Source organism: Cebus imitator, unplaced genomic scaffold (genome assembly GCF_001604975.1).
Source record: "Cebus imitator isolate Cc_AM_T3 unplaced genomic scaffold, Cebus_imitator-1.0 Scaffold187, whole genome shotgun sequence".
NCBI lineage: Eukaryota > Metazoa > Chordata > Mammalia > Primates > Cebidae > Cebus > Cebus imitator.
The window spans coordinates 3,162,879-3,307,057 of NW_016107502.1; the positions used below are offsets into that span (position 1 = coordinate 3,162,879).

At 44.9% G+C, this 144,179-nt stretch overlaps 1 protein-coding gene and 1 long non-coding RNA gene across 9 annotated transcripts; one reads left to right on the forward strand and one right to left on the reverse strand.

Moving 5' to 3' along the window:
• Positions 1–14,089: 14,089 nt before the first annotated feature.
• Positions 14,090–80,200, reverse strand: NTF3 (neurotrophin 3). Of its 4 annotated transcripts, none has more exons than XM_037744856.1 (2): positions 79,845–80,200; positions 14,090–15,196 (listed from the first exon to the last, which is right to left on the reverse strand). In XM_037744856.1, the coding sequence occupies exons 1-2, from the start codon at positions 79,881–79,883 to the stop codon at positions 14,402–14,404; spliced, it is 834 nt and encodes a 277-aa protein (XP_037600784.1). In that variant the 5' UTR covers positions 79,884–80,200; the 3' UTR covers positions 14,090–14,401. The 4 variants fall into 4 exon arrangements, with proteins under 4 accessions (XP_037600784.1, XP_017401657.1, XP_017401656.1 ...); XM_017546168.2 differs by lacking the exon at positions 79,845–80,200 and adding an exon at positions 78,620–78,697; XM_017546167.2 differs by lacking the exon at positions 79,845–80,200 and adding an exon at positions 78,058–78,324.
• Positions 76,596–81,843, forward strand: LOC108316355. 5 transcript variants are annotated; one of them, XR_005203034.1, is made up of 4 exons: positions 76,596–77,216; positions 77,707–77,797; positions 78,099–78,946; positions 79,109–81,843. It is a non-coding gene; the product is annotated as an uncharacterized LOC108316355 (long non-coding RNA). The 5 variants fall into 5 exon arrangements; XR_005203033.1 differs by lacking the exon at positions 76,596–77,216 and adding an exon at positions 77,275–77,351; XR_005203036.1 differs by lacking the exon at positions 77,707–77,797.
• The last annotated feature ends 62,336 nt before the right edge of the window (positions 81,844–144,179 follow it).

Consider the following 144,179-nt stretch of genomic DNA (forward strand, 5'->3'; position numbering starts at 1 on the left):
GAAGATTATTCAGCCAAAAATATGGGAAGTAAAATATGATAGAGGTATGCCAGGAAGTTAAGGCAGCTATGAATATCATGTTATTCTTTCTTATTTCCAGACTTTTCGGTGGTATCTATCAGCTTTTGAGGTTTGTAACTGGTTGTGATTTATTTCATCTCTAGGTATTTGTATTGGTTTGCTGGGGCTGCCTTAACAAAGCCTTGTGGACTGGGAGCTTAAACAACAGGAATTTACTGTCTTGCAGTTCTGGAGGCTGCAGTCTGAGATGAAGGCATTGGCAGGGCTGGTTTCTAAGGGTCCTCGGGGAAGGCTCCGTGCTAGGCTCCTTGGCTTGCAGATGGCGTCTTCTCCGTGTGTCGCCACATCGATGTCTCTCTGTGTTTGTCTCTGTCCTAACCTCTTTTTTATTATAAAGACATGAATCATGTTGGATTAGGGCCCGCTCTTACAATCTCATTTTAATAACTTCGTTAAAGACTCTGCCTCCAAATACAGTCACATTCTGAGTAGTCTGGGGAGGGTTCCAACATATTGATTTTGGAGGGATGCGATTTCAGCCCATCACAGTATCCAATCGAGTATTTTTTAAGACAGAGGAGCCCATGGTTTTTGTCTGCTTGTTTCAAGCACCAGAAAATTTAGGGCTAGATACATGGGTATCTCTTTTGTTCTTAAAATCACCTGTTCTGAAGTTTACAATCTCTTGCCTACAAGAAATCTTTCCAATTCTACACATGTTATTAGGGGCCTACTGTGTGCCAGGCACTGCTGACCCTGGGACTTCACAAGGAAAACCAGGGGTGGTGAGTGCTGGTGGGCAAGCCCCGGAAAGGAGTGGATCCGCTTCATAGGTGTGGGACCTGGGCGGCCCTGCTGGGTGCTGTGTGTAGAAGAACGCTGAGCTTGGGGTTTAACGTTTGCTGCCACCATTTTGAAATTCTCCATCATTTATGAATGAGGAACCTCTGCCTACATTTGCATTTTGGGCCCTGCAAATTATATAGCTGGTCCTGAGGGAGGAATTGATCCAACTTCCAGTTAGAGCGCAAGTTAGCCCTAGAAGGCTGCTTTCCATTCAGAGAAAGGGAGGATGAGCAGGAAGAGGAAGAGTGTGTGGGGAGACATGCAGGCAAGAGTCAGGCAGCACTGCCCACGTGTCATCCAGCGCTCTCTCCCTCTACTGAGGAAAAGGAAACGTGCTCTTTATGGAGAGTGAGAGTACTCTGAGGTTCGAGCACTGAAGCTGGAGTGCATGGATTTGAATGTCAGCTCTTGTTTCCCAACTGTGGCTTCGGGCAAGTTACCAACTCTCCCTGAAGTCCGGCATCCTTGTCTGTCAAGGGAGGAAAGTCATTCATTCAAAACTCAGGATTTGATAGGTGTGCATCACTTTTGAGTCACAGTAAGGGGAAGTGGTTTTGTGGGATAAAGATTGTGGTCGGAAAAGGAACCCTGGAGGCATGAGGATGGGGAACAGCCCACACGGAGGCTTGGAAGTGAGGAATTGTGAGTCAGGTGTGGGAAATAGGAAGAAAGGCAGGGGTGGGGGTGCTCTTGGCGTCAGTGAGGGAGAAACAGCTAGAAAAGAGCTTAGGGCTACTTTGTCAAGGACCCCAAATGCTCACCCAGGAAGCCGGGACTGTATGTAGACAGTGGGGAACTCCTGAAAGCATTGGTGTGGGGCCTGATGAAAGTAGTCTTTGATGAAAATCCCTGTGTGGGAATGTTCTCATTCAGCTCCTTTAAAAAGCCGGATCTGGAGAGAGAAAAGCCAGCTATGCCAGAGCCTCCTGCAGGATGGATGAGATCCTGCCTCCAGTAGCACCAGGTGTGCAACTCAAAGGCACACAGAGGGCAGCAAGGAACCTTGTGCTCCTAAGGCCAGCAGCCCTGTTCTGCCTTACCAGCCTCCCTAGAAATTGCCATGTGGTTGCCAATGATGGTTGCTGTCCTGGAACAGGGCCTGTGGGGCTTGGAGGCTGAGTGAGGCCACAAGAACCACCTCGAGGATACTTACTTCATGGGGCTTGACAGTCACACTGACACGAAGCAGGGTTGGTGTCAAAAGTTCAGGAGGAAGCATGACAGGATCAGAGGGAGAGGAAGCAATGTGTACGGCTCAATTATCCTGGGACCAAGATCCAGCATCTGGATTTCCAGCTGCAAGAGACCAGAAAGGGCAGGGACCAGATCTGGTCCTTCCATCAGGGCAAGGGGAAGAGTGATTGCTCAGGGTGGTTCTGAGTGATGTGTGTCACACAGAAGAGGGAAAGGAGTGATGAGGCTGCCCTACCTTCTCCAGACCTGCCTTTCAATGCAGCAGCGTGCCTGTCCAGCTCTTTCCCTGCCATCTGACTTTGAACATGTCCATTCTCCAGAGGAGATGTCACAGAGGACCCTGAGGTTTGCACTGGAGCTGCCATATCTTCTCCCTCTTCTTCAGCAGACCTGGATTGGTGTGGCCACAGGCAAGCAGCAAGTGCAGATGATACAGCACACCAGAGGGTGGAGAGAGGAGGCTCAGAGCCCTCTTGACAGACAAGCCACTGGGGCCTATGGTGACTTGTCCATGAAAGGCGACTCTCCGGTGTCACTCCTGCATGGCCCAGGCTTCCCCTCTTTTGCAGGACTAAGTCCAAGCTCTCTAGCCTGGCACGTGGGCTTCTGTGCTGACTCTTGCTGTTTTCACTCTTTAAGTTCCAACAATATAAGCATATTTGTCAGCTCCCTTGTACTTTGCAGTATCTGGAATTTCCTCCTCTGGTTTCCTTGCAGACATCATCAGCTCCAGGAAGACTTCCCCTCCCCTGCCCTCCTTAGGTGAAGCAAAGAATCCCTTATCTGTGCCCTAATAGCAAACCTTCATGAAAGCAATTAAAACACCAATCAGATTGTATTACAACTATTTGTGTCTCTCTCTCCGGGAGACTGGGCTGCAATCTGTATGCCCAAGGGGAAGGGTGAGAAGGTCTGACACAGAGCTGGTGCCCAGGAAGAAGGAAATGGATGTAGCCCAGAGATGCCTGACTGATGTGAGGTCATGCAGTGGGACTGAGGTTCTAGGATGCACATCCTTGGCACTGGCTGGGCACCAGGCTCCTGCTTGTCTACGTGACATTTCTCCCAGCTCTTGTTATCCTGCAGTGGCTGATGGGGTCTGTGGCTATCGGCAAATTACAAGAGTCCAGTGGCAATCAGCTCACCTAGTCTTCACCAGGGGCTGGCACAGGCTGGGTCCATGGGAAGCTGAACTGAAAGGACACAACGGAAAGCACGTGAAGCTGCCCAGTGGTAAGGCAGGCCTGCACCCTGCTGAGGCCACTATCTGCCAGAGCACCAGGAGGACGCAAGGGAGATGTTGCAAAAGAAACCCAAAGAAGTCAATAGTCCTCTGCTTCACAACCTCCTTCCCATCCAGTGGGTACCATACTTTTGGAGCAGAGGGTATTTTTGCAAGGATTTAAGAAAAGTTCCAGCTTTAGCCTGGACTTGAAAGTCAAAAGCACTAGAACTGACTTGGGCTACAGTATAACAAATTTAGGCAAGAAGCCAAGAAAGTTCCCTAGAAGTGGAGGTGTCATGAGCAGTAATGTATTGCATATGGCTGTGCAGTGGGGCCAGCAGACCATAGGATTTCCTCCTCTGGGGGCTTCAGGCACAGGCCCTGTCTCTCAGGGGGAGGAAGCCAATGTTAATGAGCACTTCCTAGATGCCAAGCATTATACCAGTGGCCTTATGTGTTTGTCCTTCATCCTGACAACCCCCGAGTGTGGTAGGTAGAACGGCTGGAAGGTAGGCCAGTTAGCGATCATTGCTATCCCGAACCCTTAAGTGATCTCCTGCTACCTGGCTGCCCTGGCCCTTCCCCTGGAGACCTCTGGAATTCCTTATGATCCAGCTGTCACTGAAGGGCCAGAGGAGGCGCCCCAGGACCTGCTATAGCCTACCACGGTCTGCACGGGCCACTTGTTCTAGCTACAGACAATGTCGCTATCACCCCTGGAGGTAGATATTATCATTAGCCCCATTTCATAGTGAACTTGAGAAGGAATGAAACCCAGGAACTTGCCCCAGGTCACATGATTATCAGTGGTGGGATTAGGGCTCAAACCTAGGTCTGCCTAACTTTGGCCACTGCGTCACAAACATCACAGTATGTTTACTCCATGGATTAACAATGCAACCTCCTCCAGAGGTTGAGGGTCTGATAGCCATGAATTAAACCTTCCATGTGCACAAATCCAGGTTTCTGAGAAGTCCCTGGGAATGCAGAGGCACGTGCTGGCAGAACAGATGCCAGGGGAGGTCTGCAGGACACTTGCACGAACTCTTCTGCTGGCCCAGGGAAGGTGTCTAAACACCTCACATCATGCACTCCTGTAGTTTTGTGTAGAAGGTGTCTCGTATGGCAGTGTGTCATTGTACTAATCCATACCTGTGAAGAGGGCTGGTGCCTAGTAGGTTTTGATACAAATTAGTTGAATGAAGGCGTGGCTGAGTGGATGAATGACTGCTCAGTCAAGACATGATGTTCTTAATCCAGGAGAAGAGGGAGTTCTGGACTGGAGGACAGAAGATCTGGTTCTCATTCCAGCTCTGCCCCCGTGGAAGCTGTGTGACCTTGGCTGGGTTCCCTAACCTCTCTGAAGTCAAGATGGTTTAGTAGGTTGGGTTTGGAGGTGGTTCTTGTGGCCTTTTGGGGGAATTCTCAGAGCACATCCAAAACTTGACTCCCCTTCTGTACAATCGCAAAGCTCTCATCCTTGCCACTCATTGTTAAGGTAGCCTGCGTAAGCTCCCAGGATACATTTTGTTGAATTAGAAACGTTTTTATACCCTCTTTTAAAGAAGAAAAACTGATGGAGGGTTGTAGAGTGCAAACGACTCAATTATAGTCCCAAGAAAAGTCCCAAGGGTAGTTTTCTTGATGCATGCCTAAGATTAAAAGAAAGTTCCCTCGGGGTGCCAGAGGCAGAAACCCAGCCCTGGGTTGGGCAAACCTCCCCAACCTCTCCTTGTTGGGGAGTTGCCAGCAAGAGCCAGAGGCACTGGAATTCAGAGGGAGTGGCCCTGCCCATTGCCTTCTCCCCCCGCCCCCCAAACCCCCAGGCCTTTCAGCATCTGGAGGGGAACCAGAGGGCCCACCCCTGACTTTAGGACAGAGTAACTGCCTCTTGTTCCTCTGGAGTGAAACAGGTCTGACAGGGTGGAAAGTCTCCGGAGAGACAGAAGCAAAACTCTGCGTAATGCGTAATGCCCGCCTCTGTTACGGGGAGAATGTGGTGTGATGTCTAAGGTCTCTGATAAAAAGCGTTACTTAGTGCTGACGAACAGAAGAAATAGTTTGTGGATGGGGCCCTGTGTGCACTATTGCCAAAGCTTGGCTTTTGATTTTTGGCTAAAGATCCTCTGCTTTAATGACAGCCATTAATTGCTCAGAGTTTATGGAAATGTGTTTGACTTCCCTTAGGCATACTGACATTTCATGCCTCAAATTTCACAGGAGCAAGCATTTTAACCATGAAAATATACAACATGCAACACCAGCACCGCCCTCCCCCGACCCCCTTACTCATTCTCTACCCTTTTACTGTATTGTATTTCTTCTAGGCGGTTACCACCTGAATCATTTAATCTACACATTTGCTTGATTCTTTTTTTTTTCCTGTCATACCCTCTACAAGGTAAACTCCATTAAGGCATGAGCGCGTCTGTCCATGTTTGTCATTGTACTAATCAATACCTGTGAAGAGGGCTGGTGCATAGTAGGTTTCGATACAAATTAGTTGAGTGAATGCGTGGCTGAGTGAATGAATGGCTGCTCAATCAAGACATCATGTTCTTTTTTTTTTTTTAAAGACATTTATTCAGCGTCACGATCAAACTATAAGCAAAGTCCTGGTTCATGACCTTGTGTTTTGTTTCCCTTAACTGCACTTGAAAGTTTTCTTTCCGTTTGAGTCCTTTCCCCAGCTTTTCGCCATTGGAATAATGGGGCCGCCAATCTTTAGACTAGAACAGACATTGTGATTCCACACTACTGAGCTGCTCGCCTGCCCTGACTCCCCACGGATGTCTAAATAAGTAAACAGCAACCAGCCTCCCTCCTCGCTCATCCATTCTCCCTGGGGCTTGACCCAAGTCCTCTTCCTGTTGTAATCCCCATTTATGAAGGGGATTCATTCACTCATTTGTCCAACAAATATTATTGAGTGCCTACGGATGGTACAGGCATTGTGCTCAGCATTTGGGATAAAGTTCTGACTAAAATCAGCATGACTTAGTGGCTCATGTAGATGACAGCCAAATGGGGCAACAGAGCAAACAAGAATGACACAAATAATCCCACAGCTGTAATTTCAGTTGTGTTATGTGATGGGACCATATAAATCGTGAAGAAGGGTCCTCCTCAGGAGGAGGCCTCAGGAAAGGTGCCCCAAGAAAAAGGAAGGCTGAGCAGGTGGGAATCAGATAAGCAGAGCCTAGCAGAAAAGAAGAGCAGTCAAGGCAGAGGGAACTCATGCCCAAAAGCTCTGCAGCAGAAAGGTGTTTGCCCACTTTCAGAGTTTTCTTAAGAAAGAGAAATCCTTTTTCCTAACAGACCAAGAGACTTTCAAGGAGTCAAGTTAACAACTGAGAAAAGTCCTAGCCCAGAAAATAGAACCACAATAAGTTCTTTTTTTGACAAGAATCTTTAGATCTCAGCTTCCTAGTAGCTGGCTTTTTCCTTTAAAATACAACTTGAAATGTCTCTGACGGTGGTGTCTGAAGCTGGCTGCTAAGGCCCACGGCCATGCTGTGACACTTTTATGAAGACGCAGATGACACCAGCCTCAGAATGGCCATTTTTTTTTTCCTCAACAATTTTCATGCCTTTTTTTTTTCCCAGCTTCCAAAGGGATCAAGTAGGTGAGCACATAACCCTTCAGAAATGGAGGCCAGAACCATAGATCTCCATTGGGAGTCCAGGTTCCCACACCCTGATTCACTGATGAGCTTATGATTTGGGCCTCCACGGAGCTTAGACCAGAACCATCTGTACATGGAGAGGCTCATCCACGCTGGATTATTTCCAAATGAAGAAGAGGTAATTTTTTTCATCATTTCAAGCATACTTCTGTCTTAATAACCAACTGTCTATTGGATACCATTACTTTGATGTCCTCTGAGAACTTCGAACCCAGTACCCATAGTTCCCGTCTTCCAGTCCACTGTCTTGCTGTCTTCTTGCGTGTGATTTAAAACCGTCCTGCCTCAGGAGGTGCCATAGCCATCTTCCTAATGCCTTCCTCTCGCTTTCCACATCCAGTTGGTTACCCAATCTTGTTGAATGCATCTCAAAGATGCTTTTCTAATCCGATATACCTCCCCACTCCTATTGCCTCCTCTTTAGCCTAGGCCTTCACTTGTGATCAATCTGAACAGTCTGTCCCCAGTCCGTCCATCAGTTATACTACCACCAAAATTGTCTTCTTAAAAAATGCAGAAAAGCCCTTGTTGAATCCTCACTGCTTAATAAATCAGTGATTCTCCAAGTGTGTAGCAGCTGCAGTATCCCTGGGGACTTATTAGAAATGCAAATTGTCTGGCCCCACCCCAGACCTAATGAATCAGAAACTCAGGTGAGGCGGCCCAGCAATCAGTTTGAACAAGCCCTCCAGGTGATTCTCAGGCAAGCTCAATTTAGGAGTTCCCAGACAATCAAATCCAACTTCATAGCTGTTCCCTCACCCTTGAATTACTTGGTCTCAACTTCCCCCTTTCCACAGTCCTAAAGTCCTCATTCCCCCAAACCTTTTTTTTACTTTTCTCTGCATATCTTAGGCCCTTTCCCCACTCTTCACTTTTCCCCCAGCCTATTCCTGTCTAGAATATTCTCTCTTTCTTTCCCTACCAAATTTCTGCTCATCCATTAATAGGCAGCTGGGAGGTCACCTCCTCAAGGAGGCTTTCCTTGACTGTCCCAGGGGAGCATTTAGTTAGCGGAGCTTAGGTTGACAGCCTAGTTATAGCTATTTTGTCTGTAGATTTGGCTTTAACATGGGAAGGGGCTTTCTATCATATAGTAAGAGCTGTTTCAGATTAGAGCAAGCTGCCTGGTGAGAAAGTGCTTATCAACAGGCTGTGGGAGTTGTCTAAGCGTCTATACCTTAAGGCCCCGTCTTTTCTACTCATTGCTCCTCCAGGAGGGATGGCTTCTCATGTGCCAAGCCCATAGAGTTGAGAAGAAAGCATGGTGCTTAGTGGGGATTTGACAGTTGTTTAAAAAGTATCAATGAATAAAAGTAGAAATCTGCGTTGTAAGAAGGGATAGATGACTGGATCTCAAAGATCTTGTCCAAATTTGAAATTTCTGTCTTCTATCTCTTCTATCTCAAAAGCCCCAAGTGATATTCCAGATGCGCTGATCCTTATACCTTCCCCATAGCACAGTGATGCTTCAGTTGCTTGGTGGGGAATGAAGGGTTTGGGGTAACAGACCCGCTCCTCCTCCCCAACCTACTGAAAACGTCTGCTGTAGTAAGCCAGTTACCGATGAGTCTGACGTCTCCTTTAGGTGGACAATTGTTGGCATCCCTGCTGCACTGATCCTATTATTTCTCCCTGTGTGCCAAGTGCATGCCGCTCTTCTCACTCCCTTTACCCCTTTGCAATTCAGCCATCAGGCCCCCCTGAAGCACTTAGCATCCTCTCCACTGCCGTCTTACTCACACAGTTAAAAGCATGTGCTGCCAAGCCATATAGACCTCTTGGGTTCCTATCTGTGCATTTCCTCTTACCAGCTGTACAATGTCAGGCCCAAGTCCTCAGCCCAGAGTCTTCAACTGCACACAAGGGTTGAAACTACCAGGGTTGTCACTATGTAGCCATGGAGATGTGTACACAGTGTCTAACTTGGAGGAAGCAGCCACCAATAAGAATGCTTATTATTATTTATTCCTTGGTCTGATCTCATCTCCGCCCCTAATCCCAGCACCAGCTTTGAATGCTTTTCCACCAAATCAGAGAGCCCACAAACCCAGCTCCTTCTGTTTTGGCTGCTTGGAGACTGCTGGATGCCTTTTCTGTCTATAAATCCTCCACCCATCAGCCTGTTTTCAAGCCCCAAGAATGTTCATTTTCCATATGCTCCCCAGCTGGCCACCAGTGCAATCTCGTAGAGGTTAACCTTGTGTTCAGGAGCATTCTATTGCAGGCATTACCTTTCCTTAAAAAAATGCAATGCCTCCGTGGTTAGGATATCAAAGCAGCCATGCCCATGCACACGCATGCATGCCCACCCATTCATATGTCTCATAAACATCATCAAACTCATTAGGCCATGTTTCACAATTTCCCAGTAAATGCTTATGTTTTCTTGCCACATAGATTTCTATAATTTACCTGGCAATGTCATTACTAAACTGCAACAATTCAACCCAGCCCAACTTATTGGTGGTAGCTGGTTCCTAGCAGAAAAGGCTCTTGACATCCTTGGACTTTTCGCCTTCTGCACACTTCCTTGCTCCTCCCATCCCTGGCCCCTACAACAGGCACATCTGTGCTTGTTTCATTGGCCTGCCATCTACCCTGCAACCAAACAGAGGCCAAGGACTGTAGGAGACAAACCCATAGTCCCTCAGAGTGCTTCTAACCTGTTTGTGGCTCTGCTCATTCAAGCTGGGCCAATCTCCATCTGAACCTAAAGCCAGGGGGCTGTGTCAGCACAGAGGCGTCTGCATCTCAGCTTGCTGTGAAACAAGTGTGCTTTTTGAGAAGCCCACTTGCCTACTATAATGTGAGCAGGGCGCGTGTAAGGAGTTTGAGTGTCCTTAGATTTGGGGGTGGGGACTTTGAGAAAGAAGGTTAGGCTTGAGACGGTTCCAGTTGAATCCATCTTCAGGGATTGAGGCTGGTCCTGGTTGTGGAACAGAGCCTGTGCGAGGCCCTCGGGCCAGGGTTGTGGAGGGTGGGGTGTTTGTTGTGGATAGTGGCCGCTTCCCCAGGCTTCGGAGCACCATCACTGAGGCAGAGCCTATGTTGCAGCTGAGCAGAGCGGGAGCTCAGCGAGGCAAAGCCTGGCTTCGCTGGGGAACTGGCATTGGCTTTGTGCACCTGGGACCATCAGTGTTTGAAGCCTGGGCAGGGGGTGCATCTTCCTGGTGAAGCCAGACAAATCTCCAGGTAGCCATAAACTGACTACACAGCCTTCATGCCTGAACACATGTTCAAAAGCGATAAAATAAATGCAGATGGCTTCTCCAAGCCTCAGTGGAGGACTTTTACATTGACTAAATGAATGGTAAAGCACAGATAAACACACATGTGCTCATACACAACACAGGAAAGGGAACAGCAACAGAAAAGTCCTCAGAAATACCAAACCCTAAAACACCAGCACCAGCCTAGAGGAAGCATGGTTGAATATGAGAGAGAGACGGGGGCTGAGAGATGGGAAATTCAAGAGCAGAGCCGTGCTGTAACTCACAAGGAGGAACCAAAGTATACACGCATGCATACGCACACTCGCACACGCACGCTTCAGAGAAGCACGCAGGCAGAACTTCTGGCAAAAAATTAAGTTTCACTGCTTGGAAGGGTTAGAAATACCTTCCCTGGTATGTCAACTGTGGATTAAAGGCCTTGTCACTAAGACCGGGCCAGCGGTTTGGTTGAAGAGACCAGCAGAAAGGAAATGGACAAATGCTATCCTAAGGTCCACCTCCCTTAAGGTCCATGATTAATGCATGTTAGTTATGACTAATCCTCCACCACAGAGCTTGGAAAGTCCCACCAAAATTCCAGACTGAGGGGTCCTGCAAACCCTGCAAAAGCTCATCATTGTCGTCGTCATCATCATCATCACTGAAGGAGGCTTCTAACGTGCCAGGAAATGGATGATTTTATTAGATTGCCAAACAATCTTATGAAGCAGGCACTATCCCCATTTTACAGACAAGTAGACAAAGGCTCAGAGAGATCAAGTAACAAGCTCAACGTCACAGTCTGTAAGTGGGGAGAATTTGAGAGACTCACATGCGGCAGAAAGGAGTCCCATCAGTAGGGAACAGAGCTTCTCACCATAGAATTCATTAAGGAAGTGAAGATTATCCGTCTGGACTCTGCCCCTCCCTGCAATAGAATCTCATGATGCTGAAAGTCCCGGTTGGGACAAGGGAGTTATTCAAGGTCATGCAGCTATTCTCAATAAAGCTGGCCCACAAACCATTTTCTCCTGTGCACTCAAGTTCGTCACATTGCAATACACCTCTGCTTAATGAAGCCCCTGCAAGAAACTAAGCAATAAGGGAAGATAGACAGTGGAGTTTCCCAGGAGCCAGATACTAGCCCTCCAAGCCTCTCCTATCTCAGAGATGGGTTTAACCTTCAACCAAGCCCAATGACAAATGTCTACATTGGATAGAAATAGGCCTTCTATCCACCTCGAAAAGGCTCTGCCCTGGGTCCAAAGCTAACAGGCTGACTCTGACAGCATCTGAATAGTTACTGAGATGGAACTGGGTAACGCTGTATTACCCTGCCCCTCTGAATTGGAGAGGCTGAGCCGTCAGATGGCCGGCAGCCCAGAGTTCCCTTTGGGAATATTTGTCTCATCCCGAGGTCTCTTCTCCTCAGAGCTGCACCCGCCCAGAAGCACGCTCCTCCAGACTTGCTCTGGACAAGCTAGCAAACTCCTTGCATTCCAGGCAGAGCTCAAGACTCAGCCCTACAAGTCTTTCGGGTCAGCGCCTGGCAAGGCTGGGGTCTGGGGTCCCTGTCACTGAAGCCCATCTCCCTCATCAACCAGACCACCCTCTACCGTTCAGAAGTTCCAGAAGAGGACCTTAAGGGCTCCTCAACTGCAGGCCTGAGGATAGAAAGAAAGACCCTATGATAGGCAGGGGCAGTAGCCTTTGCGGCAACTCCTCAACAGGTTTCTCCAACTTTCCAGAACCCACTGTTAACCAGAGCCATAAAACTCCTTCTTTATGTTCCTGTCTTGCTTCTGCAGCGCAGGCTAAACAACTGGGACTCAAGCTCTGTAGACGCCCCCCAGCTGCAGTGTCCCTCAGCCTGCTGTTTTAGGGGTGGAGGGCTTACTAGAAACCCAGAAAAATGGTCACTTTGAAATGATGAGCACCTGATAACTAGGCTTGGGCCAGTCGTAAGCCTCTCATTGTCCTATCCGCTGGGTTATGTGTTCTTGATGAAGCCTCAGTGAAACAACAGGACAACAGTTCTCATGCAGAAGGCTGTGCTTTTCCTGTCTGTAACACCCACTCTGAAGTGTGATGCTGCTATGTGGGAGAGGCAGAGACCAGTGTCGAGGGGTCAGGACTGTGCCATCGTTGCCACACAGATTTCAATCTTCACGCTGCCACTCACTTACTAAATGACCATGGGCAAGTTGAACCCACTGGCCTCAGTTTCCTTGCCTGTAAACTGGAGATGATGCTGGCTCCCTCAAAGGATTTGTGACAGTTAATGGCGGCAGGGTTTGAACATGCGTGGCCCATGATGGGCACATGGTCAATTCCTTATTTCCTGCCCCCATATTTTCGGCATCCAGGATCAAGTGCAGCGTGATGATGTTCCTAACTAAGCCCACTGCTATTTGCTGAGTCTATTTTAAAAGTTCATGTTCCATAAAGGACACATTCCATACAGGTGTGTGCTAAGGAGATGCCGGTGCATAGGCTGCTTGAGGTAAGAGCACACGTGGCCCTGATGAAGGCCGGGCAATGCAGGTTGGGCAGGGGACAGGGCAACAGGGCAGTGCTGGATTAGCAGACACCCTGTATCTCCACCAAGAGGGAAGAGAAGCGTCCTTATGTCCAGCCCCAAGAGGATGAGCTGCTTCCCAGTGGGAAATGGGCATCAACAAACGCCTGGACGGACATCCCTGGTGTCCCCTAAGTCCTGCCTGGGCATGACAGGTGAGGCCATCACCACAGCGACCCCTTGCTTGTCATGAACTCCTGCTGGGACTCAGAAGGCATCAAGAAGGTCCCTCACATTTGGGCAGTTTACATCTTGAGGGGATGGGAGGGAATGGGTGAAGCACTTGCATTCTTAAGCGCCTGCTCCATGCTAGAAAGCTTTAGGGTTGTAAACTGACTCTTCAGGATTCCTGGGACATAGGCAAGGACCCCCATTTGGCTCTGACCCTAGGAAGCACAGGCTCAGAGAGTCTCTAAAACCCTGACGAGCTCACAGAGGAGGAGCTGGAACTTGAATCCGTATCTGACTCCAAAGCCCGAACACTTTCCAACTCTGCTCACACTTCTCGAAGGAGCTGCCAGATGAGGAGGGGTGGCCACAGGCTGAGAGTCAGTCACAGGTAAATTTACCCTGTATGTATAGATTATTCACAATCCATTTCAGTTTGCTTCTGGGTAATCATGAAATTATTCTGTTACAAATAGTTAAAAAAAAAATTCCTGTGTGCCTAAGATGAAAACCACTTGCAAAATACAAAACAAAAACCAAAGCCAAAAAAAAAAAAAAAAAAAAAATAAAAAAACCCCAAACCCCAAAACAACAAATGTGCTGCAAAGAAACCTCCAAAACTAAAATTGCCAGGGTTGTTGTTATTGTTCCAGGATCATAACATTGGAGCAAATCATAATGCTAATTTTCTAAGCTAACAGCAGAGAATTTGATATAGAACTTTCTGGCCAGAGATACACGGTATCATTTTCAGTGGAGGCCAGAACGGTTCTTTTTTTTTTTTTTTTTTTGAGACGGAGTTTCACTCTTGTTACCCAGGCTGGAGTGCAATGACGCGATCTTGGCTCACCGCAACCTCCGCGTCCTGGGTTCAGGCAATTCTCCTGCCTCAACCTTCTCAGTAGCTGGGATTACAGGCACGCGCCATCATGCCCAGCTGATTTTTTGTATTTTTAGTAGAGACGGGGTTTCACCATGTTGACCAGGATGGTCTCGATCTCTTGACCTCGTGATCCACCCGCCTCGGCCTCCCAAAGTGCTGGGATTACAGGCGTGAGCCACCGCGCCCGGCCCCGGTTCTTTTAATTAATTAACCCAACATTAAATGTACCAGAAGAGGGATGTAACTGTGTTTACACACAACTCTGACATCATCTGATTTTAACAAGTTTACTAAAACGACAGTCACGGCCTTGACAATACTGAATGCAAAATACTGGTGTACACAGATTTTACAGAGTGACTCCTGAGAGCCAGATCACAAAACAAGTTTTAACAGATGGGAGAGGCCCGAGGGAAGGCAAGCACACTGATTTTATTGAGAAAAAAAGCTTATATACTGTAGGGTTGCTGAAGTTTAATAAATAAAGGTCAACTTATAATATATAAAAACAATATAAACATTTATATGCTACATGCATATCATATAATTTAAAGTAATAATTTATATACGGGGAGAGATGCCAATTCATGTTCTTCCGATTTTTCTCGACAAGGCACACACACAGGATGTGTCTATCCGTATCCACCGCCAGCCCACGAGTTTGTTGTTTTCTGAAGTCAGTGCTCGGACATAGGTTTGGGACGTTTTGCACTGAGAGTTCCAGTGTTTATCATCAATGCCCCTGCAACCATTTTTGACTGGCCTGGCTTCCTTACATCGCGTCTCATAAAAATATTGTTTGACGGGAGAGTTGCCGGTTTTGATCTCCCCCAGCACCGTGACCTGGTGTCCCCGAATGTCGATGGCCGACGACTTGTCGGTCACCCACAGACTCTCACTGTCACATACCGAGTACTCCCCTCGGTGACTCTTATGCTCTGCGTACCGTTTCCGCCGTGATGTTCTGTTCGCCACCACGGGGTTGCCCACGTAATCCTCCATGAGATACAAGGGCGGGGGCTCCAAGGGGGTGCTCTCGCTCAGCAGGACCCGTGGTGAGTTGTAGCGTCTCTGCTGCCGCAGCAGCTCGGTGTCCATTGCAATCACTGGCTGGAATTCTGACTTGGTGGGCTCTCCCCGCTCTGGCTCTCGGGGGGCCTCTGCTTTCGGCAGGGTGCCCTGGTAACTTTCCTTAACGTCCACCACCTGCTTGGAGAGCTTGTTTTTCAAAATATCTGCTTGGATCAGCTTAATTATCAGGGAATTGAGCGAGTCTTCCGGCAAACTCCTTTGATCCATGTTGTTACCTTGGATGCCACGGAGATAAGCGAGGAATATCACATAAAACAAGATGGACATCACCTTGTTCACCTGTAAGATCTGAAAAGGAAACACAGGTGTTAAGAGCAGGCCTGTGGCAGCTGAGTCTGTGTTATTCTGACACCAGCTACCTGAGGCTGAGTATCCCTGTGAGGGCACGAGGGAGGGTACCCCCAGGTGAGCAACGCAGCTCCCCTCTGGACATTCTGAAGAGGCGATTTCTTTCCCCCACCCCCGGGAAATACTGCAGAATGCACTCCAGGTCTGCTGACTCTGCTCTTTGCATGGGTTGCATTTACATCTGAGGTCTGCTTTATCCTGCAGGCTCTGCTTGTGGGCGGATGATGTCCTACTGCTTCTTTAAACATCCCCTGAGCCCGTAAAGACATATCATTCACTCTACCTTAGCAAAGCATGAAAACTTCAAACCTGAGAATTGTAACCATGGAGTAACTTCCCTTCAGCAGCAGCAGCAGCAGCGGTGGCCTTGTAATTGTCTCAAGAAAGAGTTCGACTGCTCCCTAGCTGCGGCCCCTGGAACGCACTGAGACTGAGGACTGGTTCAGTTGCCCCCATATTACGGTGTCATAGGTGGGGTCATCCTCGGCCAGGCCACAGCTGGAGCGGTCTGTTCTCCTGCCTTTGGAAATGAACACGTGGGGCCACTACCCACTCTGCGAAAGGGCCTGCGTTCCAGGGTGCTCTGCTGAGCTCTCTGATGCACACGCATCACCAACTGATCTGCGGCATCCCTGGGACCCTCTCCACAAAACACAGCCCGGCCACAGCACTACTTGCAGAAGACAGAGATGCAGAATAACCACCTCAAATAAATGGACTGGATCTGCCCAGAATAGAAGAGTCACTGTTGATTCACTTTCCTCCTTTAGATTTCTAACATTTCTGCTACAACATGTTCCTTTTAGTGGTTATGTTTCTTCCAATTCTACTATTACCTTGTTTAAATGGCATTCCAACCCCTTAGCCTCTCATTCTGTTGCCATAGTAGAAGCTCCACATTGGGCCCCTGCTGAGTCCTGGTGGAATTACAGTGCTGATCTGGAGACACCTTCATTGCTGGTCTCTCCCTCACTAGAGCAAAGCCCAGATCTTCCAAGGCTTAGCACTGGAAGGAGATGCTCCTGGTGGAGAGGGGCCGCTGAGCTAGCGATCCTGACTTGTACCTGATTTGTCCACTGCCTTGAGATATTCACTCCTTAATTACCATCGCTACCACCTCACTGGCTCCCAGGGGGGTACATCATTTCCTCTTTAAAGTTCTGTCTAAACATGGAAAATAAAAACTCTTCCCCTGGTTCACCTTTGGTACTTTTGGAAAGGCTTTACTAAGTCCAGGGGGAAGATAGAGAGGAGGTAAACAAAGCCGACATAAGAAAAGCAGTCCTACTAACCAACACCCAGGTCTGAGCCTGCCAGTGCTAACTCGCTCCCAGGACTCACAGGGAGCCTCTTTCCCAGCTTGTCTGAGATACCGCTGGCTGGCTTGTCCCGAGAGGCCAGCGACGGTGAGGCACTCTGCTCACACTGCCTCCTCCTGCCACTGTGATAAGGAGGCTATCTTTTTTCCATGGGAACTAGTCTTTGGGACAACTGATTCTTTCAAGGTCAAAGCCAAAAGAGGGATTCTAGCTTTGCCACTCACCCTTGGAGATGACTCTAAGGAATTGTATTATCCTAGGAAAATGGTTCCCACAGGATAAGGAATCTCCCTCCTATTCTGCATACAAGTGACATTTCCTTCAATATTACAGGCCCAGCAAAATGCAACTTGAACTATACAAAAAATATGTCATATGTGCAACTAGGATTACGCTCCCCTCCCCCCAAAAAAGAAATCATTTAGGACTGACAGCCTATTGAAAAACAATGTATTAAATCTCCCAAAAGCTGAGCCACTGTAAGCTAAGAATACACAGGGTATCCACTCTTAAGGAAATAAATCAAGTATGGTTAGTGAGGCGAAGTCCCAGGTAAAATAAGAGTCAAGGTACAGATTAGTGAGGTAATGACCAGGGCGAGCTGAGAGGGAGAATGCTGGCTGATGCTGATGGATTGAGGAGGAAAAAGTAAGAGTCTTTATGGGTGACAGCTGGAATATGGAACCAAAGTGTGTTAGAAGTAGACAAAGCATATAAAGAGACCATCTAATCTTATTCATCTTATAGATGAGGAAAACCTAAATGCAGTTTAAAGAAAAGGAGAGACCCTCAGGGAAGTGAGAGGCGTTCCCTGAACTCCGGCCCTCACCTCCCTTTTCTGTCGTGTGATGATTGGGCTCACAGGCCCCTTGCTCCAACCCCATTCACTACTCACTGCTGCTCGAATCACGATCCACGTGCGCTGCCTCTGCTGTTGAAATTTCACCCGTGTTTCAGTGCCTGGTACCAAAGCTGACTTTTCTGCAATGCTCCGCCAAGATCCCAACAGCAGCACCTGCTGTCTCCTTGCAACCCGGCCTGCTCTCCCGGCGCCTGGCCATTTCTTTCTTACTTGCCGTGATACTTTGTAAGAAGTGGTGGGAGTAAGTCATCCGCAGGCTGGTGAGTGTTTCTAAATGCTTCAGAAGACTGTCTTAAAACCCTGCAGGCTTCCTGTGGACTCCATTTCAATAATCCACTTTTAGCTTTTTTCATAGAGAGCAAGTCCAAGATTGTTGCTAACAGAACACTCCAAAACACAGAGGTTTTCAGCTGGAAAAGACCTTATACAACCTCCTCATTTATACAGATAAGGGAGCTGAGGCCTGCAGTGGTGGTGAAGTGAGCTGTCTCAGGTCAGACTGCTAAACAATGGCAGAGAGTGATGGGGGACGTTTGGTTTGCAGGCTCAACAAAAACCACATGGCTTGTGCACCATCAACGTTATTGTGAGGGGTAAATAATGAAATCCACATGGAAGCACCTAGCATAGTGTCAGGCACAGGGTGAGCACACTAGACATGTTATAGAACATGAACCTGAATGGCCTGTGGCGGCAGGAGATGGGGCACATCTGCCCTTGATGTACACATGTGAGGGGCCCAGCGTCTGGGAGCTCCCTCCTCTGCATCTGGCTCACAGCAATCTGCACCAACACGGTCTCTGCAATGCTTTCCCCTAATGCCATGGTGCCCGAGTGCTCGGATCTCAGCCCACTTATACTGGGTGTGGGAGAAGAAAAGAGTATCATGAACTGGAAGCCCAGGGAACAGACAAATGACGAAAGCAACCACGGGCAAGGGAGAGACGGTATTTCTGAATATGCTGGGGGCAGGAATAGATGGATTCTGATCTCTGGCCACTTTTTGGTCACTGGTATCTTCATTTCTCACTCCATATCCGGGTGGGAGTCCCCAGTGAGACAGTTCCCAGGAGTGGGGAATGGAAACAGGGAGGCAGTGCCAGCTTGACCCAGGCAAGGCACAGTGGTGAGTTTTTCTACTTAGGGGGATGTCTCTGCTCTTTCTCTAGAGGTCACTGCCATCTGCAGAGAACCCCATTTAAGCAATTGTTATATTGTGCTATTATTGTTGGTGTGTCTCCTCTTTGACCACAGGGACCATGTCCTTTCCATCCACACATCCTTGATGCCCAGCACACGGCTAGACACTGCAGTGTTTTGATGTCTATTTACTGAATGAGCGCCTGCTACGATCGAGACCTACCCAAGGCACTGTTTGCTGGCTGGAGAGCCTGTATGGGCCTTTGCCAAGCCTGGCTTTGGAAGCCAATCAACTCTGCCTTCTTTTCCCAAAGAAAATACAGGCCCTGGCTCTGAAGTCGGCCATGGTCCCCAGGCTCTTCTTGGCTATAATTAGAAAAAGACCTGTTAAAGACCTCAGTAAACCCCCTTTCTACACTCTCCCCAGTGCCCATTTCCCCTGCTCGGAGTTTTCCAACATCCTGACCGACGTGCATGTGCGATTTTCCTCACTTAGAAATGCTTTCCCACATATGGTGTTTTCTCAGTCCCCGGAGCAACATTCCTACAAGGTTTCACCATCCCTCAAAATACTCAAAAGAGAGCAATTTCTGATTCCTCCTTTTTGGCTCAGTTTACAGCATCCACAGAGGGTTTGGGGGTATTCGAGAAGCAGCTGACATGGAAGAGGAAGCTGGGGTAGAGAGTGGCACAGGATCTGAGCCCCCAGCAACCTGCGTCTGCCCTGCAGCGATGGGGCTGCAGCCTTCAGATTCCAATTCACCTCTCCAGGACCAGCTTCCCTACACAGGAGCACCTCCTGACCATGTACCTAAAGACCCCTCTTGTTGCACATGTATGGAGTAAATTTTTAGACTGCTTAGGGGTGAGATCACCAAGAATAAAAATGCAAAGTGCCAGGTACTGGCTTACACAAAATCTTAAATCCTGGCAACCACCATCCTCAAGTAGGTACTATTATATTTCCCATTCAGATGGGGAAACTGAGGCACAAAGGGGTTCTGCGACTAGCTAACAAGCAACAGAGCTAGGGTTTGCACTCTCTGGCTCTAGAGCTCGTGTTATTAATGATGACACTCTGCTGCCTCTCTGTCTATCCCTGCTCTCAAATATCCTAGAGAGTTTACTTCCAGGGGAAGCCCAAGCTCCAAGCCTGGAGCCAGGATGGCTGCCGTCAGCAGGCTGTGCCCTTCCCCAAGAAGCCTGAGCTCTAAGCAGAGTTTGCGGAGATGTGAGGCCATCACTCCTATGTCCTCCTCCCCATATCTCCTATGAAAGCATCCCTCGCGAAAGTAAACACAGTCCAGTTCCCCCACCCTAGTCCCTCCTGGGCCTGATGCTCTCCAGAGTAGATCACCTGTGCCTGCGGAGGCCCTGCTGTGGTGGACAGAATACTCAGTGCACCGTCTCACATCCTGGGGTTGAGTCCAGCACTGGAAATCTGGGCGACTTACAAAGAAAGCAGAAAAGCTCTGTTTTAGCTTTCCTCAGGGAGGAGTCATGAGGGCAGAAGTGAAAGCGGTTTTTAATTTGCCAAATTTTTAATATGCAAATTCAAAAGACTTCATTATTTCTGGTGCAGCCATATCCTCTGGAGGCAAATGCATTCTCTGGCTGGGTTCAAAGAGGACACTGGCCAGCTGTGTCCAGAAGGGCCTGATTCTTTGGAGAATTTCTTCTGCCATGACATGGTCTCTGACTAATGCTACAGACTCAGAAGAACACATCCTGCCAGTAACCCTAATGTCCTGCTCAGGGAGTGGAAAGGGAGAGAGGTGGGGAAGTGACAGAGTTAAAGTAGAATGACAAAGGGGAAAGGAATGTGGTGAAAATATTAAACTAAGGCCATATATAAAGACTGGCTATGCTTGTCCCCCAAATCTTAATTGCATGATTAATTCACACTGGTTTTGTTCTGAACATAGGTCTTGAGGCCTCCAAATTAGTCAGTGGGGCCGCATGAAGATGTCCTGACCCATGACAAGGCTGGGAACTGGGAGAGAGAGATCCTGGTGGAGCCTCTGCTGGGGATTGGTCTGGTTTTGCTTAATCTCTTTATTAATGATCCGGAAGCAGGAGGGAGGAAAAAGTGGCAGATTAATTAAAATGCACAGATGACGCTCAAAGGGAAGGTGCTGCAGACACCAGTGAGGACAGACCAATTAGGCTGAAGCACCCGTGGGGGTTGGCAACCTGGAAATAGCATGATTAGATTCAAATGAAAACATGTAGGTTAACTCACCGGGGGAATGATGGATCCAAAACCAACAAGGCAGGGAAATGCTTGGAAAGGGATGAAGGGAGGGGGCGACTTGGAATTGCTACAAGGAGTAAATGAGAAATGAGCTCACATGAGTGAAGCTGTGTGGGTTTCCACGGCACCTTCTTTCCTGCCAGCTGTGCCCTCCACCTCCACCTCATTCACTTTAGCATACCTCTCGAGTGGTGGCAATCATGAAACTCCCTGTCTTATGGAGCACAAAAAAGACATAAATTGAGGAACAGAGCCAAGATCAGAAAGCAGACCAGAGATGGTCCCCAAAACAGGCTGACGTGCACGCTCTAAAGTCATGGAAAACCAGAAGCAATCAGCGATCTGGAGGAAAAACAGCTGCTCTCTCTGTTGGTATTTGGTGAGGCCTCACTGGACAATCCCTGAACTCGGGGCAGGTCTGTATCTATGTAGTGTCAAACCAGGTGAGAGAAGGGGCAGGGAAATGGATTCTTATCCTGTTCTTTAAGATCCCTGATTCTACTGTTGTTCCTCTCCTTAAAACTTAGCACTTAATACTCAGGGTTCTGAAACTGAGTGATACACACAGTCAATCCTCAGTCCAAGATGTGAACTAGGACAAGCCCCTCAATTTTCAGGAGATGCTGGCTTCTCAGCAGAAGTGAGACAAGGCACACAGTCAACAGCAAAGGCAGGCTCTAGGATGAAATAAAATAAAACAGAGAACCTCAGAAGGTTGACTCGCCTCCCTCAGAAAGGAAGTACTGAAACTGGTCCTTCCGAAGGCCAGGAAGTGAGGAACAGAGACCCTTGAACTAGGAAGATACAGACAAGGAGGTTATATCCCAAAAGAAAGCTCAGTGCATCGAGATGGAGGTAGAAAGCTGTGAGTTTCCTTTGCACAGCTGTTAGGAGAAGAATTTCACATTGTTCAAAGCATACCCTCCTCTGGCCTCGAGGAGAGGAGGGAAAGATGGAAGGCATGGCACATGTCACACCAGTGTGCGCCAGCCGCTCCTGGAGAAAGGTAGGACAGTTATTCCCCAGGCCAAGCAGCCCTCTGGCTTAGCCGCATCTTGGCAAAGAGAGATCTTAAAGGGGCTTGGTATGCTGACACAAGCCTAGGAAACTCAGGTTTACTTTATCCTTTGCATAATACAAACTCCCATTTCACGGCAGAAGGATGGACTGGGAAGGATCCGCAGAGAAAATCTGAGTCAGTCCAGCTACTGGCCATCATGGTGTTATCTTGCATTTAGTAGTATTTGTTTTGGTAATTCACACTTATCCACCACTATGCATACAGGTGTGCATGTATGGGTTTGCGCGCCTGTGCTCACGCGCATGTGCACACACACACACACCACGTAACTGCTTGAAGTGAAGATGAGCTCTAGTCAAGCTGTTTTCAAATTTTTGAATTTTGAAAAATTATAAACTATTTTCCAATGATTGAGTCATTTAATGTTCAGAAACATTCCAATTTTGGTATCATTTTCTGTGTCTGGGTTACTCCATTCTCTAAGTATGATGACATACAAGGGGAGGCTGCTTCAGCCACACAGACAGCCGCAGGTACAGCTGGTATTAAAGAATAACTTCAGCCTCGGAGAATAGCTGTCCCAAGTCAACGATTTTGTTTTAAATTTATGCCGCATGTTTGAGTTGGGTTTATGGTCAAGGGTATCCATTGTCTGCAAAACGCTACACAACTGTAGTAATATCATTACAAGGTAGAGGCTGCTCAGTAATTGATTTTCAATAATTATAATTAGTGATGATGATGATGGAAGTATTTATTTTATTTACCCAGATAAGCATGAGTCTCAAAATGGCAGAATAAAGAAGCTGGCTTCTTCTGGGGGGTTGGAGGCTAAGGGAAATCCCAAAGCATGTCTTCTGTTCAATCCTCACTCTGATTGCCTCTTCCAAACCAACAGCACAGCTGGCTTGGCAACAGCCAAACTTTTTTACGTGCATCAACCATGGCAGCAAGTCCGGGATCACCCAAACCATACTGGTTTGGCCCCTGGAGGACTTGGCTACAGAAAGTGTGGTCAGATGGTAGGCTTACTCCTCTAGACTTGGCCATCAGGCCTGTGTCAAATATGGCCCCTCACGCCTCCCTGCTGCCACACAGCCAACCACCTTTCACAAGGATGAGGTATATTGACTGGTGGTCTGTGGCTGTATCGATTGGTGGTCTGGTCTGGATCCCTTCTCCAGAAAACCATGGTGTCTGAAGACTGGCAGCTGGGACTTCTTTTCCAGGTGTATCTCCCCTCTGTTCCCTGTGGCTGCTATCGTGCACTTGAATACTTTTACAGACTAGGAAACTGAGGCAGAAGAAACATGTGTCTGGTGCTTTTCTGAGTCTCTTCTCACTCACTCATCTAGTGATGTGGGGATGTGAGCACAGGAAGAAAACCAACCTCCCGTCAAAACTGGAGTGTGTGGTAGGCACTTAATAAACACTGTGACTCCAACCCCAAACTCTCTAGTGACTCTTTCTGGGCAGCTGGGCAAGACTGAAAAACTAACCCAGAGCTTGTCCTCTGAAAGCAATTTTGGCACAAACAGTCTGAACCCCAGGCTGTCTTTAATCACAGACACAAGTCATAATAATCGCTTGTAATAACAGCTCACATTTATTGAGACTCACCATATGCTAGACTGTGCGGAACACTTCACATGGATGATCTCAATTAATCCTCATGGACACGATTATTAACCCCCACTTTTCAGCAGAGGAAACTGAGGCTCAGAAGAATTAAGTAATTTTTCTCAAGATTACACATCACTTGAGAGGCAGAGCCAGGGAACAAACCCCTGTCTCTGTGATCCCACAGCCCTAGCTCTTAGCTAATATTGCAGAATACCTCCCAATTCACTTCAAAGTCTAAGGCACCTGCCACTTCATTGAAGTGAACTGGGTAGCAAGCAGCACACTAGTGTATTACTGTTTCTTTCTTTGTGGAGGAAGAGACGTTCAAGACAGATCCTCTGAAACATCAAGGAGACATTTCCAGTCTAAGGCTTGCCTCACCAGTTCACAGTAGCTGAAGAGCATATCTGTGTGATGGGGGGCTGGTGGGATCTGGTGTTTATGCTTTAGTTTCTCCAAATATAAAATATTCCTTTCCTTTTTTCTTATTTCATGGTAAAAAAAAAACAACCAAGAACCCAAAGATTCATTTTAAAAAACGGCTGGAGCATTGAAGGTAGGACAGATTTCTGATTTTTTTGTTTTCACAGATTGCAGCATATTTGTAGCTGTTGATGAGAAACAGAATAAAATGTAGGCTCTTGGCACATCCCCTGTTTTGATTTGTTATTAAAAACCAACTCTTCCACTAATGAGCTTTGTGGCTACGGGAGAACCCTTGTGCATCTTGGGGGCTCAGTTCTGAAGCAGTGTTTCTCCATAGGGGTGTCACTGGGATTTTGAACAGGACAGTCTTTTATTGTTCAGTTTTATCTCGCACATATGCAACTCAGGCCCCCAGCTAGTAAATCTCAATCGTGACCCCAGTCATGGTGACAACTGAATAAAAGGACCCACACCTTTCCTAGTGCCATCTACGGAGACCCCTCGGTTATGAATCACACAACATGATGCTGGGGAATTAATTGTTTTTGGATCGTTAACCCTTTTACAATGTGACCAAAGCTAAGAAACCCTTCTGCTAAAACACCACACATGTGCCCATAAAGAAAAATATAGCAAACAATTTCAAGGTGATTCAAAGAGTCTATAAAAATCAACCTAGTGTCCCACAGATTTTAGGTTTAGAATTCTTGAACTAAAGAATTTCAAAGGTTCTTGCTAGCTGAGATACCCTGTGCTTCTATTATCTTGTGCCAACCCTGAGCCATTTCTTCTCCAGGCCAAATGGAAAGAAATTATTATTATCAGCCTAATTTTCTGGCCCTCTCTGTTTCTCTGTGTCCCTGTGAAGCCAGGGTGCCAGGAACTGGCATCCAGCTCTATTAGGAGCGTGGCACAATGGAAAGGTTATGGGGGGAGAGTGACTTGCCCCCAAACCAACCAATCAACCAGGACAAGAGCAGTAACCAAGCCTAGCCCTCCAGATGAACAGCCCTATGCTGCTCAGCCACAGCCACACACAGAGCAGTCAGCATATTTAAGACACATGGAGGGAAACCTACCTACCAGTAGGGCTTCCTGGGGGAGGCACGGGGGTCCTAGTGAGCCTGATCAACACAGCATGTCTGACGCTGTGTGTGAGAGGCCTGGGGCCCCAGCAGCCCTGCTCAGCCCAAGAGGCAACCTGTGGAGGCAGAGTCTCTCCTGTCTCCCTTTCACAAGTGTCTGCGTAGCACCATCTATTGGCATCCACCTTCCTCATGGACACCAGGGATCAGAGCATTCTCCTTTCTGTCCATAAACCTGCCGTCACTCTGGGCGACGTCACCTCCCACCTGATGGCTTTTTCATTCCTTGGTCTCCCTGTTACTCCACATCCTCAAGACCTTGTTCTCTATGACGTTTGAAAACGCAAATTCGATTCCTCAAAGACCTAAGTGATTCCTTGAAGACGTAAGAACAGAAATACCATTCAACCTAGCAATCCCATTACTGGGCACGTACCCAAAGGACTATGCATCATTCCCTCATAAAGACACATATGCACACGTATGTTCGCTGCAGTGCTACTCACAATAGCGAAGACGGGGAATCAACCTAAATGTCCGTCAGTAATAGACTACAGGGGATCGGGGGGCATCTTGTAATGTCACCAAGGACATTCCATTAAGTTTGCTCAGAAGGGCCCGGCTCGGTGCCTGGATGAGAAATCTACAGTGGACCTGGAGGATGCTTACTGCTGTTCACCAGCTACTCAGGGCTGGAACCCCGAAGAACACGGGAGTGCCCGGATGCCGTGGGTCTCCTGAAGGTGTGTGCCAGTGGAGGGTCTGCAGGCCCCACGGGTCTGACTGCGAAGTGGCCAAGCAGAGAGGCAAAGCCACCCCATGCTCATGGAGACTTCAGGTAAGTGGCTGAGTGACAGAGAGAGAAATAGTCAGAGACAGAGAGAGACTGAGAAAGAGGGAAACAGAGACACAGATACAGAGACAGAGGCAGAGAGAGGCTGAGACAGAGAAAGGAAGAGACAGAGAGAGACTGAGGGGGAAGGAGACAGAGATGGAGGGACAGAGAACAAAGAGAGAAAGGAGAGAAAGAGACAGAGATACAGAGACTCAGAGAGACAGAGACATAAAGACAGAAAAACTGAGACAGAGATACAGAGACAGGAAGAGAGGGAGGCAGAGACACAGAACTGAGAGAGACAGAGACAGAGATGCAGGGAGATGGAAACAGAAAAAAACACACAGAGAAGGACAGAGTGAGAGACAGAGAGATACAGAGAAAGGAGGAGCGACAGAGTCAGAGTTTGAGAAAGAAGAGCGACACAGTGAGAAACAGATGAGCAGAGATGGAGGCAGAGAGAGAGAGAAGAGAGGAGAGAGGCACAGAGAGTGAGGGAGACAGAGAAACAGTGAGAGAGCAAGGGGGTACACGTGGAAAAGGGGGTCTTTTTTGAGTATAGGGGGTTTCGGCTGAGCCCAAGACCCTGGGCGGTGCTCTTCTACCTGGTTCGGAAAAACTGGAAATGTGGCAGAGAAGGTCCCTCTGAAGCCAGCATTGCTGCAGAACCAGAGGGCATGTGCACTTCCATTCACATTAGAGACCGCTCCACCCTGCCACTGTCCCCAAAGCCGGTGACCTCCCTGCACTAACCTACATTTCTTTCTACTGCCAGGGAAGTGAACATGTAGGTGTTGTAGACGCAGCAGGTGGCCCTGTCCCAGCACCATGGGAAAGACCGAGGCACGGGCACTCAGTGTCACACAGCACTTCCTGGTTCAGGAAGAGGATCTCAGAACAGGCCACAGTCACACAAGGCCACCTGCACCTTGTCCCAAGAGGTGTGGCAGTGCCCAGCAGCCCGGTCAACAGAGGCTAAAGCAGTAGGGCTACAAGTGACAAGCCAGTGCCCATCTGTCGGGCAACAAGTCAGGCTGTGTGTGTGTGTGTGCGCGCGCGCGCACGCGCGTGCACATCTATGTGTACCTGTGTGTGGGTGTGTGTTGTCTCTATGTGTGTAGTGTCTATGTATGACTGTAGATGTGTCTGTGTGTGGTATGTATATGCATGTATGTATGCCTGTGAGTGTGTCTGTGTGTCTCTGGGTGTGTGTGCTGTATGCATATCGACATGTGTGTGGTGTCTGTGTAAGACTGTGGGTGTGTCTGTGTGTGTTGTGTATATGTATTCATGTGTGTGAAGTCTATGTACGTGCTTGTGTGTGTATGTGCATGTGTGTGTGTGAGTGTGTCTCTGTATGCATGTGGTGTATATGTCTAGGTGTGAGTGTGTCTCTGCAGGTGTACATATGTGTATGGCGTTATTCTGTGTGTGTGTCTGTGTGTTGTGTGTGGTGTATGTCTGTGTGTGTGCATGTGTGTCTGGTGTTATTCTGTGTGTGGTGCATGTATGTCTGTGTCTGTGCATGTGTGTGGTGTTATTCCATGTGTGGTATGCGTATGTCTGTATGTGTGTGTGCATGTGTGTGGTGTTATTCCACGTGCAGTATGTGTATGTCTGTATGTGTGTGTTTGCATGTGTGTGGTGTTATTCTGTGTGCATCTGTGTGGTGTGTGTGTCTGTGTGTGTATATGCGTGTGTGGTGTTAATTTGTGTGGTGTGCATGTGTCTGCATGTATATGTGCGTGTGTGGTATTGGTCTGTGTGGTGTGTGTGTCTGCGTGTGGATGTGCATGTGTGGTGTGTGTCTGCGTGTGTATGTGCATATGTGTGGTGTTATTCTGTGTGGTGTGTGTATCTGCGTGTGTGTATATGCATGTGTGCATGGTGTGTGTGTCTGCGTGTGTATGTATGTGTGTGGTGTGTGTGTATATGCATGTGTGCATGGTGTGTGTGTCTGCCTGTGTGTATATGCATGTGTGTGTCATGTGTGTGTCTGCGTGTGTGTCTGCGTGTGTGTATATGCATGTGTGCGTGGTGTGTGTGTCTGCGTGTGTATGTGAGTGTGTGGTGTGTGTGTATATGCAAGTGTGCATGGTGTGTGTGTCTGAGTGTGTGTATATGCATGTGTGCATGGGGTGCTGGGTGAGGGATGCTGAGAAGGGGAGAAGTCAAACGTCAGAAGGGATCAAGAGCCTGCGTCTGCTCCCTGCCTCCCCTTTGGTCACTGTTAGTCCCTGGGCAGGTCTGCTTTTCACTCCCGGCAGCATCAGATTGCTCCTCTAGCAAGGGCAGGAACCAGAGTACATCATCTGGAGACCATCCCGGCACTAGCAGCCTGCTGCCGTCCACAGGGGTCTAAAGCCAGGCGGGGCTCTTGCTCTCTGGGTCCCCTTCATCCCAGAGGAGCAGCCAGCTCTGCGGGTGCCCCTACCCCGCCACCCACACTCCCAGTGTGGTGCACGTGGAGTCAGGCACAGGGCTCCAGTGGCCTTCCTGGGTCCCCGTGAACTGGAAACATACGAGGATAGGCAGGGAGACGCCGTGAGATGGAAAGAGAAACTCTGGGTCAAGTTTGCATTTCTCATTATTTCTCCAACCCTTCTCAAATTCCTTTTGTTTAGAAACCTCCTTGAGTTTCTGAAGCCTTCCCCCTCCCCCACCCCTCCCCCTGAAAAACTCTAGGAGCTCCTCCAGCCTGTAACCCTTCCGCATAACACGTTCCATATGTCGGTCACTCTCGGCATGAAACGTTTTCACTAGCTTTTCTGGTCACCTACTCCGTGGTCTCCCCACACAGCCTCTCCCCAGGGTAGCCCCACGAACCCCCTCTGTAGCCCTCTGTTCAAGAAGCAGAGGCTGGGATCAGGCTGTAGGGTCCTTTGCTCTCCCTCCCTGGTCAATCCCATGCAAGATGCCTGCAGGTTCGCCTCCCGAGTGCCCCAGTGCGCCTGCCTTTGCAGCAGCCCGCCTGCCGCCAACAGCTGCAGGGAGACCCTCCTAAGAACTGGGGCTAATTGAGCAGGGCTCTGACTGAGCTTGCCACGTTATTTGCTTAGAGCAAGCTTTTACGGCAAAGCAACACAGCATTCTATTGTCTTCCTTTCCCACCCAGCTCCCCCTCCTCTCGAGGCTACCCACTGCGGTAAATAAAAGCTGGTGGGGTGGGATTTTTTTCCACCCTAACTTCCAATGCTCCCTTTGCGGATGCAAACACATTCTAGCCTTTCTTGCTTGACCCCCTCTCCAGGCGCCACTCCCTGCCCGCCCTCTTGATGCATCTTTTGATGACTGAATTTGATGCTGGAAAATAGCATGCAGAGCACCACCCCACGCAAGGTTTTAAGGGTTTCTCAAAAGATAGAAGAAGGTGGCATTCAATAGCTCTGGAGGTGCTGCACTGGAAGAGCTGAAGATGATTTTGAACTGATCAAGGGAGCCTGAGAACCGTTTATAGTTCCTCTTCCTTGAGAGCCTAGGCATCCTTGAAGGTCTCAGACTCCCAGGGATGTTCCAGGCATCGAATAGAAGCTGCCTTAAAACAGGTAGTGAGGCAAACCCACGGCCTAACACTGGAGGCAGGAGCAAGTGGGAAAGCATGAGGCCCTAGGGGCCAGATTGAGGACATCAAGGCTTTCCAAAAAGACATGGAGAGACCTGTCTGGGACATACTTGGCTGGGCCATCAGCTATCTTGAAGGATGGAAGGATGAGAGATTGAGCACCTACTGTCGGCCAAAGATTAAAATTTAAAACTTACATCCCACTATCTCCAGCTTTTTGGGGAGAGATGGAGTTAGAAAAATTCTAAAGGGAGGCTATTGCTATTGTAAAGCCAAGAAATCCAGGGCATAGAGTAGGTGAGGGATGGGCTGAAAGTTGTTACTGGTAGATATAAAACTACAAGTAGAAGAATCCCTGCTTCCTGACTCCTGATCCTACAGTCTTTCTAAAAGACAGCCTTCTCTATTATCAAAGTCCTAGCCCAGCAGGGTGCACCGCATGCCTGTGATCGCCAAGTAAGGGGAGCTCCTTCATCCAGCTGTAAACCTAAGGGAGAGCCCTCATATCTACAAAATGCAGACCACACTTTATCAGTATCTGTTAGATACTCTAACAGCATCTGCGATGCACCAGTTTACACAAAGTAGATCATTTCCAAAGCAGAACCACCTCTGGCTGCAAAATGTCCTCTTCACTAGGGAGACGGAGGGGCCCATTATTGGCCCAAGCTCTGCATCCATTTCTCTCTAATTCTAACCAGAGGGAAGCCTCATCAGCCACACCCACTATCCCCTCCCTCTGGCCCCCAAATCTTGGCTTTATTTAGTTTGTAGATGGATTGTATTCTGGAGATCAAACAAGTTACGTGAAATTGTATTGAAAACAATCCTTTTCAACAGTACTGGTATTAAGAAAATGACAACAGTAACGATGGAAAACATGTTTGATGATGAGTTTGGATGCTGCGTGGGGCTAATGAGACAACTGAATGAATGTAATTGAGGTATCTGACTTCAGAAGTTCCGATTATGCTGACGGGCTTGGCAAGGAACCCTGCAATTTGGCATTAATGAACGGATTAACACCGAGGATCAGTTGAAACCCAACATTGTGCAGACATGTGCCCTGACATTGTGCTGGGCATATACAGTAGGGGCCAATGAGGACCCGATGATCTGAAATAGAAAAAGATTACAGCCCTCTTAAGACGCAACAGACGAGCTCTTCTGCCACTGGACCAATGTGTGAAATGTTAGAGTCACTTATTTGAAGATTCATTTGTTTGCCACTAACAATGCTGTGGTGTTTCTAGACATGCAGTCTAAATGACCAGATTAAAACTGGGTTTAAGAGCAGGAACTCCAAAAAGTTCCTTCAAGACCTGAGGATCTGTGATTCTAAGCTGATGATGAAAAGGCCAAATGCTGCCCCAGGGGGAGGGCCTGTCGGGCCACAAGCCTGTAAGACCTATGAGTGACTTCCACCACAATGCGTAGTGCGTCACGTGGCTGCTGGGGCTGGGATCCCTGCCGACTGCGGTCAGATGGAAGGGTCTGGACATTCTTTTTATACTGGCATTGATTCAGAATGTGAAACTTTTGATCCTGTAACATGGTACGTTTTAATTCCTCCTGGTGATGTTAATAATGTAGCTGGCTGATGCCACGCTAACAGAATTTATAATGCATGGATGCTTCCAGGAAACAGGGGGAAGTAATAACTGTAGTCTCCCACGTGAACCTCCGTTTGCACTCTGTTTAGGCTTCTGAGAAAGGTGGAATGCAAATCAATTTTGTGAATTGAATTATATTTTAAAGACACTAGGATTGTTTACAATGAAAAAATCTTATTGTGGATTCCTACGGAAAGCAGTAAATAACCACTTTTCAATTAAAAACACATTTGCTATTGGGCTAGTTTTAGCTTAAAGCACGGTGAACCTTAAAATGTAGTGCAGCTACGGTGTAAATACATTACCATTTTATAATGAGCACATACGCGTTGAGACCAAAGCAGTCACCAAAGGAAGAAGGCTTACTTCTCCATGAACCCTTCAAATATTTGGGTGTCTTGTTAATGTGCATTATCTCCTACAGCTAATTCCCCAGAAAGTGAGAAATCTGGAATAAGGAAAGAAGCAGGAGAATGTCTCTGCTGGAAGTTCCCATTTTTGCACTCCCGTGTCCTAAACAATGCCATCCTAAATTCTCATAATATATGATACTTTAGTCTTCTCAAACATCCCAATAAAGAAAGGAATGGAAAGAAGAGAGGCAAGCAGAAATCATGCACTCCGTACTCAGTGAAGACTCATCAATAATTATTGCATCAATAGTGATAACTCATTTTGTGAGGACTTACTGTCTGCCAAGAACAGTGCTAAGAACCCTGCAATCACAACTTGACTTCATTCTACAATAACCCTATCAGGCAGATTCTACAGTTCACAACTTACCTGAACCCTACATACTACCTCATACTCTCTGTGAGATCTGGGGCAGCATCCAGCCATTAAACATGTTAATATTTCCACTGCACAATTATATTCACTTAAGTGAAATGAAGACTAGCTCATTCAAGTTAGGTTGTACGGCCAAATGAATTTGCTGTCACTTTAAGAAATGATTCTGGGTTTTCAGAGCTTTTTGGGCTTCGGAATTACAAAGATGAGACGGGGATGTGCATTTTTCTATTTCATAAATAAGGGTAGCCTGCTCGAGATCACACCATGGCAATACTATAGCTCAGCTTAGTAGCAGAGCTGGGATTCAAACGCAGGCATGTCTGATGCCAAAACCCATGTTCTCAAACACTAGGCCATGCTGCTTATGTTGCCCCCGCCGCGGGGAAACTAGAGAATAAAACCTCCCTACAAAGGTTTTCTGAGAAGGCCGAATTAAACTGTGATAACATAGATCCTCTTTTATGTTTAAAAGATTTTTTTCATTAAATAATATTTCTTAGAGAGATGATTTTTCCTTATTATAAAAATGATATAAAGAACATATTTAAAAAGTTTTTAAATACGAAAACATATCATCTATCAGCTCCCATAGGTATCATCATGAAATATTTGTACCCAGCCTTTAAAAAATACATTAAAAGTTTTTCTATGCGTTATAGTTGAGATCGTTTAATATACATCATTCTGTAATTTTCTTATTTCACTTACTATTACAGTCTAGGCATTCTCCCTTTATGTTACAATTCTACCTAAGCAAATCTTGATGGCTACATAATATTCCTCCACATTAATTTGCCATAATTTACTGGATGACAGCCCCTTGTTACACATTTCCTATTTGGAATCCTCTACTCCCATAATGCATGCTATAGTATCTCCACGTACAAAGCTTACTATGAGTGTGCTATTCTCATGGTCCAGGACTCCAGCCGTTTCCTTACCCTCTTGACACATCTGCCCTGTGCAGCCCCAACCTCAGATCAGTTTACACATCTATCCACCTAGCAGACATGCAGGCTGCTAAAGAGGGGGAAACACAGCCTATGAACACTGTCAGAGCTACGAGTGACCCTCACCACAATGCGAAGTGAGTCATGTGGCTGCTGGTGCAGGAGTCCCTGCTGACCGTAGTCAGATGGAAGGGTCTGGACACTCTTTTTATACTGGCATTGACTGATGTTGATTGATGCTCTCAGGGTCTGCTCAGCCCTTACTGTAGATCAACAATTTGCTCTTGTTCCCATGTCAGGTCTTCCCTCCCCTCACAGAAGCTCCTATCTCCTCAAGCCTCTTGGCGCCTCCTGCAGAAAATCCTGCATCCTACTGCACAGAGTCCTGCAGGTGGGACCTCCCTCAGCCTTGAACTCCACCTACGAATCTTCAAACACACCGTTGTACGCTCTCGCCTCTGCCAGGACTCCCTGACTACTCCCTATGCCGGGAAGGCTCTTAGATGCACACTATTAAGGTGACCAGATACTTTATCATCCAGACTTTCCGAAGTGAAAAGGGGCGTTAGCAATAATTTTGTTTAGGTAATGGCCACACGGTAGGACTGGTCTGAGTCAACCAGGAAGTGCGATTACTGTGAGTAAAACCAGAATTTCTGCTGAGTGGCAGGGGCCACCTTATCATCCTCACTCTCTAACAGGTCCTATACTGACACTCTGGGCCTCACATCCATTTCCTTAGAAGCCTTCTTCCATCAGGGCCTCCATCCCAGATGTCTTGTCTTTTCCTCTCTTCCCTCCTCCCTCCCTCCCTCCCTCCCTCTTTCTTTTCTTTTCTTATTTCCTTTCTTTCTCTTTCTCTCTTTCTCTTCCTTCCTTCCTTCCTTCCTTCGTTCCTTCCTTCCTTCCTTCCTTCCTTCCTTCTTTCTTTCTTTCTTTCTTACTTTCTTTCTTACTTTCTTTCTTTCTTTCTTTCTTACTTTCTTTCTTTCTTTCTTCTTTCCTTTCTTTCTTTCTTCTTTTTGTTTTTGGCAGAGTATCATTCTGTCACTCAGGCTAGAATTTTGCAGGGACCTAATCACAGCTTACTGCAGCCCTGACCTCCCAGGCTCAGGTGATCCTCCCACCTCAGCCTTCGAAGTAGCTGGGATTTTGAAGTAGCCGGGACTTTGAAGTAGCCACCAGGCCCAGCTACTTTTTATATTTTTTGCAGATATGGGGTTTTGCTATGTTGCACAGGCTGGTCTCAAACTCCTGGGCTTGAGCAATCCTCTCGCCTTGACCTCCCAAAGTGCTGGGATTACAGGTGTGAGCCACTGTGCCTGGTCTAGACATATTTTCAACCTGCCCCTGTAGATAATGGTTTTTGCGCCTCTGTAGATAATGTTCCAATGTTGCCAGCATTAGAGAAATAAAATAAAACCGTTGCCCTCTAACTATGACTATCTGATCCCAGCCACGTGCCCTGTCCCAGGGAGCAGCATTCCCTACAGCCATCATCACCACCTGCACCAGGGTCCTACAGAAACAGCCCCACCTAGAATACCATTCCTCATTTCAAAGTCAGGCAGATGTGCCACAGCGACTCCTCCCTCATGCTCTCTGAATCACTGGAAACACTGATTCCTCCTCCGGCCAGCAGCTCTCCTGGTCTTCCTCCTGCCCCCACCAGCACTTCCCTCGCACTCTTTCCATATTCCCTCCGACATTCTGCTTTCCCTTCTCACCTGAGGATGTCACTGTGCAATCTCATCCCCCCTGCTGATGTGTGGATATGTCCACACTCACACCTCTAGGCACAGGCCTCCGTCCTGCACTCCAGACCCATAGACATCCATGGCCCACTAGACATCTCCACTTGAACTGCAGAGGAATCTCAAGGGTGATAGACCCAAAGCTGAAGTCACCATCCTCCCCCAAACCCTGCTCCTCCTCCGGCCTCTCGGATTTTCTCTCCTGGGGAAAAGGCAGCAGCAGAGATCATGTTTGAGTCCGCTTTCTTCCTCTCTTCCCTGCCCCCAACATCGAATGGATCTTTAATAATTCCAGTTGACTCTGCCTCCTCCTATTCCACAAAATCCACCCTCCTTTTCTCTATAGCCCATGCTGCCTCTCTTGCCTGGATGACTTCAATAGACTCTTAAATGGCTTCTGAGACCTTACTTTGCCCTCTCCCAGCCTTCCCTATCATTTCTTCCCCACACTGGAATGGAATTGGGTCATTCCTCAGCTGGAGAAATATCTGTTCTTCTCTATAACCTCCAAGATCAAGCTAAAATTCCTCAGCATCGTCTGCCCTTCATTGTCTGGTTCCTGGGCACCTCTCTCACCAGCCTCATCTCTTGCCAGCCCTCCTCTCCCTGTGCACACCAGCCTCCGCGAGGGACCTGGGTTCTCCAAACACGCCATGTGCGCTCTGACCCCTGCTAGGACTCCCCTGACCACTGCCTACGCCAGGAAGTTTGTTTCTCCCTTTCCTTCCCTGGCTAACTACCATTTGACTGTCTGACCCTGCTCATCCATCATGTCTCCGAGAAAGACTTCTCAGCACTTACTGCGTTCTTTTACAACCAGCCTTTTACTTGCCTGTCTGCTCCACTTAACTGTGTGCTCTCTTTTGATGTGTTTTGATATCCTTAGCACCTGCAATGGTGCCTGGCTCATGGTAGATACTCCATAAAAGATTCCTAGAAACAAAGTCACTGGATCAAAGGGATGAAGCACTTAAGAAGCCTGATCATTTATGCTTTTGTGCTGGTCTCATTATCGTCAGCTTGCCCTTTCACTCTCAAGTGTCCCACTTTGGATAATAAATTCCATGCTCACTCTTCTCCAAAGGCCTTCCATATGGATTCCTGTACCCTTTAAAGATATTTATTCAGAGCCAAGAGCAACAGATCAACTAGAGGAAATCAGATGGGGGCTGAAGATGCGTGTGCGAGGGTGAAGGAGGTAGGAGAAGGAATTTCTGGGTGTCCTGCAGATGATGGATGACATGGGTGATCTCACACAAAACTGCATGTCAGCAACTGTAAAGGAAGGATTCCGATACAAAGAGAAAAATACAAATCTCAGTTCCAGCAGCCCTTGCCCACTGCCCAGAGTGGCATGGTTGCCTCTCTTTGGGAAGGAGAGACAAGAAGGAAGGCAGCTCAGTGGGACATGGAGAAGGACAGCTGCACTAGGAATTCTGGGAAGGGACTCGCCCAGAATTCAGTAGCCCCTCTGGACCTGAGTCTTCTCTCTCTCATGCTCCACCTACTAGATCATGATTTCCCCACAGCAAGCCTGGCCCTACAGCTCTAACATAGAATCATCACTAGATTGGACATTTTTAAGAATAAGAGAGAATGTGTAAGGCTGGAGAACCTGCAAATAAAAGAAAGTAGGAGTTAATACCCAGGGGACTTGTAAAAACTAGGGCAAGGCCAAATGCCCCTTAGCCACCTCTGTGAAGGCAACATCTAGGCGTGGACAAGGTCCTGGGAGGGCTTCCTACCAGGTCAGGGAACTCAGTGTAGTGCTACTGGATTTCATGTTCCTGAGGGCAGGGCCCACATTTCGTTGCTCTCTGTGGCCCCGGTGCCAAAGGCAGCCCTAGCACAAGCAGCACAATCCCATGTGTGGCGTGGAGAGAATGCACTCCCCAGAGATGCACAAGGATCTGGGAAGGGCTGGGCAGGCAAAAGTCAAAGAGGAAAGAGACTTAGTCTCTCACAGTGACAGAGAGAGAGGACAGCAGTCTGAGGCTTAAGTTCAGGTCTGAGGGTGGGGCGAGATGTTTCTAGCAAGACATTTAGAGACAGGCCAGGAGCTGGTTTTGAACTAAACAAGATATAAACTCTGCTGCTGCAGTCTGTCAAGAATATACCTAGCTTGCAAGTAAAACTCAGAGAAAGTGCTCTCCTGGCACAACAAAAAGTAATGCTGGAGATTTTTTTTCCTCTTAAGAAATTCACTGAAGAATGTCGCTGGGGATAAATTAACACAGGCATCAACATAGATATCTGGTTCCCTAGAACAATGCAGAAAGGCCAGCTCTGAGACCAACTCCTGGCAGCCAGTGGTCTCTGACCCTGTCACTTCCCTCTGCCAGGGCTTTCTCTCTCAGTGTCACCCTCCCAGGAACGCTGAGCCCAGCGGGGAGACGGCAGGTGCACGTGAGAAGAGAGACCAGCAGTGGCAGTCAAGCCAGCCTTGAAAACCCTCGTCACCTGGCATTGTGAGAGATCGGCACATGTCCCCACCTTGAGGCTGGCCCAGGCTGGAGTATCAGAAGCTCTGACCCAGAAAGAGGGACAGAGAGTAAGTGACCACTGGAGGGAGAAAGTGAGGGTGGCAGTGGAGTTCCTGAATGTCGTACAGTTCCTGATAGGTATACAGTTTGGTGTATTTTCGAGTCGATCGTGATAGTAGCCCAGTTCATTTCAATATGAAGATAAATATTTTCTTTATTTTAAATGTAAGAAAACTGAGTCTCAGGAAGGGTAAGTAATTTGTCCAATGACAAACAGCCAGTAGGTGACAGAGCTGCAACTAGACCTGCCATTCTATGTTTCTGTTCCGTTTCCCACATGCTCAGGTGCACTACCTGCCTGCTCACACCTTCCCGTCCCGTCACCAGCCACCGCCCGTCTTTCACCCAGCAAGCCTTGAGATTCTTATCCATTCCACGAGGGTAATGTCAGTGTGTAGAAATGTCAAATTATTCCCATTTAATAAATTTAAAAATGAAGCTTTATGGAGCCTAATTACATAAAGATGGTAATCTTCCCATTGGCCAAATACATGTCTTGCCAAGCGATGCTCTCTGGACCAGGACCTCAGACCGCACATTTATCAAAATGAAACCAGGTAAAAATGGATGCTGTGCAGGGGAAGGTCTTGGGGCTGCCTGGCCTGCTTTCTATGTTGAACATAAGACATCTCTGCCTGAGACTCGCAAGCATGACGCACGTGGGAGATTTGATTCTCCTGTCTCTCTTAGCCCTTTTATCACCCACTAAGAAAGAAAACTGTCAGGATGCTTGAAGCCCACTTTCTACTTTCTGCTGTCTCTGAGAGACAGATATCCTTGAGGAGATCTGTCCCTGAATTCTAGAGAGATCCAGAAATAAACTCCCAGTGAGCAAAGCCAAGCCACTGTCCAGAAGTCTTCCCCTCTGTACAAACTTCTTCATGTAAAGTTCTCGCTGTTCTTCACTGCCCTCCATCCAGAACCTTTTCTTATATCCAAAGAAGAGCCCCTAAAAGCACAGGCACAGAGAGGGATGTGTGTAATAAACAACCAGCAATGAAGGTACCTCTCCTGAGAGGCCCCAGGTAAGGGCTTGGGTCCCCTCACAGTCCCTGCCCCCGTGCATCCAGCTACCTCCTCAAAATCTTGCAACATCAGCTCCTTTTTTGAATGTATCGTTGGAGGGAACAGGATACTGACAGGATCGTGCTTCTGTGCTTTCGCATTATTTTATACATTTCGACAGAGTATTGATTTCCCAAACTCACACAGTGCTTCTGTGTGACAGATAAGGGAACTGAAGCCCAACGAGGAAAGTGACATGTCTAAGGTCACTCACTAGCTGACGCTAGGAGAAATATGAATCCAGGTCTCCGGGCCCCTGTGGATTGCTGTTTCTAAAGGCCATCTGTTCCACATTAATAGCCCATGAAACAGTCTATAAAAGCCGGAGGAATTTCTAGTGCTAGAAGAGACCCAAAAGCCGGTGAGCCCATGCTTCTCAACAGAAATCACACTGTGAACAAATAAACTATTTCAAATGTTTATTTTAAGATCTAGTAGGAGGAGAGAAGACAGGAGACCAGCAATGAAGAAAATGAATGGAAACTTGCATTGCCAAAAGGAAGGGTGGGAAGAAAAGGAGCTCAAAGCAGGTGTTGACAACATGCGCAGCTTCTGCAAGTATCAGTGGCTGAGAGACATACGTATGTGTTTCAAAATAATAGACTTTATCAGAAATCATCTGGGCTACACATTCATCCGATGAGCAGTATTTTATTGTAGAGAGCCTGCAGGCTGGGTGGCATGTTCCACACGTGCATTTGGCTTCATAGGTAAGGGGAATGTTCTGTCTTCTGGTCTTATAGCTCTGCAGGCCGAGCAGAGGGGAAGGAGAGACAGTGCTGAATCCCACGTGAAGCCACGGGCAGTCTCCTTCTCCAGCCACCACAGCAGAGACCTGGGAGAAGGCAGGGGGCACATTCACCCAGGAACAGGAAATGAAGAGGAGGGCATGGCCCCTGCCCTGCAGCCATGGGAAGAAGAAGTGGCAGGGGAGACTTAGCAACAGGAACTGCATGGATGGCTCACTCAGGTTACAGTCAGGACTGCAAGCGGAACGCCCCAGGAACACAGATGTCCCCACTTCTGCCTCAGCATTCAGACCACAATACAGGATTCAGGAATCAAACTTCAGGGTGAGGGGGTGTTTTCCTGCTGCAAAAACTTGGATGTACTAGACACTCCCTGCTGGAGCTTATGGCTGTTAATCCAGCTTCCTGCTCTTGGCAGAGATGAGAGAAACCTCCTGTCTTCATATCAGAGAAAGGGAAGAATCCTAACTGTATAACTTCTCATTCAAACCTCTACGCCAGAAGTCTCTCCTCAAACGAGCTCAGGAAAAAGTAACTATGCAAAAGGGAAACGGGGTCCCTCCGCCTCTCTTTTTGTTTTAGTACAGGGAATCTTAGTGAATCATAAATGTGGGTAATTAAAAAAACAATGCATGCCATGAGTCTAAAATTATCCCAAAGTGGCTGGCGGATCACGAGGTCAGGAGTTCGAGACCAGTCTGGCCAATATGGTGAAATCCCATCTCTACTAAAAGTATAAAAATTAGCCAGGCATGGTGGTGTATGCCTATAGTCCCAGCTACTTGGAAAGCTGAGGCAGAAGAATTACTTGAAACCGGGAGGCGGAGGTTGCAGGGATTGTACCACTGCACTCCAGCCTGGGAGACAGAGCAAGACTCCTTCTTAAAAAAAAAAACAATTAATGTTAAAAAAAATGCATAGTTCAAAAATTTTTGTTATTTTGAAACGTGAAAGAGAGACATATTGCATAAGATCTGTGACCTTCAAGGAAGGCTTGGTCAGTGTTTCTACATTTTTTTCTACATTTAGCCTTACTGGTCAGGGTTAGTTCTAGATTCATCATGAATTCTTACGTCCATAGTCGCCTGTATGTAAGTGAGGCTGTGCAACTTTCCCCATTAGGCTGTGCACTGTGACAGTCACTGCACCCTGGAGACTGTCCACCAGCCACACCATGGTGACCTGGGCCCCCAAAGATGCCTGCCAGTGTAGTTCTGTCTTTCTCATGGGACTCTACGCAGGCCACGTTTCTGTCCCCGCTTCTCTCACTTCACAGTGTGTGTCTCCGCTCTGCCCCCACCCCTCCAAACCCTCCCCTTCTAGTCTGCTGTTTGGGAAAATGGCTCTCATGTCATTATGGTCTGAATCCTCCTGACTTCAGTGTTCAATGAATACCATCACATTTTTGGAATTCACAAAAACACTTTTCTCTCTGAAGCGCCCAGCTCTGGCCATTAAAAGCCACAACTTGCTAGAATTTTCTGTTACAGATTTCCAAGGATTCAGCAAATTCTCCTTCTGTCTCTTTTTTTTTTTTTTTTTTTTTTGAGAAAGGCTCTCACTCTGTCTCCTAGGCAGGAGTTCAATGGCACGATCGTGGCTCACTGCAGCCTCAACCCCCTGGGCTCAAGTGATCCTCCCATCTCAGCCTACCGAGTAGCTGGGACTATAGACATGCAACAGCAGGCCAGGCTAATGTTTCTATTTTTAATGGAGATGAGGTTTTGCCATGTCGCCCAGGCTGGTCTCTTACCTGGGCTAAAGCAATCCACTTGCCTCAGCCTCCCAAGGTGCTGGGACTATGAGCCACCACGCCCAGTCGCCTTCTCTGTTCTAGGTGGTGTCCACCCTCCCCTCTGAGTGATGGGTGTTCATGACCCACCTGGTGGGGGGAGATGTTCTTTATCCCCCAGAAGAGGTTCCTGTGTCACTGTATCCCAGCATAACCAAGGCAACATCGGCATCAAGCTAGTAGAATTCATGTGTGGTGACTAGACTGAGATGCTATCACTAAGCTCTAAACTACTGTTTTTCAGTTCACATCCATATTGTCTTTACAGCCTGTATCAGAGCCTGCCTTGGGCTGCCTCATATCTTTTCTCTTAAACACAAGAAAGGACTCGTAACAGCATAGGCACGAAGACTGAAGCGGAAATGTTATGGTACCAGTGAGAAGTGTATCAGATGGAGAAGCCAACGCTCCCTCACTGGACACAACTCCATTACCTGCCCTCAACTGATAACCAGTTTTTGTCCCAGAATTAGATAGCTGTTCTTGAAAAGTAAAAAGAGGCCCTAGTGTTCTCAAAATGAATCCAGGTTAGGTGATATGCATTAAGATACTGATTTGGTGGAGGATGAAAAGTAATTACAGGTACGGTGGAAAACGCCTCCCTCTTTCAATACATCATATACATACATCCTATGTAATATATACACATACATATATATACGTGCACTTAAGTGTGTATATATAAGACAGCCTGAGAGGTGGAGGGCGCGGCATGAATCAAACAACCAAATCAAGGCAGAGCTGATATCACTGAACGGACTGTGATTATGTTGATTGAAACCAGATTTAAAGGACCTGGGGAATTTGTTTGGGAACACAGAATAGGACCAAAATATTTCCTCAGAGAGGAAATCTCATCAGAGGGAAAACGTGGGGGGTGGAGGGGCAGGCGTGGTAGGGAGGTGGGGAGCAGGGAAGCACAATGCTTTAGGACAGAGTTTGGGGAAAGGGAATGAGAATTATTCTCTCTCCACTTTCAAGGGTGTCCGAGGGGTACAGCATGATAAATCCAGGGGAGACACTGATGGGACAAAGGGAAGGATGGAGGAGAACAGGACAGGCAGCGGAGGAGGGCTGGTGTGTTTGTGGCTTTGCTGCAGCACTGGGAAATACACTCATTCCGATTTGGAAATTGAACAGTGAAACATACCTCATCTTTGTCAGAATTCAAGGATGGACGTTCATCATATGTAGGTTTGAAAGAGGTAAGATTAATGGACAGGTCTAACAGGATGCATCAAGAGACTCTCTTTAGACACAGCCAAGTGAGGAGGGGTGAGAGGTGGGAGATGGAAGCATCTGGCATTTGGCCAATCCCTTGGAGAAGAAACAGGAGAAACTGGCACATTCAGAGTCCCGCCCTCCCGAGCTAGTCAAACCCAGTGGCAGCTGTAGGAAGCAGAGCCTGATCGAATGGAATTACTAAACGTCTCAGATACAGCACAAGGTCACGCTCATCTGGGGGATCCCCATGTACGTGTTTTGAAATGACAGTGGCATTTAAAAAACAATATTCATAGACAAGCAGCATTTGAGCACTCAGAGGGACCCTCAACTTTCACTTTATAGCTGAAGAAACTGTGGTTCAAAAGTGCCGGGGAACTGCCCAGGTCACACGGCCAGTTAGTGCTCAAGCTGGACCTGGCTTTTGTGCCCCCAATTAAGTAAAAGTTTCTGCCTGTTTTATCTTTCAAGATTCCTGCTGCTTTTGTAACAGAAACTTTGTCACCCTTAATCAATCAACTAGATAATAGAACACGCCCAAGGGAATGTGTCCTAAGAACAAACAGGTAAATCAGATCTGGAGAGGAGCACCCAACACCCCAAAGACATCTTCCTCCCAGGCACTATGATGTCCACATCTGGGGAATCACTTGTCTTTTAACGCAATGCTATCATTCCCATTACTGACCTGTGGGCAGGACAGAGGAAGAGGTCTGATAAAGATCACAGAAGCCAGCTCTTGAAATTTCCCTCCCATTGCCCCAAAAGGGAGCTTGGCAAGCCCCTGACTTTTTAAGGGTATGATGGAGAATTCGTAGGGTTAGCAGGTCTCTGTTGCTTCCTCTCCTCCCTCACTCCTCCCATAAACAAAATTCACAAGTACAGAGAGTTCAGATTCGACAGTCAGTCTCAGGGCAGATGGCTGTCAGTCCCCCTGGGAAAACCCAGCCTACGGCATTTCTTGCCTGTTCATTTTGAAGTGGAGGAATTTTTATTTTCAAGTTGGAACAGGAGACTACCCAGGAAAGAATAAAAAAAGCAAATAGTATTTTGGTGAGTAGGCAGTCCTTTCTGGATATATTTCTTTCTTTCTTTCTTTTTTTTTTTTTTGAGAAGGAGTTTCGCTCTTGTTACCCAGGCTGGAGTGCAATGGCGCGATCTCGGCTCACCGCAACCTCCGCCTCCTGGGTTCAGGCAATTCTCCTGCCTCAGCCTCCTGAGTAGCTGGGATTACAGGCACACACCACCATGCCCAGCTAATTTTTTGTATTTTTAGTAGAGACGGGGTTTCACCATGCTGACCAGGATGGTCTCGATCTCTTGACCTCGTGATCCACCCGCCTCGGCCTCCCAAAGTGTCTGGATATATTTCTTTACCACATTTGAGCAGATTTCGAGTTCCCGTTTCCCCTCTTATCCCCGTTGCTTGTCTCCCCCGCAAGCACGAGTGTTTGCACTCACATGCCACTTCTGGAATGAAATGATGGCTAGAAAAGTCTGGATCAAAAGAAGAATTTGTCAGAAGAATTATGAGGGAACAAGAACTTGCTGTAAAAGACACCCTTGGGGCTGGCAGGACATTCTTACAGCATTATCCTTGCAGGCTGGTGTTAGAACTCAACTGTACAAAATGGGATAGACTGTAGTTCCATTTATACTCAGTTTACCACTGGAAACAGCAGGGAGGCAGAATGTCATGAGTGGCACTCACCACTGTGTTTCTCACTATAGGATGCAGCGGACAGACCTGAGTTAGCCATTTAGGAAGAAGTTCCTAAATGACACTGAGCGGTCATGGAGCTTGCCTCTCCCGAGGATGGATTTAAAGCTCTGGTGAGATGACAGGCTGGAGGCAGCTCAGCCCGAAGACTAGGCCATGGGCTGCATGATCCCCACAGATCCCTTGCGGTTCCTTTTCTGGCCATCTTGGTCTGGATAGTCTTCAGGGAGGCTGGGACACATTGGGCACCAGGGAGGCTGAAAGTTGGGGGACCTGCCCTTTAGTCCCAGCTCTACTGCTTACAAGTTGAGTGGCCTCGAGCAATTCCTATCAGATCTCTGAGGCTCAACGGGGAGCTAAAAGGAGAAATTTCTGGTGGAAATGTTTCTTGAGTAGCTACTCCTGGTTCATGGTTCCATCAGACAGGCATGGATGCTGGGGTAAGATAGATGCGGAGTCCTTGGTGGAGCTGCTACTGCTATGGTTTCCTTGATGGAGCAGCTCAAGAGGATCCCTGGCCTGGGACTCAGAGGATCCAGTTCCACCAGGTGAGCCAGACAGCATGGTGTGGTGGGGATGGGAGTCTGGAAATCAGACAAGCTCAAAGGCCCGCGTGGCCATCAGCGGTCTGAGTGAGAGCCACATAATTTCTGTAAGCCTCAGGTTTGCCAAATGTAAAATCAGCCTACAGTTATGAGGAATAAATGAGGCATTTCATGATATATGCCTGCTGTGCCCACTGCTTGGCAGATGGGAGGCACCCGATAAATAGTAGTTCCCATCATTTAGGAAAGTCCTACCTTTGACTTCAATTTCCCACTGGTAAACTTCTGGGGAATAAACTGCCTTCTCTCTGCTGCATGCGAACTCTGTGCAGATGAAATAACACAAACACGCGTTGTCATGGTGTTACTACCTGAGAATCCAGATATAAAAAGCCTCATTCCCAGCAGCAGGAATCATTCCGGATCAAAGCTGTGTTAGCTGCCCTATTCTTGGCAACAGACTGCAGCCAGCGTTCTCTATCACCTTGAATCTGGCTCTCCCTGAAGCTGTCCCCAACAACCCAGCCCACGATGGCCTCTCCTAGCTCCAGAACCCACTGCTCTGGGGAGGAAGGGGATGCTTCTCTCATAAAGTGGGGAGAAGCCTGAACTGAGGCTGGGAGAGGTGAGCCTGGACATATGGATTCACCTCTCTGAGCCTCAGCCTCCACATCTGGAAAAAAGAGATAACAGCTGACCTGTCTGCCTTGGGAGGCTCTTTTCAGTCTCTAGTATAAAATATGAGTGTTAAATGAATGCCAAAGAGAAGAATGAAGAAGATGATGATGATGTCATTTCACCTGTGAATAACTTGCCTTCCTAATGAGGCTGCCAGTTGTTCAGGTGCTCAGAAGTGAAGATCTTAACATAGTCTGGCTTATGTTCTTCACCTCTGCCCTCCAACCCTGGGATGTAAACAGCTGTATCAAGCACATGGGATACTCAATACATTCATATAATCATAATTTACTCATGTAATACTGAATTCATATGAATTCATGTAAGTGCAAGTGAGAGAGAGCACGGTCACTCTGAGCAGTGATGACAGAAAATGTTCTCTAGATCAGAGGTTCCAAAGCTTGGCCCTGGACCACACTCACCTGCAGCAGTTAGTATGCAGATTCTCAGGCCCCACCCAGGCTCACTGGAACATCATCATCAAGGGATGGGGCTTAGGAATCTGTGCAGATGCTCCTCAACCTCAACCTTCCTAAGTTGAAAATACTGTAAGTCAAAAGTACATTTTTGATTGACGGTATCTTCAACTAATCATGTGTTGATTTCACATAACCCCATTATAAGTTGAGAAGCATACTGAATGCACATCACTTTTGCACCATTATAAAGTTGAAAAATTGAAAGTCCAATCATTGTTAAGTTGGGGGCTTTGTGTATCCTAAAAAATTCTTCCACAGTGACTCTGATAAACATCAGGTCTGGAAACCACGGCTCCTTCCATGTCTATCTGCCGGCCTTAGATTGGTAGGCATCTCTACCCCACACAAGCCCCGCACAAGCCTAGCACAGGAACCAGTCAAAAGTGTTTGCTGAACTGAGCTGAAATTCCAAGTTGGTGGTCCTGCAATGTAGAATCTGTTGGGGCCTCTCAGATAGAAAAGAACTGTTATGCTGACTACCTGCGTTTCCTTCTAGGGAGTTAGTTACACCAGTGTAAAGCATACCGGGCCAGTGCAGAAAAACAAAGCACAGCTCAAGCCACATCCAGAATTGGCCCCCTGGCTTTTATTTTCATGTGGAAACAAATACCATTTTATTCTCACTCCCATTTCAAAGAGGCATTATTAAAAAATAAAAATAAATAAATGGTTTACTTTTATCACCTTTTCTTTATAATGCAAAGTCATAATTCAACCTTCTAATTTCATAGATATGAAAACTGAGGCCCAGAGAGAGGCAGCTGCTTGTCTAAGGTCACACAGCAAGTCGGTATTCCAGTAGCGTGGTACAATGGAAAGATGGCTGAACCATTTATGCAGTTATCTGAAACACATCCGAAACGACTCCATACTGATGACTTCATACTGAAGTCATTTTAGTACTGCTAAGCACCAGACTTCTGCCTCTAAAACATAATTTCATTATAAAGAAGAATCCTGACCTTGTGATCCACCCACCTCAGGATTCTTCTTTATAATGAAATTATGTTTTAGAGGCAGAAGTCCTGGTCAACATGGTGAAACCAGTCTCTACTAAAAATACAAAAAATTAGCTGGGCATGGTGGCGCATGCCTGTAATCCCAGCTACTCAGGAGGCTGAGGCAGGAGAATTGCCTGAACCCAGGAGGCGGAGGTTGCGGTGAGCCGAGATTGTGCCGTTGCACTCCAGCCTGGGTAACAAGAGCGAAACTCCATCTCAAAAATAAATAAATAAATAATAAAATAAATAAATAAAGAAGAATCCTTCTTCTTAGGCCACATCCTTTACATAAATCCATCCTTAATAATTTTCACCCTTGAGTGCTCTTTGTCCCCACATCCTCAATCTTATGGATCCTTCTGTCATCCCCTCCTATGCCCACCCCTAACCGTCTCTGCCTATACAGCTTTAACCCTGCTGCTCGACTGATCTCAAATGCCACAAAGGCCACTTCCTCCATGAAACCTTTTGTTATCGGGCACCTTCAAACTCCTATGATATTTTTACGATCTCTTTTGTAGCTGTTCTATTTTACCTTGTCCGTGGTGTATTTGTTTACCTCTCGTGACAGTTTCTACGTTGTGGGAGGGCAGAGATTTTGTTTATACCTGTCAATATCCCCTCATTGTGTAGCACACACTTAGATGATCGCCAGGCATTGATTTAATTAAACTGAGTCTTGATCTGATGGAACCATCTGGGTCCTGTCTCTTTCATTCCAGAGGAAAGGAGATAATACTCCTGGCTAACCTTTGCTATGAAGTGTTCACATTTGAGTGGAAGGATAAACAAAGAACTCAAAGAGAATTTAAAGGCAGGTGGAGGAGATTCATTCAGTTTGTCCCTTTCAGTGCAGATCAGTTGGAAAGAAAAAAGATAGTTGATTCAGAAGGCACTATATGTATAATTGAGAAAGGCACTTTGAAGTCACTGATATCTCAGGATGTATGAATTCATGATTTTAAGGATTTCATTTGCCCATAAAATGTTCCCTGGTGTTGCTGCTCTGAAAATAACCCCTTACCCGTCTGGAGGCGGGGTCCGATGCTAGTCTAATCTTGTCTTGAAGAAGGCATCCCCTGGGATGCCCTGCAGAGCACTCTCGTCTTCCAACCCTGGATCGAGGTAATCTACGGTGAAACCTCTCCCAAAGAAGCCTGTGCTCCTGCCTGCAAATCACCCCCGTTTTGTCATCTCCATTAGTGGAAACATCCTGAAAAGAATTACATAAAGAGTTGTACCAAGACCCCTTCCCTGGCTCTCTTTGGTCACAGTGAAGCTGCTCTGGAGAGCCAAAGAGCTAAGGCAGGCCTGGCCTTGGCACACGGCTCAGCATGCAGTGTGTGCTTAAAGAACGCCCATCACATCATAACACCTGGGTATTAACTCCATCCTTCCAGGGTAACAAGGGAGCATTATATTATTTCAGGAAAGAGAGATTTAATAAGCATCTTCAGAATGTGAAGTTAACATCAGTTAGAATTAGAGGGTCCAGCTGTTCTCTAACTGCCTTCACTGAGGATGTTAAAAGAAGAATGAAGTCCTCTCCATTGTTCCATACCTGGGTGTAACATGATGTGCCTGTGTCACTGCAAATTCACACCTGGCTATCACTTGTTGGGTGCTTACAATGCACCAGGTACTATTCTAGGAACCATCACATACATTATCTTACATGTTATAAATTATTTTACTTAATCCTTACCTCAAGCCTCTGTGATAGGCATTATTTATTATTATAGAGGAGGAAGCTGAGGTTAGAGAATCATTATTAAAATTAGCTATTAATAAGTAGTAGGTCAGTAGCTTAAATTCAGGTATTCTGACTCTAATCCTAATGTTCTTTCCATTGAACCAGAGATGGCAAATTGGTTACAATCCAAGTTCTAAATCAAATTAATTGGTATATAGCTATTTAGAGACCTATGTTGAGGATTACAAAACCTTTGAAACTCAATGAGAAAGACTGCTGTGATTGATCAGTGATGTCTGCTGTGGGCAAAGGCATGACAGTGGAAAATACTGTTGTAATTGATTAGTGATGTCTGCTGTAGGCAAAGACATGAGAATGGCAGTACAGGTGCTGTATTTATTTGTCATCCCTGCACTAAGACACACGTCAATGAAAGAACAGGTTGTCCTGTGACAACATTTTACCCAAAATCCAGCTTACTATCACATCCTTTAAAAATTTCCCCATACACATCATACACACAACCCTTAGACATTTTCAACATTCTCTAGTTTCCTTTTCCAAGTCTTATGAGTTTTTTACCTTTCTTTTTAAATAGTCATTCCAAAATAAGGGGCGCGGATCAGCACGGCTCATGGCCACAGGTTTCCCTCCGAAGGGCTTCTTCCTGTGGGCTGTCCCAGTTCAACCTTCCTTGTTATCCAGAGAACTCCTTTGAGGACAGAAAATCTTCTCAACACACAGAGGGCGTGTGATTTATATGACCCTTGAATATGCTTTCCTGGGACGATCATTATTGACTGAGGGCTGTTGCTGATGGAGCATAAAGAATGAAGCCAAGGAGAGGCAGGTGTATGAGGACACGGTGGGAGGGGGTGAGGAGATGGGGCTTGGCTTGGAGGGTCACAAAGCAGGCAGTTGAGAAGTTGCTTTCAGGGCTTAGGTAGGATAGTGCTGCCTGTTTTGAGCAGAGAGCTGAGGAGAGCACAAAGAACACAGGAACGAACAATACCCCATGTAGCTAACCATTTAAAAATATTAATAAAAGGAAAGACTAAGGGGAAAATATCCCTTCTTCACTTTAAGTCTGCTGTCTTAATCATCTAAGTCACCTGGATGTTTTGCTGCATGCAGGACTGACCTCAGCTGAGAACCTAGGGACCAGATCCTACCCAGGGCCCCCTTTAAAGTGATTAAACTTGTATCAGACTATGCTGGACCTCCTGACAGCACAGACGTCATGCTTGGAGCAGCAACCCTGGGAAATACTCCTTGGGCAAATCAAGACCTTAAAAAATAATTACAGTTCGCACATCCTGAAGCAATAACGACTTCAAAACTCCCTTCACATGTGATTTATACATAAGTATAGTTCTCCCTTGAACCTTCCCCCCGATTCCCACTCTGCACACTCCACCCAAATCCAAGTGGTTAGAAAGTCAATATTCATAGGTCCTGCTAAAAGGCCCAGATGGAAAAACCCTGGTCTGCATCAGGAAGAAAAGAACTGCTAACACCACCTGCCATTAAAATTCTCATACACCCAATTGTGCATAAATGTGAATGTGTGTGTTTGTGTGTGTTCCAAGATGTTCAAAGAAAAAAGGAGAAAAATTAATTAAGTCAACACCTCTCTGCCAAGGAATCAAATGCTCTCTGGGGCCTGGTATTAAGGCAAATAAATGCAATCTTACAGAGCTGCTGGTTCTGATCCAGTTTATTGAGGAAAGAGGGGAGAATGAGGTTAAATCTGGGGTGGGGGCTCTGCTACTGACCTAGCTGATTTTATTTTTGTTATCCCTGGGAAGGTGACCCAGGTGGGGAAAGGGAATGATCATTAAATGGGTACCTATTCTATGCCAAGCAGTGGCACACATAGAACTAGAAAGGAACACACAGACATGGAGAAAGTCCTGGGATGACTGGCCTTGTGGTGATAAAAGAATGAAAGCAAAGTTTCCATGGAAGAAACTTAAATGCATATTGCTAAATAAAAGGAGCCAGTCTGAAAAGACTTCACGCTGTATGATTCCAACTACTATGACATTCTGGAAAAGGTGAAACTCTAGACAGTCAAAAGATTGGTGGCTGCCGGGGATTGGTGACAGAGGAGGGAGGAGGGGTGGGTAGGTGGAGCACAGGGGAGTTTTAGGGCAGTGAAGCTATTCTGTATGCTATAATGGTGGATACATAACATTATGCATTTGTCATAACCCATAAAACTGTGTTAACACAAAGAATAAAGTTTAATGTAAGCTATAGACGAGTTAATAATGATGGGCTAATATTTGCTCATTAATTGCAACAAATGTATCACACTAATGCAACATGCTACTAATGAAAGAAACTGGGGCGTGAGGAAAAGGAGTTTATGGTAATACTGTAATAGTTCGTTAATTTTTCCGTGAACCTAAAACTGTTCTAAAAATTAAAGGCTGTTAATTAAAAAAAAAAATGAAAGATTAGTGCTGCCTCTGCGGAGCCCCAGTGGGAGGGTGGCGAGGTGGGACCAGGAAAAGGGAAAAGGCAAGAGGACAGGCTGGCCCTTTAGAGCAAATTGCAAATCAGGACGAGCATCTGGAATGGCAAATCAGATACTTTTTCAATGTCAGACTTAAAGGCGTGGACCAAGAACACAGATCTCACATGCTGGAGAAGAAAGAACTGGAGGCCGGAGACCCCAGAGAGAAAACAGCTGAAAGAACGCAGCTCCTCTAAGGTCCTGCTGATAAAACCTGCTCTGGGACCAAGGCCCTTCCTGGGGAACAACAGCCACAGCACCTTGATAACCTGCATCTAGGACACCCGTGGAGCTCTGGCCTTTTCCTTCTAGTGTTGCAGCTGCAGGTGTAAAGAAATGGAAATGAAATTTCACAGCCAGGCAATGATCCAACGTGCATGTTCCTCCCTGAAGATAACTGAAATAAGAAAACAGCACAAGAGAAGATGAAATCTGCTTATAAGACCCCAGGGAAATAGCCTCTTGCTCGAGTGTGAGGGGAAGGAGGCAGTGCAGTGGAACACTCTAGCACGGGAGTAACAGCAACATCTTTGAAAGTGAAGGACAGATGTGTCTTTAACTGGGGGACCTGGGGACAGACACTGAGCCTTGAGCTTCCCAAGCCCTCTTCAGCTGGCAAGAATTGACTGCCTCTAGGCACAGGGGTTTCCAAGAAACTTTATCAGGGTCAAAGAGGAAGGGCGTGGTTGGCCTCCATCCTCTGACGTCATCCCATCTGAGAATCCAGAAGAGGAAGAGAAGATGAGCCCTAAGTACAGAAATAGCAGGTTTCAGCGAGCCAAACCAGGCACTACCTTTGGGAGGAAGGAGAGCACAACCACAGCGCTCACCAAGGGAAAAATGGAGACAGAAAGGGAAGCCAGTCAGCAGAGAGTGAGCTCCAGGCTTTGCTGTTGTACCCAAACCTGCCCCATCGTAGATCTAAGGCAAGTGGGATTTTCCATGGCATGTCAAGAGTATAAACTAAAGAGTGAGTTACCATCCTATAAAATAGATGAAGCGTTTGGGCATGCCCATGTGAATGAGCAAGGTTGTCTGTCAATGTGTGTATGCACGTGTGTGTGTGTGTGTGTGTGTGTGTGTGTGTGTGTGTGTGTGCTTGGTGTCCCTACTGACTGGTCACAGAGAAACGAGGACCAGTTTGTCCACCTGCCAAAATCATTTCAGAGCTTGTTTAAAGGACTTTCAAGGAAGGAATAAGCTCCTTGTGGGAAGGGATTAAGCCTCATTCAACTTTTTGCCTGATTGTGTGGCATGGAGTAAACGTTTGCCAAAGTGAATGAGGGTTAGTCACCTGTTCTGGGAATTCATAGTGCCACCCCGAGGAAGTTTTTTTCCTTAATCCCAGCTCTGATCTTTGATCTTATTCCAGATCTAGGCAAACACCTTTTGTTTTCACTCATTCATTCATTCATCAACTCTTCATTGGCTGCTTATTATAAGCCAGACACCGTCAGGTGTGGTTCGGAACGCTGCTAGGAACAAGTGGGAATTGTTCCTGCCCTCAAGAAGTCCAGAGTCTCTTGAGAAAGGTGTTGAACCAGGAGCTACAATTAAAAAAAATGCTGTGTGCTGGGGACACTGCAGGATGCAATGGGAGTGTGTGGCGGGGAGCTCCAGCATATGACAGAGGACCAGGGACAACCTCCCAGAGGCAGTCATGCTCAGGAGGCCACTGCAGGGTACTAACAGTCAGGCAAGAAAGGGGTGGTGGCAGAAAAGACGAGAGCTGCAGCACTGGGAACACACACCCAGGTGCTATGGCTCGGAGGCCAGAAGGTGCAAAGCCCAGGATGGCTGGCGCATGAGGTATGAGTGAGAGAGAGGTGAAGAGAGTGTGAACAGTGTTGAAAAACAAGGACTCAGAGGCACCGGAGAGCCATTAGAAGGTTTCAAGTAGAAAAATGACCCAATTAGCTTTCCAAAGTGTGGAGGATGGCAAGAGATGATGGTGGTTTTGATTAGCGCGATGGCAGGGTGAGGAGGAGACCTGGATAAACTCCAGAGGCATTATGGAGGTTAGAATGACGATGGCTGGGAGGCTGCCTGATCTGCAGATGACAGAGCGAGGCAAGCTCAGGTGACTTCCACGTCTCTCACTGAACCACACACTAGAGTCACAGGTGGTTCCATTTATGAAGGTGAAAAACAACGGAGAAGAATCCCTCGAGTCGGGAAAGTCTGGGGCATAAAAGGAGCCCCTGTTCAGCCTGGCACACACTGAGTTTTAAGAGCCTATAAAGACATTTGGGGTATCTATATCTGGCTGGATATATGGGTCTGTAGCTAACACAAAGTAATTGTGTATTTGAGATATAAGAGACCTGGGATGCTTGGAATTGGCTATGGAGGGTGTATGGAGAGAGGAGAGCCCACATCAGATGAAGGAGCAAGAGTCAGCTAAGGAAAATCAGCTAAGGAAAGTGTGCAGAAACAGCCACAGAGGTAGGACAAAGACCAGTGTGCCGTGTGGCATCCTACCAAGGAAGGATAGTTTCACGAAAGAAGACGTCATGGAAGGGCCGGGCAAGACAACGCCAGAGAGGGGTCTGTGGTAAGGTGATGGTGGAAGCCAGACTGCAAGGGGGTTAAGCACTGAACAGGAAACGAGGACATGGAGCCTCCACTGAACAAGTTAGGGGTGAAGAGGAGGAGAGCGTCAAGGTAGGAGCTGGAATGGAGGAACAGAGGAGCACCAGTGGCCACCCGTCACAGAAGCCTGAAACTTCCCGGCAATGACAAGATTCGGTTAGTTTCTAACTTCTGATGCCTCAAATCCTAGTACGCTGTGACTTTATACAGTTCCTGCTCTTTCTGGAATGCAAAACGCTTCCTGTTTCCTCTTTGTTCTCATTTCATACCTGTGCAGCAGAAGGAGCGAGATGTTATGTTCCTCCTCCTGCGGGTGAGCAAACCCAGGCACGGAACGCGTCTGCTCTGTGAGCCTGTGGACCTGTGCACGGGCAGTGGAGGTGGGAGGTCACTCTGCAGGCCCCCTGCCTCCCTCAGCACCTCTCCCATACCTGCTCCTGCAGGCCACTTGGCACACTCATGGTAGCTACGCAGCAGTCATTTAGGGGCTCTGGGTCAACTTGGGCCCAAAACACTTGACCTACAGGAGCTTGCTCTGCTCCGCTGTCTGTTTCAGGAAGCCTGGTAAAAGTCTTGGCAAATACCAGAGCCCAGAAACAGAATCTGGTCCTCGTCATCCCATCTGTGCTGAGCTGTGGGAGGGAATCTTACACAAACCTCCCCTCCCAGAGCCAGACACTCAGCAGAGCTCTGACCCCTAGTGCCTGCTCCAGGGGCTGGGGGTGGGGGTGAGGGTGGAGGAGGGCCCCCAGAGCTCACAATCAGGGCTGCAAACAGAACGCAGACCCTTTCTCCCCTCTGCCCCAAGAGTTCTCTAAGGAGCCAGGTCCACCCTGCCTGAGGTGGTTAGGTGCCGTCGGTCCCACAAGTAGGGATGGATGAAACACTCTCGGCTGGGTTCCACCTGGGGCTGTGTGGTCCACACCTCCCAGTGTCTCACTGATTTCTGGGGTGAGTAAAGGAAGCTAAAGGCCGCTGCAAAAATCACAAAAGCGGGCTACCATCCACTCTTTTTTCCTCATATTAATCAATGTGATTCTCAAAACGGCTGTCACTGCCCAACCAAAGGGCATTTGGAAATGTGTCAAGGTGTTTCTGGTTGCCATGGTGACTGGAACGGGATGATGCCACTGGCATTTAAAGCTTGCAGTGCATCCTGTACCACTAAGAACCATCCCATCCCAAGTTTCCCTGCTAAGGAAAGCTCAATCCCAGCTGAGGTCTGACAGCCCACCATTCACTGGAGGTCCTGGTACGCTTGCAGGAAGAAGTCACAGGTAAGCAAACACTGGCCTCTCCTGCCCCAAACATGCTCTCTTTTTTCTTCAGTGTCCCGCACAGCTGTGACCCCCAACCTGCCAGAGAATGTCCTGCTTTCTCAGACTCTGTGGGCTGACTGAGTTTAACCACTGACCCTCACTCCTGACACTTCTCCCTGCATCTCCCTCACCATCCATGAAAGACACTTTAGCCAAAAGAAGGACAAAGCCTGCTCCTTGGAAGGCAGCATCTTGGAATCAGCAGCGTGTTCCCGGTCAGCTGCTGTGTGCCCTGAGCAAGACATGAACGTCTCTGAGCCACATCTCCTTGTCCCTATACCCATCTAAACAGGGAATAGACACTGACCTCTCACTGCCGAGGGTGCATGTGGGCTATCCTGGAGGCCATTAACAGGACTTGGGGCCCCTTCCATCACAGCGGCTGTGTGTGTGTTGGGGGGGGCGGTGATGCCAAATGGATGGGGGACTGTGGGCTCTGTTAGGACAGGACTCCTGGAGTCCAAGAGGAGACCAGGCCCAGGCACTCTGCCCCCAGCCCCGACTTGCACGCATCGTCCTGCTGCCTCCTGGCCAGCTCACAGCACCTAACCCAGGCAGTCGCGGGCTGTGCTCAAGAAGCTTGGCATAAGCCTCCCAGAGCAGACAATGATCAAAGACAGATGTATGCCGTCAAAGAATACTAACGGGGATCATGAAAGGGAGTAGCACGCTTGCATGTGCAGAGAGACAGGAGCTGGGAGGGGAGCGGTGGAGGCTGTTTCAAGGGCGCAGGCAGGCACCAGATGCAGGCCGTGTGATGCTGTGGGCAGGGCAGTCCCACTGGAAGATGTTTCCACAGGAAGAGGGGCTGTGCTCGCTGCAGGAGGTTGGAGTCCCGTGCTCCCATTTGCTCCACACATTAGGCTCCAGCTGAGTATGCTGTTCTGGCCAGGAAGGGATCCTACAGAGCACCCATCCACTGCCCAGTCTCACCTACAGAGAAACTGAGGCTGGAGATGTGAAGTGCCTAGGCCGCAGGGATGCAGCCTCATGGCAGGGCCAGGACAAGCACTCCGGGCTTCCAAGCAGCCTTCTGCTCCTCCCCACCAATGCGCCGCTCTGCTCGCTGTACCTTCCGGGCCTCTCTGCCCTCCCAGGCCCTCTGCTTTCCAACACCTTCCGTCTACTCCCCCTTTTCCCTACTGGCTGTCCTCCTTGCTTTCCCTGCACTGCTCCCAGAGACTCCCAAATTGTTGGAAGAGCAAGGCAGGCATTGTGCTAAAAACATCAAAAGCTGAAGTGAGCCAAGGAAAATGAGATGCTTTCCTCCTTGGCTATTACTGTTGCTGGCATGGACAGAGACCCCCACATTGGGGCCCTGCCCCAGGCCTCCTCAGCTCAAAGAGAACTGACTGTGTGTTAGCACACAGCTCACCCTGTACTCTGTGGGTGTGTGGAGGAGTTACAGGTCCGCAACATCTTTCCCTCCCATTATGGATTGAATTGTATCTACCACCGAGATATGCTGGAGCCCTAACGTGCTAGTACTTCAGAACGGGACCTTATTTGGAAATAAGGTATTTACACAGGTGATCAAGTTAAAGTGAGATCATTAGGGTGGACCTTAATGCAACAGGGCTGACGTCCTCCTAAAAAGGGACATCTGAATACAGACATGCACGGAGGGAAGACGGTGTGAGACGAAGGAGAAAGCCATATGAAGACACAGAATCTGACAGCTGCATCTGTAAGCCCGAGATTGCCAGAGGCTAGGAGAAGGCATGGGGCAGCTGCTTCCCAGGGTCTTCAGATGAAACATGGCCGTGACCACAGCCTTGACCTTGGACTTCTGGCTTCCAGAACTGTGAGACAATACATTTCTGTTGTGCTAAGTCACCCAGTTTATGGTGCTTTGGTATGGCAGCTCCAGGAGACTCATACACTTCCCAACTCTCAAGGGTAGCCTTAGGCTACCTGCCATGCCCAAGGGCCTCACTCTGTTGTCTACAAGAGGCAATGAATGGTCGTGTTTTTTTGGTTAACCTGCCACAGAGCACAAGCCAAATCATGTAGATCTTGGATCAAAAGAGCTCCTGGAATCTGTCTAGGAAACTCAAACTGTACCCTACACAGTTTCCCAACATCTTCCTCGTTCCTCCCCCTCAACAAGCTATTCAGAAAGTCTTGGTTGCTGGGCCACTCCTAGTCTTCTGGGCCGGGGAGACCTTCACGACAGATGGCCCCTGTCTGTGGTCAGCTGGGGAAAAGATCCTGAACAAGGGGAAGTGTGAAGGGCCATGAGACTAGGCAAATGGGGGAAGAAAATCCTCTCGCTACCCAAAACATCTGTTGGGAGAGCAAATACAGGTAATCATGGATCAAAGAGATTTCTATGCAACAGAGAGAAGAGTTTTACAATGCAGTGCACAGATAAAGCCAACTGGAAGAGCTGACCAGGTTCCAGTTCTTCCCAACTGGAACAAATAAGCCGATAAGGAGAGAGAGTCCAAGAGGGATGGAAAAGAGAAACGTGCACATGTGGGCAGATCTGGAAACCAGAGGAAAGCCTACACTCTGTAAAACAGTGGTGTTCTTAGGGAAGGGGAGGCAGGAGGATAGGAAACACTGAAGGTGAAGAGAGAGCTGGTATTGGGGACTGGAAAAAAAGTCTTTGCAGTAAGTCGCACATACACCACAGTGTTAAATATGCTTATAACAGGCTTTGGGAGTCAAAACAATAGGAAAATAGGTATCAAAAATGTTCATCATTGTTATTAATTTATTCCGTTCAAAGTTAATTTAATACACCATATATTAAATGCCTCATATAGGCCAGGCTTTGTTTTAAGCATTCTACATGTGTTCAGTTATACAATCCTCATACAATCCCATAAGGTAGTTACACTGTTATCCGCATTTTACAGATGAGAAACTTGAGGATGACAGATATATATAGGATCTTACTTGGTCGCCTGGCCAGTGAGTGATGGAGCTGGGATTCGAAGCCAAGTCAGCCTGGCTCCTGCCCCAAGGTTCTTCTCCACCGCTCTATGTGAGATGTGCTCTTAGCTATAAGGCTGGGGTGGGGCGTGGGGAGAGAAGATAGGAGAAGACAATCTGAAAATTAGAACAAGAAAACATGGCCGGGCGCGGTGGCTCACGCCTGCAACCCAAGCACTTTGGAGGCCAACGCAGGCAGATCACCTGAGGTCGGGAGTTCAAGAAAATACATATGCTTAGAGGGCCAGCTAATGTAGGTAAGGGAGGTGACAGTCTTTCTCATAATCCTTGGTGCTCTTCCCAGGCTGCCCCAGGTGGGGGGATGTGTGGGTACATGAGGGCTGGCCAGAGTGAGCCTTTCTGCTCTCCTTTCAGCCCCGGCTCCCCACTCACAGCTGTCAGGGCTTTCAAGAACAACTACCTTTCTTTAAAATGTTATCATCTTCAAGCTTGGAAAAGTAACTTCCGGAAATCCATTCCGAGAGAATAACCAGAGAGATAGGTGTATTCAAATGTATGTAAAAGGACGGTAACTGTAGTATAAAAAGTGTGACCAAAATGAAAATGTGCCACAGAAGAAAACGGTGAAAGAGTGTTGTATATGATGGAATATTCTGCAGCGAAGAATCATCTTATGCAAGAATAATTAAAGGCATGGGGAGATACATACAATGCAACAGTGACTGGAAAATGCCAGGTAAAAAGTGTTTGTGTAGTATGATGAGCCCCTTATTTATAGAAAGGAGCTGAGCATGGCAGCTGACACCTGTAATCCCAGCAATTTGGGAGGCCGAGGTGAAAGGATCGCTTCAGGCCAGGAGTTTGAGACCACCCTGAGTAACATAGTGAGAACCCGTCTCCAGCTGGGCATGGTGGTGCATGCCTGTCGTCCTAACTATACCGGAGGCTGAGGCAGGATCGCTTGAGCCCAGGAGTTGCAGGTTGCAGTGAGCTATGATTGCCACGCCACCAGACACAAGTTTAGAAGACAAAGTAAGACCCTGTCTCTAAAAATAAAATAAAATTTAAAAAATAAAAATAAAGGAAACACCTATATATAGACCCAGAAACAAAGACACACACACACACACACACACACACACACACACACACACACACACACACAGAGAAAGGATGTCAAAGGGTATTGATGGTATTTCTGGTCATGGTTTTGCTCTTTATTCTTTTCCCATTTTCTTAACTCTCTATGTTGAACATGTGTGAGAACAGATATTTCCTTCATAATCCGGAACAACGCTGTATGTCACAATGACTTCTGGAAGGACCCCCAAAGCCCTAGCTGTTATCTTTCTACTTCCTACTGACTAGGTTCAAGAAAGAGGTAGTTCTGGCAGCCCCAGTGTTGTGGTACTTCTTTGGCTTTAAGCTTAATCCAGGGAAAGCCAAAAATCTTGAACTAAGGAAGCAAATGCTTTGCTTTTCAGATTAGGTTAAAAGAACTAAATGTATTAACCATAGCTGCTGATTTAAGGACCGTGGTAAGGAGGCAGAGTAGGATGAGCCTACCCTGAAGAGGGGCACAGTAGCCCACTGTGGCTGTTCTTATAATAACAGCAGGAAGGTGTAAGGCACTGGAGAGGGGCTGAAGAGAAGGAACATGGTTTAAAAATAAACAAGAAGGTGGCGTGAGACAGTGGTTAGGACTGTCTGAACTCTGGAATGGGAAAAGAGTCATCCTAAGCTTGTTGCCACCGCTTCCTAGACATTTAACCTTGGGTGAGTTACTTGGTCATCTGACAAACCTTTACTAAGTAACTACCAGGTGCCATGTATTAGTCCAGGTGCTGGAGATATAGCACTGAAGCAAGGATCCAAAAAGCCCTGTCCTCACAGAATTTACATTATCATAGAAAGAACAGGTCATACATTAGAGAAACAAGTAAAACATAGTTCTTCCGATGGTCTTAGGTGCGATGTAAAAAATGTGTGGAGTTTTCAGTTGCTTTGTCTGCAAAAATGAGATAATAAAATTGCTATTTAATCGAGTTCTGTGAGGATTCCTGAGATCACAGACAGAGGGTTGAGCATGGTTCCCAGTTCAATAAGTATTATTCACAACCATTATTTTAAGAGGAAAATGATGAAATCCTTTCTTGTTGCCTGAGTGACAATGCAGGGAAATCTTAAGCAATGGCTGCAACCATTCCGAAGTTGCAGAGGCAATGTGATGGGGAAAAATTAAACCAATAGCACTGCAGCAGGGTCTTGAGTTTCCTAACAGCTAAAACAAAAAGCAAATCTCTCTTCACTTTGGGGTTTATCCAACCCTACAAGAAAGCAGAGAAATCCCCAATCATTTCTGTCACTCAATAAAGGTAATATCTGCTCTTCTGGTATCTCCACTCCCGGATGGAATTTAACAAGGCACAAGGTCTGGGTTTCACCTGTTCCCATGCTGCTCCATCATTATTTCCCCTGTCGTGTTTCTCTAAGGGTGTCTAGACATCAAACTGTGTTCTTGGAGAGGCCCAGAGCAAGGGCTGTCTGTTGCTCCTCTAAATCCACACATTTTGGACCATCTGGGAGTCAAAAGATTAGTTACTGTACCAGAGTGGAGCCAGGCTACAGACCTGATGCAGAGTCCCACCCAGCCTTTAAGGACAAACCCCAGAATGCAAGGTACCTCTGATCCTTGCCCCAACCACTAGGCCAGGGGCCAATGATTCTCCAGGGAAAGGCAGAAAAAAAATGATACCCTGGCTGAGCAGAAGAAAAAACTTTCCAGAAGTCATGTTTTATAAGTCTTGGATTCCTGCCTCCCGGAGGAGAAGAAATCATCAGAGTCTAGGAAAGGGCACAAAGAGAGATGTGTGTATATTTGTATGTACGTGAGCCAGCAAATGCATGTGCGAGAATGTTTTAAATGACTAAATGCAGGGTTGAAATCAGATGAATTATCCTGGGGTTTCAAAAACCAGTAGCTTACTGTTGGCGGACCTCAGAGGGGCTAAGTGATTTGTCTGCACTTGACACCGAAGAGGATGGCTTGTTAGCGCATTTCTCAGTCTCGCAAGACCAGGTTTGGCAGAGCTCTGTAAATTCAGGAGTCAGGAAGCTTAGGGTATTCTCTGAAGCCTTGTGCATACTCCAGGTAAGTCTTTTCTCTGCTAGGGCTAGGACGGCAGCAAGATAGCAAAACGCACACCAAATGCTAAATTCAGAGAAATCATTTGGGAAGGCTGGATCTCAAGCACTACAACCTGCAAAACGTAGAACGCCATGAGATGGAGCAGTGTTAAACGAAGACCAGACGAGAAGACCCCTGGGGAAGTTTCTAAAAAGTTCAAAGAACACACTGAAAGCAGAAAAAAAGAGAAGAGCCATGAGAGTGTGCCTCAATGCCCTGGGAGGGGCTGAGGGAAGCTGCCCTGAGATAGAGCTCCTTTAAATGCTCTGTGTACGCGCCCTTCCTTTCAGGGATACTGGTCAAGCCCCGGACACTCCACACGTGTTTCCACCCCTGTGCTGTCTGTGCTATCCCCATCCCTTAAAATATGCTTCACTGATCCAGGGCTTTCCTCAATCACCCATCAGAAGTCTTAGAACTCCAAGTGCCCTCTGCATGCTGCATTCCATGGTCCTAGTCATTTCCAACTTAAGTGTTATTCAGGCGGGGTTGTCTTATTTCCCTACATGTACTATAAGTTCTTGGAGGTGAGGAACCATGCATTTTTGTATTTCTCTCCAGCACAGAACACAATACCTTACCATATCAAGAACTCAGAAGTGGCTTTTTTAGAAACAGAGTTTATGCCTGTTAAGTCACTGGGCAGAGTTCGTTTTTCACATTAGATAAATGAAGCATACTGAACATTCTGACTATTTTTCTTTCTCTTGTGCTCCTAGTAACAGCACACACAGTTCTCTCAGAAACTGTAAAGTAAGTCAGCTCTTTTTGGTAGGCCTTAGGAATCCAAGAACAATGGGGACAGCTTCCTTCTGGGGAGGGAAGCTCCTTTTTCCATTATATCTTTCTTGCCCTCGCTCTCCACCACTCATCCATCAGCAAGTCCTTCCAGCACTACTCCCAAAACAGTGCAATACAATAATTACTGTCGAGGCTTGACAATAAGAAGGGGGACTTTCATTGGCTAGGAGCTAAGAGAAATCCTTCAAAGAAGGTAAACATTCAGGACACGAGAGTCCATATAAAAAGCTAAAGCCAAGCATGGAAACCACATCCAAGGCATGTCAGAGACTCTGCCACAGAAGATAAACTGGCAAGAAGAATTAGCAACCATCCAACTCAGGAGAGCCTGCAGCATGAAAAGAAACAGCAAACTCCACCAACAGAAAAGCCAAAACCCAAAGAACAGGTGAAAAGAGCAATCAGAAAGGAGCGTGAAGATTTGACAACCTCAAAGACATGAAGCACCATATCTACAAAAGGGGACAATGGATGTTTCAAGGGTATTTTCATAAATGAAGTAAACAAAAAAGGCAGGAGTCATCTTGGTAGGGGAATCTATTAGATTTGCAACCAGATCTATTCTCATATAAGAGGAGAAGCTCTGTTTCACAGACACAGATGCAAGTGTGTGCAGAGACCTCATCAAGAGCAGCTGTGGGCGAAGTAGGTGACTGGGTTGGCAGAAAGGGTGGGCAACTCATACTGACATAAACCCAGGATTCCTGGACACCATTTTTACAGTGCAGTGCATGCCCATGACCCTCACGAAGCTATCCTGAGTCTCTTATCGCAATATGACATTATCAGAAATAGGTAGACTGATACATTGTTATTCTTTTAAGCCAGGCTGTAACATTTCTTCCCATTTCTTATAGTGCTTCCTCAAGCTTCCTAGAAACAATCAATGTTTTGGCAATAACTAGGTACCTGCAGTGTCTCTCCTCAGGGAACTTTATCCCAGCCTGACTTAGAGAAGAGCCATCTTCCAAATAGAGCAATGTGCTATTCACATAGGAATGTATCAGTTGAAACTATAACATATATTTGTAATTTACAGCTTGCCAAGCGACCCTACGCATCATCTCATCTGAAACCCCACATTAATTGTGTTAAATAGGTAGGGATTATTATGCCACTTTACAAAAGAAGAAACCAAAGCTTTGAGAGGTTGTGCCTACGGTAATTGACAGAAACAGAATGAGAACTTGGGTCCTCCTGCTTAAGGGTTAGTTCTCTCTCTATTTCGCTCCAATGATGCTTAGCTCTAAGGCAGAAATAACCTGAATAACATTTTTTCTTAAATGTGTGTAATCCCATAGGGGAATTATTGAAGGATCACTCTTAACTCCTCTTTCAGTCATTGTGCCTAGTAGTCCTTAATATTATAGTCAACTTTTTACTCAATTCACGGTCTCTTATGAGCATGTTCTAGATTAGACTTTGAAAAATAAATTGCCCAGTATCCATACATAAATCCTTCTGTTCATTGTTCTTCTCCCTTCTAGAAACATTACAGTCCCCTGATCAAAAAACAAAAGCCACAGCTGAAGGTGACGCTGTATATTTGGGGTGGGAGGGGGCAATGGTGGCAGGTAGACATAGCCAAGAGAGACTTACTTACATGGTAGACACAGAGATAGGCCTGTGTTTTTCTGCTTCCACTGCTCTCAGCAGGGCTTGTCTCTGCGATGTACAGTTCACTTAGTAGTGCCTGGTGCAGAAGAAGCCTGTCCCCACCCCCTGCCCACCACTGCAGATTATGGTTGCACCGCTACCCAGCCTGCTCTCCCAGGCTACCATCCAGTCTTCACATCAGGCCGGTGTGGCTCACTCCAAGCATTATGTTCCTAAACTACCCACAGGTCACTCAGCAGTCTGGAGAATCCCAAGTCCAAAGCTCTGACTGAAGCACGCACTCAGCAATGGGTACTAGACATCCGGCTCCAGCATGCCTGACAGAATACATGGTAATATCTTTTGCAAAAGTTGTAAATGAGAAACCCAGGGATTACAATGATTCCATATGGTCCACTTTACAATTTGGGAATATATGGTTGGAAACTTAACTTTTTTGGGTCTTGTTTTTTTAGCCTCTTTCTCTGAACCTCTACTCCCCATCTGTCCTGGAAGCCATGGCTTTCTAACAGGGAAATGGCAAGGAAGGGAACTACTATTTTCTCAATATAAAGGCCTGTTGGTTAAAACATGTCCTCAGGTTGGGCATCCTGGAAGGACCAGCCCAAGATTTCTGAATCCCACCGAGCAGAGAGAGGAGATAGGTGTTTTCCTTCCCATTGAGCCACCAGTGCCAGAAATCAGCAGCCCTGAGCTAACCCTAGAGGAAGGTATCTGGCTGATAGGCAAATTATCGGGGAGAACCAGTGTAGGAAATCTGATCATTCAGGGATTACAAACCACTTTGCATTATGAATGCATTATGTAAACTGTGTACTCAAGCCTGGTATAACGTCTGCCTCTGTGACTTGTTGGGGGAACTAAGGAGATGACACATGCAAGCTTGGTATAATATCTGCTTCTGAGAGTTGTCGGGGGAACTAGAATGACATGTATAAAGAGGTGTCTACACATTGTTACTGCCCTATGGATGCTGATCTTTCTCCCCACTGTTCCCTGCCATTCATCCATAATGCCGCCTTCAGCAGACGAGAGATGGCGAGCATTTCAGAATCTGCTAAGAACCTGTCCTGTCCTCCTAGCCTCCAACTTCTGAGGCAAATGCTGGATTTGCAGGGAATAGGAGGGCTCAGCCCAATTAGTTGAACATCCTTTGTAGAACTTCCTTAACTGAGTGAGTTCTCATCAGCACACTGAGGTGGTGATGGGACAGATATCACGGCAAAGCTGCCTAAAGGCAGGGAGGAGGGCAGAGTAGGTTAGTAGTGTCAGCTAGTGCTTTTCAACATGGCTGTACACTGCAATCACCTCGTGAGCTTCTGTCTCAACTCTAGACATTCAAATTTAATTGGCCTGAATGACATCCTGAGCAACTACCACTGTTAGCCAAAGTTAAAGGGCCTCAAAATGCAAGGTGAGATTGGAATAGTCAGGATATGGGAGAGCAAAGACACTAGAGGTCCCCTTTGGCTCCCTTTGGCTTTACCAAGGAGCATTCCCACCTCCCAAGCAACTGGATGGCACGCCGGGTGTCAGTCCGAGTCTCTGTCACACACATGTTCCTTATACATGCTAAACAATGTGACCTCGCAAGAAATTCTCTAGGTATCTACTACTGACCAAAAAAAAAAAAAAAAGTTTGATAGCACTTGGTAATTTTCAGGAGACTTTGAAACTTTAAACACACCACACACACACACACACACACACACACACACTCTTTAATCCACAGCAATCATCTATGGGTGGATCAGATGTTTAGAAATCTGGGACCGCTTCATAGGCTCAAGAAATTTTACCATCTGTCCTGTTCCATGACAAGCCTATGAAAAGGTCTTCCACGCAAGCAGCCCTCTCTGGCGGAAGTCATTGCCATAGTTTCAAATGTTCTGGGATGTGATTTCAAAAGCCATCTTTTTTTTTGATCCTGAATGAAATCAAATTAGGATGGAAATGCACAGAAGAAGGAAAAAGTTTCAGAGGTCCTCCCCACTGCCAACTACCCTAAAGTATCAGATACTGTAATCCATGTGTCCTCACCCAGAGCCACTCTAATGATGCATTGCTCCCTGGCCTGCCAGGCTGAGATAATCACCCCTGGAGCTAGTACTGGTCAAAGTAACCAGAGATCAAATCAGGCTTGCTGGGTTCCCTTTGCATCTCAACCACTTGTTTGCTCATTCATTAATTCTTCCATCAACCCAACCATCAACCATTTCTTTCTTCACTGAACAAGTCTTTATTAAGAGTCACATTGCAGCCAGAGGGATCTTTTTAAAACAAAAGCTCCTCAATGTTTTTTTATTGTAAATTTGTAATTAAAAAAAAATAAAAAGAACACTAAAGATATGGGGAAAAAACAAAAAGAAAACAAACAAACAAAAAACAAAACAAAAGCTCTATTGTGCCCTCAGTGTCTTCCACAGCTCCCACGGCCCTGGGACAAAACAGTGAGCTCCTGGTTGTCTCCTGCCCACCTCTCCACCATACAGTCCACATTAGCCTACGCTGCTCTCTGTTCATCCCCTCCCTGGCCTTCTTTCAGTGCTTGAAGCCCCTGCTTTCCCTCACCTTGTGATCTCTTCCCATGGAACGTCCTCTACCTGTACCTTTACCCCATCTCCTCCCACTTTCACCAGTGATTACAAAACACAACACAGGTCACCAGGAAGTTTCCTAGTTGCTTCCCCGGGTTGTTTGGCTCCACGTCTATTGCTGGGGAACTCCTGCTTTCTTTCCACATGGGTTGGTTTGGGGAGAATCTCCCTTTTATCTCTGTCCCAGCCCCTGCTCATGTTCTCTCTCTGTGGTTAACACTCACAGACATCGGCATACCACAGGAAAACACATGATCGACAATGGGCATCTTTCTCCAATTCCCCAACATATTTTTGTTCTCTTTGTCCAAAAGCTGACCTTCTCTAATGGCTCAATCCTTGACTGTGCCTCCGTCGAACAGTCCCCCAGAGAACTAAGGAGACTTGCTGTAGACAGACAGTAACTTTATACAGCTGCCACAAAAGGAGATGTAAACACAGAACAGGGGAATGGGAAGATGTATTCTTGATTCAGACAAGAGCCAAAAAGTAAAAGGGAAATGTCAGGATTACAGTGACGAGCTGAGGTCTCTCAACCTGTAACCCAATCCAAATTCAACTTGATTTCCTAGACTTGCTATAGACCACAGTCTAAAATATCTTTATCTCTTGTGCTCTCTCTCTCCCATCTCCCTCTTTTCTCTCTCTCTCTCTCTCTCTCTCTCTCTCTGTCATGCACACACACACATCAAAAGACAAGAATATGCAATAAACTCACTGGAGATTTCCTTGGTGGTGGTTTAAATGCTAAGAAAGACAGAGAAAAAGAGACAAGAAGTGACTTAGTTACAGAAAACAATCTTTTCCCCCATTTTAATCCACAGTCATCAAAAAGTCTCAAATCTCAAAGAAAGCCTCCATAAAAACAATCACAAAATGAATTCCAGTGTGAGGGAATCCTAGATTTGAGCTATGAACAATGCTGGAATACTAATGCAATTTCTTTTGGGGAAGCTATCTTGGACTCAAAGCACCATGCACATATATTTTTGGAAGGTAAGTCCAGGAAAGCTCTGGAGAGGAGTAGCATGCAGAGGCCACATGGAACATTTCCTCACTTTGTATTTTAACAGCACCCAAAATTCCTCTGCGAAATTCTCCCTCTCCTGCTGTGTGCAGGGTCATCACAGGGTCCTGAATCCAGGTATCCTTCCCTCACAGGATCCAACTGACTCTATCGCTCTTGACAAGTGGGAAACCAGGAAACCACTTCCCACTGCATGCAAGAGTGGTACACTTCCAGGGTCAGAGATGGTAGGGCCCTTACATGACAAGAAGACCAACAGCCTCACTTTGAGGATACAGAACCCAAGGTCCTGGGTCACAGGGCAAGACTGACAGAAGCTAGACTAGACCTCAGGCCCTCCAGGTTCCTTAGTTTCTGGTTCACAGCCTGTCTCACAGCATCGTGCAGCTCTTGAAAGTCTCTTCCCAAACACTGGGGTTGCTAAAAGGAGACCCACATTTGTCTTTCCCAAATCCGCCAGCCCACAAGGGCTCCTCCTTCCTCCGAACTCCCAAAACCTCTGTAGTCCCTACCACCCTGATGCCTCTTACCAAATATCTACTGTCACATCCTGCGATCTGCTTCTCTGCAAATCTACCCCATATTCCCAAGCAGACTGCAAGGCAGTTGAAGGTAAGGCTTCGCTTTGTATCTCTCGGTATTCCACACGGCACCTAGCACAGTGGCTGGCGAGACTCAGTGGCAGCAGAGTGGCCCCTTAACGACAATACTTTGCAGACAGAGAAGAAAACCAGCTGCAAAACAATTCAATTGGCTTTTTTTTGGTCCAAAATAAAATCTCAGCTAGCTCAAAAAAAAAAAAAAAAGAAAAGAAAACCATCTGACGGATGTGTTGTTTTTTAAAGGCTTCCTTCTAAATTCTAAAATAAATTACTAAATAGGACTCCACTTCTGTTTCTCCTGGTGTCCGGATAAGAAAAAAAATGAATGCCTCCTTGAGCAGGAGGGACTCCAAGGACAGAAGTGGACAGTAGATGGCAGTCTGTTGCTGTGTCAGAAGTGGTCACAGAGACAATACACGCTGTGTAATCAGGCAGGAGGTAGAAGCACAGCTTAGGGGACTGAGGTGGACTCACTCCCACCATGCCACAAGCAGGGATACTTCTGAGAAGTACACCCGTAAGCACGCACACCTTCACCTCCCCCCAGCTCCAACACCCGTACAATATGCATGTTCCCCCGACTTTCCCCACAAGAACCAAGGGCTCACATCACAATGGTCTCTGAGCATCCATCACCTAGCCATTGGAATTCAGGGACAAGAAAACCACTGTCATGTGGAAGTGGTGACCATTCCTGGGCTCTCCAGCTTGCTCCTGAACCAACAGGAGTCTCTATCATGGCTCGTACTAAAAAACAACCCCTGAAGTGGATACCCTGCATTCCATCTTCCTTGCTTTCCTTGTTCTCCCTGGGGCACTATGACTGTACCTGTCTGTCTCCTTCATCAGTTTCCAGACCCCAAAGCCACCATCACCACATTCATCTCTGCATCTTCTCCAACATCTAGCACATGGCCATGAACAGGAAGCTTAATGGGTAATCTTTACACGTGTGTTCTGAGTTGTTTTCCAGTGTCTAAGGGGGGATTACTCTACTGCATATGGAATGACATCCAATTCCCCGTGACCAAGAGCCCCAATTTGCAGAGGAACTGTGCAGGTTAAGACATGGAGAAGAAGGGTCTCTAAAAGAGAGTAGTAACAGCCTTTTCTGGCCAGCAAGCACTGAGCATTCATGACCTGAGCCTTGGGACAGGCCAAAAGGGAGGTAACACAGTTTTGAAGCCCTGGCAAGGTACACTGCCTCTCTGAGACCAGTTTCTGGTACTGCCACATCGCTGCTGCACGTTCTGAGCTCACGATGACCGGTCATGCTGTGTCACAAGTGGTCACAGAGACAATTCATTCACTCAACACATTCCTGTGGCTGTCACTATTCAAGGTGTTGGGGGACACACAAATGAAAACAACAGATCCCTTTCTCGGTGAAGTTCATATTCTAGGAATGCAAGTTAAACACAGGCTGCTAAGTGGTCTAACATTGGGAGTCTGGGAAGGGAGCCCCAGACTCTCTGGGGAAATGCAGGGAGGCTTCCCAGGTTAAGCAAATACGTGAAGGATGATTTCAATATCATTGGTGATGATGGAGGGGTGAGCATTTGAAACACAACATGTACAGAATATATCCTCTGATGTTATCTCCAATTCAAAAAATAGAGGTATCACTTGCACAGAATGTTTCCCTCTATATTTAGGATTTTTGAGGTATCCCCTCCTCCATCCATGCATTTGTCCAGGTTTTTCTACTAGCTCCCAATTCCCACAATTTAATTAATGATGAGTCAAGAAAGACCTTAGAGATAATCAAAGCCGGTAGCTCTTAACAGATGAGAAAGTGAGACCTAGCGTGGTTCAGGGCCTTCCCAAAATTGTAGTCAGTCTCTGGTGGAGTTAGAGGTGGAGTCTGATCTCTCTACTCATAGTTTGGGATCTCCCTGATTCAGCCTATTGAATTCAGCTGCCCACAGACAATTTTAATCCCACATAAACCTCTCCCATACTCCCAACTTCCAATCCAAGATCTGCCATGAATCTGGCAAGCTTGCTTCTTCAGTGCTTCATAAACATGCAATCCATATGTTCAATGACTTATCTGGCATCACATAACTTAATTTCCTCCTCCACCCCTCCACATCTCTCCACATAAGTCCTCCAGCCCAGCAGGGATACCTGAAAATCCCAGGCATGGGCCACAGTGTGAGGCCAAGGTAGCAGCAGAATCATGGAAGATGTGATCTATCACACTGGTCGGGTCCTTGTGATCCTCTAGTGAGTCCAACTCCTCCCTTTTCCAGGAAAAGAAAGGAGGCCCATGGAGGGAAAGTGATTTCCTTAAAGTCACACAGCTAGTCTGGGCTCTCTGCAGGGGAAATGTGGCAAGCTACTTAAGGTAGCCAGGTGGGTATTAGAAGGACTGGGCTTCTTCCCCACCACGGGACACACCTGTTGGGAAAGCAGGTGATTTCTAGAGCTGTGTCTTCCTCTTGAACCCAGTGGAAGTACCTTATGAACTATTAGGAACAGGTCCTCTAGACATGGGATGGAGCTAATCTCAGGCTGAGAACTTGAGACAAACTCCCTAAGGGCCAAAGGAGGATATATTTAAATGCTGGGGTCTTAGACCCAGAAACAGAAGGAAAGGGGAAGTAAATTGCAAGAACCTGGCTATCAGCTTTGTTTGTTTGCTTGTTTTCTGATATGAAGTTTCACTCTTGTTGCCCAGGCTGGAGTGCAATGGTGCGATCTTGGCTCACCACAACCTCCACCTCCCAGGTTCAAGTGATTCTCCTGCCTCAGCCTCCCGAGTAGCTGGGATTACAGGCATGTGCCACCACGCCCAGCTAATTTTACATTTTTAAGTAGAGAAGGGGTTTCTCCATGTTGCTCAGGCTGGTCTCGATCTCCCAACCTCAGGTGATCTGCCCGCCTCAGCTTCCCAAAGTGCTGGGATTGAGGGTGTGAGCCACCGCGCCTTGCCAGCTATGTTTTCAAAACGCTATATACTCCATGTAAAGAAAAAAGTTGTCACCCTACACATGAAAAGTAATTTCAAGCAAAGTAAACACATGATTTGTGAGTACCTATGGTCCAATAGGCATTTGGTTAGTGTTCAACATTTATTTGTACATGCGAACACTGGTAAGGAACAGAACAAAGTCACCTCTCATTAACTGTCTTGACGATGCATATGTGGTAGTGACGGTGGGGAAATCTCTCCCACCATCACTGGGAGAGGAGGAAGAAGGAATGAGCCTTCAGTCACAACCTTCAAAGAGGACAACGTCCACCCCAAGAACCTGTTTGGCTTCTCTACTTCTGGTACTGTCCAGAGAGTGGCGTGCAGTGGCAAATCCTTGGCTGGAGGTCTCTACAGTTGCTCTGCTCTGTATCAAACACTGCCTGGGGACCTCAGTCTTTAGCAGCGACCCTTGCCCCCGCAACTTCCCAGCATGAAGTCTGTCTTAACTTTGGCCCCAGTCTAAATGGTGTGAGTTCCCTAGCCTATCAAAGAAAACCATCTTCCAAATTCTAAAGAGACCTCATGCTCTTCATTCATATTCTTTTTCACTTTGATTCTGTGCAATTCCAGGACTCAAGAATACTGGGACCTACCACCTCTCATGAGCGTGTGGATCAAAACCAGATGTCCAGCTCCAATTTTATAGAGTTTACAAGGAGGCAACTGTGGCTTAAATCAATACCCGTGTTCTGTAAGGGCAGATTCCCTTGTCAACAGAACAAGAAGTAAAGGGGGAGGGCCAATGGAAGCTGAGACAGATCTGACACATGCTTCCCAGCAGGTGGCTAAAAAACCTAAACATTTTTCTTACACATGAAAAGGAAGCTTCCGGGGGTGGGGAGCAGGTTACCCTATGGGGTGACCAACTTTGCAGAAGGCGATGGACCCAGCTCCCATCTGGATGACATCACAGAACATAGAAAACAGAATCTGACTGGCAGGTGATGGGCTTGGGATGCCATGGGCTTCAAGCTGGAAAGCCAAGAACATCAGCATAACCCTTAGCCTAACATAACCTCAGTACCCTCATCTATAAATGAGATTATTTTGAGTATTGAGATAATGCCATGTAATAACTGTAATAATGCCTGGCACCCAGTAAGTACTCAAATATTAACTGTCATCATCATCATCCATCATCTTAAAGATGGATGCTTGTCTTAGTCAGAGACATTGCCACTGAAACACATTCACGTGGAAGCTGAATGATTAGCACCAGGCCTATCAGAAAGCCAAACCCCACCCCTTTCAGCTCTGCACATCCTGTATAGGCTAAGCCAACGTCTAGAGCATTCCTGGCCAAAGTGAAACACTCTGGCAAATTCTTTGCATGCCTTTCTGCCTTTGACTCAGCCATTCCCCGAAGATAAAAACAGGAGCTCATTAAGGGTGTGCCAGGGTGCACTACAAGTGAGGCAATTAGCACTGATTAGGTAGGAGGATTGGCTACTGTGGAATTCTATGGTGGCAGAGCTGGAATGGGACTGTGAGATCTTCTAATTCAAGCCCTTCATTTACGTCTGGCAAAATCATGTCCTAGAGAGAACATCCAGGGTTAGACAACAGCAGCTAATTAGTGACAGAGCCCAGTCACTGAACCTGGTCCCATACCTCCAAGTCAGCCAGCTACCTGCTGCCTCATGCTACTGAAAGTCACCCTGGCCTGGACTATTGAGATTATTGGCTACTGTTTTCTCCAACACCTCTGGCCTTGAATGTTCTAGAAACTTAAATCTTCCAAAAATCCCTAACTGAACAAATCCACAAGAAAATAGGCTCAGCGAATGTCTTCTCTGGAGACGTTACTAAAAAGTGAGCAATCACAACAGACCACACCAAATTTCATGCCGAAATCTGTTCTGCTTCAATGAAACCACGGTCAGTCAGAGGATGCCCAGAGCCACAGTTGTTCCCAATTAATCCTGTTTGAGAAGGGCCATGGCACAGTTGAGGACATGAAGAGCAAATGCACTCTGACCATGTAGAGGTGTGTGCAACCTCTGGCTTCTCAGTATTTTTAGGTAAAATAAAAGACTGAGTTATGGAAAACTATTAGCAACAACAAAAAATACTTTAAGGCTCTGGGCCATCTACATGTGTGCTCACAGGTTCTAAAATGAATCTTCTGAAAGACTTCTTTGGTCCAGCTTCAATCTTGTTAGAAATCCATCCAGGCAAGAATGAAGTAATATCTACACTGGCCTCATACTTCAAAGTTCAACATCCCCATATAAGAATGCTCTGAAAGAAGGTGTCCCCAACTTTTTCTCAAGCTGGCCCGCCTGTAAGAAGCAACCCAATGACAATCCGATCTGAACCAAGCATCCAGATACCTGCCATCCATAACGTAAGCTCAACAAATGGCCCCTGCCTACCCAGGGCAGCTCCTGTGCTCACGTGTCCCACATCACACACGTACTCACATCCCATAGTCTCCTCTCACTCCTGTCCATGCACAAAGTACATCCACATACCTTATCAGCTGCACCACACAAGGCTTAGGCTTGTCTCCAGTAGAAGAGTTGGTCCTTTTCCAACAAACTCAATTTTAAATAAAACTAAATCTAAAACCCTAGCAACGGTCATTAGTTCAACATCCCCAACGTCAGAAACTGCCTGCCTCATTAAAGAGTAAAACAGCAGCTGGTGAGGCTTGAGGCAGGGTGGTGGGCTTTAAAGATCTTCTGTGTCAACCCACCATCTCACTTCTGGGCAACGCACAGATTTACATTCCCTCCAGTTGGGGTGGGAGTGCTGTAACTGCTCAGGAAACGGTCTGGAGAAGTTTGCTGCAGAAGCTGCCTGCTCCATCAGGCATCCTGAATGTAGGGGAAGAGGAGAGGCCTGAACATCTGATACATCTGGGAGTGGAACTGCAGAGATGGGAAATGTTATGCAATTAAACTCTGCTGGCCTGTCCCGCCTGGGGAACGTGAGACCCATCAGCAGTGACCTCTTCCAATCAACTTAATTGGCCCAATCTCGCCAAGAAAAGCAACAGAATTGGTTTAGTGCCTCTTGGAAATAGCTTAGCTCCTGACTATTTATGGCCACTGAACTCAAGGATGGGAGCCTGACTCTGAGCCAGGAGTTGACAGCATGTGTTAACTTCTGGGAAGAACTGGAGGTTTCAGTGGCTTTCCGTGCCCCTCTGCACCTCCATCTTCATCTCTGGGGAAAGTGGCTGTACCCAACTTGCTGCACTGGGCACAAATAATTTCAAAGACCCAAAGCCCATGCTTTCCTCTTACCAAGCAGGCTGGGCTTGCCCCTCTTTCATTCAAATGGTGCCTATATGTCAAGGACAATTATTATTTTTGCTGTTCTCCAAGTCACATTTGCTTTGGTGCTCTGGTCTGCACAGCTGATGTTAAAAAATAAAAGTCTGTCTGTCTCTGATCATCAATAACATTGATTCTTAGACTACCTTTCCTCTGAATAGCTCAAAGATCTTAAAGATTTCCATCATTTATAATCCAGGCTCGGGTACCTCCAGCTTCTGGATGAGTAAACTGAGGCAGTTTTAAAAAGTTTTATTTACACAGTGAGTGAGCAGTAGAGATGCTATGGGCATAATGACTTAACTTCTGATTAAGTTGCACTGTAAAGAGAAAGAGGTCCAGATCCCATTTTCACAATGACCTACATACATGCTAGCACCTGTATTTAATTACATTTCATCTTTGTACAACTGTATACAACTAAACACACCAAGTTTTGATGGGGAAAAGAGGAGCGAACTTTCCTCCTCCCTGAGTCATTATATCGCCATTTTACTAAAAGAGAAACACAGAGTTAAAAGAGGTTAAAAACGTCACCAAAGTCACACTTTTCCCAAATGGCAGAACTGGACTCGAATTAAGACATTCCCTATCCAAAGTCTTCCGCTTCACCACCCTGCCCTTAGAAATATCTGCCCCGATATTCTCACCAATAGTCAAGCACTGTATGAACTATCTCTTACACAGATGAGTTCTCCCCTCAAAAATAAGGTAGACCCCTAAAATCGCACAGCTGTAACTTCATGAATTCAAAACTGTCATGAGACAAAAAGTCCTCTCACACATATGCCCTCCGCTGGTCAGAACCTAATCAAATGGGGTTCCCCATCATGCTCCAGACAGGCCGATATTTATGCATCACGAAAGCACACCCTTCACTCTCTTCCTACCCAGTTGCCTCACTAGTCATCTGAGGGTATGAATTGGACCAGCTACACTGTTCTCTCATTCCCCAAAGTCTAGGGCCCTTCTTTTGCGTACACCTTTTTTCACTGAAGACGCACATCCGGATATCCAAGACAATCTTTATCCTTCCTCAGATACACAGAATTCCTGCAAAAATCCATAGTGGCACCTCCTTCACAAGAGCCAGAATGTCCACCCGTCCTATCCTCCTGGCTAGCTTTCTCCCAGTTGCATGAGTCCAGGCCAAAGTGTGCATGCCCACACACGCGCACACACACACACACACACACACACACTCAGGTTAGCTTTACACTCAGCCCAGAAAACATCAAAGATGAACGAACACCCCCAGTCCATCTCTTCCCTGATCATGACTTTACCATTCTCTAGCTCCACATATGAAGTCTCATTCCAGCTATGAAGGAAGCCCTGCACACTCTCAAAAACTCAATCCTCAAAGGGATCTGGACCTACATTCTGACCTGAAGTACAGCACCCTCAAATTCCCAGCCAACACCCCCTACAAGAAACAGCAACAGCACCCAGCTCCCTTCCCGACACACAGAAGTCTACATCTTCCTTATCTTTATGCTCCCCTTTTTACAAAACCAGAGATATATTTCAAGTCAGCTTCCCTTTGGCCCCCAAGATCCATAAACATCTCTAGAAACTGAATTATAGACCTTGAAGAAACCTCAACAAGCATTGAGGTCTATTTCTGGCAAAATAGCAGCATTTAGCTGAGCCTGGAGAAGGAATTTTTCCAGGGCAGTGTGCCATGCCCCAGTACCCAGCAATGGGCTGAGCATCCAGTAGGCAATCCATTAGCTTTAACTGATTATCAATATGAACTGGTGATAGTGAATTCCCCCATTACATAAGAAACCCATTACAAAACATTATACAACATGCATTCCTGACACTAGGCACGAATAGTGTATTCCTCCACTTACTCAGTCTTATGCACACATCTCTTCTCATTCTCACCCAGTGCCAATGCACAAGGACTTTTCCCCTTAAATGTACATCTCTCATTCTAAGCCTCTTCCAATTCTCTCCTCTCTGGGGAGGAAGGAGAGGGGAGGCAAACACCAATCCCTACCCAGTGTCCTTCCATACAAACGCTTTGTCTTTCCATAAAGGGCATTTGAGCTCACACTTTTCTACCCCACATGCCCCAGTGCCATTCCAGCCAAATTTCCCAGTGCACCCTCATAAAGTTCACACCCTATGCTCCTCAGATAATCTTTCCCCGCCCCCCACACACATCCCTTTGGTAATCCTCAGGAGCTGAACCTTCCACATGCATCCACCTTTCGCTCACACACGCAGCCGCCCTCCTACACCACACCCACTCCATGTGTTTGTGCAGGCATGCACAAGCCATCTGTCTTCAACAGGCTGCACCTCTCCTCCTGCTCTGACACCCTTCATAGGCACAGATTTCGCATTAGCTACACCTATGTTCCTGCAAGCTCTTATCTCCCGCTAAGCGCACAGATGCCCATCCGACAGACTCCCCAGAAACACACACCTCCCAGGCACCAGAGAGGGATGGGACTCCAGCTCTTTTGCCACCTCCCCCTACACGCACGCGCGCGCACACACGCACACGCACACGCGCACCTTGGAAAAACATCCCTATCCCTCCCTGACCACTCAATGGTCACAGTCTCACTCCATAGATAAGCAGATCCCATTCACACACAACCAAATCCTCTAAATCCAGCTCCACTCCAGTCTCACCAACACAAAATCCCACACACTCACTAGGGGAAACACCCCAGACTTCCTACCTTCCTTCAACACTGTTTACCGGTCGAACCTGCTTTATTTTCCAACCCCGTTAACTCCCAACGCCATACCCAAGTCTGTGTTTGCACCCAAGACAGAGGCGGTTGGATTTTATCCTCTACATTCTACCCCTCAGCTTTCTTTGTGCGACGTCTCAGGAAGGAATTGAGGGCAGGCAGGAGGCAGACTGAGTATGCTGGAGAACTTCTGAGTGTTGTGGAAACAGGACCGCTGGAAAAGTCCCCTGTATGTTACAACTTTCTCCCATCCTGACGTTTAGGACAGGGCGCTTCCATGTTTTCCTTGCTCTCGCTGTTTTGCGGGGTAGGAGCGGGCATCTCTTTATTAAAAAGCATTGAGGTCTATCTCAGTACACACCATAATCAGATGAGTTACAAACATCAGGCTCCAGGACAAACACCCACTCCTTCCAGGCTCCCCTCCCCTCTCAGCAGGCCCCCGCCCCCACCTCTTCACACACATAAACAAGTCCACAGGCGCACAGTCTGCTGAGCTCTCTAGTTCTGAGCCCGGCGCTCCCGGGAGCGGCCTCCATTCGGACTCAGAACCTGCCGCCCGCCGCCAGAGGCCAACGCCAGACGATCTTTTCGGTGTTTCCACCACCGGGAATCCCACTCGCGCCACGATTCCAGAAAAAAAGGATCCACAGCCCCCACACGGTTCGACGCAGTGGTCTCAGTGCAGTGCATCGGAAGCGCAGACAACGAACCAACGCACGCAGCAGCCAAACTCCTGCAAAGAAGCAGCGCCTCCTGGACGCGCACCGACTCCAGCCGAGAGCAACAAGCAGAAACCTACTCCCCTAGCACATCCCCTCGGCCTTCGCGCCTCCTCTCCCTAACCTTCAACTCCCAAGCGTCCCAAATTTCATCAGGAGCATCCACCACCGAGTAAATCTCTGGGGCAATGGGGCAGTTCGGTCCGTCGTGGGACCTTTAAACTCCGACCTGGCTGGCTGCGCGGGTGCCCGGGTCTCCCAGCCTCCCACGCCACAGCTGAAAGTCCGAGAACCGGCTCGCCGAAACCGCGAGGAAATCCCCAGAGATGGCCCGGCCCCGGTGGCCGCAGCTCCCTGTAGGGGTCCCAAAGGTGCGGGCTGCGCACGGAGCTCCAACATCTGCGCAAAGGCCCAATGTGGGGTGGCCGCCGGGTGGGCGCTGGCCAAGAGAAGCCCGCGGCTCGAGGTCTTTTCTGAAAAAAACCTTTCGGGGGACTCCGACGCAGGTACGCGGCGTGGGGCGGTGAGTCCCAACTCCCAAAACTGGAATGCGACGTTCCGGGTCCTGAGCTGCGCGTCCCCTCCCCCAGCCCACGCCCTGGCCCCGGAGGTGCAGGGGCGAGCTGAGAATCAGGCGCAGTGGCCCGCAGGGTGCAGGGCGTGTGCAGGGAAGCTGTGGCCGCACCTCCCCGCCCGGGGTTCCTGTCTGCCACCCCCTTTTGTTATAGGATGCGCGGGGAGCTTTCTCAGAGAAGCTGACCGGTTGGTTGGGGGTGGTGGATGGTTGATTCTGTTGCGTCTCTTTCCTGCCTTTCCGTCGTCCCCCATTCCCCTCGCCTCCCCCCACCCTTTCCAATCCAGGTCCCTTAAACCTGATCGCTTTCCCAGACTGAGGGAGGCTTCTAGGGCAGCCGACAGACAAGAGGGGAGGAGAGGAGGTGGAGAAGTGTCCGTGTGTGTGTGCGCGCGTGTGTGCGTGTGTGTGTGTGTCTGTGTGTGTAGGGGGTGGCTGCGGTTGTGCCTCGGCTCGGGCAGATCCCAGCGCAAACTTTGGGGAAGGCACAAACCCGGGAAAGTAAGTGAGCGCGGCGCGATGGGGGTGGGGCGGGGTGCGGAGTTGGGGCCCCCGCGCCGGTCCACTGGAAAATCGCTCCCCACGCGGCCCCCCATCCGCAGACCTGCCCACCCAACATGCCCGCCGCCTCCCCTTACCGTGGCAAAAGTAACCATGGCATCCGTGTGACCGTTTCCAGGGACGTCGACATGAAGAGAAAGGTGGACGCGAGCTCGGTCATTCAAAGTCTCCCCCACCCCGCCGCAGCCACTACCCAGCAGGGGAAAATGGAGAGGCAGAAAGAAAGGAGAGAGAAGAAAGTAGTTGCGCCGGGCTGTGTCGCGGGGCGGTGCGCGGAGCTGTTCGGTAGGGAGAGGAGCTTCAACTCTGAGTCCCGTGAACATAATCTGCGCGGTTATAACCAGCCAACCCGGCCAGATGGCTCCGCGCTCAGCGCCTTAACCCCTTACGCGCCGCGCCGCCCGCCCCCGCCCGGCCCGCGCAGCGCCGCGCACGCCGGTGCCCCAGAGCTCCTCGGACCTCGCTTCGGGACCTGTGGCGGGGAAGGGGTCATTTCTCCTAGTCCCCCTTGAAAAACAAAACAAAATAAAACAAAACAGAAACAGCCACAAAAACTTCCAAATCAGTAGTATTCATCAGTAGCCCCCACCCTTGAGTTCTTTTTTAGAGATCCAGGAAAAAACGAAACATTAAATTTACCGTAACAGGTTACATGTTAGTGTCTTCAGCCTTTCTTAGTTGTTCTTTTTCTTGAAATTTTTCTTTTTGATCTCTTTTCTTTTACAAGGCATTAGGACCTTTTTCTGGCCCTTTCCTCTGGCGGATCAGGTCTGAGGCGTAAACTCCTCCTCCAAACCTTAGACCCTTCCAGCTCTTGATCTCTCCCCACCCCCTACCAAGCCCACCCGCCACTCCTCCCCCCACCCCACAACATGAACACGCCCTAGGACAATCGCTCCCCGGCGAACTCGCCGCTCCCGGGGACCGGCGCCCAGGACGCGGTGTCGGCGGTCAAGGGAGGTCAAGGTAGAGGGCGTGGGGGCGGGTGGTCCGAGGGACTAGGGAGGGGCTGTGTGTGTGCGCGCGCGCTTGTCTGCGGGAGCTGGAGTGTGGAAGGGAGAAGGGAATGGATCACAGCCTCCCATTTCACCCAGCCTCCAGCTTCTAAACCCCTTCCTTCCAAACTAGGATGGGGCCCTGCAGTTAATCACTCGCCCAGCACCCACCAGTCTGCACCCGGGGACAGCGCGAGAAGCAGGAAAGGCGAGCAACAAACAAACCTCTTCGTGGCGCCCAGAAAGTAATGACGCGCACTTCCCCACCGGTGGATTCATTCGAGGAAAGGATGGGGGAGGGGGCAAAATCTCTTATTTGGAGATAATTTTAGCTGCCCGTTAGACCCCACTTGCTCCGAGCCGTTCTCTCTAAATTTACCAAGTTAAGTCATCGTGCTTTCGCCCATTTGCCATCGAGAGAAGTGTGTGTGGGGGGGATATCACTTAGGGATCAACGAGAAATCGAGAACCCTGGAGCGGAGTTTTGCCCTTTTGCCCCCTGCCCGAGTCCTTGCGTGGTGGACCTTCTCTCCAAGCTCCTCATCCCTTCCTCCCGGCCACTTCAGCCACTCCTCACATCACCTCCTGCCAGGACCTTTTGACTCACGCGCGACTGGGGTGGGGAGCGAGTATCCCGTTTCCTCCCTGCCCTGTCGTTGGAGGTGTCTAATAAGCAAGCCACTCCATGTTTCGGTTAGGGCTCAGGTTCAAAAAATCCAAATACGTTGGAATTGTTTGAGATTTTGGTCAAACAGCAGAACTGCACCCACCGGTTCAGGACCAACCGGACACAAGGAGAAGCTGGGGGGTTTGATGGGGAGGTGGGAAGGGAGGGGGAGTCTGGGGGCTGCGTACTAGATAGATTGTACCTGCCTCATCATTATCCTGGCTGATGGGGGTTGCCACATCGAAAACGGCCGGAAGCGCCCGCTGAGGCCCAGGGGCGTCACCTCCTGCGGTTCCTCGCAAGGGTAGGGTCCTCCTTCAGTGTCTCCCCTCGTGCCAAAATGTCGACGTCTTCCTCAGGGCCAGACGAGGCTGCCGACTCGTTCCCTCCACCCCGACACACAGCACCATGAAGGTTTGGATTGGGCGTGCTCTGTCGGGTTCTGCTTTTCTCCCTCTCATCTGGCCCGCCTCCCTGCCCTCCCCCACTTCCCGCACTTGCCCCCCTCCTCCAGCTTCTTGCCCTGGTCAAAGGAGGGATTCAGGCCCCAGTTTCAGATCCACTGATGGAGTTCTTTCCTCAAGCTCCAGATCCTCCGGGAACCTTTTGCAAGGAAAGAGGTGGTTGGCTCCTGCTGCAGCAGGGAAGGGGTTAAATACATGTGCGGACTGATCTGCAGGCAGCTCCCAGGTCCCTGGCAGTCTGGAGGGAGGAGGGGAAGGGGGGCAAACAAACTTGAAAAATCAGAAGAAACGAAGAAGAAGAAAAGGCAGCAAGCAGTGTCTTTAGGACTTGGATTTCTTCTGCAGATGCCTTGCACTGGCTGGCCGCCTCACTTTGCCAAGACTTTCGGGGATCCCAGGAAGAGTTTGTATTGTTTCCACCTCCAGGGGGTTTTGTCCTGAACTGGTGGGTCCGTCTTTGCTTGCAATCAACAGGCCTTGTAATATGAGAGGTGACACCTTAATCTTGCCAAATATGTGCTGTGTCTTTGTGGGGAGAGGGGAGGAGGGACGGAGGGAAGGAGAGAGGAAGAGGGAGAGACCCAGACAGGAGCAGAGGGTGAAAAATGCACTTTTCCTCAGACGATTGGTTTCCCTAAGGGAGAGCCTTAGCCCTTTTCTGGGCGTCTTTCACACAATCTCCCTTGAGCACCACGAACTGCCTTTTCCTTTACTGTTTTCCTTTAGACTTCAGACCTGAAGATGTCTTGCCTCTAAAGACTAGGGAGTGACACCACCCCCCAGGTCTCTGTAGTGGCTTCCAGGAGAGCAGCAAGATGCTAAATGAACAGGGTGGGCAGAAAAAAAGAATTAGAAAGGTGTATTTTTGAAAAGATAGAATAAAAAGATTATTATATACAATGTAGAGCCATTTTTAAGCTGCAGAATATTGTGACTTCTAAGTAAATCCGTGTTTCTAAATAGAGATTTTTCTTTTCTATAGAAAGACCATAGTGGTATGTATAGCAAAAGCAAAGATCAGGACTGGAAAGTTAGCTGGCTAGGCTGCGAGCTCGTGCCCCATAGACAGCCCTGGTTAAGGAAGCATCCAGGATGAGATCTTTTAGGATTCACTAGGCAATTGTCCCTCTCCAAGTTGACTTCGTGGCCATGACTTTGGCTGTCCATCTGTCGACTATATTTTTAGGTTGCTGAACTTTCTTTTTCTCCCTGTTCCCTCTGAGCCTAAGTCCCTGACTCCTGAAAGTGATTTCTGAGAGCAGGAACCAGATCTTGTTTTTGAAAACCCCCTTTAAAACTCTTTCCTAAAGCAAATTTCCAGAGCATGCCTTCTGGGTACCCTTATCTTTTGCAACAGCACCACTCTGTGGTTGGAACACTGAACAGAAACAGAACGTGGGATTGAATTTTGCCTTTACCTCATGAAAAACAGCACTTCTCTCCTCTGTTTGAGCTCAGTGGACTGTGTGTTGTGGTGGGGGCTCGGCATGTGGTGAGGGAGGGGGCCCTGTGCAGTGGCAGTATGTGGTTAATTCATTGTGACATGTTGACCCAGGAAATGAGAGAATTGGACCGAATGGCCTCCTAGGACCCTGTTCGTGTCAAAGACAAGCTTGGTTTCCCACCCCCCACCATGATTGGGTAGGTAGCCTTGAATGTTTGTTCTCTTCCATTGCTTTTCTTTCTCTCTCTTTTGAAATTACTGAAATAAACGCCACGTTTTTCACTGATCCTAAAGCATTTGCAAGTTGCATCTTCTGCTGCTGGAGGGCGCTGTGGGGAGGCCCTGCCCTACCCCATCCATCCCACTCCCATCCACCCAGACAGCTGCCAGAGCTGACTGGAGTCTGGAAGTCTCCGTTTTTCAAACAATTAAAGTGAATGCAAAAGGTGTTTGCACAGGGACTGGAGCTTAAGGGTCAGGAAAGGCGTCTTCATGCTACCTTGGCGCCTCCGCGCTTGAAAGATTCCTGGCTGCCCACCCATTACTATACATCTACTGGCAACAGCGTTATTAACCAACAGCTACACAGGCTGTCAGGCCACATAGCAATTCCACTCAGATGCCCTGGAGTCATCTGTGAGACGTAATTCTTTTCTTTCAAATTGGATCCAGTTGCCCACAGAAATGGAGTGGCTTGTTTATGTTTATTCAGCAAGCCCAGGTCTTCCCCCAAATTTCTATCATCTTAAGAAAGCACAGCTTTGCTCCAAGGACCAGTACTCTAAACAGAACACAGACATCAGAGATCAACTTCTATCATCCTACATCCTCAGTCCACATTTAATAACTGAGGAAACTCGGAATAACGTTAAACAAAAACATAATAACAGACCAGGACCTAGAATTCACTGCCAGGGTAGATTTTGGTGTCTGAGAAATGCAGGTTCCCCTCTGCCTTCACCCGGTAGCCATGTGTTTTTGGACAGGTTTCTTAACTTCTCAGAACCATCTCGAGTTGGTGAAAACAACACCAATCTCACAGAAGTAATATGAAGACCAAAGGAACTAATGAATTTAAAACACTCAGCACAGTGCCTGGCACAATGTGAGTGCCAATCCCAATCTGATAGTCCTTACACTGAAAACACCGTCACACCACTGGGGGAATGACTGTCTTTAGAAAGAAGCTTGGCTCTGGAATGGCCTGGGTATTATTATTTGTGTGCCACCCATACACATTTCATTAATATAATTTTATGGATGTATATTGTCCCCTTTGGACAAATACAGCAAGAAATTAGCAGAATGACATAGTGGACATACTTAGAATTTATATAGCTTCCTAACGTGGATCTCAACGTGCATGAAAGACAGAATTGAAGAATTTCAAAGTCTCATCTTATTCATTCTCTGCCTCTCACCCAGAACCACCTCATCATTTAAAAGGAAATTCCACCATATCCTTCAACTCTTAACAGATTGCCTGGGCATATTATTGGTTTGTTGTTATTGCTAATTATGTTCTAGGGCTTACATTGAACAATATAATGGATTGCATTGAACAACAGTGAATCAACTCATTTTGTGACATGGCATACATATTCATAATTATGTTTCAAGAAATTACCCATAATGATAGAGGGAAAGTATGTATTCCTACCACACAGGTGGATATAGAAATCATAATAAAGTCTCCTATTTCACCAATCGTGATATGAATTCCTAACCACCCTATAAATTAACTTTATGCTGCACCGAACTCCACTCATAAAAAAATGACATTAAGGTTTCCTAGGTAACTAATGCATTTCCAAAGGGAATAGGCCACAGGAGACAAAGAGGGGAGGGAAAAGGGTGGGGAGGGGAAGTGAAGAAAAGAGAAAAAAACATTCGATGAGACCCATGTGACATAAACAAAATATTTCACGGGGAGGAACCCATAAAGTTTTATTACCTGGGTCTGACATAGATACAGCATTGCCATTAATTCCATCTTTGGACAATGAAATACCTGATAGGCTATCCCTCTCATCACATATGCTGGCATTTCATATTTCAGATCAAATTCTACAAACCTTGAGAGGAATTCAATTCTTCCATTCATCTGCTAAGCCGTGTCCACTCACCAGCCAGCTGACTCTTGAGCCCTCCACCAAATGTTGAGATGAGGGTGAAAAATGGGGTTGATTTGCATGTTTCGGAATATACAGATGCTTTTGATCACTGTGGACTCTAAGAACTTTGGAGTGGATCTGTTCGCCTTAGCAGAAAGCTGGGGCCTGAGAATTGAATTATGGGAATTGAGGTTTGTTTTGCAACCCCTCAACCCAGTGGTGTTTCACTGTGGCTTCCTTCATTTGGGGGAGGGTCTGGATGCTAAAGAACATCTTAAATGCTTTGGAGGAAAATGGCAAGTTGTAGGTGGAGTTTAAGGCTGAAATTTACACTGTAAGAACAGAGAAATTCTGATAGGCAATGCAATCCAGAGAATTATCCATGGGTTAGAGACAGGGAAATGAGAAAAGGAGATCCAGTCTTGTCATTGTTTTGTGAGCTCAGGGAAGTAACTGCACTTTTTGGTTCCTTGGTTTTTCCGTGTGTAAAGGTACTTAACCTCATTTTCTTTTATGACTGTGAATATAAATAAGAAAACAAAGAACACACGAATGTGAATACAGTTAGAAATTTTGTATTATCTGATTTCTTCTACTTTCAGTAGCCTTAGAGTGACATCTGTGAATGAAGTCTCCAGCTGCTTACCAGACACAGCCAGGTGACCCTATAATCCAAAATGTGGTGAGTTTTCCAGCAAGTACCACGGCTGACGTGCTCCTACCCATTAGCACTGGGCAGTCAATGTAGAGTAAAGCCTGCTTTTTGCACTTTCCCTGACTTGCTGGAGAAAGGACACAGGACGCAGGTTCGTGGCTAGAAAGCCAAATGGAAAGCTAGAACTGTCTCCATCACACAATTTCTTCTATTGGGCATAGAAGTCATTTTAGGCTTTAACTCTGTTAGGGGACTTGGAGTGGCATTAGGGATTAGAAGAGCCTTCCGGCCACACCCTCTATTTACCACTTTTACTGGTAGTAAGGGGCAGGGAATGTCTGGGAAGTAAATGCCTAATGACTCAAGGTGCAGCCTTCACAAGGATTTGGACCAAGCAGGTTGGGAACCCAGGTCTCCTTACTCCTAATTTGGACCCATCCAGACTAGCCATACCTAAGAGCAACATGTGATGAAATCTCCCTTGAGTACTCACCTCCTACACGCCTGCCTTCAGAATCTCAGGCTGGGAGATCCTGCAAATGTCACTTCATTCATCTTCCTGCCCCCAAGACCAGCCCTCACCTTCCACTGATAGGTACAAAGCAGGATGGGGTAAAAAAGGTTCATCCTAATCTCCATGTTTCCTTCAAAATATTCCTCTCTCTACTCAGCCATTCAGAAAAACTGAAGAAAAGGAGTTAGCCACTGTGTTTTTACTTTAAAGATCCTCTGTCTAGTGTTCCCATGAAGCATTAGAAAGAGTTCTTGGAAGGGCTAGAAAATACGAGTTCCAGTTAAAATAAGCTTGCATACCACTATCTCCAACACACACAAACATATACAGACTGACACGCCTCATGCAGCCAACCCATCAGATGATTTGCTGTATTTACCAATCAATTCACTGACGGTTCTGCTCCTGTCTGTGCCCTGGGAGCAGGCTGTCCTCAGGCCCCAGTTCAGAATGCAAATAATGCTCAAGAAGCCAAGGTTGACCACACTGAGCTCTAGTCTGTTCGAACCACAAACTTCCAGCACAGGAGGGATTGTTAGCAGGTAGAAACTTTCTCTACAGAGAATAACAATAGGTAGCATTTATTGAGTACCTACCGAGCATGAGGTACTTAATAATCTTAGTGTTATAGGCTAGGCACTGTTTTAAGCACTGTGTGCATATGTGTGTATATGCATACATAAAGGTACATATACACACACATGCAAACGTGTGTGCATACAGATACATATACACAAATATACATAAACCAGCACACACACGTGCACATATGGATATCTACATCTATACCTATATCTGTATTACCCGTACCAGCATATCTATATCTATCTATATAAACGTGCACTGGTTTTGGCACTAGACTAAGAGGCAGAAACCTGGTTCTTGTCTGAGCTCCTCTGTGTGATCTTAGCCAAGTTACTTGTCTTCTTCTAGGCTTCAATTTATTAAAAATGTCAAGTGGAAGAAATAATGACACTTACTTTGTAGGCTTTCTGGTAAGGACTAAAGAGATATAGGTAGGTACCATTATTAGCTTTACTTTACAGATTAAGAAAATCGAGGCATAAAGAGTTTATATAACTTGGGCAAGGATACATAGGTAAGGAATGGGTGGCAAACAGAGGCTTGAAGCCCAACTGTCTGTCACCTCTGCATCATCTAATTTTGATAAGGTGACATTTTCCTCTTTATACCTATGAAGAAATTGAGTCATGGGAGGAGACAGCAGCTTGCCTGAGATCACACAGAGGAGCTCAGACATGAGCCAGATCCCTTGTCCCTTAGTCCAGTGTCAAGACCTGCACTAGGAAGGTTGCAATATCCACAGAGCCAGCCCTCCTGGGCCCCAGGCTGTCCTAGGGCATGAGACAAGGATGGAAATGGGGACCGAAGGTAGGATAGGATCAGATGAAACCGTGGGCCTTTGTGTGCGCTAGGGGAAAAGCCCTTTCTAGGTGAATGTAGCTCACGTCAGGATACTGATTTGGCATATGGAAGAAGAAGAACTGATTTCAGTGCCCACCCATTTCTTCAGCTGGTTCCTTCATGCAGACATAGCCTGTGTAACTCTTTATGACAGCCTGGGCTACAAGAGCTCCCACAAGCAGGCTAGACAAAGCCACTCAGTGCCAGGTTGTTAAGAAATTTGTCCAAGGGAACAGGCCATTGGCTTTGTTCCAGAGATTAAAAGGCCACTAATTAAAACTACCAGGGTTTGCAATATCGAGATATACAAGAAAAGAGTTGAGCCTTGATTCTCTAGTAAGTATTAACTCTGTAAATGCCTGCTTAGAAACTACAGGATGTTGGATTAGAACACTATGAGCAATTGATATTCTGTTACCTATGTTTCATTTGAATCCCATCCAGGCACAAATGTCTACTCATGCAAATGTATCTTCTTTTAACACAGACATAAACTTAAATGTCACCTAAAGCTCAGACTCCAAAGGCAAGCCAGTGTTTAAAACCTGCCTTTGAATTAATTTTAAAATCTGGAGCTGCTGTGAAGATACTATCCACGGGCATCAGATTTGCATTTGACTTCTCCAGCATATCTGCCTCTTTGCCTCCAAACAAAGATGAGAAAATCCCACTGTTCCTTTTCCCACTACATAAAATAACGTTCATTGGAAGTTTTCAGCAATGAGCCCAAAAGCTAGAAATTAGTTCCTTTGGAGTGAGTAGAAAGAATAACTTTACAAATGACACAACTATTATCTTTCCATCCATATTAATCTCCCCTAACTGACTGTATGGACACCTTTAAAAATAAAGCAAATAAAAGAGGTACACAAGAAAGTTAGCGATAGCCTTCTAGACATAAGAAAGTAATAAACTAAAAAGAATGTATTTTGCTCACGGTTAGCAGGGAGTCTGTGGTTAAGTTGAGAATGAAGTCACAACTGGAAGGAGGTGCCCAGTGTGAACACTGGTCCACACCCCGTGTCTCAAGTTGGAAAACAGAGACTAGCTGCCAGGTGCACTCAATGAACAAATGACATGCAGTCATCGGGAGGTAACTGAGATCCTCCTAGTCAAGCCCCTCACTTTACAGAGGAAGTCATTACAACCCAGGAAAATGAACACACCTGCCAGAGACCACACAGATAATCAGACTCATCAGTAAAAGTGTGGAGCCCACACACCTGACTCCCAGGATGCTGCTGTCTACTCTGCTCATACGGCCCCCAAGAAATAGGCACATCTGCTTTCCTTCTGGAAGCGTTTTATTTCCTTCCAATTCCTCCCTTCCATTTCTTCTTTCCTCTCTTTCTTATTTCAGTGTATTTTAATATTTCCTTCGTGTTGTTCCTGTTGTGAACTACTGGTCGCCCAAAGAAAAATTAACATGCAGAAGGCAAGGTGTTCGTAGGAGCTAGAAAAGAATTTTAATCACAGCTGAGGTTAGAAGACAGCTTTAAAAGTGTAATTGCTGCTTTCTTATTTCTGATGACATAAGGTTGGTCTTTTCTGAAGAAACGTGATTAAATAGATGAACTCTATCTCTTTTTCAATAATGTTATTATAGATGACCTTAAAAGGTTCCCAATTGAGGAAATCTTTTTTCTCCCTATCTTTCTTGTTTTTTAAAAAATCTTCTTTGCTTTGTATTAAAGATAATGGAAGGATCTATTTTTCTAAGGAAATGTTTCTTTAATATAACTATTTTTTAAAATATATGTATATCTTATTGCATTTTAGGTTTTGGGGTACATGTGAAGAACATGCAGGATTGTTGCATAGGTACATGGGTTTGCTGCCTTCATCCCAATCACCTATATCTGACATTTTGTCTCACTCTGTCACCCACACTGGAGTGCAGTGGCACAATCTTGGCTCACTGCAGCCTCCACCTCCTGGGTTCAAGTGATTCTCAAGCCTTAGCCTCCCGAGTAGCTGGGATTACAGGCATGCACCACCATGCCAGAATAATTTTTTGTGTTTATTTATGTTTTTAAGTGGAGATGAGGTTTGGCTATGTTGGCCAAGCTAGTTTCAAATCCCTGGCCTCAAGTGAACTGCCTGCCTCAGCCTCCCAAAGTGCTGGGATTATAGGCCTGAGTGACTGTGCCTGGCCCCTAGAACTTTTAATTTTATTTTTCCTGTGATAAAGCTATCAATAAATCCTTGGATAAATTTCTAGCTCTTGTATCTTCCTGCTAATTACTTTTTCATAAACAAAGTGACGCCAATATCTAGCATTAGCATTATGGATCCCAGGAGCCTAGGAACATACAATAAATGGGAGTAGAAAAGATCCAGGTATCTATAGGGTCATGAAGTAAATGGAAAATGTGACTAATCTGCAAGACTCCAAGAAGTAAAGCTAGAATTGATGGGTGGAATTTATAGGGGTGCAGATTTCAAGTCAAGAAAATGTTGATGGTTCTGACATACAGAATTTTCAAAAATAGAATCCTTTACCTCCACAGCCGAAGAGTTGTTCTCTGTCATTGGATGAGCTTAGGCATAAGACCACTTTAAAACATTGTTGTGTAGGGATTTCAGATTTGGATAGGTGGTGGTCAAGATTCCTTCCAAACATGAGACAGCACATATCAGTGATCTGGTCACGTTAGCGAGTATATATACTTTCCCAAAGCGTAATGCTTCTGTCACAGATATTATTGAAAATTATTTTTGGTGGTACATAGATAAACATTTTACATTTTAATAGTTGTATTTAATTTGTTTTGTTAAATCTATGGAGATACAAAAATTCCTTTAAAAATACATTTGTTAGGGATTTTCACTTATGGTTATACAGGCCAATTTGTAATATATCAATTCTTCCATCAAAAGCACCTTAAAAAGCTGGGAAAAAATTTTTTTTGAGATATGGTTTCTCTCTGTGGCACCCAGGCTGGAGTGCAGTGGTACAATCATGGCTCTCTGCAGCCTCACCCTCCTGGGCTCAAGTGATCCTGCCACCTCAGCCTCCTGAGTAGCTGGGACCCCAGTTGTGTGCCACCACATCTAGCTAATTTTTTGTATTTCCATGTTTCCCAGCCTGATCTTGAACTCCTGCGTTCAAGTAATCTGCCCACCTCGGCCTCCCAAGGTGCTGGGATTACAGATGTGAGCCATCATGCCCAGCCTGGAAACAATGTTTTTAAAAGCCGTCTGAAGTTTCCACTTATATTATGGCTGAGTGAGCTCTTCTAGACCAACTCTTATACAAACAAAAACTATATACTGGGGACCAAAAGTGAACAAACACAGGCAGATTCTGGAGGGGAGCTGACTTTTCAAAACAGGGAGGAGTATGGAGGTGATTTTGTTGTTTTAAAAATATTTTTTAACTTGAGGGCAGGCCACAGTTGGTACCATATGAGAGAACAAAAACTTACAGACATAGAAGGAGAAATAGACAATTTCCAATAAAGCTTGACATTTTAATGGCTCTCTTTAGGAAGTTAGTAGAGAAAATAATCAAAGTATCAGTTAAGATAAAGACAACACTATTGACCACCTTGACTTAATTACTATTTGTAGAATAGTAATTAAATGTGGCATACACATTATTATCAAGGACCCTGGGTATATTCACCAAGGTAGACCATATATGCTGGGCCATAAAACACGCCCCAGTACATTGAAAGAAGGAAATCACACAGAGTATATTCTCTGACTACAATGGAGTTAAATAATATCAATGACAACAGGAGATCTGGAAACCCCAAGGTAATTGGAAATTAAACAACACATTTAGGCTTTACATAGGTGAAAGGAGAATTCACATAGGAAATTAGGAAATATCTTGACCTTTAGGATAGTGGAAATATAATATATCATATCTATGGGATCCGTATGGTAGCTCATACCTGTAATCCCACAGCTGTGAGAGGTTGCGGTGGGATGACTGCTTGGGGTTGGAGTTCAAGACCAGCCTGAGCCATGTAGTGAGACCTTGTCTCCACAAAAAAAGAAAAGAAAAACCTAGGTGATCCAGGCAAAGCAGTACCTATAGGAAAAGTTTTAGCTTTCAGTGCTTATAAGTAGAAAAGAACAGACCAAACGAAAGCAAGTAGAACAAAGAAATAGCAAAGATAAGAAATTAATAAAATAGAAGATAAAAGCCAAAAATTTGTTCTTTGGATACAGCCACAAAATTGATAGTCTTCTTAGCTAGAGTGGTCTACAAACATGAAAGATAAAAAATTTAGCAATAAAAGGTTTAAAACCTCAGATTCTACAGAGGTTAAAAGGAAAAAGGGGCTTTCATGAAAAATTTCATGCAATAAATTTGACGACTTAGGTGAAATTGAAACATAATTTGAATAATACAAGTTACACTTTTGCATGATCAAGTAGAAAATCGTAATAGCCTTTATCTATTAGAAAAAAATTAATTTATTATAAAAAACTTTCCCATCAATTAAACAGTAGAAAAAGATGTTTTCACTGTTGAATTCTGTCAAAAATTTAAGGAAGAAATAGCTTCAGTCTTGAAACAACTCCCATGTTATTATATGTGGCCAGTATAATCCTAATATCAAAACCTGACAAAGAGACAAAGACATTACTCTTCCTAAAGAAAATAAATAAAAAAGAAAGTTGCAGACCAATATCTTTTATAAATAAATGCTGAAATTATGTATTTGTCTGTTCTCACACTGCTAATAAAGACATACCTGAGACTGGATACATTATAAAGGAAAGGGGTTTAATTAACTCACAGTTTCACATGGCTGGGGAGGCCTCACAGTCATGGTGAAAGTCAAATGAGGAGCATAGTCATGCCTTACATGGCAGCAGGCATGAGAGCATGTGCAGGGAACTCCCCTTTACAAAATCATCAGATCTCACTACCATGAGAACAGCATGAGAAAATCCCGTCCCCATGATTCAATTACCTCCCCCTGGGTTGTTCCCACCACACATGGGGATTATGAGAGCTAAAATTCAAGATAAGATTTGGGAGGAGATACAACCAAACCATGTCACAAAATATTCATGAATATCATGAATAAAATTTAAAGAAATATATATATATATATTTACCAAGTTGAGTTTATCCCAGCAATGCAGTCAGTTAACATTGAAACTCAATCAATGTAGTTCACCCTGTTGATAGGATAAAGGTAAAAAATCATAGAATCTGTTCAATAGATTCAGGAAAAGCATTTGATAATATTCAGTACCTATTCATGATACACACACACACACACACACACACACACACACACAGCAAAGCAGGAATCAAAGGAACGTCCACAATCTGATTAAAGGTGCAATCGGATAAAAAGCATCCATAAAACTAACTTACTATTTACCAGTGAACTGTTGAATTCATTGTCCCTAAGATCAGAAACAGGGCAAAGGATACAAATATCTCAGGTATCCCTCAAAGGAGAATGAGTAAACAAGCTGTCGTGTATTTGTATAATAGAATATTCCTTAGCATGAAATAGGAACAAAGTGTGCATACACAGAGTACTATAGATGAACTTCAAGAATGTTGTGTTGAGTTAAAGAAGCCTTACAAAAAAATTATACATTTTATATAATTCCATTTTTATGAAGTTTTACAACAGGGAAAGCTAACCTATTGTACAATAAATTATAATACCTGTTGCCTCTGTGAGGAAGGGGTGGGAGAGAGGAATGGTGAGAAAGAGGCACTAGGGGACTTCCTGGAATGATAGAGGCTTGGATTATTCAGTGTATACCCTTGTCAGTCTATGTTCATTTAAGATTTATGCAAATGTTTTATGTACATTTTGTGTCTAATGAAAAATATTGGTAAAACAATATAGAACACTAGTTAACAAAATGCAGGCTGAGAGATTTAAAGGGAAATGTCCTGATGTCCTTAATTTATTTTGAAATTCATCAAAAAGTAAGATTAATTGATAGATGGACAGAAAGATAGATAGAGGGAGAGATATATAATGTTAATCACGGTGAAATTTATAGAATCTGATCAGTTCGCTGACTGTTCACTGTAACACACTTTAACCTATTCTTTATATCTGAAGATGGTGAGTAAAAAGGAAAATATACTTTTGAAGTAATTCATCCATGGCAACATGAGTAAGCAAGGATAAGATCCTGGAGAAAAGGGAAGTACAGAGGAGTGAAACTGATCTTCAGCTCCATGTTCCTCTTGCATACTGATTTGTGAGGGGTAGCTGAGAAGATAAAAAACAGAGATGAACTTTTAGGAATCTTTGCAGGCTTCAGAGACAAAAACTGGAGTTCAAGATTCACTAAAGAAGGAGGGCTTTCGATTTTGATTGTTTGGCTGCAAACAATCAAATAGCTACTTCCTAGAAGTAAGAGAGAGCCAAAAATAGAATCACTTTTGCAGTTTAAAAAGTCATTTTTCAATCAGCTCAATCAATAGGATTAAGATGACTTTTTCTTGGCCTAACTGACAGAAGCAAAGGAAAGATGAAGAAAGAGTGCACCATGCTTCAAGTTATTTGTACAATGCTCCATACGGTACCTCCATTGTCCAATAATAAATTATGAGGAAATATGTCCAAATGGTTGAGAAACAAAAGAAAATCAGACAATAAAAAGAAAACCCAAGGATATCTGTATATTGAAGTTATTAGACCCAGACTTTTAAATAACTAATTATTATTTTCAGTGTATACATAGCAAAAGGATTCATTTTATGAAAGAATAAGAATGTATTTAAGACTTAAATGTAAATATTAGAACTGAAAACCTACAACAAACTTAAGAATTCAGATTAAATGCAGCTGAAGAGATTAGTGGGTCACAAGACAGATTCATAGAAAATATCCAGACAGAAATGTGGAGTGAAAAAATAAAGGAAAATGCATAAAAGAATGTGAGACATATGATGCATAAAAAGTTATAATAACATATTTAATTAGCATTCCAGGAAATAAGGGAGAGAATAATGATTGGCAATTGGTGAAGAGATGATGTGAATAATTATTTTTGAAAATTGATGAAAGATACTAACCCACATATTGAAGAAGCTCAGTGTGCCTGAAGCAGGATAAATAGAAAGAAAACCACACTTAATCTGTTGAATGACAATCAATCTGCTGAAAATAAAGACAAAAACAAAAACAAAAACAAAAATGTACCAGAGGAAAAAAGACACATTACTTTCGATTGCAACAAGACTAATGACTTTTTAACAGAAATTGTGGATGTCAAAAGATGAGAGAATATCAAAGTGCAAAAGAAAATAACTATCAGTTTCAAATTCTTTATCCCCAGTAAAATGTCCTTTAGAAATACCTGAAATAAAGTTGTTTTCAGATTATTAAAATTTAAAGTAACTTTTATTGGAAGATGTGCACTAAAGGAAATATTACAGAGTTATTCCTGCATAAGAAAAATGATTTGGTACAAAAATATGGCAACGGGAAAGAATGCAACAGAAAGCAACATAAAGTTTAAATACCAGGCAAATGTGCATGAATATTATCTTTATAAAATCACAAAATATATTGTAGAACTAGTTAATGACAGAAATAGCACAAAAGGCAGTACTTGGTAAATAGGTAAAAGAGTCTAAGGACCTTTCATTCTTTGGGAAGTAGTAAAAATACTAATGTATAGTAGACTAAAAAATTCAAGGTAGCATGTTGTAGTCTCTATGATAACCATAAAATGAATGGTAAAAGAATGTTTATTTAAGGTGCTAATGTGAGAGATGAGAAAATGTTAATTAATACCACAGAAGTTCAGAAAACAGTGAGAAGGGAACGTGGCACAGATGAATCACATGCAAGACCAATAGTAAGGTAGTAGAGAGTGAAGCCCAAGTATATTTGTTGTTTATACATTAATGAATAAATATAAAGAAATAAAGTAATTAAATAACTCAATTAAAGCATACAAACTGGATTTTTAATGAAACTGCTACATGGTAATTACATAAAGGTTGAAGGCAAGAGGTTTGTAGAACATATACTATTAAAACATAAATTTAAAAAGGTGCTACAACTATACTAATAATAGATAAAATCAATAGTAAGACAAGTCTCATTACTAGAAATGAAGATTATGTAATAACAATAAGTTTCAATACACTTACAATCTAAATATGCATGTACCTAGTAACATGTATATATTTTACATATATGATGTAACAGACACATACTCAAGAATAGACAAACCCCAAATCATAGTGGAGGTTTTTAATATATATTTCTCTGTAACTGATAGATCAAGTAGAAAAAAATTAGTAACATTATAAAATATTCATAGAACATGACAAAGTATTTAAAATACTTTATTTAAAATATTGCCACTGCTATGGACGAAACTAAGGTGCCCTCAAATTAATATGTTGAAGCCCTTACACCCAATGTGATAGTATTTGGAGATGAGACTTAGGGAGTTAATTAGGTGCTGTGGTTGGAATTTTCCCACCAAAACTCATGTTGAAATTCAGTTGCAATTGCAATAGTATTGGGAGGTGGGTCCTTTAAAAGGTGATTAGGTCATGAGAGCGCCTCCCTCAGGAATGGATTACTGCTATTATCCGGGGAGTGGAGTAGTTATCACAGGAATGGATTTCTGATGAAAAGATAAGTTGGGCTTGCTTGCTAAGTGTTGCCCTTCTGCCATGAGATGATCCTCACTAGATACTGGTGCCTGCTCTTGGATTTCCCAGATTCCAGAATCTTAAACCAAATTAACTTCTTGTCTATGTAAATTACCAAGTCTGTGATATTTCCTTCTAGCAACAAAAAGTGGACTAAGACAATGGTCAGATGACCTTATGAGGGTACGGCCCTTGAGAGGGGATTAGTGTCCTTGTAGGAAGAGACAGCAGAGATATTGAGCTCCTCTCTCTCACTCTCACTCTCCCTCTCTCTCACTCTCTCACTCTCGCTCTTGCTGTCTCCCTTGGCTACGTGAGGAAACAAGAACACTCCTCTCACCAAAACCTGACCACGCTGGCATCCTGATCTGAGACTCTGAGTCTCCAGAACTGTGAGAAAATAAATTTCTGTTGCTTAAGCTGCCCAGTCTATGGTACTTTGTTATGGTGGCCCAAGCTGACTAATATAGAACCTAACAATTATTTTCAAGTGCACAAGTGACAATTAATAGAATTGACCACACACTGGTTCATAAAACAAGTATCAAAGCTTTTCTACGGTTTAAAATCATACAAAATATTTAATTTGACTACAGTTAAACTAAGAAATCAAATTCCCAAATGTTTGGATATTAAGCAATACACTTTTACATAATGCACAAGTTAAAGAGTTACAAGGTAAATAATATTTCAAACTGGGTGGTAATGAAATATGATATTAAAAAACTTGTGAGATACATCTAAAGCCATGATTAAAGAAAACCGTATATCCTTAAATGTATATATTAAAAAAAAAATAAACGCTAAAAGTTATTTAACTAAATACCACCTCAGGAAGTCAGCAAATTGGCCAGGCACAGTGTCATATAAGCACTTTGGGAGGCTGCAGTGAGAGCATAGCTTGGACTCAGGGGTCCAAGGTTGCAGTGAGCAATGATCACATCACTGCATTCCAGTTTGGGCAGTAGAGAAAGACTCTGTTCCTCTCACCACACAAAAAAAGTTAGCAAATAAAGAACTTATTGAATGCAAAGAAAACAAAGTAAGAAAACACTGCACAGAAGAGCAGAAATTAATAAAAGAGAAAACAAACATACCATAGAGGAATTCACAAATTTTAACATTTTTCAAATGTCTTTATAAATGACTAATATAACTGATATTAAATATAATTGATCTTGGCAAAGCTAATCAGCAAAATATGGAAGGCACAAATTAACAATAGGAATAAAACAGGGAATCATAGGTCCTAAAGACTTTAAAGATATATATGAGGACACTGTAAGCAAAATTATGTCATTATATTTAAAAATTTATATAAAGTGTACGAATTCCTAGAAAATCACTAATTCTTAAAAATGACACAAATTACTTTTAAAGAAATTGAGTCTGTAACTAAAACCCTCTTGAAATAAATTCCCTAGCCTAGATAACTTCCCCAATGAATTCTTATAAGTAAGTATTTAATGAAGAAATAACATCAGTCTTACACACAGTCTGTGAAGGAATAAAATGAGGGAATATATTCCAAATTATTTATGAGGCTGAAACCTGTGAAAGATACTACACGAAGAGAAAAATTACAAACCATTCTCTCTTACAAATGTAGATGCAAAAATTTTAAATTATTAGTAGGCAAAATCTGAGATAGAAAAAGAATAAAATAATGTTCAATTTGTGTTCATTCCAGAAACACAAGATTGGTTGAACATTGAAAAAACCAGTTTAATTCAGTACATGAAGATCACAAAAGAAAGCAAGCATATGATCATCTTAACAGATGCAGAAAAATTATTTGATAAAATTTAATTCTCATTTATGATAAAACTAGCAAACTCAGCAAATTAAAAACAAAGAAATCTCCCCAATCTGATAAAGTGTATCTACACACACACACACAACACCTACAAACCTACAGCAAATATGTAATGATGAAGTATTGGGAGCTTTGGTCTTGAGAACAGTAAGAAGACAAGGACATCTGCTAACCTAGAGCTCTCGGTCAGGATGAAAAGGCAAACTAAATAAAATACTAGGTGGCTGCAAAAGTAATTAAAAAATAATGACAAAACTGCAATTACTTTTGCACCAACATATAACATAAGTTGGTTGAAAAGGAAGAAATAAAGTTGCCATTAGGAATAACATTATTGTGTATATAAAGCTGTCAAAGGGATCTCCTGATAATGTATTTTTAGAAAGTGAATTTAGTAAGATCACTCATACAAAGTAATCACACAAAAATCAGTTTTATTTGTTAGCAGCAAATGACTAGAAAATTAAAGCTAAAAATATGTCATTTCAACAGAATAAAAACATTTTGTATCTAAGAATAGATGTAATAAAAGAAGTACAGCACTTCTACCTGGAAAAGCACAAAGCATTATTTAAAGAAATCAAAGAAGACAAATAAGAGATAAAACATGTTCGTAAATTGGAAGACCTCAATATCATAAACATGTCAGTTCTTCCCAAACTGATTTATTCATTCAGTATAATGCCAAACAAAATCACAGGAAGGTTTTTGTATGTGTGTGTGCATTGAGGTATGAAACTGATGAGCCAATTCTAAAATTTATATTCTTAAATTTATTCTGAAAACCACCAAGTTAAGTCAATCTTGTAAAATATCAAAGTTATATGACTTACACTACCTGATATTCTGAATCAATAGGAAGCTACATTGATTGAAACAGTGGCATTTGCTCAAGAATAGGCTAATAGACTAATGAACCAGTGTAAGGAACCTAGAGCAAACGCATAGTAGGTGGGCACTTATGGCTCTGCAGAGAAAGGGGAAAGGATATATTTTTAAAACTAAATTGGGTTGAGTAAAGTATATATGCCACATGGAAAAATTTGAACCTTGCCCCTACCTCACCCTATATACAGGAAATAACTACAGGTGAATGGTAAACCTAAATGTAAAAGGTAAAATAATAAAGCACATAGAACATATTGTGAAAATGTATTTATGACCCTGAGATAGGAAAATACTTCTTAAGCACTAGTCATAAAAAGATTGACAAACTGGACTGTATTAACTTAAAATTATTTATATAACAGTACTACCCTTAAGAAAGTGAAAGAGTAATTCCCAGAGTGAGAGAAGCTATTTGCAACACATGTTATCAACTAAGGGCTTGTGTCCAGAGAGTATAAATAACTACTACAAATTCATTAGAAAAAAGTAAGATGACCTGGCACATAAAAGAGGGCAGGAGCAGGCAAAAGGCTTGAACCAGCACTTCACTAAAGAGACTTACCAAAATATGCAGGTGCTCTACCTCAATAGTCAAAATGGGAATGCAGATTAAAACTACAATGCAATACTCTTGCACCCAAATCAGAATGGCTAAAAATAAAAAGGCTGACAATAACAAGTATTGGTAAAGATGCAGAACAACTGGATTTGTCGTGCACTACTGGTGTGAATATAAATTGGCACAGCATTTTAGAAAACGATTTTATCAGTATTTATTAAAGCTGAACAGACATTTATCTTTGACAAAGCAATGCCTTCAGAAATATATACTCAGCAGAAATGTTATACTTCCACATAAAAAATATGCAAAAACTATTTGTAGTAGCAACATTTCAAAAACAATCTAGATGCTCTCACCTGTAGAATGAATAAATCAGTTGTAGTGTATTCATACAATGGAATACTCTACAGCAAACGAAAGTTAATGAATTACTGCTGCATGCAACAAACTTAGATAAATCTGAGTACCAATATGTTGAAACAAAAAGGCCAGGCATAAAAGGTTACATAATATCTAACTTCAAAAAACCAGGTTTGGTGGCACATGCCTGTAGTCCTAGCTACTCAGGAAGCTGAGGTAGGACGATCTTTCGAGGCCAGGACTTTGAGGCTACGGTGTATTATGATTACGGTAGCCACTGCACTCCAGCCTGCACAACACAGTGATACATATATATATGTGTGTTATCTGTAAAAATACACACACATATATACACATACATATACGCATGTATTAAAAACAGAAATAAGTATACATATATATGTGTGTGTATATATATGCACACAAACATATACATATATACAATTTCATTTTTAATAAATTTCTATAAGAAGCCAAACCAGTATGTGATTTTTAAAGTTATGACAGTAATTACCTTTGAAGAGGAGAAAAGAGATGTTTAGAGGGAGGGAGAATAAGGACTTCTGGGGTATTGGTATTCATTTCTTGATCTGGGTGATAGTTACACAGGAATTTTACTTTTTGAAGAATACTAAGTTATATATTTATGATTGGGGCACTTGTCTGCATGACTATTATACTTTAATAATTTGTTAATAAAAAGAAAATGTTCCTTTAATTAAGTAAAACCAGAGCTATGCATACCTGGGAAAATCACTATGTGGTTTGCCAAAGACCTAAGTTTCGGAAATACTGAACTTCCAGCAACTTATGTTCTCCATAGCCCATTTTTTTTTCCCTGCATCTTTTTGGTGTCCAATTGGGATGGAGACAAAGACAGCCTGTCCTGACTCTAGATATTTCCTACTCCTCACATGTTTGTTGTCCTTAGGTCCATATCACACTCTAGAAAGTATCTTGTCCAAACCTTCTAACTTCACAAGCAAAAGTCCTACGTAGCAAGGGACGTTTCAAATGATGCTACGTGTCTCCCATCTCTAAGTCTAGGCCGCATTCCAGTCAACTTCCAATAAAGCTTGGTGAATTTAGCACATACCCCCATCCAGCTCTCTCAAAATACCTTCCACACTCCCTCTTGGATGACCTCTATCCTAAAATGGGCTAATAGATGTGAAAGAACAGAGGACGATTTGTTTTTTCTTTTTCTTTTTTTTTTAAGGAAAGGAAAACAAAAGCTACAGAATAAAACAAGCTTGTTTTGAATCTCGACATTTTTAAAGCCGGTTTCTAGCTGGAGAACTTGGGCAAGATCTTTAATAGCATGTAATTGCTTCTCTGAGCCGACGTTTCCTCATCTGTGAAATAAATTGCTGTGATGATTAAATGGGATAAAATTTGTGAGGCCCTTGGTAGTGTGCCTACAATATAGGCACCACAAAGTTATGGGCTCTGCATTGTCTTAATATTTAATTGCTTCAGTAGAAGGATTAGGAGGGAAGAGGTGATCTCAAGGTATATTGTATGTCTCAGGCACAGTGCAATTATTCACCATATACCAAGCGGATGACATCATCATGTGATGGGAAGGGGCAAGTTGACTTTCTTGAGGGCAAGAAATGAAAGAAAAAGACCAAAACTTCAAGTCTTGAGTTTAGATTCAAAAGGCCATGCTGCCAGACTAAGAACGCAGTGATCGATTGGGCTCGACAGTGAGCAGTTCTGCAGGAGTGAGCAGAGGTTCAGTGTCAGTGGAACGTAGACAGAGGCAAGATGGAAAGGCTTCTGGGCCGAAGCAAATGCAACCTGAGACTGCACTGAAAGAACTCTAGCTTCCATTTGGAAAAAGTGAATCCCGGGGAACTGCACTGGTCAGATGTGTTGGAGTAGGGAGAGATAGAATTGGCAGAGGTCCTTAAAGCCTGAAGTCTCTTACAACCAGTGAATGAAAGGGTCCCCATGAGTCTCAGGGTGGAGTTTCATCTTCCTGTGTTGGCTCTGAGTGCAAGGAGTTTCCTTTTCTCTCCACTGGATAATTTATCTTGTACGTAATTATACCCAGAGCACCAACCCATTAGAATGATAAATAAACACCACTGAAATTAGCCCAATTTAGTGAGTAGTTCCTTTTCAAAGCATTTTAGCAGCAGCTGACAAAAGCCATGGAAGTAACCTGCTTTATTACCCAAGGGACATGCTCAAGGGTCTTTTCATGCCCACAGGATGAAGCTGGATTCTGGAGGGAAGTCATATCTCTCTCCGAAGTAGCATCAAGGAAGGCAGAATTGTGGCTTATCAAGGAGATGAGAGAGGCTGGCAGTTATGAGCTGGGCTCTGCAGGCAAATCCAGCACAGGTACAAAGAGCAGCTCAAGGCCTTACCAGCCAGGTGATCTTGGGCTTCTCTGTGCTTCTGTTTCCTTATCTGTAAAATAGAGAGCATGCTGACAGTAATAGTACCTATCTCATAGAGCTGTTGTGAGTATTAAATGAGCCAGTATGTTAAAGTGCTTAGAAATAGCTGGCCTTGATCTAATCACTTGATCTTTCTGATCTTTGATTTTCTTGTCTGTAAAATGGGATAAACCATGTTGCCTACTTTTAGAGTTTGCTGTGAAGCTGAAGTAAAACCATGTACAAAGTTCTTCCCATAGTGTCTTGGCACTTTGTATGAACTTGACAGACATTAGCCAGAGGAAACCATAAGATTTCTGTAGTCTTTTGTCCTGTATATCCTATTCCAAAATAACCTTCCTGGTTTGATGCCAAGATCCAAAAATGTCATCATTCCTTACACAGAATAGTGACTGACCTTCTAACATCCATTTACTGAGAATATTCCTGATGATGAAAAGGTACAACTTCAAATCATTCTTTTAGATAGATGCTTATTTTGATAATCCTAACGTGTACCCACCTAAACAGTGTCAGCCCATGTAGGCACAAAACACGTGTCTATGGAATCCCTCAATGCTGACACAGTAAAAATACAGATGCAGCAGTCTGTGGACATCTTTCCGCGTGCTTAGGTGCAGTGGGGGCGTGCTCTGCTCCCACGCCTCTGGGAAAATCAGGACAAGTGGGATCTGCAGTGGGTGTCTCCTCCCACTTAGATATCCAGGCTTTTGCTTCACTTGCTGTCAGGGCTTTTCCCTCTTCTCTTTCTCTCCTTGCAAAACTTACCCCGAACTCTTTCCAGAGCAGCCAGGAGTGAGGATTTGGACATGGGCTTTGCGTTGCAATGGCTCACCCCTTGCTGTTGGTGAACTTGAGAAACTCATGTCGCCTCAGCCTCTTAACTTACACAACAGAGATAGTAATCCCTTCCTTTTAGAATTAAATATATATGAACTACTTAACATGATGCCTGGCAGTCAATAGATGTTAACTCTCTGACTCTTCTCTTTCCTCTCCTGTTTTTGATCTTCACGTGCCCTTCTATACCCTTCTAGTGCTCAGATCCAGCAAATTTGACACAACAGGTAGTTAATAGATGTTTGAGTGATTTAATGGATTATCTGTCAGTTCTGCGTTTTCCTATCTTTTGGATGCTTGGTTATTGTAAATGTTTGAGCTGAAGTTTCAGATACCCACGCAGGTCAATGAGCCACATAATTGGTCCTAGGATCTTAGATGATCACACCACATACAACACAATCAGAGGATGACAGGCAGTCAGGTATGGCTCTTTCTCTGGAGTCTTTGGTTCATAGTTCCAATGAGGTATCTATGACACAGTACTTTAACCCATCCATTTATATTTGCCTTGTCCCTACCAGACAGCAAGAGATTTTGCTGGACAGGGTCATATCCATCTTTGTACCATCAATGCCTGTCATCAGCTTAACACATACAAGGTACTTGACAAGTGCTGAGTGAGGGAATGAAAAGCTGTAAGAAAAAATCAAGTTAAATAGTCCTTGTGAAATAGGAGCGTTCTCTGCTCTGGCATCTGTAGAAGACAGGTGTTTGCTCACTTGTGGAGAAGCCCCCTCTGATCCCAGTGGGTGAGACCCACCTTGGCTCACCTCTCGAGCAGTCCCCAGCATCCATTTTCAGAACTTGGCCTTGACCTTCAGAATTGGATACACCAGACAGCAGAAGGCACATGTTTTTCTTCCAAGAATATTGTAATGAGAAAGACAAGCTATAGCTCACTTTTCTAAGAATTAATTTAATTATCCAACAGCTAACATGGCCACAGAGATTCCCCAAATATCTTCTGGGAGCTTCTAATTTCATTCCTTTCTTCCCTCAGTATGGTTTCAGTTCAAGTACAAGGGAAACCAATGGCATTGTGCTGGCATTTCCAGAAAGGTCTGGCCAATGACCTTCCCTTGACCCTGACTTGATTGTCATTTGTCTGTTCTGAAACATTAAAAGGGCATTGCCCAGAGTCTTTTTTGGGATGCCCCATGCCTTTGCAGAGAGGGCAACCTCTACCCCCGATCCTGTGCCTTCCTCACTGTTCCACAATGGCTCGAATATTTGTAGTCATTTCCTAAGTGGAATTTCTGTCTGAGTCTCTGCCTTCTCTGGTCCATTGTTCACACAGACACCTACAGTCATATGCCTTTATAAAAAGGTCCACCTGCCAGTCACTGCAGGCCTGTAGGGTGAAATCCAGGTCCTTAGCACACATGTCCAGCCATTTAGTCTCTGGATCCAACCCACCTTTTCCGTTTCATCTCCAAACCCTCCCTCATAATCCACACTTTACACACACAGCGTTTTCACTGGGATCTTCCCATGCCTGTGCTTTTGCTTCATCTGTTCCCCTTGCCTAGAACTCTCTTCTCAGGTTAAACCTCTACAGAACCTGGAATTGTAGAGGTATCCCCATACATCTGAGGGAAGGTCAGGTCATCAGACTTGTAGGAAGCACCTAGTGTGACCAAAAGTGCTTCAACTGTGATTCAATTTGTTGACCTTTACACAGATTGAGGCTTTTTTTTTTTTCATGTGAGCTGCCTGTTTTCATTAAGATACCTGTTTTATCATCAGTAAAGGGAGGTGCCTTGCTGTTCTAGGCTGAATTGTGTCTCCCCAAAATTTATACGTTGACGTCCTAACCCACAGCAGTTCAGCAAGTGACTGCATTTGGAGAAAGTGCCTTTAAAGAGGTGACTAAGTTAAAATGAGCCCTTAGAATGGTCCCTAATCCAGTCTAACTAGTGTCTTTATTAGAAGAGGAAATTTGAACTCACAGAGAGACACGAGGGAGGCACACACATGGAGAAAAAAGGCCATGTGAGGACACAGCGAGAAGGAGGCCATGTGTAAGCCGAGGAGAGAGCCCTGCGCTTTGACTTCTCCCCTGCAGAATAGTGAGAAATAAATTTCTGTTGTCTAAGTCACACAGTCTGTGGTATTTTGTTATGGCTGTCCTAGCAAATGAGTACTCATGCAAGAGGGAAAATCTTACACATCTTTAAGTCCTTCCCACTGGAGTTTCTTGGAACAGAAGATAATCAATAAATGTGTATTAAATGACAGGGTGGCTGGGATTGGCATCATCCAAGGGGAACTGGATGTAGGTACCACATTCTGAGTAAAAGGAGGCATCCAGTCGTAGACGAGGTCTAGGAAATTCCCGAGAATGTAGGGCACTAATAAAATCATAGGGGGTTCAAGGCATTGCTTTGCATTCCCTCCAGCCTGGCACATGCTCAGCGACCCTCTGAAGACCTCTCTTCCCTCCTGAAGTTCTCCCTGTCACTTTGAGATGACAGTGAGTTTCAAGAGTCTTGGCTTTGTTTTCCTTTACCATGAAGAAGTTAGAGGTGCTCTCCCTTTTTCATGTCAAATTTATTAGTATAACCTCCACCCACATAATGTCTTCTACCCCTTAAAAATAGGACATCTTCTCTAGTGAAATAACATGCCAGCAACAAAGACAAATGGGGAGCAGCAAGAAAAAGAACTGGGGTTGGGGGTGGCGGGGGGTGGCTGTGAATTGTTTTCTCCTTTTCCCATATAAATATAGTAAGAGAATGTCCGAATGCACAATAGAGCTTTGGGGAAAGATCCCAGCCCATTTTTAGGGGAAGAGTGAGGACTCTGCTTTTTTCTTAGCCAACTTCTACTAGAGGGAAAATTTATCTTGGAGCCAAATCATGCCCAGAGTGACCTTTTCCCTCCCTTCCTCCTCAAACCACAGCATTTTCAGATAGTCTTCTGGGGTTAACTTTCCTGTTTCACACCACTTGTTGTAATGTTCCTTCACCTACATCCTTATCCCATTTTCACTGGCATAATCTTGTGAGCTCCTCTAATGTATACTTTCCTGAGTATTTTAAAAATAAATGCACAGAGCTTTTGTTTTAACGTATCGCTGTCTAACTTAGTATCTGATGCCCAGTAGGTGCTCTACAAACGTTTGTGTTCTGTTTTAATGAAAGATGAAGATTAAGCTTCTTTTCCCTACCCCCACCCTGTTCACACACACACACACACACACACACACACCCCTTTACTAGCTCTCTTTACACATCCTTGGTTGACTGCAGCTGAAGAGCCTGCCCACCTGGTTCAGTCTACAACTTGAAGACACGGGGGAAAGATGGTGAATTGCAATGCTCCCAGGGAATTTAGAGGGTCAAACACCGAATGACAGAATTGGAGAGGAACTAAGGCCATTTCTTACTACTGGCAGAGCCAGAATGGAAACAAATATTCTTGACTTCTGTTCTGGGCACTGGCAGCCCAGCCACCATTTGAAGCTGCCTGCTGTGGGGGACTGGTTTGCTAGTTTGCTCAGTAATTCTGAGATGTATTTAACATGCTTTCAAGAAATTCTACAAACAGTTGGGGGAAGAGGAAATAGAGAGGTAGAGTAGACCAGTGGGAAGATGGCAACAATGGCCCTCCTACAAGCTCTGTTGGGCAGCCTGGCTGGGGAACTTCTCTCAAATAGCCTCCTTGCCTGTGCACATACATGCATGTGTGCACACAAGTAATTCTTCATTCTCTACTCTTTCCTTGGCAGTACAGCAGGCTCAATGGGCTGTCAAACTTGCAATTGTCTGACAGGGTGTCTTCACTTACATTTGTCTTTACTCAGGGTCTCATGATCTGTGCTGCTAATTCTTTGTCAGTTGTATCAGAACTGCTCCATCTCAGTTCTTGTCATGTCGATTGCTCCTATTCCAGAAAAAAATTATCAGCACAAGAAATGAAAGGCAGCATGCCAAGTATTGCCAGAGGCTAATGAGGAAGAGATTATTTTAAGGGGAAGGGGTCTTCTTAGAATATACCACAGGTGTTTCCTGTATTTTAAGCTGACTCTGCTGGGCACATTGGGTGGTAGGCGGCCTGCTGCAGAATTTCCATCTTGCTAAGAGTTCAGAGAGAAGACGGATTAGACCTGCATCTTTAGCATGGTAAAAGAAACATCTCATCTACTTTGAAAAACACATTCTTTTCTAGATCTATGCAGTTGCAACATTTAAGTGTGCATCAATCTGATCATTTCATATTCAGTCAATAACTCATTTAGGTTCTGGTTTGTGGTTTCTTACTGTGCAATTCTTGAAGAGAGCAAGACTGTACCTCCATTTCTCCTTAAGGGTATGGAGACTAATTATCTCAACCCTTCATAAGCTCTCTGGAGTTGATGACAGCTGATCTGCTAAAGTAAATTGGACAATGCAGCTGATGAATGAAGCAATATTAATTAATGAACATAGAATGAATAACTTGAGGAAATTCATTCATTCAGCATCTATTTACCTGCAAAGCATTGTTGCTTTGTTTTTCTCATGGAGACTCTGCCATATCCTGTGAAATATAGAAAAGCAAAAACTTGTTATTTTCAGAAATAATGGGCTAGAGAAGCAAGACTAAAAATTAGCCTCCTAATTTTAAGTGTCCTAGGTCGGAGCATGTCATATGTGATGTAGCACCGTCATTACGTTCCACCTTTATTTTTCGTCACCTCCTTCCATGGGCCCAGGAAGCCCTGCTATTCTTTTGCAATACAAGGATTCCTAAGGTTCCTCCAAATTCATATGTGTCCCAAGCATTAGTTGTAGAATAGATTACTTGGGAACCATTGATTTTGTGGAAAAGCTCAGTCTTTTGAATCAGTAAGACCTGGATTTCAACTTTCTGCTTTCAGCCAATTAGCTCATGTCTGTTAGTCCTGTTTTCCTCATACATAAAATGGGATAATTGCACTCACCTTGAAGTATTGTAAATAGATGGGTGTGCTTTATGCAACCACAAAGAATGAAATGGAGATATGCAAAATGAGTCAAAGAATAAATATACCTCCCTCATACCAAGTGATAAAAGAGCCTTTCTTGAGAAGCATTTTCAGTTAAGAAGAGTCTCAGGCCTGTTGTCTAGCTGAAGGACTCTATTTCAGGCTTAATCTCAACACAAAGAAAACTCTAAGGGACTGCACATCCTAGCCAAGGACAACTGTGCACTAACCTCAGTAGTCCTACCCAAATATCCGGCAATTTCCCAGACTCTCCCGTGAAAGCCTACTTGGTTTTCACTAATTTAATCAGCCATGCAAAGGAAACAAAGGTGTTGCACTTGCCTTTGGGGAATTTTTGTTTTGCTGTTTTTAGAAAGGAATACTACTTAATGGAATAACATCAGGGGCAGATCATGTAACATCAGACCTGGAAGAGGCCTTGGAGACAATCCAATTTAACCCAGACTTTAAAGAACAGGAAACTAAGACTCATAGGTGGAAGGTGCCTGGATCAGAGCTATAGTTGATGACATATTTCTAGTTCAAGCTCTATCCTGTGCATGTTGCTGCCTTATCTTTTTGGTTCTGGCATGGCAATTCTGTGGTCTTTGGAATCCAATATAGTGAAGCTTGTATTCATCATTTATTTTTAAACATGGCCGATTTGTCCTGTTACTCTTATTTCAGTCACTGTTGCTTCAGGGTCACATTGAAAGATAGGGATGAGTGAATGGAACCTGTGGACAGCGCTCAGTCCACTGTCTGGCTACCTGCACTGGCCCAAATTAACTGCACAGTGGACAGCGCTGGGCTTTACTTGGTGCTAGCAAACAGTGATCCCTTTTCCTCACTCCAGTGACTGGAGAGCGAGCAGGCCCTTCTTTCTCATCCCCACAGTGCCTCTCATTTAGTAGGAGCACGAAGACATCTTGCTAAAAGATACAAAGCAAGAATGAATGAATGAATGAATGAATGAATGAATGAATTCCCTTCTATTAGAGTTCCACTCCATTTCCTTTACCCTTACTTCGTTATGTTGGTTTCTTCACAGTACCTAGAATCACAGATTTTTGGAGCTAGAAAGGAAACTTTCTGGATTACAGGTTTGGAGAGGGCAAGCGCCGGGTCCATGGTAGCAGAGAGACTCAATGTCAGGGCTAGGACTGGGTTCCTGGTCGAGGGACTGTTTTTTCTGTGACTATTTCTTCTGTTCTGGTGACCTCCCAAGGAAACATCTTGTACCTTAGCTGGAAAATATGTTCTAGGAGCCACTTCACAGGCTCACAATCAGAAAAAGCTTGGGATAGCATTAGGAGAAATACCCAATGTAGATGACGAGGTGATGGATGCAGCAAACCACCATGGCACGTGTATACTTATGTAACAAACCTGCAGGTGCTGCACATGTACCCCAGAACTTAAAGCATAATAAACAAATTTAAAAAAAGAAAGGCAAATGTGCAAAGCACAGATGATCTCCCATACTGAGGGACAAACATCTGCCTATTCCTCTAACCAGAGGGCCACCTCAGCCCTGCTGGGACACATGGTGAGTGGACTCCCTGAGTTGCTGAGGACTGGGGCCAAGGAATGAGGTTAAAAGCATGAGCAGCATTATTCTTCAGTGCATGGCACATTCCAGTTCACTGTTCCTTTATATGATACTCATAGGTCTGTAACGTTACCCATTCTTAAAGACATGGAAACTGAGACTCAAACATTAGAGTGACTTGGCCAAAGTCTTGGAGTTACTGAGATAGAGCAGGGACTGGTGTCTGATTGATGGGTTTAGGATGAGATATTAAAGTGGATGCATATTTTCAGTTTCCAAAGCTGACATCACAGAGAACAACCATTGCTTTTCACATCACATTCCTTAGCACCACAGTTTGTGTGAGAGAGAATTCGAGCTAGAGGATTACCCTTTTAATACTGATGCTATCAGTTTTTTTCCTTAGACTTTCAAGAAGTGGCCATATAAACTGCAGCATTTGTGATGACAAAGCAACCTGAAAATACGGCATTTTGTAGAAGATACAGTGTTTTCTCTACTTCATAGCAGTCCAGAGGTGAGGAGCTCAGAAGAGCAGGGCAGCTTTGTCCCTTGAGGTCCTACAGGGGCCTAGGTTTCTTTCACATTGTGTCTCCCTCAGTCCCTCCAGCATTGCCCACTTCTGCAAGTCTTTCTTCCAAATACGAAGTGAAGACAAGCAATTGCCTTTAGCCAAGTGACATGGAAATTGCACCTCTCCTGTTCTTACATTCTATTGGCAAGAACTTTGAGTCATAGGCCATGTCTATCTGCAAAATCCTGAGAAGTACGGTTTGTAACCATGTGGGAATGTGTCCAGCTAATTTTTGTGTGTGTGTTGAGAGAGGGTGATGGGATAGTGATGCTGATCATACAACTAAAAGAAGGAAAGAAGCATAAATACTAGTGAGCAGTTAGCAGTCTCTAGCACAGTGGTTGAAAAAACAGATGCTGCTCTGAGCCTAACAAGAAAAATAAGAATAGTACACCTTCACTGACCACAGACTGAAGGCCAAATACTGTGCTAAGTAGTTTATGAATACTGTTTAATTTAATGCTCAAAATAACCCTGTAACTGAGGTACTATTATTAGTCCTGCTGTGCGCATAGGAAAACTGAGGCTTGGCTCATACAGCTAGTAAGTGACAGAATCAAGACTGCTATTCCAATCTAGCTGACTCTAAAGCCCACAATCGTAATTTTATGCTATATTTACTTCTTATTTAAAATCTGAATTCAACACTAATAATTTCTGCTTAACAGGATGGCTCGGATAACCTAAAAAACTCAGTCAAACAAAGAAAATATCCATAGACTCCTGTTTCTCCACGGTTGAATATACGTAATATAGAAAAGGTATCAGAACTGCTGCCCCACTGACTAAACCCATGAAATCCAAGGTGGTGTTTATAGACAGGTCATTCATTTACTCATTCATTCATAAAGCCAAACAATATTTGGTACATTCTAGTTGGCAGGTCCTAGGCTAATCATTGCATATTCAGTGCTGAGCAGAATAGACATGGTCTTTGTTCAAAGAGCTTATAAACTAGAGAGGAATTTGGGCATTAAATACCTAACAACAACAACAACTACTGCTAATAATAACAATAATCCCACAACTACACGTTATGGTAAGTGCTAAAAAGGTCATCTAAGAAAAAAATTGAAAAAGGCATTTTTTTTAAATTGAGTGATCTGGGAAGACTTTTCAAGAGAAGCAGGGCCCCAGGGAACAGCTTCACAACCACTGTTTTTAGAGTTATTTTTGTACACTAAATATTTTAAAAACTGCCTTATTAAAATTTGTGTATAATTTAGATGTCATAACTAGTACAGATTGTATTTCTTCTCAGCGAGTTGAAAGTAGTGCTCTTAAAATGATGTCAAAAATACATTTTTTAAAAAGAAGTAGCATCTTAGGTGTGCTATATGAAATATGAAATATGAAAAGGAGGCTGAAAAGAGCGTGGGAGGGCGTCTCCAGACAGAGGGCACAGCCTCTGCAAAGGTCATGTGGCAGGAGGGATTGGCATGTTCAAGGCATCGTAAGGAGAGCAGACTCGCTGGAGTTTAGCGGGTTGAGGAAGCCAGGAGGAGCTGAGGCTGGTTTGAAAGGCACAGGTAGGCTGCCTAGGGCTCTGGAGGCTGTATGAAGGAGTTTCATTTTTACCTCACAGCAAGAGGACATTTTCAGGAGTGAAACCGTTCATTTATAGTTTAGTAGGACCACTCTTGCTGATGTATGGAAAGGAGATAGGGAAATGTGAGGGTGAAAAAGAAATAAATGTTAGGTATTTGTTGACAGTAGTTCAAGAAGAAATGATGGTGGCTTGCACTAGTTTAAAGTGCTGAATTGGGCTGCCTGTGGTGGCTCCTGCCTGCAATCCCAGCACTTTGGGAGGCCAAGGTGGGTGGATCACTTGAGGTCGGGAGTTCAAGACCAGCCTGCCAACATAGTGAAACCCCATCTCTACTAAGAATACAAAGTTTAGCTGGGCTTGGTAGAGCACGTCTATAACTCCAGCTACTGAGGAGGCTGAGGCAGGAGAATGGCTTGAACCCAGGAGGCCGAGGTTGCAGTGAGCAGAGATTACTCTACTGCACTTCAACCTGGGCGACAGAGCAAGACTCTGTCTCAAAATAATAATAGTAATAGTAATAATTAATAAAAAATAATGAATCAAGGTGATAAACAAGGGGCTTAGTGAAGATTTTAACAAGTACAGTGGCTAAGGGACAACAGATTTAAGCTGGGTCTGCTCCGGGTGAACGTTCTACACACATGTTGCAAGGGCTCAATGGCAAATCCTACATGAGGTGGCAGATCCTTGGCGGTTAGAGTCAGTTAACCAGATCCACCCAGGGATGCTGTGGACAGAGCATCTCAAACGGCACCTATCAAGAGCCATCACTGAATCAGGGAAGAGTGGCAGTGTCCTCCTGGGGAGCCAGTGTTAAAGAGAAAACAAGCTGGCAATTACTTTGATGTCTTCTGCTTAATCATAAAAGCTAACATGACCATTTTTTTCTGTTTCGTATGTATGCATATGAATATATTATATAATATATAAATCTAATGCAATAATATTACCATTGTTAATATGAAATTGTCTCAAATTACTTATAATCAAGTACGATGGACCATCCTGGAAATATCTCATCTATACTATGGCTTCCTGCATCTCCTGGCACAAAGCCAAACATTCACAGAGGTGTGTGTCCCCTTTTCTGGGAAATATTGTCAATAAATGGAAATTGAAATGAGAACGAGTAGAGCTCCACCATCATCTCTGAGCTTGGGTGAGGTGGTTTTCCCATCCCTGACATGAGGGTAATACTGCCCCATCTATCAAGCCCGCAATGACCACTGACTTCAGTGCACCACCAACATGGTGCATTATTTTACTGGTCACCTGAGTAGGCAATCGTCTGTCTCAATGGGAAGCACGGTGCCTTTCTGCTCCTAAGCTGTCATCACATGTGCAGACCAAATTAAGCTAAGTAGTTAACAGCAAAGCTGTGATAATATGCTGCGTTCCTGGAATGGACCCAGGACACACATGCACAGGCAAACGGACACATGCAGGATTCTTGTCTGAGGAGGAAGCTTCCTCCCCAGTCCTGGGCTCCAATTCATAGAAGGGGGAATGGGAGGCCTGGCTGGGAGGTGACCTTCATTAGCTCTGAACCAGCACTTCTTCCTCTTTCTTCCCCTCCTTAGAGATTTATTTATTCATTTGCCTTGGCGTAGTTAATGGGGACTCAGGTTCGAAATGGCGGGTGGCCAGTAGACTGCCTTGGAAAGAGGGTGTTATATATTGCTTCCTGAAGGGCGACATCTGGGGGAGGGGGGGAGGGGGGAAGAAGATGGGCGCTGAGTCGGCTCTAATTGAATACCCAGTGAGCAAGATGGATGACCCCCAGCTCCCCACCCCTGAGAGCAATTAGAACATGAAGTAGCAGGAAGAAAGAGGAGGAAGAAGGCTGGGTGGGAAAGGAGATCAGGAGTCCAGGAGACAAGCCCCAGTGGTGTTCAAATCTCAAAGTCAGGCAGATAAGCCAGGCAGCAATAGTGGGGCTGGTTGGTTGGCAGGGGAGGGCTGCCTCACCTGCCTAACAGCAGGCACACGTGGATGGCAGGGTGGCTGGGTGCCGTTGGAAAGACCCTGTGTTTCCACATTTGATGATGCATTAAATTCATTATTTAGCTCTAGGATTTTGAATCCCCTGTGGAAGGCAATATTTCAGGCTGTTGCCATTGTTTTGCACCACGGTATGAGTGAGCTGTGGGGAGCAGAGAGGGAGAGTGATGGGAGCTAGTCAATACTGGGGAAAAGCAAGTCAGGGGGTATGAAGCGGGGGACATAAGGAGGAGTGAGTGGAATCAAGGACCCTGGAAACAGATCATTTTATCATCCTCATCCTGGTGCTCTGTGGCTTAATCTGGATGGCTCAGTGCCCTGACAGAAACAGATGTGAGGTAGGAAGGAAGCTCAAGGGAAGTGGAGGGTAGGGTGAATAAGGATGGGTGGGGAGCAGGGCTAAAGATTTAGGATCAGGTATGTAGAAGGCTGGTCCTGTGATAAGGAAGTACCAAAAGTACAGGTTTTTAGGGAAAATTTGAGGGAAATTTGATTCAAAAGGAAAATGGGTGAGTGGTGGGCAAAATGTGAAGGCTCTTCCATATTTTCTGTGAAGTTTGGATGCGATTTTATAGATCTCCAGGAAGAACCACCAGAGCATTTTGTGCAGGGGGAAGACAAGAGGAAGTTGAGAGGGAGGGTGAAGAAAGCCAGCATTTCTTCAGTGCCTGCTGTATACCAACATGCCATCAAAGCCTGCCACAAACCAGACTCCCGGCCTTACCACATCTGCTCTCCAGAACGCCCTGGGAAGGATGGTTTTACCCTCTTTTTTCTCTAGGCAAGAGGAGACCACAAGGCTGTATGGCTTGCCCAAAGACATTTCACTGAAACATGGTAGAGCTGAGGTTCAAACCCAGGTCTCTCTGACTCCAAAACCTGTGTTTTTCTGTGACAACAGTGGAGGTGTTTTAGTAATAGAGAAATTGTCTACCAATAGATCATGTTTTCCTAATGAGTGCATTCGTGTCCCATGGTTTTCATAATGAATGACCACAAACTCAGTGGTTTCAAATGACAGAAATATATTCTCTTACAGTTCTAGAGGCCAGAAGTCTGAAACCAAGGTTTCCTCCCTTTGCTTTTCCCAGCTTTTGGCGGCTCTAGGAACACCTTGATGTGTGGTAGCATAACACCATTCTCTACCCCCGTCTTCACACGGCCATATCCTGTGGCCCTGCCCCTTGCTTCTTTCATAAGGACACCTGCCAATGGAATTGAGGCCCGCCCTGGTCCAGGATGGTCTTACACTCACATCCTTAACCTTAATGTGTCTCTAAAGACTCTTTTGGCAAATAAAGTCACATTCACAGGGACTGAGTTTACATATCTTATAGGGGCCACCATTCAGCTATAGCGAGCTTGGTGAAAATTACATGGAAACTGGCGACTCTGAGCCATGCTCCCTCCTGTCACTCACAGAGTTCTTATGCTGTGTGGCCAAGGCATCTCCTACTGCTCCACTATTCATGGTTCTATTGTCTTCTTGTAACTTGCTGTCTTCTCATGAGCTTATTGACAAGGGAAAAAGAAAGAAGGGATGGTGCTTGTCCTCTATAACATGGAAATGAGATCCCACATCTGAAGAGTTATCCTGTGGGTTCACAGGAATGCTGGAATTAGACTTCCAGTTGGTGATTCGGATGTTCCAGTGTTGTGGAACTACACTTCCAGAGGTTGACAGTAATGTTGGAACTAGACTTCCAGCTGATGGTCCAGAGGTTCCAGTGGTGTGTGTGTGGTCGGGGGTGCAGATGAGGGAGGTTGTTGGTTTCCTTAATATCTGAAACAGCTCCTGGTCCCAGACTACCTGGAAGAGTCATAGAATCTTTTCTCCTGATTGTCAAGACTAATGTCCTGTTATGTTGACCCTGCACTCAGTGGTAAGAGACCTTTAACTTAAAAGGCTTTTAGCAAATGTCTACCGTCACATGTCTGCAAGGGAAGAAGAATGCTTGAATAAACTTGGCCAATAAGAAAACTTTGGTTACTGGCCTTAAGAGAGTGAAGGGGGCAACTCTCTCTTATCTCAGGTGTCCCTGGCTGGTTCTTATTAACATCAAGGAAATAAAGTTTGTTCCTACTCTGAACAGAACCCCATTTCCCTCTGTGATAGGAAGACTTCCAAATTCCTCTGTCTGCCTGCACTGCCCATGAAGGCACTTTTGTATGTTCTGGTACATGGTAGGTCTTAATAGACACTTAGAAAATGACTGCATGATGATCAGTTTAATAGCTTTCCATAAGCTATCTTGGGTATATAATCATTGGCCTGAAACAGTGGCGGTTGGAAAATATATTCCTCATGAAATGTGGCATGGCAGCAGACCTCCGCACTCTCCTCCATCCCTTCTGAGACTCAGGTGCAGCAGTTGTGAATGCTGAGCTGCTGAGGCCTGAAGCTTGGCCTTGCCAGCCACCTTCAGGGCTCACCAGTTCTCTCAAGGCGGCTGATGTCTTACATAAGTGGACCACCCACACAGGCCCTGAACTGGAGGTTCCAGTGCTGCCCTCCATAGAGTCACAGGGCAGGAGGCATCCTGAGACCCCTAGGACGTGGTCACTGAGTGGGCCTGGGGGAACGAGATGGAGGCGCACATTAGCATGAATGCGCTTGGTGTGTCAGAAGAGGGATCTGAGACTATTTCAAAGGCCCTGAAAGTTCCAAGTGAGAGGCTGAACCAACCCTACCTGTTATAACTTTGAGGAGCTGCTTTTCTGTGCTTGACTCAGATGTCTTACAAGTGTTTGCTGGGAAGTGGGAGAAGAGCAGGACAGAAATTGGAGCAGAGAAGGGAAATGGGGAGAAAAGGAGGGGAAGGAAGAAGAGGAGAAAAAGTGCAAGAGAAATTGATGAGGGAATAGGACTTGGAAAAGGCAGAGAAATATAGATAGAAGGGAGGGAAGGAAGAACTAAAGGAGAGGAAAAAAGTTATTGGTCCCTGCGTGATGGGAAGCTGGGGTGACTCTTGATTGATTTGTTCATAGGAACAGACAGCCTTTGATATTGCATCCCACTGACCGGGAGAGGGCTATTTGAAGCCTTAAGCAGTGAAAAGGGTTTGGTGAAAACATAGAAAAATGTTTGCTGGAAAGTCATGTCATTCCAATAATAACAATAATAGTTCAAAGTAATTAACCAGTTTTGATTTTTTATGATGACTTTTAAAAATAGAAAATACTATTTAATAATATTTTTAAAAAATCTTCCAAATATATATATACACACATATATGTTTCTGATGATCCTCCTTTACAGATGCCCCAAGCATGGGCTTAAAGGGAGACTTCTCAGGTGTTATACATCAAACAGATGTGCAAAATGAATATGCCGTCGTCAGTGAGATTCCCTATATTTCTTCTGCAGTCCAAAATTTGCAAAGTACTCTTTCACATGTACAATGTGACTTGATTCTGTGAGGAAAGACAAAGCAGGTGTTTACTTTTAGCTGGAAAAATGTATATCTAAATAAAGACGTTCTTCCAATCTCACTACCCAACCACTCCAATTGCTGACATTTCTTCAGTCATGGGGCTCTTAGGCCACATCTGATAACTATGCATATGGAAGGATGTCTATGCAATGTGAAGAACATTGTGCTTTGAAGCCACCCAAGAGTAGAAGACGCAGCCTCGGGAAGGAAGTTAATCAACAGTGTATGTTGTGGATTGAATTCAGACTCCCTTATCCAAAAGATATGTCCAATCCTAACTCCTCTGCACCTGTGAATGTGACCTTATTTGGAAATAGGTTGTCTGCAGATGCAATTAAGTTAAGGATATGGAGATGACCTAATCCTGGATTTAGGGAGGACCCTAAATCCCATGACTAGTGACCTTATAAGAACCAGGAGAGGAAGATTTGAGACACAGAAACAGAGAAGAAAGCCATGTGAAAACAGAGGAAGAGACTACAGTGATGCTGCCATAAGCCAAGGAATTCCAGGAGCCACTAGAAGGTGTAAGAGTCAAGGAAGAATTCTCCCTTAGAGCCTTCAGAGGGAGCATGGCTTCTGAAGATTTCTAGTCTCCAGAACTATGGGAGAAAAACCAATTCTGTTGTTTTAAACTATCAAGTTGGTGGTGATTTCTTGTGGCAGCCACAGGCAAAAAATACAGAGGAGTTTAGGCAGGAAATACATGTCCCCTTAGCGAAGACATCTCCGAAGGGATCTGGGGATCAGAAAAGTGGGTTGTTTGGCAAGTTAACCTTTAAGGCTCTTTCCAATCCTCAGATTTTATAACCCAGAGTATTTTTACACAGCTGCATTGTTGTAATGTTCTGCTTGTATGTATAAGACAATTTAATGTATGAATTTTATTCATATGTAATTTCTTATTTTTATCTTCATTGACTATAGAATATGCCATCAAATAAAGGTATTATGATTCTATTAACTTTTTTCCTACTGTTGATGCAAATTGTTTTCACGCAGTGCTGTCACAGACCTAATTGTAGACACAATCATCTTTCTTTTGATATCCTAAGACAATGGTTCTCCACTGTGGATGATGTGGTCCTGCAGGGGATATCTAGCAATGCCTGTGGACTTTGAATGTCATAAGTTTGGAGGAGGGGTTGTCATTGGCATTTAACAGGTGAAGGCCAGGGATGCTTCCAAGCATTTACAATGCAGAAGACCTCTGTCCACAACAGAGAGCTGTCCAGTTCAAATTGTCAATCAGTCACCATGAGGCTGAGAAAACGTGCCTGGGGATAAAGTCCTGGGAGTGGAATTATTTGGTCCTTGGGTTTGGCTCTTGGTAGGCATTGAAGGAATGTAAGCGCCTTGGTTACAATAGAGGTCCAGAAAGGTGAAGAGGGGTGGCCTAAGAGTCACAAGACTGGCTAGTGGCAGAGCCAGGGCCACAGCCCTGATCCAAACCTGCAATCCAGTGCTCTCGTCAACAGTCTAAAGCCCAGAAAGCATCCAACAAGATGTCTCAGGACCTACAGCCAAGAAAGAATCTTCAGTGCTGAGGCCCTTGATAACATCGAGAAAATAAAGTTTGCTCCTACTCTGAACCGAACCCCATTTCCCTCTGTGACAGGAAGACTTCCCAATGCCTCTCCCTGCCTGCACTGCCCATGAAGGTGCTTTCATATGTCATGGCACATGGTAGGCCTTGATAGATGCTTTAAAAATGACTGAATGATGGTCAGTTTAATAGCTTCCCACAAGCTATCTTGGGTGTACAATTGTTGGCCCGAAATGGTGACAGTTGGAAAATACATTCTTCGTGAAATGTGGCATGGCAGCAGACCTCCACACTCTCCTTCTTCCCCTCTGAGACTCAGGGGCTGCTTCCCTCGGTAAGGATGATGGGGAAGCCCATCCCATCAGTACTCACAGCACAGTGCACCTGTGGGCAACCTGACCATCATCAGGGCGCTCCTTAACAATGCTGATGGATGCATTATAGGTTTAAAATCCACCACCTCCCTGGAGCTCAGAGCCGAGTTTTATGTGTGGGTAGTTGAGGGGATGCTCCTTCTCCCTCACAACAATTGGGGAAGGACCATGATGTGTTCAATAAAATTGATTTGGGCAAGGCACCATTGCCTACCAGCAAATGTGATGAAACTGTGGAATAACGCATGGGGCAGGGAAGGGGCAAATACTCCTTTAAAATAATAAGGTGAGGATTATTATCTTGTAAGAATTAAAACTAAATAAAAGGAATGCAAATTTCTCATGAAGACCAGACGAAGGTCTTCAGAATGACATTAATTCTCATGATAGTATAATGTGCTGGTTTCAGATTCTTTCAGGAGGAAAATGGACATAGCCCAGAGCAAATCCTGCTCTGCCCCAATTTACTTTCCTCTGTCCCCAATACAAAGTCCAGAACTCCATCCCCATCTCACCCCTTCTCACCCTTTGGAGTTGGCCAGCACTGATATTAGAACATGTTCCTCCTTTTCACTGAAGCAACAGAAGTGGAGGAATTAGGAAAAGTCATTGGGATTTTAAGTGGATGTTTCGGGCATAAGAAGCCTGAAGGGAAGGGGGTTCATCACCAGGAATATGGCACATCCTAGGCAAGAAGAGGGAGAGGAGACACCAAAGGGCGAAGGCTTTAAAGGAAGAGAGCCACAGTAAGTTGCATAGAAGAAAAAAGAGGAACTGTGCATGGGATGCCTCACCTCTTTAAGAGGTGCCTAGAGGAGCAGGTAGCAAGGCCAGGGGCTAATAGATGCTTAGAAAATGACTGAATGATGATCAGTTTAATGGCTTTCTGTAAATTATCCTGGGTGTACAATCGCTGGTCTGAAATGGTGATGGTTGGAAAATGATTTCTGCTTCCCATCCCTTCCCCTAAGGCCGTTGAGAGGGAGGGACCAGACCCAGTGGGGAGTTGCTTCATTGAGATCCAGAACATATTCAGTTGGAGGAAGGCAAGAAAATGTTTACAGAAACAAACAAACAAACAAACAGGAATATCCCCAACATGACCCTCATCCCTAATGTGTCATCTAATGGGTATGAACCACACACTCTTTGTGGGTTTTGGGGTTGCAGAAGTGTCTCAGACAATGGAAAAAAAGCAAGTTAAATTCTCAGAATTTGCATCACACTCTGTGGAATAGGAAACAAAGATTCTCCATGGAGATTCTATTCCAGATGAGAAAACTGAGATGAGAGAACTAGAGGAGTGTATTAACCACACTTTGGTGAAATAAATAGGATATTGCAGCCTCAGTAAATGTCCAAGAACCCTGACACTCTGCTCTTCCTCCATATCTGATGGTCTGTGCCCTTAGGAGGAGAATTGCGACCTGCCTGTATGGTCTCGGGCTGGAGATTATCAGGCAGGGGGTGCAGCCCTCTGTCCATGCAGCCAATGGAAGGATATAAAGTCCCACTCAGTGCAGCAGGTGATATTAATGACCCCAACATGGAATTTGTATCACTTACCTCTTCTCCTGGGTGTTGCAGTGAAACCGAGAGGGGCTTTGCTCTCAAAAAAGCCTCAGGAGAGTCTTCAAAAGTCAGTGATAATATTATCAAGGCACATTGCTTCCCTGAAAGACAATTGGGTTGCAATGGAGCAAGTGTGAAATGTGCTGTGAATAGGAAGCCCCTATTGTTGGACACTCAGTCAAACAAGGTACACTTGACCCCATTCAATGAGATTCTTAATATTTTTAAAGGAGCAAAAATATCTTTCCTGCAGCCAAAAATGTTCACAATCCTCTTCTCACCCATCAAAGTTCCACTTAAACTCAACCTTTTCTTTTCTGTTTTACTTATTTTTCAAGAACGGAATATATTGACATAAGCCTGAGTTTTCTTGCCTTCTTCTTTGCTTCACTTTTCATTGCCAATTTTGTCCAAAATGGTGGAGGCTGGAAGGTGGATGTGGAGTGTGCAGTCACCACGGTGGTTGAGATGATAGATTATAAGGAACACTCAAACATCTAACACGTATGTATTTGTTCATGCCCTCGACAACTAAAAATAACATAGTGTTTACTGGCTCCAAATATGTTTACTGAGAACCTATCATCTGAAGGACACACGAGGTGAACCAGATGGGTTTAATTCACAAGATAAAGTATGTATCCTGATTACTACAATAGGAAGGAAAAGTTAATGCCTTAAGATAGACACGTACAATGACAGAGGATTTGAAAGTATGGAGAGAGAACTTTCAGCTCAAGAGCTCATGAAAGGCTTTGTAGAGCCTTGGGATGGCATTTTTGTTGGGCCTAAAGCATAGCTAGGATTCAAGCATGACGAAGTGAGTAGTAGAGATTATTGGCAAATGAAGCTGCATGAACGACTTAGCAACTGGGAATTATAGTTTAAATACTAAAAGAAGTAAATCGTGCATGTGCTAGTGTGTTCTTGCAATGCTATAAAGAAATATCTGAATAAAGACAAGAAGGTTTAATTGGCTCACACTTCCACAGGCTGTACAGCAAGCATAGTGGCTTCTGCTTCTGGGGAGGCCCCAGGAAGTTTTCAATCACGGTGGAAGGTGAAGGGAACGCAGGCAAGTCTTACATGGCCAAACTCAGCGTAGAGGCAGGTGCCACGCACTTTTAAAAAACCAGATCTCACGAGAACTCATTATCATGATAACAGCACCAAGGGGGATGGTGTTAAACCATTAGAAGCCGCCTCCATGATCCAATCGCCTCCCGCCAGAACCCACCTCCAACACTGGGGATTACAATTGAACATGAGAATTTGGTGGGGACACAGATCTAAAACATATCAGTATAGGTTAAATGAAGTTTTCAAAAAGTGTATGACGGGAAGCAGTGGAAATTATAGTTGGAAAGCTATGTTGGTATCAGATAGCAGACTGTATTTGATGAATTACTGTGGCTGCATAGGGGTTGAATGTGATTATAGTGGTACTTCATCCACACTCACAGACAGACGCTCATAAAATCATGGGTGTGAGAGAGAAAGAACAGGTGGAAGATTATTTCATTGGCCCAGAAGAAAGATCACAAATACCTGAGCTGCAAAAATCAAAGTTGGGATAGAGAGGACATTTTTCAATTACAGATATTAAATAGGATGATTAATTACAGATAAATTTATAATAAATCATTTATCAAGCCAAGGGAGAAGGTAAAGTTTAAGATGACTTGGAGGTTTCCAGGTTGTGAAGTAAAAAATAAGGTGATCTATTGAGAAACAAAAGAAAAGTAATTGATTTTGTAGGGAAGACCAGAAATTCAGTTTGGAAACATTGAAAGTGCTGATCCATTAGGAAATCTAGGTGAAGATGCACAGTATCAGCATTTTCTCTGCGAATGAAAGATTACAGATTCAAGTTTGGGAGTCCTCAGAACAAAGCTGGAGCTGTGAAGGTGGCTGAGATTCTCAAGAACAAATTTGGAGAAATAGGGGGGAAGATGGGTTAGAGAAAAGGACAAAGATGAAGTCAAATCCCTGGAGAAGATGTGGTTTCAAAGGCAGAAAAAAAGAAAAAAAAATGTGAAAAAAAAAAAAAAAGAGGAACAGAAGGAGAAGAAGAAGGAGGAAGAGAAGAAGGAGGATGAAGAGGAGGAGGAGGAACAGAGAGGAATAGTTTGAGAAGCTACAGGACAAAAAGAACACTACAACGCATTAGAAGCTAAATCACATATGATTAGGTTTTCTGTAGAAAATGGAAAAACAAAGTAACAGTGGTTTAACATTTTAGAGATTTTTTTTTTTTTTGACATAGGAGAAATCTGAAGTAAAAATCCATGAGCTGGCAAGTCTGCCCCATGTTGTCATTAAGGATCCTGGCTTGTTCTTTGTTTCTGTTCCATGATCTTTTGTGTAGGGCTTTCTTTGTAAAGTTTGCGTCATGGTCCAGCCATCATGCCCACATTACAATAAATGGAAGAAGGAGAAAGGGCAAAGAACTTGTGTCACCTTTTCGTGGCGCCTTAAGGGATTCTCCTATAAGTCCTATCAAACAACTCCTGCATCGGAATTATTGATTGCATTTCACAGCAGTGAGGCCGGGAAATACAGTATTTACATGGCTGCCTAGAATAAAATCAGAGTCTATTAGTAAGGAAAAGGGGCAGTTGATAATGGATAGGCAATTGGCAGCAGTCTCTACCAAGGAGCCAAAGGCAGAGAGGGTTTTAGACAGGAAAAAAGAGTCAATAGCAGTGGTTTTGAAGTGCGGGCACACTTCAGCATCACCTGGGAACTTATTCGAAATGTAAAATCTTGGACTCCAACCTTGGCCTACTGAACGAGGAACTCTGGGGGTGGGAGCTAGCAGGATATGCTTTAAAAACACCCCTCCAGGAGATTCGGATTGCAAAAATGAGAACTATTAATCAATCAGCATACATGCTGCCATTTATCCCAAAGAGTTTGTTTCAGCGATCATTCGTTGAACAATTATCATGTGTCAGGCACAGTATTAGATGTCTCCATCCATATTATACCATTTAACAGATAGTACATTCATTTTTTATTTTTATTTTTTATTTCTTGAGCCAGGGTCTCACTCTCACTCAGGCTGGAGTGCAGTGGCACAGCAATGGGTCACTGCAACCTGGACCTCCTGGGCTCAAACAATCCTCCTACCTCAGCCTCCTCAGTAGCTGGGATTACAGGTGTGTGCCACCATGCCTGGCTAATTTTTGTATTTCTTTGTAGAGATGGAATTTTGCCATGTTGCCCAGTCTGGTCTTGAACTCCTGGGCTTAAAGGTCTGACCACCTTGGTCTCCCAAAGTGATGGGACTGAACCACTGTGCTGGGGTGAACCACCATGCTCAGCCTAACTGACAGTTTAGTTAAAGATTTGTAAGAGCCAATAAGAATGTGTAATGGTAAAATTACATGAAATGGCTAAAGGCTTCTTTGATGATTTAGAAAGGTCTTTTTATGACCAAGTGGAATTCTTCTGAATACTGCTTCTTATATCATAGGACTAAACAAAACTTGATTCTGTGACTATTCTGTTTATCAGAATTTTTAGTTGAGATTTTTGACCTAAATGAATTATCAGTCTATTTGAATATCTGTTCAAACACACAGATAATTTTGTGTTTTCTGTTGGGACACTGCCTCCAACAGTGAGGAGGCAAACTGTAAATCTAAAACTCACCAGCAATCTCATAACTGTAGGGTCACATCACCAGGGGCAGCCCCTTATAACCTTTGATGAGATTTGTAAATCCGTAGATTGAATTTAGGTTTTCTTTGTTCATATTTCCCCTACAAGGAGAAAAATCAATTAAAAAAAGATGCCAAAGACTATTAGAAAACCGATCCCAAAGATTATTAGAAAGAAACTAGTTACTGTCTTTTTACCAGATAATCAGCCAGGGAGTTAACTAAAGTTTCTGCTCATTCATTCAAGCAGCACTTTTAGAGTATCTGCTACTGTACTACATGGAGCATCGTACTTAGCATGGGCTAGAGACAAGCAGGCCCAGTGTCCCTGCGAGGACTGTATATGCACTCCAAAGAGAGAAGATGAATGGGAGAAACACGTGTGATGCAGATTCACAGCAGTAGTCCTGGGCGCACCCAAGTCAGTTCTTTCTAGGGGAGATAGGACCCCTATTTCACTCTTCTAATTGATTTCTGCTCCAGATTTGAAGTTTTTCAAAGGTAAATTCTTCTTTATATTACGGACATTCATCTCTCGCCTTGCCAGGCGGTGGGCCCTGTAAATCTTGAATGATAATAGTTCTGCTGCTGCTTTAGCCAGTGAACTTGCAGACAGCAATGCCTGGAATATTCAGAACTTCCTGCTGTTGCATGATTACTATGGATTTGTGACCCACTTTAGTACCCGAGGGTCAACCCTGAACCATACAACTGCTTTGATTATCTAAGAGCGTGTATGTATGTGTGTGTGTTGTGTATCTAGCATCTGGAGAAAATTAAGAAAACAGAAAATCCCAACCCCATCATGCAGAAACACGCCATTGTTATTAAACCCAGATGCGCCATGAAAAGTTTTCTTTGAGTCAGAAAGAAAATATTTGTTACTACACCTGTTGTTGCTTGTTACCAAGTGACTTCCTATGGTCTTTCGTCAGCTGCATTTCTTTTCTTCTTTTGACATTTTCTTCCCTAAGGTCATTCTGAATTGCTCCCACACACTGTTCATCTACAAAACATGGTGAGATACCAAGGGGTCTAGATAGACCATTTCCAGGAATGGCCATTGCTACTGCTCCTTCTATTCGTATGGTAAAAATGCCTGCTCAGGGAGATGCGCTTTAATTCAAATCACCACCCTATAAGGGGAAGAAAAATAGAAGCTACAGGATAGCTACAGTGCATTGCAAATGAAGTGGTAAAGAGGGTAGCCTGACTGGAGTTCACTGTTTAAGTCGGATGGGAAGACAGAAATAGTTGAAATTTAAATCTAAGACTAAAGAGTCTAGACTTCATTTGTGCTAACCAGCCACAATGACCTTGGACACATAGTATCCCTTCTCAAGACCTCAGCTTCTTCTGTAAAATAAGTAAGGTCGAATTAGAAGCTCATTTTGATAGGATATCAGAAGGAGGCACTTAGAGTACTTCAGTGGCATGTTGGAAAGGTTTTTAGGGAGGATTAATCTGGACTCTAGAATGGATGGCATTGAGGAAGTGTTGGATCCAGGAACTGACCTAAGAAGTTATTTCAGTAGGCTGAGTTCCTTCTTGCTTGGTGCCTGGGTCCCTGACAGCTCAATCTGAAACAGGAGACAGTGTTCATCTGCCCCCATTACTGTTGTCCCCATCTCCACTGCTCAGAGTCCCAAGTCAATGGTAAGGCTAACTCACTGGCTTAGCCTTTCCTTGGTTTCCCAAAGAATTCATCATACCTCCTCCTTTCCTAAGGCTGCAAGATGGGGTCCTAGAAGTGGTAGGGTCAGCTGTCTTCCCCTCTGGTCCTCAGCAGCCAGTCAGGCATGTTCTGCAGACACAGGCTGCCAACATCAGCATAGACTGTAGTTTGTTCTCGTGCACAATTTCTCCATTGAACCTGCAGCTCCACTAGAAACAAAGAGGAGATGTGAGAAGGCCAATTTATGTGGTAGCTTTCCCCCCTCTCTGGAGAGAGAGAGGACTTTCTACCGCACAAGGGCTAGCACTATCTCCTGCCTTTGCCACTTGTATTCACCTGACTTCTTTACAATAATGTTTGTGTTTGTGCACTAAACTAATCCTCACAACACACCTGCAAATAGGTGGGACAGAGATTGCTGTGCCTGTTTTCTAGATGAGGAACTTGAGATTAGTGTTGGGGCCACCTATGTAGCTCACTGCTGGAACTCCACCTGAGTTTTCCGACTCTAAATCTGTGGGTTGATTCTGGAAGAGGGTGTACTGTAGCCTGGTGAGTCCACTCCACCTGGAGAGACTCCACTAGTGCAGAAAGCACTCTCCGTTCTTCCTCCTCCAAGGATCTCCATTGCCTAAACCCGTTAGGAAGCTGGTGGCAAACAAGTCTGGGTGCTGTAGGGAAGGAAAGAGAAGGGCAGAGAGCGGATCTATGGGATCGAGGCTGTCCAGGACACCTGGCCCCTCACTTACCCCCATCACTGTCCTTACACATGCAGCAGTTTCCACTAAAAATGGCATCCTGAAAGCTGCCCATATTTAGTGCCCACTGCTCTGGGGTAGAAGTTCATAACCTCTTCTGACTAATGCAGGGGATCAGGATCAGTGAACTTAGGTTGGTAAAAATGACATTTTTGTCTTCACTAAACTCTAATCGCAATTTAACATTTATGAAATAGGCAGAAAGCCAAGGTAGAATGAGCAGTTCCCTGTGACATTGTAATCAATAATATATTTTTGTTTTGTATATCACAGATTTTGCAGATGGTTGAAACTACATATTCTTCCCTACTTCAAAATTGTAGTGATTATTAGATCTGCCTGTAGAGCATGTGTGATGGTTGATACTGAGTGTCAACTTGATTGGATTGAAAGCTACGAAGTATTAATCCTGGGTATGTCTGTATGGGTGTTGCCAAAAAAGATTAACATTTGAGTCTCTGGGCTGGGGAAGGCAGATCCACTGTTAATCGGGTGGGCACAAGCTAATCAGCTTCCAGCAAATATAAACCAGGCAGAAAAATGTGAAAAGGAGAGATGGACCTAGCCTCCCAGCCTACATCTTTCTCCCATGCTGGATGCTCCCTGGTCTCAAATATTGGACTTTTAGTTCTTCAGCTTGGGGACTCGGGCTGGCTCTCCTTGTGCCTTAGCTTGCAGACAGCCTATTGTGGGACCTTGAGATCATGTAAGTTAACACTTAATAAAGTCCCCTTTCTATATATCCTATTAGTTCTGTCCCTCTAATAGAACTCTGACTAATACAGCTTGTTATTAATATTTAATGTGTTATAAAGTAGCACAATTATTATTGGTCACAAAATTCTTTATTATGTTGACAACCATATCTTTTAAAAGCTGGTATTCCTTTTAATCTCCCTCATTTTATTTTAGGCACTTAAGAAGACTTTTTTTGAGTCCATAGACTTTACCAGACTGCTAAGGGGTCCATGCAGAAAGCAATTCTAAGAATTCTTACTCTTGAGACGTGACAGCAGAGGTCTGGGGAAGCCCCACAAAGCCTGTGCTTCTATTGCAAGAAACTCTTTAATATGCCTTTGGTTATTAAAAATAAAGATAAATCTCAAAGAGTATTCTGGAATGGAAAGGTGATGATAGAGAGGAACTGAACTATACAACATGAGTTGTCCAGAGAGGCAAAAATTACTACACTGTCAATCATTTTTACTTTCACCGGCCATGCCACAGAGGAAGGGGTTTGGAGTCCAGGGCCCAGGAATAGGGCAGGGAAGAGGGGTACACCATCTGCAGGAAGTCAGCGTCTGGTCAGGGTCTCCCCAGAAGGAGCATGGCTGGCGTGCCCAAGCAGCTGCAGTCATCTATACCAACGTTTGGTTTCCCTCTTCTGTATTGTCATCTCTTTTGTTCTCCTCCAGTCTCCAGATAAGTGTGTGACACCTCAGAGTCAGTTCTGGCTTGGAGAATTCAGGGCAGAACAGTGCATGGGAGGGGCAACAGCCTGGAGAAGTGAGACCAAGCCGCCAATGGATGGCCAGAGAGAGTGGACCATGTCTGTTTCCGCAGCCTCAGGCACAATGTCTTTCTTGTAGAATATGCTCCAGAAATGTTGTATGAATAACCAACGGGCTGAATGTATTAATGAAAGCATGAATCAGTGCAAAGTGTGGTTCAGTGGTATATCAAGGTGAGATAGAGAGCTGAGGGAGCCGTCCACCCCAGAGGGAAGGATTGTTTTGTCACTGACACCTTTAGGATTCTTTTGCTCATAGTGATAAAAAAAACAGGCCAACTTTTCATCCATTTTGTGATTTTTTAAAATTCTCTGCTGCTGATGTACTCTCTTACTGCTTGCTTCTTATTGTGAAGCTCCACTTCACTTTGCAGGGAACTGAACCACAATAAATGTCTCATTGCTGACTTAGAGAGTCATGGCCTCTCTTTATTTCAGATTTTGAATGGAGAAGATGCATTGAACGCAGAACTGAAACGCTGGATGAACAAACATACAGCCCTTACTAAGTGTTTCTGTCATGCTCCGTATGCTGTCCTTTCCCCTTTTTGCTGTGACTAATCAGCACCACCATCCCCATAAGAAGTGACTCCCTACAGTAGCCACTGAGCATTTGCTCCATGACTTTTGTGAACACCTCTGCTTTTGGCATCATGACTTGAGAGAAGAGAAGAGAGTATCCACATGGGGCTGCTGCCTTCCAGCCCTGCACCCCAGGGCCTGGCCTAGCAAGTTTGGTGAGGGCTGATCGGGTCACGCTTCCCAGGGACGATGGAGGAGGGAGGGAGAGAGTAGCTGACTGCAGCCAGGTGGGTTGTAAGGATGACTTGTGAGGCCTGGGGCAGCCCTATATTCATGAGTCACCATGGCTAAGTTTAGTGCTGGCTTCAGTCACAGAACAGGTGGGCAGTCAGGGCAAAGGCATTCTGCTGGACTCTAGCCAAGCATAGCCCTGTCCAGTTGGTGCCCTAGGGCTGACCCAGGGCAGCCAGGCCTGAGCCAACATAGACATGGAACAGTGCTCCCAGGTGCTGGGAATGGCAGGTCGAGAGCAGGAACCCACGATTGTCAGTCATTCCTTCTCCACCAATTCATTCAAAACCTTTTAGTGAGCATAAAAACATTTATTATGCAAAAGCAAATACCAGTCTCTCCCTCAAAAGGCTTACAATCTAAATGGGAGGTAGACCATATGGAAGATAGCTACATCGTTACATCAACAGGATGCAAACAGATGGAAAATAGACAGACAGGAAATAACAATGACTAAAACTTGGGCAGTGCTTTGCAATTATTAAAGCATTCTCTCAAATATATCGCTTTATTTGCTTTACACAGTAGTCATAAGAAGTTGTATTATTAGCCCCAAGTGACAGATCAACTCACTGAGAAGTAGAGAGAGTTGCGCAGAGTCCCAGGGGGAGTAAAGAGAGTTGGCAGTTGAGCCCTTATTTCTCAATTCCCAATTCAGAGTCTTTTCATACCACTCTGCCATCATGTCAGTTTCATTTTTTCAGAATGGGCCATAAGGGACATGATACCCATTTTCTTGGTAGGGAGAGAGTGTGGTTTAAGAAAGCCTTAGTTCAGAACAGCATTGGTAGTTACATGATCTCAGTGTTGCCTGGTTCCGTCACTCTTTTAGCATCTGTCTCCAACCTGACTTTAATTGGTTCCTCAAGATATTGCTGCATTTTTTTTTTATTCCTAGGTGTGGGTGTTCTTTATCTTCTTCATCACTTTTCCTTATTCTTTAGGAGCCGTATTTCTCTCTATCCGTTGGAAAAGACCTGGATATAAAATACCAGGGCCTGTGTCCTGGACAAGGATAATGGGCAAGTTTATGGGAAAAAGTTGATGTGATTTTTATGGAAGCGATAGAAAAGTGCACTGACACTGTCCTTGAAACCTTCACCGAGTCTTTCCGTGGAGGCTGAGTTCCTTCCCAGCATCTCTCCGGAGTTTTGGTCAGAATTCAGGATAGTGGCATCCATTTCACCTCACACTCTAGAAACTCAGGCACATCTGCAATTTCCTCAGAAAAACCTACACTTCCCCCAGGTAGGGAAAGCCCAGGACACGTCACCTGGAATGGGATCCAGAGGATGCATCTCTTTCTAGTCTATTTTATTCTTCCAAGTAATAACTGAGACCTTGTTCTAAGGTCTGACGTGATCCTCCGATGGCCATTTAGTGTTTTTCAAACATGCTGTGTGGTTTCCCTTAGACATAGCTCTTGCTCATTTCCAAACTCAAATGTTTAACACAAAACAGAAAAGTACCTGCAAGCAACAGACAAGCTCTGGCCACTCTTTTGACTGGGGCCAGGAATTCTGGTGGATGTCACTTCCTAGCAAGATGGTCTGGTCTGGATATCTTTGGGAGGTGGGGAGGGAGGAGGCCGAAGGGGAGGGAAATTGCGTGGGTGGAGTGGTGTCGGGGTGGGGGCGGGAATGCCAGTGTGGTTTATTGATGGCCTGCAGCATGACATTCTCGTTTCATCACATGATGAGTGTTTTCAAGGCAGTGAGCCAAGACCAGCCATAAACTTGTCGAAGGAAACATCTCTGTGAAATACTCCCTGGCTCACAAAGCAGATGTCGGCAGCGGCAGCACGACTCACCTGCTTCACGCCTTTGAGGCAACCATAAAACATGTGATCTAGAGAAGGTAGAGGTGGGTGGGCTTCTTACAGCCAGCTGGTGACAGAGCTAGGCCTGGAACCCAGGTCTGCTGACCCATAAGTTCATATCCTTTTTGCAACCCCAGAGTGTAGACACTCAGATGGCCGTCATTCTGCTGCGATCTTTGTTATGTTACTTTTCCTTGCTGGGCTTCAGCTTCCTCCTCTAGAAGATGCTGCTTTGGAAAAGTTGACCCCTTCTCCCCAGGGGCAGGGATGGCATCCCCAGGGCATGCAGTGCTTCCTGACACTCTGCAGGTACAATGTGAATACCTGTAGAGGGAATGGATCAATATTCCATGAGTGCACAAGCATATGAGCTCCATGACCTTCTGTCTGCTCTCCACTTGATTATACCTGATCTTCCATGTTCTGCCTATTTTATAGGGTGAGTCTGTAAAAGCAGGAAACTGTCTCTAGTGCCTCCTATAAGCAAGGTGTCCATTGCAACACAAAGAGGTTTGACCTGTTCTATCAATAGGGATGACAGTAGTGGTGGTGGACATATGGAAACTTTAGATGTCAGAAGCTTTTCCACTGTAATGATGGTTCTTTTTTCCTCTTTTTCTTAAACCTTGGGTGATTGGTTTGCATCATATTAATTTGCAGTTCTTTATATGTTCTAGTTTTCGGTGTATGAGAAGGCATGTAACCGTGTGTGTGTATGCGTGTGTCTCTTCAGTGTCATGGACCTGTGTTGTTTTTGGTCTCTTAGCATCCCCTTCCCCTTCTTCTTTTAACACCTTAGTAGTCTTTTAACACCTCTCTCCCACTCTCACAGCTGACCCCATCTCCTTCAGGGCTGTGATTCGGCTCTGGCTGATTTGAGAATTAAACCTTCCTAGCCTTGATTCCAGAACTTTTGATCCAACTACGGAGAATGAAGACTTTATCTTTCTGCTGGACTTAGAATGGAAAAGACATAAGCTTGTACAACCAGCAGGGGAACTTCTTATCTCCATCACATGGGGAAACCTTGCCTGAGAGTGGGGCCCACACAGATGACAGCAGGGCTGAGGGATAGAGACAGGCATTGTTTGAGCACCTGGAGCCACTGGGCCTGAAGCCAAAGCTCTCCTGGGGTTTTGTTTCATGAGCCCATAAATTCATACATTTACTTAAGCCATCTTGGGTTGGATTTACTGTCACTTGCAAGTGGAAGAGTGACAGAGCTCCATAAACTGGTGAAGGTTTTGAGAGTCGGAGCTGGTGTTTTCCTCTTTCATCTGCACCCCCACTTATTGCCAAGTCCAGGTTGCATTTTGTCTCCTCTCCAGCCTGGATGTTCCAGCACAGCCTTGCACAAAGCTTCAGATGCAGATGGCTCTGTGGGTACTGGGGATGCCGGGTGGCAGTGGGCCACACTTGTCTCCTGATATCACAGCCACTTCTCATAGATGTCACCAGGTTTTGAGGGTTGTCATCCATACTTAAACCTGTTGTCTCAGGTTTCAAGAAAGTTTCAAATCAATCAGGTGTTTGATTCTTTCATTTCAGAGAAAATTCTCCCTATTATATATGTAATCTTTTTCTGGCTTATTTGTTGAATTCCTTATTTCAGGAAAAACGATTACGTACATTAGTCATATGTTCAATTGTCTTTCCTCTTCTACACATCAATTATATTCCAACTGATTTTCAAACATTATATTTTGCTTCTGTATTCGCTAGAATTATCTTGAACTTTTTCTGTGTTAGTACTTTGATGTTTTGCTAAAATTGTTCTTTTCCTTGCTATTTCTTATTTATTTATTGTTCTGTGATAGTATTAATTTTTTTCTGACTCAAAATTTGCCCTTAATTTGCAAACATCTAATTTTATTGTTTTATCATCTGGTCTTTAAACTATTTTTTTTTTTTTTTTGAGATGGAGTCTCGCTCTGTCACCCAGGCTAGAGTGTAGTGGCATGATCTCGGTTCACTATAACCTCTGTCTTCTGGGTTCAAGTAATTCTCTGGCCTCAGCCTCCCGAGTAGCTGGGATTATAGGCACTTGCCACCATGTCCTGCTAATATTTGCATTTTTAGTAGAGATGGGGTTTCACCATACTGGTTAGGCTGGTCTCGAACTCCTGACCTCAGGTGATCCACCCACTTGGGCCGCCCAAAGTGCTGGGATTACAGGCTTGAGCCACTTACCTGGTCTGGCCTTCAAACTATTTTAAAAATTTTGTTCCAGCTCTTACTGAATGTTTCAGTAGCATGAAGCACACATGCTTTGATTCTGTTCTGGGATTATATTTCTTCCATGCTAAAGTTTGCTCTGAATTTTTCATTCTTTCAGTGGTTGTCTTCATTGCGGTTTGCACACAATCACCACTTCTGTGTGCCCCTCTCATGCCTGACGTGAGTGGTTTGTCTAGACATTCTAGTTGCTCTGACACCAGTAGGTGGTTTTGGCTTGGCTTCTCTCCCTTCCTTAGGTAAGAACTGTTTGTCTTCCCTCTTCATCAAAGTCTGAGAGGATGAGAATTTAGTTTATCCTCTTCTCTATATGAGGGTCTGATAGGTTAGAGGAGGAGTCAGACAGGGCATGGCCCACTCCTTTTAATGTCCTATATCAGAATTCACCCACTAGTGGGGTATGTAATTCTTCTGTCCTGGGGAAATCCTCCCAAACTCAGAGTAGATCCCAGGAGCGTAACTTCCCCACAGAGAAAGTCAGTTTATGCTGTTTATTTCCATTTTCACCTTTCTCTGCTTAATAGTCCTATCTATTCCCACCCAGCCAGAAGTGGAGAAACACAGAGACACTCACTTTATCTACCTCTCCTAAGTTCAAGAGTTCTAGAAAGATTTTTCCTATTTCGTCAACTCACTAGTTCTGTTTCAGAGGTAAGAGGATGGCAAAATTCTGTTTCTCTCCTTGGGTTCTGCCTTTGGCAGTTTTTAGCTTGAGGTTGTATCTCTTTCCTTGTTTGAGTGTGATAGTACATTTTTGTTGGATTTTAATGTTTTTGCTTATTACCCCAGATCTAAGTGAGGGAGACCCCTCCTAGGGGCACATGGCATCCTCAGAAGAGCAAAGGCCCTACAATCGGCCAGGCCAGCCGTGGGACCCTGGGTTCCTCTGAGAGTCACTTTATTCTCTAGTCACGACAACAGGCACGATTACTCTGCAGATTATGGGTGCTGTATGCAAATGTTTGTGCCTGAAACGTGCGCACAATGGGGACCGCTATTGGGTAGGGTGGGTACTCCGCCATACAGAGTGGGCAGCCCTCAGGGAAACCTTGTACAAGGTGGGGGTCATCATTTCTGGGCCCTGGGTTCCCAGGTGCACCTTCCTATGTTGTTAGTAAAGCTCTTTGGCCCGATGTGGAGTTTTGGAGGTGGAATGCCATCCTCACCCTCACAACAGCCTGGCCCTGTGATTTGCGTGTTTTCTTTTAGGGGTTGTCTTGGGAGTAGATGGTTTTATTAGGACACTCTCTTGATTTACCAATTTTCTTTGTTTCTACAAATCCTTTTGTGGGGATCACAGATGGGCATAACAGAACTGTGATCTAAGGTAGAGGGACAGTGTCTTATAGTTTTTGGCATAGCTAGCATACCTCCTGAAGGTATGAAGCCCACTGATTTTGCTACCCAATTCCTCTCCACCATATTTGGTGGGTAGCAAGACTTGCCAAGCAATGAGCTCTCCCTGATGCCCAAATCATGCCAAGCCATGGGCAGGACCAGGACTTGGAGTTTTCCTAATTCATCTGTGAGCTCTCCCTGGACACTTCTCCCAGTGAATGCAGAATGTTTGTAGGAAGGCAGGAGCAAGGAGGCCCCTCTGTCACAGTAAGTGGCCTCTACATGGTGTGAAGATCAAAGGCATCCATGAGGAGTATGTGTGAGCTCATTAAATATTAGATACAAACAATCACATCTTTCAAAATCCTGAGGCTACCTTTGCATCAGGCCTGCTACAGTCACTACAGAAAAATACAAGATAAAAGCATTGGGACCACAGAGCGGCATGCAAGAACACAGTGCCTCTGCACGGACACATGCCCGTCTGTGGCCTGGAGACATGCCACGTCTCCCTGAGCGTGGATTCTTCATCTGTAAGATGGGGATGGTAATAGTACCTGCGTCGTAGTGTTTCTGTTCGGACTAAGTGTGTGTAGAGTGACTAATATATTGCCTGGCAAAAAGTAGGGACTTGGTAAATGGAATCTGTGAACGTTATTTCCTTAGAGTTATGTCTATTTACCTGTTAATAGGCAGAGCTCATATGACATATGCACACACACATAAACACACAAGCAAAGGAGCCGTGCAGTCATCCCCTTCAAGGTGCAATCTTGGTGTCTACTAAGGGGAAGCTAGGAGCTATTCTCTCTTCTTCATTTTGTCTTCAGTACCTGGGCATCAGCAGAAACGTGATATATTTTGTTGAAGTAACTATACTATGGTACCTGGAGAGAAGTGTGGAACGGTATTGGCACAGAGTTGGTATTCATTAAATATTTGCTGAATGAACATAAATGAATGAACAAATCATCTTTTTAAAATATCTTAAAAGAAAATGAGCTTAATCTGTAGTAAGCAAAATATAAACGAACTATAAAGGACAACTTCTCAACAAGGAACAATGACAGACTATAAAAGATGATTGGGAGAAATTGTGGGCTCTTTTTAAAGAAAAATAATAGAATAAGTCTTGGGGAACAAATAAATTAACTTTCCAACCTCATGTAGTCCTTAGATGCTAAAACTTTATCGATGAGAATCTTCGATGTTAAAAAAGAACTACATAAAGATGAGTGTTTTAAAAATCTTTAAATCACAAATTAGAAGAGGCAAATACTTTGAGAGTAGATTCAAACGAACCAACCAACACCTTAACCCACAATATAGCAACTTAATCAAAATCTCATGCTCCAATTTTGGGTCCTGTTGGAGGTCAGTGTCCTGTGTAACTTGACTTGTTCATGTTAGTTGAGTGAAGGCACAACCCTCACAGGTAGAGACATGAATATGAAAACCCAGAACAGGTGGGCATGGTGGCTCAAGCCGGTAATTCCAGTACTCTGGGAGGCCGAGGAGGGCAGATCACCTAAGACCAGGAGTTCAAGACAAGCCTGGCCAACATGATAAAATCCTGTCTCTACTAAAAATACAAAAATTAGCTGGGTGTGGTGGTGGGTGCCTGTAATCTCAGCTACTCAGGAGGCTGAGGAAGGAGAATTGCTTGAGCCCAGAAGGCAGAGGTTGCAGTGAACTGAGATCACACCACTGCGCTACAGCCTGGGCTACAGAGTGAGACTCCATCTCAAAAAAAAAAAAAAAAAAAAAAAAAAGAATCAAAAAAAAAGAAAAAAAAAAAAAAGAAAAGAAAAGAAAGGAAAAAGAAAGAAAGAAAATCCAGAGCAGTGTGTATTTTCTTACCTGCAAAATAAAGCCCCAGTATCTTTGTCCCATAATAATGTTGACTCTTACTGAATACTAAATTCTGAAAATCTTAGTATGGTCCCCAGAGTGAACTGGATTAGACACTACAGTGGCTCACTTTCTACGAAACAGACAGTGTCCCCGTGTCTGTGGGTCCACGTGTCGTGGGGGAAAAGGAAGAGGCTAGAATGAGCCCACATTTCTCTCTAGGAATCTAGCATTTGATGACAATACTACAGTGTCTCCACTGGTCAGTGCCACCCACTGTAGCACTGAATTATTCTCGGATAGCTTTTCACATGTTCGTTTCTTTCCTGTCAAAAGCAGGAAATACCTCTTATACTCTTCAGATCTCTCAAGTGCCTGGCTCAATGCAAAAAAAAAAAAAAAAAAAAAAGGGCTTCCTGATTGCCATGGATTGACAGATTTTCCTTGATTAGGTGTGGTCACAAGCATGACAGACCTACCATGGGACTGAGTATCAGATGCCTGACAGAGCCCAGCATAAAAATCACCCACGTGGGCCTGGCTCGGTAGCTCATGCCTGTAATTCCATCGTTTTGGGAGGCTGAGGCAGGCAGATCACTTGAGGCCAGGAGTTCGAGATCAGACTGGCCAACATGGTAAAACCCCGTCTCTACTAAAAATATAAAAATTAGCCGAGTATGGTGGCATGTGCCTATAGTCCCGGCTACTTGGGAGGCCGAGGCAGGAGAATCACCTGAACCTGGGAGGCGGAGGTTGCAGTGAGCTGGGATCATGCCATTGCACTCTAGCCTGGGCAACAACAGCAAAACTCCATTTAAAAAAAAAAATCAGTCATGTGAAGGAGCTGATTTAGCTCCTAGAAATTTCTGGCATTTATGACTTTTTATTTTTGTCCTTGATAGGGAGAAAAATTAGGGAGCCAAACCCCTGTAGGTTCTCAACAGGGAACTAGGAGGAAAGCAGCAGCTAAAAGTGTCTGTGGAATTTGGGCAGACATGTTTGTAGATATGCAGGGTTGGCATTTTGAAGGCAGGATAGAAATTCTGCATGTGTGTGTGTGTGTGTGCGTGCACATGTGTGTGTGTGTGTGTGCATGTGTGTGTGTGTGTGTGCGCGTGCACGTGTGTGTGTGTGTGTGTGTCTAAGAATGTGTTTAAGGGCCTATGCTGGGAGCTTCTAGAAGGATTAGAAATAGTAGCCCAGGTATAGCATTTTTTGTAGTAGATTATATTTTAAAAGAAAAAGCGTAAAAACATTACTCACTTTGGATATTTTTTTTCTTTCTCAGCAGTGAGAGCATCTATTCTATACCTGTCAAACCATGTCCCCAGGACAAACAGGGGCAGGTCCACACTGACAGAGGAAACAATCCAGGTCAACCTAACTGTATGTGCATCACCAACACCAGCACCTCCCCACCCCAACCTCATAACCCATAGACCATTACATGCTTGGCCAACCATGGCTCCATGCTGGGGCCATGAAACTACGAGCCAGACATTGTTTTCACTGAGGTGGTGTAAATGGGGCTGGACCACTTAAATATGCAAAGGCAAATATAATCTTGAAGCACACCATAATTTAGGTGCCATACCATAGCCCTGGAAGCAACAAGAATCCTTGGAAGAGTGTACATGGCACAGGCATCTTGTTTTTTTAACTTGATCACTCCCTTTTGAATATCCCTTCCTCTTAGTAGCCCAGGATAATAGGAATGGCAGTGCTAGCGGTAGCTGACTGACAGATTGCTAGGTACTGAGGGCCTATGTGTCTGTGTGAGCATGTGCACGTGCGTGAGGGGAGGGCACACAGGCACTGAGGAGAACTGGAGAAGAAATGGATATAATTGATTTTGAAGAACATTTGTTAGTGCTGATTTAGCTACTTACTTCTTGGGTCCTGAAACTACAGAATCAAATTCCCTTATTCTTAGATTTTTCTGATCATCACTGAATCCCTTTCTCAATGAAAAAATAGATGTGGGCTTGGGTTCAGGTCAAATTTTTTTATTTCATAATTGATCTAGGCAAAAGGAAGTTTTTAAACTAGGTGTCACATAATGAGGCAGGATTTATGAAATGCCCTTTGGATCTATCACCAGATACTTTTAAGAGAGAATTAATCATAGGCCCCAGAGAAAAGGGCTGCTGGAGGGGAAGCTTGGGGGAGGGGGATGTGTCTGAGCTTGGTAGAGGGAAAGGAAAAGAGAAGGTGCTTAGAGGATGGAGGAGAGGGCTGCACTTCTTCACCCTTGGAGTCCTGAATTCCTTCATAATCTGCTTGCTTTCCGGAGGGACTGGAGCTAGACTCTCCCTCTTCCAACCTATCCTGAATGCCACAGCCCTATTAGTCCTCCTAAATCACTGCTCACTTCTCATCACTCTTTTTCAAGAATCAGAGGTGGCTCCCTATTGCCTGCTAAATCAAATCCGACTTCTCTGCCTCACTTGCACTGATTTCCGGAGCTCAGCCCCTCCCAGCTTGTGCGGCTTGATCTCCCACCACTCTCAACGGCCACCTCTGTTCCAGCAGCCCCAACTCTTGCTGTTTCCATGGACCAAGGCTTTTCTTAAAATATATATATATATTTTATTGCATTTTAGGTTTTGGGGTACATGTGAAGAAGATGCAAGATTGTTGCATAGGTACATACGTGGTAGTGTGGTTTGCCGCCTTCCTCCCCATCACCTATAACTGGCATTTTTCTCCATGTTATTCCTGCCCAACTCCCCACCCCCCACTGTCCTTCCCCTATTTCCCCTTACAGACCCCAGTGTGTGATGCTCCCCTCCCTGTGTCCATGTGTTCTCATTGTTCAACACCCACCTATGAGTGAGAACATGCAGTGTTTGATTTTCTGCTCGTGTCAGTTTGCTGAGAATGATGGTTTCCAGGTTCATCCATGTCCCTACAAAGGACATGAACTCATTGTTTTTTATGGCTGCATAGTATTCCATGGTGTATATGTGCCATGTTTTCCCTGTCCAGTCTATCATCAATGGGCATTTGGGTCATTTCCAAGTCTTTGCTATTGTAAACAGTGCGACAATGAACATTCATGTGCATGTGTCCTCACAGTATAACGATTTATAATCCTTTGGGTGTATACCCAGTAATGGGATTGCTGGGTCAAATGGAATTTCTATTTCAGGGTCCTTGAGGAATCACCACACTGTCTTCCACATGGCTGAACTAATTCACACTCCCACCAACAGTGTAAAAGTGTTCCTATTTCTCCACATCCTCTCCAGCATCTGGACAAAGGCTTTTCTACCTTTATGCCTGAGCTTGTGCTGTTCAACGTGACAGAAATACTGCAACTGCTTCTTCCACTGAGATTCCTTCTCTGACCCTTCACGCCTACGTGGAGTCTGTGTCTCACTTCCTCTTTAAACGTAGCCCTCCCTCACTACTGTAGCCATCTCTGGTGTCCCTCCTCTCTGAATCTGGTGACGTGCTGGTAGATGTTTAACAATGCACTCTCCAGGAAGAGAAATGTGTGCACTCATATGCATGCATTAGCTTATTCTAGATGTTACTGAAGTAAAGGTTGCATAGTTCCTGACTTACAGATAAGAATAAAAACATGCAATACTCTTTATTGTAAGCGCTATGTTGCCAATTGATTTTCACTAAATGCTTTCATGACAAACAAGTATTATTCTGGGATGAATGTTGGTTGATATCTTAATGAATAAAATGAAAGTAAAACAACGAAGATATACATAACAATTTCACTTGTTTATCAATGACATGAGAGGCTTCTTTGTTGAATAGGATAATAGCTTTTAAACGCATGGGTTTGTGTGTGTGTGTGTGTGTGTGTGTGTGTTATTCCCAATGTAATGATTAGAGACATTGTAAATTTAATCTGCATTAACATTTTCTTTGTCACTTTAAGTCTAGACAATTAAAAAAACAATAAATCAAGCCCTGATTTGTAGCATTTGCCAATTTCTGTGGTATAAATAGTCCTACCATGGCCAATTCCAAGCTACCAACATGAGGTTACTAAATGTGGAGATGGAAGGGACGTGCAGGGGCATGCGTGCACATGGCATTTCCAGCACACAGGTGGGGACATGCGTGCATGTGGCATTTCCAGCACACAGGTAGGGGCATGTGTGCACGTGGCATTTCCAGCACACAGGTAGGACAGACATAAATAGCTCCTCCAAGCGTATAGATAATAGAAAATGTTGTAACATCATTAGCGAGCAATGAATTTTGACTATCTCTAACTTTTGTTTTAAATATACTTATTTAATTGTTAATCTGCATACTGTAATTTTTAATATCAGCTCATAAAATTCCTGGAAATTTAAAAATCAATTCTCAGAAGCCAATGTAGGGTGTCAATGCAAGCAGATGCCATCACACCTCTGTCTTGACTCAGAAAATTGTTAAGGGCAGGCATCACGTGGGGCCCTGGAGATCACAGTGGATAACCTCATCCTCACCTTTAAGGATCTCAAGACCCAGTGGGGATGACAGATGTAATTTTTAATTACACATAGTGTAATTTTTAGTTACAGATAGTGATTACGCATTTGTACTTTCATGGAGGCATGGATTAGAACATTGAGGATTCTAGAAGCCCAGGGAGAGGAGGCCTGATAGGGTATCATTTACTCATGATGGTAATCAGGAAAACTGTACAGAGGAGACAATTTTAAGTCGAATCCAGAAAGATGACGAGGAATGGGTCATAGGGAGTAAGGATGGACATGCCAAGCAATTGGAAGCACATGTACAGAGATGCATATTCTTGGGACATCAGGTTATTTGGTGTGGCTGCAGTTTAGGTCTGTGGCAGGGATGGTCAGACACAGGAATAGGAGGGAAGACTCAAGCAGATGGCAAAGCATTCATAATGGTTACCATGCATTTCACTGTTGAGTTGCTCCCTGATTTTTCGTGGGTGTATATTTTTAAAATATTTACTTTTTCTTGAAGATAAATCTTAATTTTTACCCATGTAACACTGACTCATTTATCTGCAGTACTGGCATAGAGAGAGCCAGAGAAAGAAGAGCATTTTTGCCTTCAAGAACTTTTTGGATTTTTACTTTTATTTGTTCAGTTAGTTATTTTAGAAGCAGGGTCTCGCTGTGTCGCTGAGGCTGGAGTACAGTGGCGTGATCATAGCTCACTACAGTCTCAAGCTCTGGCTTCAAGTGATCCTCCTGCCTCAGCCTCCCAAGTAGCTGGGACTACAGGTATGCACCACCATGCTTGGCTAATTTTTATTTTTATTTTCATGGAGATGTGGTCTCACTGTGCTGCCTAGGCAGTTTCAAGCTCCTGGCTCCAAGAGATCCCCCTGCCTTAGCCTCCCAAAGCACTGGGATCACACACATGAGCCACCACGCCTGGCCAACTTTTCACATTCCTCGCATTGGGCTTGGCATCGAGGAAAGCATGCGAGACCTTTGTGGGATTTTTTTTTTCTTCTCAAATACTTCAACTCCTTTGTTTTCTTTTATTCCAGACAATGGGACACAAGGCTTTCACTTCCCATTATTTGGGCCCCAAAGTGGTGAAGGTTTAAGAGAATAATAAAGATCGGGTCAAATAATTGGTATTTTAGAGTCATACATTGACCAGTGCTGGGGGCTGGGTTAAAAAAAAATCTAGTTATTCTGACTTTCTGTTCAGGTATCTGCCTGTGATTCCACCTTAATTCCTATATCTTAGCCACACGTCACTCACCGTCTTGGGGAGCCTGTAGTCCTCTGAGGCAGATGATACGGGAAATGTTGGAAATGTACAAGGGTGTTACGTGAATTGTGTTGGTTGGCCTAAAACACTGAGCCAGCTTGAGCTGGGAGCACACAGCATGCCTGGAATGCAGTTAAAGCCTTGTAAGAAACATTTTGGAATCCAAAACTTTTGAACCCAGCGTTGTAAAAGAAAGATCTTAAGACATTGTTTTATTTTGTGTGTGTTCAGTATATTCAATTAATATGAAAGCAGCTTGGTTTCCAAACATATGGAAAAAATTTTTCATCACAAGAAGGACTTTTTACTGGGTTTCAGATTTCTACTTGTTGCTTGACACTTGATACAAAATATCTGGTTTTCTAGATTCTTTGAAGCCAAGTAGAAAAGTAGATAAAACTGCTTTTTCTCCCCACATGGGATGGACGTATGTTTGTGGGAGCTTATGGGGGACACAGCCCCATCGGTAACATTGCACCAAGTCAATACAGCCTGGGAAGATGAGGCTGGACCGACAGCAGTAAGCATGCTCACTTTCCCAGGAGGAAAGATTGTGGTGTCCCCAGGGAAGAGGATTCTGGTCTCCATGGTAAACTGTGGAGAAAATCCAGAAAGAAGAAAGCTGTAGGAACACTTGAGGAAGCCCACCTAAAGCTATGTGGCCACCTGGATCAGAATTACCTATGGTGAACAAGTGATGAGGAATGCTTTTATTCACTGTAGGGAAATACTACCTTAGCAGTATTAGTTCAGCAATAGAAAAGCTAGGTCAAACAGCCCTTCCCATTTGTCCTCGCAACTCTCAAGTAATTCAGTTTGATATCTCAACAAACCTCCCAGCATCAGCCTCTTCATGCTCAAGAGGAGAAAGACGGAAAGGAAAACTGAGTGGTCTGGACTCTGGCTCCAACTCAGCCTTGGGAAGAGACGTTGCTGTGGCCCCCACTCACAGCTGGGACTTTAATGGCTGAGAGGTGCCTAATCCCGGATTTGCTGTCCTTGCACCTCACCACCTCCATTGTAGTTGTCACTATGTTGCTTTCATGTCCTGATTATTGCTGGTTTGCTCCACTAGACAATAGGCACCTTAATATTACTCACTGCTTCTCATCCATCATTTCCAATGCCAAACACAATTAACTGGATGAATGAATTTTTAAAAATAACTTAGGTGATACCAGGCATATCACTGTTCTCTCTAGGACTTATTTGTCCGTATTTAAGATGTAGCAATTGGTATGAAGCCTCTTCCAACAGTCATGTGCTACGATCCTCTCTGTGCAACTCTTCTGTCTCTCACCATGATTCAGCTTCATAGGGTCTCAAACCATGTCTTAGACTTCTGAAGGGTCTCCCTACATTCACATACTGACAGCTGAGTGGAAGGCTGAATCCTGACCATGTATGCCCTCTGTCCTCATTTACTCAGATAAGTTTAGAAAAGAAGGTGTGCAAAACTGGCCAGAAATCAAAACGTTCTTTTGCTTTTTTTTTTTTTTAATCTATAGACTTTATTTTCTTTTGAGTAGTTTTGGGTTTACAGAAAAATTGAACAGGCAGTACAGAGAGCTCCCATATGCCCACCACCAGTTTTCCCTATTCTTAACATCTTGTACTAGTTCAGCACATTTATTATAACTGATAAGACAACATTGACATATGATTATTAGCTAAAGTTCATAGTTAATATGGCATTGTACAATCTATGAGTTTTGACAAATCCTTAATGACATGTATCCATAACAATATCATACAAAATAGTTTCACTGACCTAAAAAGTCTCTTGTGTGGAAATGCAAAGTAAATCCACAATGACACTCCACTCCTGCAAAAATGGCATTATTAAAAAGTAAAAGACAATAGATGTGGGCACTGATGTGGGGAAAAGGGAACACCTATACACTGCTGGTGCAAACGTGAATTAGTACTACCGGTATAGAAAATCGTATGGAGATTCCTTAAAGAGCTAAAAGTAGATCTACCATTGAATCCAGCAATCACACTACTGGATATCTACCCAAAGAAAAAAAAAAGTCATTATATGAAAAAGAGGCTTGTGCATGTATATTCACAGCAGCACAAGTCACAATTGCAAAGATGTGGAACCAACGTAAGTGCCCATCAACTAATGTGTGGATAAAGAAAATGTAGCGTATATACACCATGAAATACAACTCAGCCATGAAAAAGAATGAAATGATGTCTTTTGCAGCAACTTGGATGGAGCTGGAGGCCATTATTCTAAGTAAAGTAACACAGGAGTGGAAAACCAAAACCTTATGTTCTCACTTATAAGCGGGAGATAAGCTGTGAGTATGAAAAGGCATACAGAGTGATATGATGGATTTCAGAGATTCAGAAGGGGGAGGGCAGGAGGTGGGGCTAGGCATAAAAAGAACTATGCATTAGGTACAATGTGCACTACTCAAGTGACAGGTGCAGTAAAATCTCAAAATTCACCACTATATAATTCATCCATGTAACAAAAAACTACTTGGACCCCCAAAGCTACTGAAATAAAGATTTAAAAAACTCCCTCTGCTCTCCCTACTTATTCCTTCCACCTTCCTTCCAAACCCCCAGAAACCACTGATATTACTATCTCCATAGCGTTGCCTTTCCAGAATGTCATATAATAGGAATCTTACAGTATCTAGTTTTTCATATTGAATTCTTTCACTTTACAATATGGATTTAAAGGTTCTTCCATGTCTTTTTATGGCTTGATAGCTCATTTTATTGCTGAATAATATTCATTGTCTGTATGCACCACAATTAATTTATTCATTAATCTAATGGAGGACACCTTGGTATCTTCCAAGTTTTGGCAATTATAACAAAGTTGCTGTAAACACTCGTGCAGGTTTTTACATGAATGTAAGTTCTTAACTCTTTTGAATGAATACCAAGGATTATCATTGCTGGATCATGTATTAAGAATATGTTTAGTTTCATAAGAAACTGCCAGACTGTCTTCCAAAGTGTTTACACCATTTTGCATTTCCACCAGCAATGAATGAGAGTCTCTGTTGCTCCACATCCTTGCAAACATTTGGTGTTATCAGTGGAAAAATTTTTTTTAATGAAGTAAGATATCTCATTGACATTTCCAACTTTATACATCTGAATTGAGCTTACTCTCTCCTCCCCCAAGCGTCCTATGTTCCTTACCTTGAGGAATGGTACCGTCATCATTCCTCTGGGCACTTAAGAGTGTTCCACATCCTCCTTTCTCCATCACAGCTCAAATAAACCAGTCACTAAGCTTTGCTGATTTTCACGCTTGTATTTCTTTGAGGTTTGTTCCTCTTCTCCATCCTTTGTGCCTCTTTCCATGAAACAGCCTCCTTCAGTCTTCTCCCTTCCTCTGGCTTGTCCCGCTCCACACTACAGGCAGCTGTCTTTCAAAATACTGCGTAACTTCATTATTTAAATAACAACAACAAAAGCCTTTGATGGTTCTCCCACTGCCTTCAGATTAAAGCC

Coding starts and splice junctions, on each gene's coding strand:
- NTF3 (XM_017546167.2), bottom strand. CDS start 78,303: ATGTTCACGGGACTCAGAGTTGAAGCTCCTCTCCCTACCGAACAGCTC. Junction 15,197..78,057: donor CCATGGTTACTTTTGCCACG/GTAAGGGGAGGC, acceptor TTTCCTTTTCAG/ATCTTACAGGTGAACAAGGT.